Source organism: Henckelia pumila, chromosome 2 (assembly GCF_033568475.1).
Source record: "Henckelia pumila isolate YLH828 chromosome 2, ASM3356847v2, whole genome shotgun sequence".
Taxonomy (NCBI): domain Eukaryota; kingdom Viridiplantae; phylum Streptophyta; class Magnoliopsida; order Lamiales; family Gesneriaceae; genus Henckelia; species Henckelia pumila.
The window spans coordinates 139,631,100-139,775,278 of NC_133121.1; the positions used below are offsets into that span (position 1 = coordinate 139,631,100).

At 34.5% G+C, this 144,179-nt stretch overlaps 4 protein-coding genes and 1 long non-coding RNA gene across 14 annotated transcripts; 1 reads left to right on the plus strand and 4 right to left on the minus strand.

Moving 5' to 3' along the window:
* Positions 1-40,342: 40,342 nt before the first annotated feature.
* LOC140879691 (uncharacterized) lies at positions 40,343-46,732 on the minus strand. Of its 4 annotated transcripts, XM_073283526.1 has the most exons (16): positions 46,411-46,543; positions 46,211-46,276; positions 45,731-45,880; positions 45,511-45,622; positions 45,315-45,437; positions 44,754-44,858; positions 44,208-44,291; positions 43,994-44,109; positions 43,207-43,308; positions 42,989-43,102; positions 42,838-42,894; positions 42,046-42,112; positions 41,826-41,879; positions 41,620-41,694; positions 41,148-41,183; positions 40,343-40,571 (listed from the first exon to the last, which is right to left on the minus strand). In XM_073283526.1, exons 3-16 carry the CDS (start codon positions 45,748-45,750, stop codon positions 40,479-40,481), a joined length of 1,158 nt encoding a protein of 385 aa, XP_073139627.1. In that variant the 5' UTR covers positions 45,751-45,880; positions 46,211-46,276; positions 46,411-46,543; the 3' UTR covers positions 40,343-40,478. The 4 variants fall into 4 exon arrangements, with proteins under 4 accessions (XP_073139627.1, XP_073139629.1, XP_073139626.1 ...); XM_073283528.1 differs by lacking the exons at positions 46,211-46,276; positions 46,411-46,543 and adding an exon at positions 46,601-46,732 and having other exon boundaries at positions 43,994-44,091; XM_073283525.1 differs by lacking the exons at positions 46,211-46,276; positions 46,411-46,543 and adding an exon at positions 46,601-46,732.
* Positions 46,733-56,592: 9,860 nt separating this feature from the next.
* Positions 56,593-62,868, minus strand: LOC140882037 (receptor-like serine/threonine-protein kinase NCRK). 7 transcript variants are annotated; one of them, XM_073287768.1, is made up of 11 exons: positions 62,476-62,868; positions 60,932-61,040; positions 60,715-60,805; positions 60,124-60,240; positions 59,926-60,042; positions 59,154-59,393; positions 58,764-59,005; positions 58,157-58,453; positions 57,821-58,057; positions 57,423-57,650; positions 56,594-57,329 (listed from the first exon to the last, which is right to left on the minus strand). In XM_073287768.1, the coding sequence occupies exons 3-11, from the start codon at positions 60,782-60,784 to the stop codon at positions 57,012-57,014; spliced, it is 1,866 nt and encodes a 621-aa protein (XP_073143869.1). In that variant the 5' UTR covers positions 60,785-60,805; positions 60,932-61,040; positions 62,476-62,868; the 3' UTR covers positions 56,594-57,011. The 7 variants fall into 7 exon arrangements, with proteins under 7 accessions (XP_073143873.1, XP_073143869.1, XP_073143870.1 ...); XM_073287769.1 differs by lacking the exon at positions 62,476-62,868 and adding an exon at positions 61,533-61,664; XM_073287767.1 differs by lacking the exon at positions 62,476-62,868 and adding an exon at positions 61,340-61,658.
* Positions 62,869-87,701: 24,833 nt separating this feature from the next.
* On the minus strand, positions 87,702-90,053 carry LOC140878536 (alpha carbonic anhydrase 7-like). The gene is made up of 7 exons (XM_073282137.1): positions 89,954-90,053; positions 89,610-89,827; positions 89,072-89,175; positions 88,794-88,896; positions 88,086-88,253; positions 87,941-87,994; positions 87,702-87,788 (listed from the first exon to the last, which is right to left on the minus strand). The coding sequence occupies exons 1-7, from the start codon at positions 90,051-90,053 to the stop codon at positions 87,702-87,704; spliced, it is 834 nt and encodes a 277-aa protein (XP_073138238.1).
* Positions 90,054-109,534: 19,481 nt separating this feature from the next.
* LOC140885485 (uncharacterized) lies at positions 109,535-110,297 on the plus strand. Its single transcript, XR_012150961.1, has 2 exons — positions 109,535-109,595; positions 109,715-110,297. It is a non-coding gene; the product is annotated as an uncharacterized lncRNA (long non-coding RNA).
* Positions 110,298-111,248: 951 nt separating this feature from the next.
* On the minus strand, positions 111,249-114,085 carry LOC140878537 (alpha carbonic anhydrase 7-like). Its single transcript, XM_073282138.1, has 7 exons — positions 113,992-114,085; positions 113,688-113,902; positions 113,321-113,424; positions 113,055-113,160; positions 111,617-111,787; positions 111,484-111,537; positions 111,249-111,367 (listed from the first exon to the last, which is right to left on the minus strand). The coding sequence occupies exons 1-7, from the start codon at positions 114,083-114,085 to the stop codon at positions 111,284-111,286; spliced, it is 828 nt and encodes a 275-aa protein (XP_073138239.1). The 3' UTR covers positions 111,249-111,283.
* Positions 114,086-144,179: the final 30,094 nt, after the last annotated feature.

Genomic DNA, 144,179 nt, shown 5'->3' on the forward strand with positions numbered 1-144,179 from the left:
TTTGAAATATTGAAATAATTACTAATTCGAGATCAGTTTCGAACTTACTTGTAGGATTTGGCAAATAACTCCTTATCACCGATATATTTATCCTGTTTTACGGCCTGAAAAGATTATTTACAGTGTTGATCAAAGATATTGACATGCTGCAGTTGAGAATCTCCAAACCAAAATATAGTTGCACACCCGCTCAAGAATTTACTCAACAGCTTCTTCAGTTGAATTCTTGATTTCATCGCATTTCAGCACAAAGCCATAAAATGTGGAAAGAGCTTCTGCCGCAGAACTTCTTGCAAATCCCTTCTCCTAGACAAACCAAAAATCCTCGTCGCGAGACTAAAACATATAGAATATTTGAAAGACATATAAATTTGGGATGAAAGATTAGTTTAACAAACGTTGAAAGATTTGTGATTCTAACCTTTAGGAACAGTGCATGATCCAGCAAAAAGTCTCTCAGGATTCCCATGAAATTGCGATGGAGCTTAAACAATTTCTCGCATAAAAACGTAGCACCAAATATAAGTTGTTTAATCGCTTTTAATAGTTTTATGTTTTATGTTTTGATGGAAATATTGTAGCCTTTGGGGAGGTCTTGGTCTAGTCCCCCTCCCCCCTCTGTTGTTTGATAAATAAAAAAGATTTATAATTTTATATTATTATTATTATTATCGGGACGGGTTCGAGGATGGAGATAGCATCCCCATACCCGCCCCAATATGGTTCGGATATTTTAAAAATCCCCGTACACAAATCCATATTCGAAAAACCTTCCTCATACCCGTCTCGTTTTGGGTTTAAATCAAGTTGTTCTGAATGACAAATCAAGAATCAGGGGCGGTCCAAAGGAAAATGAGGCCCGGGGCGAACATTAAAGGAAGATTTTCTTACATTAATTTAAAAAAAAGTTGATATTTACATTCTATTTTTTGTTATTTTCACTCCATTTGTAAATAAATTTGCACTCCAGAAACACATGAATTGGAATGTAAGTAACATAAAATAGAATGTAAATATCAAATCCCATTTTAAAAATCAAATATAATCGAGCTATACGAAATTATCTTAATATTTTGTGAATATAATTATGAAATTATAAAAAAAAAATCACATTGAACCATCAAAACTCACAATTTAAGTGCTAATTTAATTTAAAAACAGTTAATTTAGTCATTAAAAATAACTTAAATAAAAGTTCCAATTTTCAAAATTAAGTTTTGAAATTCGTACCTTCAAATTTCAATCCATAATTTTCAAGCACGACATGAAATTAACTATAAATATTAAAATATAACATAAAATCAAAAATAAATTGAACGAGTCATAAGTCAAATCTTAACGTACACAGAGATCAAGAAGAAATTGGTCGAACATCAATGTGACGCCTAAAATCCAATCTATTAAATCGCATGCATTAATTTAATAAATATTAGGATTTTTAATTTTTTTAAGTTTATGTGATTTAAATTCCTTATTTGAATTACGTGCTAATAGAATATTTTATTATTTATTCAAATGATTTTATTTTACTGACTATTTAATAATGTTTTTAATTGTTTAAGTTTATTTGTCTAATTGATTTTTTTATTGCGCAATTTAAATTGTTTTAAATATTTTAAAGGTTTAAGATTGCATACTTAAATTATTTTAATTTTTAATTTTAATTTTTAATTTTTAATTTTTAATTTTTAATAGTTTAGTTTATTCTTTTAAATTATTTTAACTTTTTAGTTTATTTATTTAAATATTTTTGAGTGTTCAACTTATTTATTTTAAATAGATTATGTTTAGCGGTTAATTGTTTTAAATTATTTTAAATGTCTAGCTTACCTATTTAAATCCTTTTTTTTATTTGTCTAAATTATTTTAAAGGTTTTATTTTCGTTCGTATATTTATTTAATTTACTTTTAAATGTTAGTCAAGTTTGTTTAAATTATCTTAAATCGCTCTGTTCGGTATTTTAAATATTTACTCGTTGCCGTGACATCAGAATATTTAAAGTGTTGTATTTTAAATTTTTGAATTTTTAGCTTGTGTTTTATTTAGTGCAATTTAATTCATATTCCTAAATTGCTTAGTTTGGTCTAGCATTTCTTTAAAATGTGTAGCACTTTCTCCCTAATACTCATACACACTCGAATTTCCTATAAATACAACTCTACATACACACACCTACACACTCAATTTTAATACATAACCCTAACCCCTAAATCACACACACTCATGCCTAAAACACACTCCCATACGTGACTCCACCTCCATTCTCTCTAAGCTCTCCATCGGCTTCATTTTTTCCTAGCTTGGAATGCCGCCCGTTCTTCCCTCTTCTTTAGTTCCGGCGCAACACCTCTTTAGCTAGCTGGTCGAGAGTTTCCTGTCCACCTTGAGCTTGATTTCAGCTCGTTTCCAGCTCGGTTCCAACGCAGATCTCCCAAGCTCCGTTCGGCGCTGCAGTCCCTGCTTTTCTTTTCGATTCTTCTCAAGTCCAGGCAAGAATGTGGCTTCCTTTTCTTTCTTCACCATGCAGATTAGCTTAGCTTGATTGTTGCATTTCATGATCTTCGAAACATATATATATATACATGCCCTGTTTTCTGTTTTCATTTTCTGAAAATACATGAGCAGTCCGCATTCCATTCTTGAGGATTTATGTTGCTATGATATTGTTTTGTTGAGGATGGAAATGAGCATATGTTTATGGCCCAAATATTTTCCAGATTCTTCTTCAAGGCATGGTTCGAATACTTCACAGATTTTCTTCATGCTTGGTGTTCGAATTTGGTTCAGAAATTTACCTTGTCTTGTTGTTCGAACCCTTCCCAGTTTATTGCCTATCTTGGTGGTTCGAAATTTCAGAGTTTTATGTCATGGAGTTCGATCTTTTTTTTTTGTTCAGGTTATTCCTTGGTTTGGGGTGTTCGAACATTTTCCAGAATTTTTCCTTTAGCATTGTGTTCGATTATTTCAGATTAGTTTCTTAACTTGTTTGTTCAAATTTTCAGATTATTACCTTGTCTTGGGTGGTTGAAATTTCAAAGTTTTCATAGCTTGTTGGTTCGAACACTTTCCAGATTTTTCCTTCTTGTTTTGGTTCGAACATTTGGTGTTTGTTGTGTTGATTTGGATGGTGATTTAGAGCTACCATGGATGATATGTAGTTCACGTGGTAGTATATAGGATGACTCGATGTGGTTGTTGGTTGTTGGCAAGAGGTTTCAATTCTAGGGAGAGTGTATGTGCAGAATTTTTGGGTTTAATGCTTGCTGTCCAGAAATCTGTTCTTATAGCAGGGTTAGGCTCGGGTTTTGGCTAAGGTCTCGGGTCTAGAATTAGTCCAAGATGTTGGGAATATGCCGGTTCGAGCGGAAATGAATTTGGTTAAGTTTCGGTTGAATTTTAGGCATAAGAGAAGAGAGTGCGCAGAAATCTGTTTTGCCTCATGTAGCTGCTGTCCGGAAAATATTTTCTAAACGGGGTTTAGGCTCGGGTTTTGGCTAGGGGCTCGGGTCTGGAATTAGTTTAGGATGTTGGTAATATGTCGGTTCAAGCGGGAATTAATTCGGTTAAGTCTCGGTCGTGTTCTAGATTTTTAATGTTAGAGGCGCAGAATCTGTTTCGCCTCAAGGGCTGCTGCCCGGAAACCCTTTCTTTAAAAATAGCTCGCTTAGGAAATAAATTCCAAGGACGACTTTTATACTTAGGTCTAAGTGTCGTGGAGTTGTGGTTTCAAACTGAATTCTTTTTGGTTAAGAAACGAGCAAGTTATAAATTTTACGGGCTAACCGCTTAAGTTAGTCGTAAGTGCAAATTGTGGGTTAAATTCTCCATCCTTTGGGTTGTCTCCTAAATCACCATCCCGATCATCCATGTGTGAGTCATATGCATGATTATTTATTAACGTTTACATGTAATTCATATTTACATATGCATGCTAAGTCCCATATTCAAGAAAGAAAGTATGAAAGAAAATATTTTTATGAACGAAGTGAGATGATTGTGACTATAGAAATGACGTGTATGTGTGGGGTTGAGAGGCATCTTGACCTACCTTACCAAATATAGAAATGACGTGTATGTGTGGGGTTGAGAGGCATCTTGACCTACCTTACCAAATATAGAAATGACGTGTATGTGTGGGGTTGAGAGACATCTTGACCTACCTTACCAAATACAGGGCAAGATCGAGTTGGGTGTTATCCTGACTTCCTTGCGGCATAGTGCACTGCAGCCATGATCATGATCGAAACCACAGGGTCACAATCAAGGATCTAAGTTCACAGTTACAGATTCAGATACAGATTATGCAGATTCATTGATTATACATGACTTAGCCATGCATATGTTTCATTTCAAGTTCTCTCTTAAATTTTGAAGTTTATTCACTTGTTTAAAGTAAGGGCACAAAACAAAGGTATTTTTTTTAGTATCAGTTATTTTTAACCTGCGTGTGCTTGTATATACGTAGTACTCGTTATCCCCCCATATTCTTGCTGGATCTTTTAGACTCACTCCGCTTCTTTCTTCCTTTCAGGTGAGGTGCATTTCATTGAGATTGAGGGGCAAGACTATCGAGTGGACTGTGATGCGGGCATGACACATCCCTCCGACCTTTGCTCGTTTTCCGCATAGTTACTAGAATTCTCATGTTAAGAAGCATTTATTTTGCTTATTTGTCAGATGTATATGTAATGTTTTGATAGCATTGTTTTTGGGCATGCAAACATTAGATTTCTAATCTTGTGGATATTTGTTATGTCGAACCTCTCTTTTGGGCCTCGTTCTTGTCTCGGTCTAGTTCTTGTGTCGTCAGTCGTCTATTTCTTTTATTTTTATTTTGGTTGCTGTCTGAGACAGGTGGGTTGTATTATAAATAGAGAGGTCATGCAGAAATTTTAAATAAAAATTTTAAAATATTTGAAAATTCCGTATTTTATTTAATTATTATTTAATGTTGAGTCAGGGTCGTTTCAATCAAGCTATAAAACTCAATGCCTAGAATGTCAATGATCAAGGAAAGGCAATAGAAATTGATGGTCGACGACAAAAAAACGTCAAATTGATCAGAGGTGAACGAAGCGAAAATTAAACATATTAATTTGAGTGATAGCTAATTTGTTGTTGACGACGTATAAATATGCTTCGATTTTTTTAAGAACTACTATAATATAATAATAATTAATTGAACTACATTAATACATAATATTTATAATATATATCTATAATAATTTTTTTGATACATGTGGGTGGGGCCCTGGGCATGGGCCCTGCCCGCCCTGGGGCAGGGCCGCCCCTGTCAAGAATACAATAAATTTGATGAGAGCTACCATCATTTCCATGGAATAGGTAAGATATTTGCCATAATCCTGTTTTATCTTCATCTAAATAAATCTCTCTTGCTCATAATTCGTGGTAAGTAATAGTCCTCGACTCAACTTTACTCTATGAACAAAACAAGCAAACAAAAACTAATTTAGCATTTGAAATAAAGTGTGCTTGAAATGAAAAATAATCCAAGATCAATTTCAAACTTACTTGTAGGATTTGGCAAATAACTCCTTATCATCGATATATTTAATCATTTTACGGCCTAAAAAGATTATTTACAGTGTTGATCAAAGATATTGTCCTTCTGCAATTGAGAATATCCAATCAAAAATATAGTAGCACACCTGTTTAAGAATGTACTCAACATCTTCTTCAGTTGATGTCTTGATTTCATCGCTTTTCAGCACAAAGCCATAAAATGTGGCAAGAGCTTCTGCCGCAGAACTTCTTGCAAATCCCTTCTCTCAGACAAACAAAAAATCCTCGTCGCGAGACTAAAGAAGATAGAATATTTTAAAGACGTATAAATTTGGGATGAAAGATTAGTTTAACAAACGTTGAAAGATTTGTAATTCTAACCTTTAGGAACAGTGCATGATGCAGCAAAAAGTCTATCAGGATTCCCATGAAATTGCGATGGAGCTTAAACAATTTCTCTCACAAAAACTGAGCACCAAATATAAGATGTTTAATAACTTTCAATTGTTTTATAATTTATGTTTTGATGAATATATTGTAGCCTTTGGGGAGGTCTTGGTCTGGTCCCCCTCCCCCTCTGTTGTTTGTTCTGTTTTGCTTATATACAGATAGGGGTCTGCCTAACCCCCGCTTACGGCGGTGTTTTTTTTTTTTTTTTGAATAAAATGATTTTTTAAGTGAATGGAAATTCTTACTTTAAAATAGAATATAATATAAATCAAAATTTTAGTAAGAATATATTTTTCTCAAAAAAATTTCAAATTTCAAATAAATATATACATGATTAATCTTAATATTTTATTTATGTTACGTAATAAAATAATATTTTTATATTATAAAAATTATGTTATCATAAGCATATGCATTATATATAATGTCTAAAAATATTACAAACTAATAAATACTATTATTTTTAATTTTAATATTTCTTATAATTTATATATTATTCCAAGGTTTAATAAATTTTGATAAATAAAAAAGATTTATAATTCTATATTATTATTATTATTGGGGCGGGTACGGGGATGGAGATAGCATCCCCATACCCGCCCCAATATGTTTTGGATATTTTCAAAAATCCCAAACTCAAACTCATATTTGATAAAGCTTCCTCATACCTGTCCCGTTTTGGGTTTAAATCATGTCGTTCTGAATGACAAATCAAGAATATAAATAATATGATAAGAGCTACCATCATTTCCATTGAATAGGTAAGATATTGGTCATAATCCTGTTTTATCTTCATCAAAATAATTCTCTCTTGCTCATAATTCTTGGTAAGTAATAGTCGTCGACTCAACTTTACTCTGTGAACAAAACAAGCAAACAGAAACTAATTTAGCATTTGAAATAAAGTGTGCTTGAATTGAAAATTAATCCAAGATCAATTTCAAACTTACTTGCAGGATTTGGAAAATAACTCCTTATCACCGACATATTTAACCAGTTTTATGGCCTGAAAAGATTATTTTTACATGTTGATCAAAGATATTGACATGCTGCAGTTGAGAATCTCCAACCAAAAATATAGTAGCACACCTTCTCAAGAATTTACTCAACAGCTTCTTCAGTTGATGTCTTGATTTCATCGCTTTTCAGCACAAAGCCATAAAATGTGGCAAGAACTTCTGCCGCAGAACTTCTTGCAAATCTCTTCTCCCAGACAAACCAAAAATTCTCGTCGCGAGACTAAAGCTGATAGAATATTTTAAACACATGTAAATTTGGGATAAATATTAGTTTAAAAAACATTGAAGATTTGTGATTCTAACCTTTAAAAACAGTGCATGATCCAGCAAAAAGTATCTCGGGAATACCATAAAATTGCGAAGGAGCTTAGACAATTTCTCTTATAAAAACTGAGCACCAAATATAAGTTGTTTAATCATTTTCAATAGTTTTATGCTTTATATTTTGATGAAAATATTGTAGTCTTTGGGGAGGTCTTGGTCTATTCCCCCTCTCCCTCTGTTGTTTGTTCTTTTTTGCTTATATACAGATAGGGATCTGCCTAAACACCGCTTCCGATGGTTTTTATTTTTTATTTTTTTTTGAAAAAAATGATTTTTTAAGTGAATGAAAATTCTTATTTTAAAATAGAATATAATATATATCAAAATTTTAGTAAGAATATATTTTTTCTCAAAAAAATTTCAAATTTCAAATAAATATACATTATTAATCTTAATATTTTATTTATGTTACGTAATCAAATAATATTTTTATATTATAAAAATTATGTTATCATAAACATATGCATTATATATAATTTATAAAAATAATACAAACTAATAAATACTATTATTTTAATTTTAATATTTAGTTTAATTTATATATTATTCCAAGCTTTAATAATAAAATTTGATAAATAAAAAAGATTTATAATTTTATATTATTATTATTATTATTATTATTATTGGGGCAGGTTCGGGGATGGAGATAGCATCCCCATACCCGCCCCAATATCGTTCGGATATTTTCAAAAATCCCCTAACCTAAATCCATATTCGAAAAAGCTTCATCATATCCGTCACGTTTTGGGTTTAAATCAAGTTATTCTGAATGACAAATCAAGAATATAATAAATATGATGAGAGCTACCATCATTTCCATGGAATAGGTAAGATATTGGTCATAATCCTGTTTTATTTTCATCAAAAAAATTCTCTCTTGCTCATAATTCGTGGTAAGTAATAGCCGTCGACTCAACTTTACTCTGTGAACAAAACAAGCAAACAAAAACTAATTTAGCATTTGAAATAAAGTGTTCTTGGAATGATTATTATTCCAAGATCAATTTCAAACTTACTTGTAGGATTTGACAAATAACTCCTTATCACTGATATATTTAACCAATTTTACGGCCTGAAAAGATTATTTACACCGTTGATCAAAGATATTGACATGCTGCAGTTGGAATCTCCAACCAAATATATAATAGCACACCTGCTCAAGAATTTACTCAACATCTTCTTCAGTTGATGTCTTGATTTCATCGCTTTTCAGCACAAAGCCATAAAATGTGGCAAGAGCTTCTGCCGCAGAACTTCTTGCAAATCCCTTCTCCCAGACAAACCAAAAATCCTCGTCGCGAGACTAAAGCAGATAGAATATTTTAAAGACATATAAATTTGGGATGAAATATTAGTTTAACAAACGTTGAAAGATTTGTGATTCTAACCTTTAGGAACAATGCATGATCCAGCAAAAAGTCTCTCAGGATTCCCATTAAATTGTGATGAATCTTAAACAATTTCTCGCATAAAAACTTAGCACCAAATATAAGCTGTTTAATCACTTTCAATAGTTTTATGCTTTATGTTTTGATGAAAATATTGTAGTCTTTGGGGAGGTCTTGGTCTAGTCCCCCTCCCCCTCTGCTGGTTGTTCTGTTTTTCTTATATACAGAATTACAGATAGTGGTCTGTCTAACCCTCGCTTCCGGTGGTGTTTTTTTAAAAAAAATGATTTTTTAAGTGAATGAAAATTGTTGTTTTAAAATAGAATATTATATATCAAAATTTTAGTAAGAATATACTTTTTCTCAAAAAAAATTCAAATAAATAATAAATATGCATGATTAATCTTAATATTTTATTTATGCTACATAATCAAATAATATTTTTATATTATAAAAATTATGTTATCATTTGCATATGCATTATATATAATGTATAAAAATAATACAAACTAATAAATACTATTATTTTTATTTTTAATATTTAGTATAATTTATATATTATTCCAAGGTTTAATGAAATTTGATAAATAAAAAAGATTTATAATTCTATATTATTATTATTATTATTATTATTATTATTATTATTATTATTATTATTATTATTATTATTATTATTATTATTATTATTATTATTATTATTATTATTATTATTATTATTATTATTATTATTATTATTATCGGGGCGGGTTCGGGGATGGAGATAGCATCCCCATACCCGCCCCAATATGCTTCGGATATTTTCAAAAATCCCCGACCAAATCCATATTCGAAAAAGTTTCCTCATACCTTTCCCATTTTGGGTTTTTTCCGCTGGTCCCCGAACTCGTGGGGAAAATTGTCATCCCTATTTGGGCTTGAATTTTTGTAGGGTTTGTCAAAGGTAACGTAGTTTTCATTAAATGAATGTGTGTACTAAAAGACACGAAATATACATATACATATCGTATCGTGAAGGGGGGCATAAATCCATTGAGTCCAATGATGTCACACTTTCACGTTACAACGAAACACACACATACACACACACACACACACACATATATATATATATATATATATATATATATATATATATATATATATATATTATTTGGATTTTAAAGTATCGTGCAAATGAAGAAAATCATGTTAAAACTGGTTTTTATTATTCAGTTTTAAGTAGTGAATTACTAATTAGACTCAAGTTTGGATGTAACTAAAAAAATTTTGAATTGTTGAATCGAGTATTCCTCGATCCCCTAGATTAATGGGTTATGACTGAAAAAAGAGTGCTTACTTTCTTCACATAGGTAGCACAAGAACGATATGAATTCCATTCAGGAGCTTTGGCCTTGTAGTAAGTGAAGAAGTTTGCCAAAAATTCTGTGGTGTAGTACTGTCGTTGCTCAATATGTCCTGCTTCGAGTTCATTACAAATGCTAAATACATGAACCATTAACGATCTATTTAGGCTTCCATGTTCCCGCTCTTTCTCAATCTGATTCAAGGTAAAAATATATGAAAGCTCAAAGTCAATCTAGTAAATGGAGACAAAATATGGAAGTGGTAAATCAACAACACAAATATACCACTAATGCAATAGCAGAAGCTATATGTCCCTTCAACTCATTGTACACCTACAACCAAACCCAGGTTCTAAATGTACAAAAGCCACGGGGAAAGAGTGGTAGAGTACAAGGGAAAAGAAGCATGAATCTAGAAACCGAACAAAATCATAATAAACTATGACATATTTGTAAAATATAAATTTGTCAATGCATAAGAATAATTGAGTTTGGTTTTGTCAATTGTGTCATGCTTAATATTTTCAAATATGATCAAATTTTTTCAAGTTGTGCATTTAATGTGTTGTTGAATACACTAGTTAATAAATGTAGGCACAAATTGTTTCTCATAGTAAATGCATGGCATGCGTAAATTTTAGAATTGATGTGTTGTATTGTACTGGATACATGATGGTTATAAAAAGGTATTGTGTGAATGAGAAATTGTTATAGAAATAAAAAGTTTGTTTCTCTTTGTCACGCCCTGGGCTCAGGCCCGCGCTTGCGCGATTGCATAATGGGCCCCTATAGCAACTACTTCGTATTTGTCCTCGCTTTACGAAAATGATTAACCCAAGTTGCTATAGAAATTCATTGTAGCCCATTTTAAACTCATTTTAAAGTTTTCAGTTTTTCCATGTGGGACAGGGGTCTCACAATCACCCCTCATTCAGAACGCCACCAGCACCAGGAATCTAGAGGTGGCTCCTACAGGTTCAAGTGGCTCCCGTCATGTAGCACTTTGTCCTGCAATTTCAAGAAGTGGCTCCCACGCACGTAGCATTTTGTCCCACATAGCACTTATTTCTTGAGGTTCCTGTCGGTGATCGTCTCTAATACCATTCTGTCACTCCCCGAGCCCAGGCCCGCACTTGCGCGATGGGACCCTATAGCAACTACTTCGTATTCATCGTCGCTTTATGAAAATTATTAACTCAAGTTGCTATAGAAGTTCAAAATAGCTCATTTTAAACTCATTTTAAAGATGTTATTTTTTTCATGTGGGACATGGGTCTCACAAGGGTCCCCCGGGAAATAACCAAAATATTGTAGGTTGAGGTAAATATTTTTGGGTATAAGTTCTAGTTTAGTGATTTTTTAAATCACCGCAGCAAATCGGGGGCAAGTATAGAGATGTTTTACGCATCCTCAAATTCTCCCAGTTAATATAAAAAAATAATTTATTTAATTTTTTATAATATTTAACAAATCAGTAAAAACAACTCAAATCTCTATCCCTCAAATATCATCCACGATCTAACCTATCACCTTAGTTCTTATTTTGATTTTCAGTCAATTGTCCAGGTTCAAAGATGTGTGACCTCAACCCAATGTATCCCTAGTTTGATTGTGATATTTTTTTATCTCGGTATGGGAGATTTGTTCAAACTCGATTAAGAGGATTTTAACCACACCTAGCTATTTTCTTTGAGTTACTGACTGTTACTGTCACACTCGATGCTGAAATCCCCTCCTCGCAGGTTCGGAGACATAATTTTTTATGGGAATGAAGATGAAAAATCCTCACTCCCATTTGCATTACTAGACTATTTGAAGAAAGTATGAGGACATGGATGGGTATTTAATTACCGCAGGGTCGGAGGGTAGGGATTCAATTTGATAGAACTGAGGAGGGAGACTTAGTCCCCGCAGGACGAGGATGAAGACGGGAATTCGATTCAGGGACGGAGACAAGGAGTGACTACACATGGTCTTGGGATGAAGAGGAAAACGGCCTCATTGAGGACACTGAGTCCTGAAATGGGGGCTGGAGTGCGTTAGGCGTATCCCTCATTGCCAAACCACAAGAAAGGTAATAAAAATTTAAATGGGCTTGTTGCAACCCAATATGACATGTTTTAAAGTTGTGAGGTCCTAGGGCAAAGCGCACAATATTACACGTGGGTTGAGCCTTGACATCTTTCTCCCAAACGAGACTATAATGGTAAGTTTGGTTCGAATGATGTGATTATTGAATGATTAGCAGATAAATGATAAGAAGAATGATTGATGTAGAAATGTAATGTATTGTGTTAAAATTGTATTTTGTTTGGTATGATTTCGTGGATGTGATAAATTAAGAATTTTTGTACATTTGGACTAAATTACCCTTCAAATATAATGAAAGTACTGCTGCCCTAATTTATTTATCTCAACTACTGCTTGGATTTTTTAAGGCCGTCTTCACTCTTCTTCATTCGAATGCTTCTTCATTTTTCTTAAATTCTTCCAATCGAACCATTCTTCTTTGATATTTTTTGAAATATTATGGGTAGATCGACAATCTGTTGCTTCTCATCTATCATTTTTCTGTGTTCTCGAAATATTCTAGAAATAAATATACATAATTTTTCTGTGTTTTCTGCTGTGTTGTTTTCATGAGAAATTACCGAGAAATTAAGACATTGTTGTATGATTTTACTTGGGTACGAGGACGAGTCCGGATTTATGATATTTTCGCACCCGTGAGAGAAAACCCAACACACAGCTTTTTTCTTCCATTGTTGACATGGAGAAGCGATGAGCGAGATGCTGGGCCCTTCTTTTTATTGGGTGTAGGATCAAGGGCAGAATTGGAAATAGGGGTTTGATTATGAAAATGATTGTTAATACATGGGAGGTAGGCGAGTTTACTATCCTTCAAATAATATCAGTTTGTCCTTTGGACAATGGATTCACTAGATTTATTAAAAATTGTACCAAACACCATATTAATCGATAAACTAGCCACAATCCTAGTCAGTCGGCCCTAAGTCTTATCAAGAGCGTAAAGCAAAGAGAAAAAGAGAATATGTGAAATGTAATACGTTTGGGATGAAAGATGAGGTTTAAGTACGTACATTGTAAGATTTCATAATTCTGTAAAAAGTCTTTCAGAATTCCCATAAAATTTTCATGGAGCCTCACTAATTTATTGCAAAACCTAAGATTGGAAACAAATAGGCATTAAAATGTGCACAATAATTCCTACTTAATGTGCTTAATTTAGCATCAACAAAAATTTATCATTTATAAACAAAAAAAGTTAATAATCACTTGCTGAAATATAAGTATCCGACATGCATTCACATTTATGAACATCTTTCATGTTCACTACCTTAGATAATAACTATTTTATTAATGCAATTAAAGAGAATTTAGTTCGATATATTTTGGAAGATGTTACTTAAATAAATTATGAAATTTATACAAGAATAGTAACATACTTTAAAACATATTTTCTCAATATTGAACATATGATAGTGAACAACTCTGTCCTTTTCTTTCACAAAACATTCGCAGGCTTCGATTTTCGAATTTTGTTAAAGGTAATGTAGTTTTCATATTTTTGAATATGTGCACTCAAAGACACGAAATATATATATATATATATATATAGAGTTTTGTTATGCTGCACACCTCCATGCCCACCTATGAGGTGTCAATCATCCATTGGATGAACCATTTGTATATGATTCATCTCATCCATTGAATGATTGCCACATCATAGGTGGGCATGGAGGTGGGCACGAAAGGTGGGCAGCATAGCAAAACTCTATATATATATATATATATATATATATATATATATACATATATACATATATATGGTGCCCAACACTATGTGCCCACTTCATGTATAGATGAGTTAATCGATACAATAGATGAGTTGACAGAGTTAGGGACGGATCCAGGATCTCGGTTATGGGGGCGCCTATAAGTTAGACAAAATATTAAAAGAAAAAATACAGATTACAACACCAATTATATTTAAATAATTAAATATCAACTTTTAGTACAAATTATTAATACGTTTGAGCGAAACATCCTCCATTTGTTCCGAAACCTAGTTATATTGATATTCATAGATGAGAACGATCTTTTTTGTTGTAGCTCTAAGAACTAGAAGAGTAATTAAACACAAACATTATCACTAAAAACAAGGTTGTATATCTATTATTCCTCCACCGCTTTTATTTGTTTTAAACTAAATATTTCATTTTATTTACTTGCAAAAAATGTCTCTCTTCAAATATATATATATATATTCCAAGTGAAGCCCTATTTAATGAATTCTTATATGATGTTAAAATTATTGAAAAAGTAACTAATATATTTAATAGCAAGTCTAATTAAATAAGAGCATATTAGTAAAAAAAAATAGAAAAATATTGCAAATTATCATACAGGTTTATATATTTGAGACAAATAAAAAATAAAATATGATATATATATATATATATATATATATATATATATATATATATATATATATATATATATATATATATAGATATGAGATGGAAGGTGTATAATTTTAGAAGATAAATTTAAAAGATGTTAGTAAATATATAAATAATTTAAATAGTATTATAATTTTAGAGGATAAATTATAAAGAAGTTAGTAAATATATAAATAATTTAGATATTTGTAGTCATATCTGCGATTAATTTATTATCTTATTCTATTTTATTTGTTATTATAATGTAATTTTATAGAATAAATTTTAACATTTTAAGTAAATAAATAATTTATTATTAATAAAAAAACAATAATTTAGATATTTGGTAGTAATTAGGAAAAAGGAGAGAGAAAAAATTTAGGAAGAAGAAAATATAAATGAGAGAAAGAAGTAACGGCCGATAATCGAACCCTAGACTTTCAACTCCCATCTCATTTGTCACTTGATATATATATACATATTAAAATTATATATAATAAAAAAATTTATTTTTCTCGGGGGCCATAGCCCCTGGGTCCTATGTTGGATCCACCCATGTTGCCAGTATATGATAAATTAGATTATGTTAATGATATTGAAGTGGAACATAAATCCATCATATGACAAACCCAATCATATTGAACTTTTATATTACAACAAATACACATATATATGTTCTTTGGACAATTGAAGGAAATAATGTGAAAACTTATTTTTATTATCCAAATTTCACCAGCGAGTGAGTCGTGATTAAGTGACTAGACTCGAGTTCGGATGAAAATAAAAAATAATGAATCCGAACCGAGAATTTTTTTGAACGTTCGATTTATGTGTTATGACTGTAAAAAATAAATCTTATTTATGCACTTATATAGAATAAGAATGACTTGAGATCCACTGAGGATCCTTCGCCTTATGGTAAGCTAAGCTGAGTTTACCAAAATTCATTGTCATAAAGTCTTTTATTATTTCCCACGAAAGTTAGTTTTTGAGTTCATTACAGATAGAGAATATATGAGCCAAAAAAGTTCTATTTAGCATCCCATAATCCCGTTGTTGCTCAGTATTATTCACATAAAATATATGAAAGTTTTTTTGATTTCATTCACTCTGGTCTCTGATGTATGGGGAGTTGGGGACATTCACCTATATATAGCCGTAAAATTGAGGTCCCGATATTATGTTTCAATTATTGATGACTACACTTGTTATACTGGATTTATTTTTATGAAATTTCGTTAAGATTATTTCAATATTTTCAGTCACTTCAGAGCTTTGGTAAAAACTCAACATTTCGTTGTCATAAAATGCTTTTGTTGTTCGAGAGAAAATATATTTTTTGTGATTTTTTTCAAATTTTCTTCATTCTAATGGCACAATTCCTCAAACCTCTTGTACAGATATCCTAATATAAAATGGAGTTGCATTAAGAAAACACAGACACTTTGTTGAAACAACTATTGTCTTTTAGGCCAGGTGAAACAATTTTCAATGTTGTTCACTTGATCAATAGAATTTTCACTTCTCATAATGCATGTTTATCACAATTTGAGAAATTTTGTACGAATATACCCATGATTATTCCTCTTTGCCTGTTTTTTGTTCTTCTTGTTTTGTCCTCCGACCTCAAGTTGAGTGTAATAAATCGTCCTCGAGGTCTGCCTTGTGTATCTTTTTGGGATATGATCTTGGATAGGGATGAAATTTTTTCTCAAGGTTTCGGGCCCTAGGGAAAAAAAAAATGATGCAGGTTCGTGTTAGGTGAGGCATCACCTTCACGTATTAAATAATGGTAGGTGGAGGTTTTTGGTTGGAGGCTGGGAAATGAAAGCATTCAATTCTATGCGATTTCTCTGCCTATAAATAGGCAGGTGCTTCGTTCATTTTAAGCATCCCATTCTTCTCTTCTTTTGTACTAACAAAGAGAGAAAGAAAATAAAAAGAGAAAAAAAAGAGTGTTTTTTTAGAGATCTCTTGTGAGTTAGAGAATTATTTCTTGGTAATACTCGGGGTTTGGGTGTGGTGAGATATAGTGTTTTGTATACACTTGTAATATTTCTTCGGTTATAAATATTGCAGCAGCTCCATGGACGTAGCCTATATTGGGTGAACCACGTAAATCTTTGGTGTCCTTATTGATTATTTTATTCCGCAAATATATTATCGTCATGATCACTCCGGCATAATCCATAACAACTGGTATCAGAGCTGTTACGGTGTCCGGGAGCCTTGGTGAAAAATTTCTTAAAATTCTGAGTATGCTATGTGGTTCCATCTTTGTCTGATCTTCGACATCAGAAAAAAATTTTTGAAATTTTATTAAGGCAATAGAAGCGATGGCCGGGAATGACGGATCGGGACCTAGAATCAATAATTTTGACGGTACAGATTTCACGTTCTGGAGGTTACAGATCAAAGATTATCTGTATAGCAAGAAGCTACACCAACCTCTATCTGGGATGAAGCCAGAAAAGATAGAGGATGATGAGTGGGAGCTTCTTGACCGACAAATATTAGGGGTAATACGATTTTAACCTAACAAAAAACATGGCACACAACGTGGCAGAGGAAAAAATCGCGGAGGAGATGATGTACATTTTGTCGGACATGTACGAGAAACCATCAGCAAATAATAAAGTGTTCCTCATGAAAAAGTTATTCAACTTAAAGATGGAGGAAGGTGCTTCGGTGGTGACACACATCAATGAATTCAACACGATTGTTTCCTAGCTAACATCGGTTGAAATCAAATTTGATGATGAGATTCGGGCACTTATTCTTTTGGCGTCTTTGCCAAATGTTTGGGAGCCAATGCGGACAGCGGTTAGCAATTCTGCTGGAAAAGGAAAGTTACAATTCAATGATGTCAGAAATCGAATTCTTGGTGAAGAAGTTCGCAGGATGGATTCGGGTGAAGGGACATCGTCGAGATCTGCCCTAAATCTCGATAATAGAGGCAGAGGAAGGAGTAGCGAAAAATGTTCTAACCGATGGCGTGGCAGATCCAAATCAAGGAGTGGAAAAGACAAAAATACATTCAAAAAGAAATTAAAGTGCTGGAGCTGTGGTGAAACTGGTCACATGAAAAGGACTGCAGATCACCCAAGAATAATGCAAATGATGTTACTGAGGATGTACATGATGCCTTAGTACTATCCATGGAAAGCCCGGTTGATTTTTGGGTTATGGATTTGGGAGCTTCATTTCATACCACCAGTAATCGTGAGGTATTCACTAATTACATCGCTGGTAATTACGAAAAATTTTTCTTGGCTGATGGAAAACCGTTGGAAATATTAGTTTGAAAATGTCAAACGGATCCATCTAGAAGCTCAACAAATTTAGGCATGTACCAAAGTTTACCCAAAATCTGATCTCGGTGGGACAGCTCGATGACGAAGGCCATAAAGTGACCTTTGGTGATGGCTCTTGGAAAGTGAGCAAAAGAGCCATGATTGTTGCTCGAGAAACAAAAATTAGAACCCTCTACATGACTTCCAGTTGCAGAGACATGTTAGCAGTTGTGGATGCTGGGGCTAACTCAATTCTATGGCATTGTAGACTTGGACATATGAGTGAGAAAGGAATGAAGATGATGATATCAAAAGGAAAGCTGCCGGAGTTAAAAACTGTCGAACACAAACTGTGTGAAAGTTGTGTTCTTGGAAAGTAGAAAAGGGTAAGCTTTTCAAAAGGTGGTAGAGAACCGAAAGCAGCAAAGTTGGAGTTGGTTCATACTGACGTGTGGGGGCCATCTCTTGTGACATCCCTTGGCGGCTCACGATATTATGTCACATTTATCGATGATTCGAGCAGAAAAGTTTGGGTTTATTTTCTGAAAAATAAATTTGATGTTTATGAGACCTTTAAAAGGTGGAAATCCATGGTGGAAAATGAGACCAACTTGAAAGTGAAGTGTTTACGGTCTGACAATGGTGGAGAATATGAAGATATTGAGTTCAAAAAGTATTGTGCATAGAACGGGATCAAGATGGAGAAAACCATTCCTGGTACACCTCAATAGAATGTTATAGCTGAGAGGATGAACAGGACCCTGAATGAGTGAGCCAGGAGCATGAGATTGCACGCTGGACTGCCGAAATCATTCTGGGCTGATGCAGTTAACACTGCAGCGTATCTGATCAACAGAGGACCTTCAATACCACTTGATTGCAGAATACCAGAGGAGGTCTGGAGCGGCAAAGGAGTAAACCTTTTGTTCTTGAAAGTGTTTGGTTGTCTCTCATATGTTCACATTGATTCATCCAACAGAACGAAACTTGATCCGAAATCAAAGAAGTATTTTTTTATTGGTTATGGAGATAATGAGTTTTCTTATCGATTCTGGGATGACCAAAATCGAAAGATCATTCGAAACAGAGATGTCATTTTTAATGAGCAAGTTTTGTACAAGGACAAGTCAGACATTGCAGCAGGAAATAAATGTCCTGAAGTCCACAAGTCAAATGAAATGCCATTGATTGATATTCCTGTGAATGAGTTGGAGGATAGTAACCAGGAATAAGAAACTGCACAAGAAGCTGACCCACAAACTCCGGTAATTGAACTCAAGAGATCTTCGAAAACAATCAGACCACCTCAGAAATACTCCCCTGCACTTCACTATAATTTGCTGACTGATAAAGGTGAACCGAAAACCTTTGAAGAAGCGATGCAAAATGATGATTCAATCAAGTGTGAGTTAGCCATGGAAGATGAGATGGATTCACTGTCATCCAATCAGACGTAGAAGTTGACGGAACTTTCAGAAGGAAAGAAGACATTACACAACAAGTGGGTGTACCGGATCAAAGAAGAAGTTGATGGCAGCAAACGGTACAGGGCAAGACTTGTTGTAAAAGGCTTCCAACAAAGATAAGGCGTTGATTACATCGAGATTTTCTCTCCAGTGGTTAAGTTAACCACTATTAGAATAGTACTTGGACTAGTGGCGAAGGAATACTTACATCTGGAGCAGTTGGATGTAAAGACGGCGTTTTTTCATGGTGACTTGGATGAAGAAATTTATATGAAGCAGCCACGGGGATTTGAAGTACGAGGGAAAGAGAAAATGGTGTGCAAACTTCAGAAGATCTTGTACGGTCTCAAACAAGATCCAAGACAGTGGTACAAGAAGTTTGATGGATTCATGAATAACAACGGTTTCCTGAGGTGCCAGGCGGATCACTGTTGTTATGTGAAGAAGATTGATGGTTCCTATATCATTCTACTGCTATATGTTGATGGCATGTTGATAGCAGGATCTTGTCTAGAAGAGATTGATAAGCTCAAGAGAGAGTTATCAAAAGAATTTGATATGAAGGATTTGGGAGCTGCTAAACAAATTTTTGGTATGAGGATCTTGAGAGATAGGGTGAACGGAGTCTTGAAGTTATCTCAGGCAGAGTACGTGAAAAAGGTGCTTAGCAGATTCAACATGGATGAAGCTAAACCGGTTAGTACTCCTTTGGCTAGTCATTTCAAACTAACCAAAGCTCAATCACCATCGACGGAGCAGGAGCATGCTTATATGAATAAGGTTCCTTATGCCTCTGCTGTCGGAAGTCTTATGTATGCAATGGTGTGCACCAGACTAGACATAGCACATGCAATGGAAGTTGTGAGCAGGTTTATGAGCAATCCAGGGAAACAACACTGGGAAGAAGTGAAGTGGATTCTCATATATTTGAAAAGTACTATCAGTTCATCTCTGTGCTTCAGAAAGTCAAATTCAGGCTTACAAGGTTTTGTAGATGCCGACATGGGTGATGACCTAGATGGCAGGAAGAGTACTACTGGATATGTGTTCACAATGGGTGGTACGGCAGTAAGCTGGGTGTCCAAGTTGCAAAAGATTGTTGCACTTTCGACTACTGAAGCTGAGTATGTTGCAGTGACAGAAGCTAGCAAGGAGATGATATGGCTGAGATCATTCCTTGAGGAGTTGGGTCAGAAGCTTGAGGATAGCACATTACACTGTGACAGTCAGAGTGCTATTCATTTGGCAAAGAATCCTGTTTATCATGCTAGGACGAAGCATATACAGGTTCGGTACCATTTTATCAGATCAGTTTTGGAGGATGGAATCTTGATGCTTGAGAAGATTCCTGGAAGCAAAAATCCAGCTGATATGTTCACGAAGGCAGTGACCACTGACAAACTGAAGTTATGTTCAACTTCAATTGAACTGCAAGTATAAGAGAGGAGGCATGAGCTGCTACATTGACTGTGTGAAGCCGTGATTGAAATCAAGTCTTCAAGTGGGAGAAATGTTAGGTGAGGCATCACTTTCATGTATTAAATAATGGTAGGTGAAGGTTTCTGGTTGGAGGTTGGGAAATGAAAGCATTCAATTCCACGCGATTTCTCTGCCTATAAATAGGCAGGTGCTTCGTTCATTTTAAGCATCTCATTCTTCTCTTCTTTTGTATTAACAAAGAGAGAAAGAAAATAAAAGGAGAAAAAAAAGAGTGTTTTTTAGAGATCTCTTGTGAGTTAGAGAATTATTTTTCGGTAATACTCGGGGTTTGGGTGTGGTGAGATATAGTGTTTTGTATACACTTGTAATATTTCTTCGGTTATAAATATTGCAACAGCTCCGTGGACGTAGCCTATATTGGGTGAACCACGTAAATCTTTGGTGTCTTTATTGATTATTTTATTCCGCAAATATATTATCGTCATGATCACTCCGGCATAATCCATAACAGTTCGGGGATATATTTCGGGTATGAGATCGAGTTTGAGGATTTTTTAAATCCACGCAGCAAATCTCGAGGGCAAGTATAGAGATGCTATCTCCATCTCCAAATTAGTCTCGATAACAACAACAACAACAACAACAACAACAACAACAACAACAACAACAACAACAATAATAATAATAATAATAATAATAATATATTTTTCTAAAATTTATCAAATCATGAAAAAAGCCTCAAATCCTTGACCCTCAAATCTCATCCGCAATAGTAACCCATCACCCTCATTCTCGTTTCTATTTCTGGCCGATTTTCCAGGTTCAAAGAGTGTCCAACCTCGACTTAACGTAGTCTAGGTTCGATTATGTTTGTTTTTATATCGATATATATTTTTTTTGTTCAACTCCTTCAAAAGGATTTCTACCAAGCCCAGTTATTTTCATCTGAGTTACTGATAATTCTCGTCACACTCTATGCTCAAATCCTCCGCCTTGACGTGGTCGCCTCATTGACATTCCCAGACTATTTGAAGCAACTATAGGATGTGAATGAGAATTTAATTCCCACGGGTCGGGAATGAGGATTCCTCAATTTAATAGAATTGAAAATTGGGACTTAGTCCACATAGAGGCAGTGATGAGGACGAGTTTTCGATTCAGGGATAGGGATGGCCAGATGGGGAGCGACTCCGCGTGGTCTTGGGATGAAAGAGCAAAACCTCAATGAAGATGTTGAGTCCTGAAATGCCTTAGTTCTATCCCATTCTCCAAACCACAAGAGAGGTGTTGAACATTTAAACGGGCTTGTGACAATCTATTATAACACGTCTAAAATTGTGAAGCATTGAGTCAACAACAGAATATTGTTGAGCCTTGACATCCTTATATGTCGATGTAGGCATTTACACTTTCGAACAACACTCATATACACTACCTTAGACAATAAAAGAGATATTCGATGGAATTTATACAAGACAATATTTTCTCAATATTGAGCATATGATAGCGGACAACTCTGTCCATTTCTTCCATAAAACACTCTCGGGCTTGGGTTTTTCAATGCTTTGTTAAAGGTAATGCATTCTTCATATGTATGAATGTGTGCACTCAAAAGACAAGAAATATACATACATATATATAATAAAAAAATGTTGGGTATTTTGGTTGGCATTATATGAAAAATTATACTTTGCCATGTTAGGTGGCGGTAGGTGGAAGCTGGGAATATATATTAAATGCTTTGCATTTAATTCGACGCGGTTTCTTCCTTCTATAAATTGGCTTCCATTCCTTCAGTTTTTATTATCTCATTCTTCTCTTCTTTTGTATTAACAAAGAGAGAATAACATAAAGAGAGAAAAAAAAGAGTGTTTTTTTTTCGGAGATCTCTTGTGAGTTAGAAAATTATTTTTCGGTAATACTCGGGGTTTGGGTGTGGTGAGATATAGTATTTTGTATACACTTGTAATATTTTTCCGGTTATAAATATTACAGCAGCTCCGTGGACGTAGCCTATATTGGGTGAACCACGTAAATCTTGGTGTCCTTGTTGATTGTTTTTATTCCGCAATTATTATCGTCATGATCGTTCCGGCTTAATCCATAACAACTGGTATCAGAGCAGTTACGGTGTTCGGGAGCCTTGGTGAAAAATTTCTTAAAATTCTGAGTATGCTCTGTGGTTGCAGCTTTGTCTGATCTTCCACATCAAAAAAGATTTTTTGAAATTTTATTAAGGCAATAGAAGCGATGGCCGAAAATGACGGATCGGGACCTGGAATCAATAAGTTCGACGGTACAGATTTCACGTTCTGGCGGTTACAGATTAAAGATTATCTGTATAGCAAGAAACTACATCAACCTCTATCCGGGGTGAAGCCATAAAAGATGGAGGATGATGAGTGGGAGCTTCTTGACCGACAAGTGTTAGGGGTAATACGATTGACCCTAACAAATAACGTGGCACACAACGTGGCGGAGGCAAAAACCACAGAGGAAATTATGTCCATTTTGTCGGACATGTACGAGAAACCATCAGCAAATAATAAAGTGTTCCTCATGAAAAAGTTATTCAACTTAAAGATGGAGGAAGGTGCTTCGGTGGCAGCACACATCAATGAATTCAACACGATTTTTTCCCAACTAACATCGGTTGAAATTAAATTTGATGATGAAATTCGAGCACTTATTCTATTGGCGTCTTTGCCAAATGCTTGGGAGCCGATTCGGGCAGCGGTTAGCAATTCTGCTGGAAAGGGAAAGTTACAATTCAATGATGTCAGAGATCGAATCCTTGGTGAAGAAGTTCGCAGGAGGGATTCGGGAGAAGCAACATCATCAAGATCTGCCCTAAATCTTGAAAACAAAAGTAGGGGCAGGAGTAGCGAAAAAGGTTCTAACCAATGGCGTGGCAGATCCAAATCAAGAACTGGAAAAGAAAAAAATACCTTTGAAAAGAAATTGAAGTGTTGGAGCTGTGGTGAAACTGGTCACATGAAAAAGGACTGCAGATTACCCAAGAATAATGCAAATGCTGTTACTGAGGATGTACATGATGCCTTAGTACTATCCATGGAAAGCCAGGTTGATTCTTGGGTTATGGATTCGGGAGCTTCATTTCATACCACCGGTGATCGTGAGGTATTCAGTAATTACATTGCTGGTAATTACGGAAAAGTTTTCCTGGCTAATGGAAAACCGTTGGAAATAGCTGGTATGGGTGATATCAGTTTGAAAATGTCAAATGGATCCATCTCGAAGCTCAACAAAGTGAGGCATGTACCAAAGTTGACCCGAAATCTGATCTCAGTGGGACAGCTCGATGATGAAGGCCATAAAGTGACCTTTGGTGATGGCTCTTGGAAAGTGAGCAAAGGAGCCATGATAGTTGCTCGAGGAACGAAAACTGGAACTCTCTACATGACTTCTAGTTGCAGAGACATGTTAGCAGCTGTGGATACTGGAGCTAACTCAAGTCTATGGCATTGTAGACTTGGACATATGAGTGAGAAAGGAATGAAGATGCTGATGTCAAAAGGGAAGCTACCGGAGTTAAAAACTGTCGAACACAAACTGTGTGAAAGTTGTGTTCTTGGAAAACAGAAAAGGGTGAGATTTTCGAATGGCGGTAGAGAACCGAAAGCAGCAAAGTTGGAGCTGGTTCATACTGACGTGTGGGGGCCATCTCCTGTGACATCTCTCGGAGGCTTACGATACTATGTCACATTCATCGACGATTCGAGCAGGAAGGTTTGGGTTTATTTTCTGAAAAATAAATCTGATGTTTACGAGACCTTTAAGAGGTGGAAAGTCATGGTGGAGAATGAGACCAACTTGAAGGTGAAGTGTTTACGGTCTGATAATGGTGGAGAATATGAAGATTTTGAGTTCAAGAAATATTGTGCACAGAACGGGATCAAGATGGAGAAAACCATTCCTGGTACACCTCAACAGAATGGTGTAGCTGAGAGAATGAACAGGACCCTGAATGAGCGAGCCAGGAGCATGAGATTGCACGATGGACTGCCGAAATCATTCTGGGCTGATGCAGTTAACACTGCAGCATATCTGATCAACAGAGTACCTTCGGTACCACTTGATTACAGAATACCAGAGGAGGTCTGGAGCGGCAAAGGAGTAAACCTTTCGTTCTTGAAAGTGTTTGGTTGTCTCTCATATATTCACATCGATTCAGCCAACAGAACGAAACTTGATCCGAAATCTAAGAAGTGTTTCTTTATTGGTTATGGAGATAATGAGTTTGGTTATTGGTTCTGGGATGACCAAAATCGGAAGATCATTCGGAGCAGAGACGTCATTTTCAATTAGCAAGTTTTGTACAAGGACAACTCATACATTCCAACTGGAAATAAATGTCCTGAAGTCCAGAAGTCAAATGAAGTGTCATTGATTGATATTCCTGTGAATGAGTCAGAGGTTAGTAATCAGGAAGAAGAAACTGCACAAGAAGCTGACCCACAAACTCCGATAATTGAACTCAGGAGATCGTCAAGAACAATCAGACCACCTCAGAAATACTCCCCTGTACTTCACTATATTTTGCTAACTGATAAAGGTGAACCGGAAACCTTTGAAGAAGCGATGCAAAATGATGATTCAACCAAGTGGGAGTTAGCCATGAAAGACGAGATGGATTCACTGTCATCCAATCAGACTTGGGAGCTGACAGAACTTCCGGAAGGCAAAAAGGCATTACACAACAAGTGGGTGTACCGGATCAAAAAAGAAGTTGATGGTAGCAAGCGGTACAAAGCGAGACTTGTTGTGAAAGGTTTTCAACAGCGGGAAGGCGTTGATTACACCGAGATTTTCTCTCCAGTGGTGAAGCTGACCACTATCAGAACTGTACTTGGATTAGTGGCGAATGAAAACTTACATCTGGAGCAGTTGGATGTAAAGACGGCATTTCTTCATGTGACCTAGATGAAGAAATTTATATGAAGCAGCCACAGGGATTTGAAGTACGAGGGAAGGAGAAAATGGTATGCAAACTTCAGAAGAGCTTGTACGGTCTCAAACAAGCTCCAAGACAGTGGTACAAGAAGTTTGACGGATTCATGAATAACAACGGTTTCCTGAGGTGCCAGGCGGATCACTGTTGTTATGTGAAGAAGATTGATGGTTCATATATCATTCTACTGCTATATGTGGATGACATGTTATTAGCAGGAGCGTGTCTGGAAGAGATTGATAAGCTCAAGAGAGAGTTATCAAAAGAATTTGATATGAAGGATTTGGGAGCTGCAAAACAAATTCTTGGTATGAGGATCTTGAGAGATAGGGTGAACGGAGTTTTGAAGCTATCTCAGGCAGAGTACGTGAAAAAAGTGCTTAGCAGATTCAACATGGATGAAGCTAAACCGGTGAGTACTCCTTTGGCTAGTCATTTCAAACTAACCAAAGCCCAATCACCATCGACGGAGAAGGAGCATGCTTATATGAATAAGGTTCCTTATGCATCTGCTGTCGGAAGCCTCATGTATGCAATGGTGTGCACCAGACCAGACATAGCACATGCAGTGGGAGTTGTGAGCAGGTTTATGAGTAATCTAGGGAAACAACACTGGGAAGCTGTGAAGTGGATTCTCTGTCACGCCCCGAGATCGGAACGTAGCATCGGCGTTGTTAACAATTTTAAATCGTAAAACAACAAGCCTTGTAGTGTAAAAATAGCCTTCAACCAGTCTTTTACAAATCCATAAATGTCTTTACAATATCAAAACATAACAGTAGCGGAAACGAAATATAAAAGATAATAAAACTAGTAAGACTGCTAGCATTTTCATCATTCTAGACTTGATCACCAACCCCAGAAAGTGTGTTGCTCATCATCATCCAATTGCTCTTCGGTATCTGGGAAGGGAAGTAAGGGGGATGAGTGTTTTGGGAAACACTCAGCAAGAGGGGGCCAATCGTACATGCAAAAGTTGAATATACATATATATAGGAGTTCAAAGGGAGCATGTTCCAACACATGTCGCAACATAAATCAAGACAAGGCAAAACTTGAAACTAAGCATCAATACATATCATGAATGGAACATAAACTTAGACATAGCACTGTTATTCATCTCGTTAATCATGGCTACTGATCAGTCCCTAATTTTTACTCCTCTAAGGGGGCGAGGCCATAAACGGTTATTATAACCCACCGCATCAGGGCCATATAATATCTTATCATGTTTTCAGAATTCTTTACCACTTCTTAAGTCGATTTCTAACAGTGCATAACAAGGAGTTTCATGGAATAACTTGTACATAATTCAAAGACATATGAAACAAGAGATGTACGATTGAACTTTCACAAACAAGATCATGAACGTTTTTAAAACATATATAGGTATAAGCCCTCTTACAGTATTCGATTTATAACAAATCGTGCAGAAGTTTGAGTTGCTCGGTTCTGGACAGAAAATGCGGTTCCCTGATCAACTTTGGCACTGCTTCTTAGATCAACCTCGGTCAGCTTCTTGGCTTAGCCTTGCTGTAGATGATTGCTTGAAACTGGAACAAGAAGTATGCTCGAATTTGGACAGAGTTTCTGCTCCAACCTTGACAGAAATTCTGCTCAATACTTGGACAGAAGTCTGCAAGAATTATGCTGCTTCGAATGACAGAGCTGAAACCCGAAATGTGGAGTGGTGGTGCTCGAATTTTGTGTGATTTCCTTGGGGTTTCTGCCACTATTTATAGGAAAAAAATCAACAGGTGAAGGGTCTCCTCATTCATGACCAATAATGTTCATTAACAGCCATGATTCCTCATTATTTCAGCTGTTACAACCTCTTGGTTTCTAGCTGTTGCAATCCTTGGCTGATACATGCAACATTAATCTGCATACTCAATGTGGCTGTTACAATTCCTGCCTATGACAAAAACGTGGCTTCACATTCCTCCCACCTTGGAAGAAGTTTCGTCCTCGAAACTTGGATTGACTTGTTCTTCAAATAGGAATGGATACAGGTTGCGCATATTCTCTTCCAATTCCCAAGTGGCTTCCTTTTCCGTGTGATTAGACCACTGAATTTTCACGTATGGAATGGTTCTTCTTCTCAAGACTTGATCCTTGGTATCCACTATTCGTATTGGAATCTCTTCATACTTGAGCTCCTTATTTAGATTCCCTTCAATTACCAGAGGTTCAATTTCAAGGACATGACTGGGATCTGGGATGTACCTTCTTAATTGAGAAACATGGAAAACATTGTGAATCCTTGACATATCTGGTGGTAAGGCCAGTCTATATGCCAAGGTTCCTACTTTGTCCAAAATCTCGAATGGTCCGACATATCTGGGACTCAATTTTCCAGTTTTACCAAATCGAACAACTCCTTTCATGGGTGAGATTTTTACATACGCTTTTTCACCTACTTCAAATTCCAACGGTCGTCTCTTCATATCAGCCCAACTCTTTTGTCGATCTTGAGCAGCTTTGAGTCTTTCCTTGATGATGGTTACTTTTTCTACCGTTTCTTGAACTAGTTCAGGTCCCGTTATGGTTTTCTCTCCTACTTCATCCCAGTATAAAGGTGAGCGACACTTCCTCCCATATAATGCTTCGTATGGTGCCATACCAATACTGCTGTGGTAACTATTGTTGTAAGCAAACTCGATTAAAGGCAAGTGTTCACTCCAGTTTCCACTAAAGTCTAGAGCACAAGCCCTTAGCATGTCCTCCAATGTTTGGATCGTTCTCTCTGTTTGGCCATCAGTTTGAGGGTAATAAGCCGTACTGAGAGTGACCTTGGTTCCCATGACATTCTGAAAGCTTTTCCAAAATCTGGATGCAAACCTCGGGTCTCTATCTGACAAAATACTAGCAGGTACGCCATGTAATCTTACGACATTGTCCATGTACAGAGTAGCTAGTTTATCCAGGTTGTAATTCATGCGGACCGGTAGGAAATGCGCTGTCTTTGTAAGTCTGTCTACAATTACCCATATTCCATCATGACTCTGCCGTGACTTGGGTAAGCCGACAACAAAATCCATAGAAATGTGATCCCACTTCCATTCTGGAATTTCCAACGGTTGAAGTAATCCTCCAGGTCGTTGATGTTCAGCTTTAACTTTCTGACAGACCTGACATCTAGACACAAACTCAGCAACATCCTTTTTCATTCCATTCCACCAAAAGTTTCCTTTTAAATCTCGATACATCTTGGTGCTGCCGGGGTGGATTGAAAATTTTGATTTGTGTGCTTCAGACATTACCTCATGACGAAGATTATCAATGTCGGGTACACACAATCGTCCTTTCATCCACATAACTCCATTGGAATCTATTTCAAGATTTGGTGCCTTTCCTTCTCCTGCTTGCTCCCTGAATTTTGCTAAAGAAGGATCGTGGCTCTGTTTCAACTTAACTGTTTCTCGAAGACATGGTTGTGCTGAGAGTGAGGCTAAGATCACCTTACCCATGTTCTTCCGACTTAGAGCATCGGCTACCTTATTTGTTTTTCCAGGTTGATAGCTTATTGTCAAGTCATAATCCTTCAATAGTTCAATCCACCTTCTTTGTCTCATATTCAACTCTTTTTGAGTAAACAAGTACTTGAGACTTTGATGATCAGTAAATATTTCACACTTTGCACCGTAAAGATAATGTCTCCAAATCTTTAGTGCAAAGACCACTGCGGCTAATTCAAGGTCATGCGTGGGGTAGTTTTGCTCATACGGCTTCAGTTGTCTTGATGCATACGCAATTACCCTACCTTCTTGCATGAGTACACATCCCAACCCTCCTTTTGATGCATCACTGTATATGGTAAAATCTTTACCTTCAGTTGGTAAAATCAACACTGGAGTGGATGCCAATTTTTCTTTCAAGGTTTGAAAGCTCTTCTCACACAATTCATCCCAGATGAATTTAGAGTTCTTTTGTGTAAGTTTGGTGAGAGGTATAGCTATTGAGGAAAATCCTTCCACAAACTTCCGATAATAGCCAGCCAGACCTAGAAAACTCCGAACTTCAGTTACCGTTTTTGGTCTATTCCAGTCCATGACTGCCTCCACTTTCTTGGGATCCACAGATACTCCATCTTTGGATATAATATGGCCCAAGAAGGTGACGCTCTTTAGCCAAATTTCACACTTCTTGAATTTGGCATAGAGTTCTTTCTCTCTCAGCATTTGAAGAGTGAGCCGGAGATGCTCTTTGTGGTCTTCTTCACTTGGTGAATATACGAGGATGTCGTCAATAAACACCACCACAAACTTGTCGAGGAACGGCTTGAAAACTCTATTCATGAGATCCATGAACGCTGCTGGTGCGTTGGTTAGTCCAAAAGGCATTACCATGAACTCGTAATGGCCATACCTTGTTCGAAAAGCAGTTTTCGGAACATCTTCTGTCTTGACTTTCAACTGGTGATAGCCTGACCTTAGATCTAGCTTGGAAAAGACTGTTGCTCCTTTGAGTTGGTCAAACAGATCATCAATTCTTGGAAGAGGATACTTGTTCTTGATTGTGATTTTATTGAGTTCTCTGTAGTCAATACACAATCTCATACTCCCATCTTTCTTCTTTACAAACAGGACCGGGGCTCCCCAAGGAGATGCACTTGGTCGTATCTGCTTTTTATCCAACAATTCTTGGAGTTGCTCCTTTAATTCTTTCAACTCTGCTGGAGCCATTCGGTATGGTGCTTTCGAGATCGGTGCAGCACCAGGTACCAGATTAATTTCAAATTCCACTTCGCGGTCGGGAATTACCCCAGGAAGTTCTTCAGGAAACACATCCGAAAATTCTTGAATTACCGGAATATCTTCTAATGAACGTGTAACTTCTTCCTTTACCTCGCCTACCACTGCTAGGTATACTTCTTCGCCACTTTTCATAGCTTTCCACGTTTGAGAAGCAGATAAAAGAGACTTTTGATCCTTGAATTTGCCATGATAAATGACTTCGTCGTGATTTGCAGTTCTCAATTTGACATTCTTCATGCGACAATCTACTAAAGCATGGTTATTTGCTAGCCAATCCATTCCTAAAATGGCATCAAATTCTACCATGGGGAGCTGAATGAGTTCAGCTTGAAATACGTGTTCACTGATGTTAATTACACAATCTCTATGAACCCTATGTGTTTCAATTGTTTTGCTAATGGGAGTTGCTACTCTAAAAGGTTCCTCAAGTATCTCAGGAGTAAGTCCTAACTTCTTAGCAAACCTCTTAGATATAAATGAATGCGTAGCACCACAATCAAACAGCACATAAGCAGAAGTTTTGTTGATTAGGATGGTACCTGCTACAACGTCATTTGCATTCTCAACTTCCTCTTGGGTTATGGCAAAAACTCGGGCATTCGGCTTGTTCTCCTTTGGTTTATTCGGAGTTGAACTACCTTTTGCCTCAGTTTCTTTCCTCTTGTTTTCTGGGCAATCTGCAATGCGGTGCCCAGTCTTCCCACATCCAAAACAGGCGCCAGTTGCTCTGCGGCATTCTCCGAAGTGTTTAAATCCACAAGTACTACATGGTTTGATTTCTTGATTACTTGGTTTGGAAGGAGTGCTCTTGTTTGTTCCAGTAAACTGATATGGTTTCTTGAATGGCTGTTTTCCTGTTGAAGATTGCCCCACAAGTGGTCTCTTGTTCGTGTTCTCGTCTTCCCTTCGCTTGATATCGGTCTCAGCTCGAATTGCAGCTCCCATTAAATCAGCGAAACTTGTGGCATGGTATACTGCTAAAGCTGTCTGAATACGACTACTCAAACCTCTTTTGAAACGGTGCATCTTCAAGACATCATCAGCCATGATAGTGGGAGCATACGTTCCGAGTGAGTTGAATTTTGAAGTGTATTCAACCACTGACATATCCTGAGTCTGAGTGAAATTTTCAAATTCACTCAATTTCTGCAGTTTAACCTCGGCTGGATAGTACTGTTTCAAGAACGTATCCTTAAATTGTTGCCACGTGATTGGACCAGCTGCTATCATAGGTGGTGAAACTGCCTCCCACCACTTGGCGGCCTTTTCTTCCAAGAAGGGTGTTACTACATCCACCTTGAACTCATCAGGGATCTCGAGTAGGCGAAGTTGAGTCTCGATATTCTTGAGCCAATATTGGCCAACCTCAGGATCTGGATCTCCTTTGAAGGTTTGGGCTTGATTCTTTCTCAGTGACTCGTAATGATACTTCACCCCATGCACCTGTGGTACTGCCTGTGGTGGTGGATTGCCATTTACAGGCGTGTTTCCCAACCCTTGAAGGGTGTTAGCCACAATGGCTGCTATAGCTGCCAAGTCAGCATGATTTAGGCCTAACCCTTGCGGTGGCGGTGGAGGAGGAGGGTTCCCTTCATTGTTGTTGTTGCGGTTTCTATAGCGTGGGTTACGATTGTTGCGTACTGGTCTCTCGTCCATTGTCCTACATACGTAAAAGTTTCTAAGATTCTGATAGATTTATGGATTAGAAAAATAACTTAACAAGTTGAACACATAGGTAAACAAAAGACCATTCATTGAATTTCAGAATAACAACCGAATAACAACTGATAGTTTTGGAATTGAAAGCAACAACTGATTTGGAAATAAGTGACAAGAAAACATAGCTGAATAAAAACTAATGCATCCATACTAATCTAAGTCTATAACTTCTCCATCCCCCAGAACATCGGCGGCCACCTCCTCAACCTCAATATCTTCCGGATCTTCCTCCGGATCCTTCTCAGGTTCTTCCTCGGAATCCTCTTCTTGCAGTTGATTCACGGCCTGGAGTAGAATGGCATTATGATTATTCAAGTTTGCCACTGTACCCTGCAATTGCTGGACTTGAGCTTCCAGCTGTTGGATGCGATCTCGCATCTGTTGACGACGCTGCCCATGTTCTGCGCAGGACTGCTGCCTCAACTGCTTCTCATGTTCCACTTGTTTAGACAAGTGGCTAACAACACCAGACAGCTCTGCTATGGTGTCCTGTGCTGTCCTCAATCTGTCTTTCGACTGCTTATGTTCTATCTCAGCTGCCTCCATTTTTTCTTTCGTTTTGTTATGCTCTTCTTCAGACTTAATCACTTGGTTGCGCAGAGCTTCTTCACGAAAATGGTTAAGGTCCATGTCATCACGAAGATATATGTTGTCCCCCCTCACTTGCTCTAACTCATAGAAGTACTGGTTGGCCCTCTTCTCCCATTCACGCTGCTCACGTCTAGCAAGAACTACCTTAGCGCAAAGTCGAGTAATCTTATGCTTCTGGTTATCAATAACCAGTTGCTTCATGCGAAAGATGGAATGGGCACGAGTACGAGGAAAACTGGGCGCCATTTCCTGAAAGAAAACAAATGGAAAGGCAGGGCTTAGAACAAAAATATATATATATATATATATATATATATATATATATATATATATATATCAGAATTCAGCAATTACACAATACATGAACAGTTTGCAATAATTACAAACGAAACGGGACTTTTCGGAAAAATTTTCCAAAAATGGAAAATTTTGAGATTTTTAATTGAGCTAACAGTATCGATTGTGAGGATCACGACACAATCGACGGAATTGGATTTCGAGTTTTTTATAAAAAGTTATAAGCATTCTAAATCTTTCCTAAAACGGCAAAAACGCGATTTCGGAGGCCTAAACGAAGGAATTCGGCCAAAATCCGAGTTACATCACGACAAAATGTAATTTTGTGGTGACTTTGGTTCGTGAGATCGTTTCGGAGGGGACTACATTGGCCCTTTGGCCTACTGTGAGAAACTGCAAAAAAATTTCTAAGGTATTCCCACCCGGATTATGAACCTGGCGGCTCTGATACCACAAAAATGTCACGCCCCGAGATCGGAACGTAGCATCGGCGTTGTTAACAATTTTAAATCGTAAAACAACAAGCCTTGTAGTGTAAAAATAGCTTTCAACCAGTCTTTTACAAATCCATAAACGTCTTTACAATATCAAAACATAACAGTAGCGGAAACGAAATATAAAAGATAATAAAACTAGTAAGACTGCTAGCATTTTCATCATTCTAGACTTGATCACCAACCCCAGAAAGTGTGTTGCTCATCATCATCCAATTGCTCTTCGGTATCTGGGAAGGGAAGTAAGGGGGATGAGTGTTTTGGAAAACACTCAGCAAGAGGGGGCCAATCGTACATGCAAAAGTTGAATATACATATATATAGGAGTTCAAAGGGAGCATGTTCCAACACATGTCGTAACATAAATCAAGACAAGGCAAAACTTGAAACTGAGCATCAATACATATCATGAATGGAACATAAACTTAGACATAGCACTGTTATTCATCTCGTTAATCATGGCTACTGATCAGCCCCTAATTTTTACTCCTCTAAGGGGGCGAGGCCATAAACGGTTATTATAACCCATCGCATCAGGGCCATATAATATCTTATCATGTTTTCAGAATTCTTTACCACTTCTTAAGTCGATTTCTAACAGTGCATAACAAGGAGTTTCATGGAATAACTTGTACATAATTCAAAGACATATGAAACAAGAGATGTACGATTGAACTTTCACAAACAAGATCATGAACGTTTTTAAAACATATATAGGTATAAGCCCTCTTACAGTATTCGATTTATAACAAATCGTGCAGAAGTTTGAGTTGCTCGGTTCTGGACAGAAAATGCGGTTCCCTGATCAACTTTGGCACTGCTTCTTAGATCAACCTCGGTCAGCTTCTTGGCTTAGCCTTGCTGTAGATGATTGCTTGAAACTGGAACAAGAAGTATGCTCGAATTTGGACAGAGTTTCTGCTCCAACCTTGACAGAAATTCTGCTCAATACTTGGACAGAAGTCTGCAAGAATTATGCTGCTTCGAATGACAGAGCTGAAACCCGAAATGTGGAGTGGTGGTGCTCGAATTTTGTGTGATTTCCTTGGGGTTTCTGCCATTATTTATAGGAAAAAAATCAACAGGTGAAGGGTCTCCTCATTCATGACCAATAATGTTCATTAACAGCCATGATTCCTCATTATTTCAGCTGTTACAACCTCTTGGTTTCTAGCTGTTGCAATCCTTGGCTGATACATGCAACATTAATCTGCATACTCAATGTGGCTGTTACAATTCCTGCCTATGACAAAAACGTGGCTTCACATTCTCAGATATTTGAAAGGTACTATCGGTTCATATCTATGCTTCAGAAAGTCAAATTCAGGCTTACAAGGTTTTGTAGATGCCGACATGGGTGGTGACCTAGATGGTAGGAAGAGTACTACTGGATATGTGTTTACATTGGGTGGTACGGCAGTAAGCTGGGTATCCAAGTTGCAAAAGATTGTTGCACTTTCGACTACTGAAGTTGAGTATGTTGCAGTGACATAAGCTAGCAAGGAGATGATATGGTTGAGATCATTCCTTGAGGAATTGGGTCAGAAGCTTGAGGATAGCACATTACACTGTGACAGTCAGAGTGCTATTCATTTGGCAAAGAATCCTGTTTATCATGCTAGGAAGAAGCATATACAGGTTCGGTACCATTTCATCAGATCAGTTTTGGAAGATGGAATCTTGATGCTTGAGAAGATTCCTGGAAGCAGAAATCCAGCTGATATGTTCACAAAGGCGGTGACCACTGACAAACTGAAGTTATGCTCGACTTCAGTTGGACTGCAAGCATAAGAGAGAAAGCCCGAGCTGCTGCATTGACTGTGTGAAGCCATGATTGGAATCAAGTCTTCAAGTGGGAGAATTGTTAGGTGGCGGTAGGTGGAAGCTGGGAATATATATTAAATGCTTTGCATTTAATTCGACGCGGTTTCTTCCTTCTATAAATTGGCTTCCATTTCTTCAGTTTTTATTATCCCATTCTTTTCTTCTTTTGTATTAACAAAGAGAGAAGAACATAAAGAGAGAAAAAAAAAGAGAGTGTTTTTTTTTCGGAGATCTCTTGTAAGTTAGAGAATTATTTCTCGGTAATACTCGGGGTTTGGGTGTTGTGAGATATAGTGTTTTGTATACACTTGTAATATTTCTCCGGTTATAAATATTACAGCAGCTCCGTGGACGTAGCCTATATTGGGTGAACCACGTAAATCTTGGTGTCCTTGTTGATTGTTTTTATTCTGCAATTATTATCGTCATGATCGTTTCGGCTTAATCCATAACATGCCAATGATACTGAAGTAGTGCATAAATTCATCATATGACAAATCCAATAATATTGCACTTTTATATTATAACAACTATGTATTGATATGTTCTTTGGACAATAGAAGGAAATCATGTAAATGCTTATTTTTATTATCCAGATTTCACTAGCGAGTGGCTCATGACTAAGTAATTAGACTCGAGTTCAGATAGAATTCAAAAATTTTTAATCTGAATCAAGAATTTTTTTTCAGCCTTCGATTTATGTTTATTAGTGTAAAAAAAACTGAGAATATATGGGCAAAAAATGTTCCATTTAGAATCCAATATTCCCGCTCTTCCTCGATTTTATTCACATAAAAATAGATGAAAGCTTCTTTTGATCTTATTCACTTTTTTGTATGGGGACCTTCATCTATAGCCGCAAAAAAAAAGGTCATGATAATGATATTATATTTTATTTATTGATGACTATACTCGTTACAATTGTGTTTATGTTATGAAAAATCGTTTAGATTATTTTAATGTTTTCAGTGACTTCAGAGCTTTGGTAAAAGCTCAACATTTCGTTTTCGTAAAATGAATTCATTAATATTTGGGGAGAATATCTCGTGTTTTAATGGTACACTTAATCAAACCTCTTGTATAGATATCAGAAAATAAAATTGGGTTGCATTAAGAAAACACAGACACCTTGTTGAAACAATACATTGTCTTATTGTCAAATAATGTTCGTAGTGTATTCGGGGTGAAACAATTCTCACTGTTGTTCACTTGATTAATAGAATTACCACCTCTAAGATTTATCACAATTTGAGAAATTGTATGGATATAATCCTGACTTTTTCCTGTGTGTGTGTTTTGGTTCTACTTATTTTGTCATTTGACCTCAAGTTGAGCATAATAAATTGTCCTCGAGGTCCTCCTTGCGTGTCTTTGGGCTATGGTGCTGGATAGGGATAGCAAGGTTCAAGGCCCCGTGGGAAAAACCAGAAGCAAATCGAGGGCGGGTGTAGAAATATTATCCTCATCCCGAATTTGCCTAACAAAAATAATATATAATGTTTTCTAATCTCTAACCTCAAATCTCATCCATGATCCAACCCATCACCGTTATTCTCTTTCCGATTTTTGGGCGTCCGACCTAGACCCAACATAGCCTAGGTTCGGTTGTGATCTTTTTTATCTCAATATGGGAGATTTTTGTTCCAAATCTGGTGAGAAGATTTCAACCAAAATCAGCTATTTCAATCGAGTTACTGACTGTTCACATCACCCTCTATGTTCAAATCCCCCACCCCGTAGAGTTGCGTATGTGGGGATGGGTTGGGGATATAATATTGTGATGGGATAAGGATGACAAACTATGTTCCTAGAAAACTTGAAGAAAGTATGAGCATGTGGATGAGAATTTAATTCCGATGGGGTCGTGGATGGAGATTCCTCGATTTGATAGAACTGAGGATCGGGGCTTAGTCCCTGCGAGGATGTGGAAGATGATGCGTTTTTTATTCAAGCCAACCCCTTGTCATCCCTAGTGCCAGAAAAAACAAAAAAAATCATCGTTGTTTTGATCATTGGTAAAAAAAAATTTGTCTCTCGTCATGTTGTGTTTCTCAAACATATCTCATTTTTTTATCCATACTAGTTCTCATAATATGACTAAGGTTGATCTTTGTATTGATCATTTCATTAATGATGCCGAAGACACTCAAACAATTGCTCCCTCTATACCTACAATAGGTTCAAATGGATCAATGGAGTTATACAAAGCCCACCTTCTTGTTAAATGTTGCTCGCAAGAATATGGCCTATGGAGCGATACCAAGAAGGCAAGAATATTTGTTCAGCAATTCAATTGAGGTGCCACAAAAATTTTAATCCAATCTTATCATTATTAATATGTGGTACACCTTCTTGATACAATAATAAAAATTACCGTGAATTTGTTTTAAAAAAATAATTGCTTAGGCATGTGTTACAATTGGGTAAGAGCGGAATATATTGAAAACCGGTTAATAAATAATATTGGATTAACTGAGTAAATAAATACGTGTGTTTGATTAAGAAGCTAAAGCCCAAAAGTTATGTAGCATGGATACTACAAAAAAAAAAAAAAAAAAAAAAAAATTCCAAAGTATCGGCACGGATACGACACGTCGATACGTGTGTTGGATACGGCAAAATCCGTTTCGTTGACTTTTTATGTTTGATCAGTCGGATACGTTTTGGACACGGCTAGGATACGGTATGGACACGGCAAGGACACGTTTCCGGATACGTTTTTGAAAAAATTGCAAATTATTAAAAGTTTTAGGGGTTAAATTGAAAAAAAAATTAAATTTATGAGGACTAATTAATAAATAAATTAAAATGAATTGGGCTTAAAATCCCTAAATTAAATAATTAATAGTCAGTTTCTGTTCTTTCCTGCTCGGCTTCTCGCATCGTCGATCATCACAATTCACAACACCACTCTTTGAAGTTCGCCGCACCATCCATCGTTGCCACCTGTCGGTTTTTGGAAAGATTATTAAAATATGGTTTTCTATCTCTATAATTTTATTTTTAATACTAAATTTTTATATAATATTTATATATATTTTAATAATTATCGTTTTCTAACCGTATCGTGTCTTATATTTTTAAAATTTATCATATCGCCGTATCCGTGTCGTATTCAATACAATATCCATACCCGTACTCGTATCCGTGCAACACAGCCCAAAAGAGAAAAATGTGTTTTTAAGAAAAACAAAAAAAGAAGAAGTGATTTTATCGTTTTACACATGTTTGGATAGATTTGTAGTGCTAAAAGCATTTAACGAAGCTAAAGTGTTTTCTCAGAAGTCCGGATTTATAGCTTTTCAAGTGATTTTCTTATATATAAAAAAATGTTTTTAAGTTATTAATCTAAACACATTACAGTTTTTACTTAAAAAATACTTTTAAAAAAATATTTTTTAAAACACAATACTTCTGTGTACAAACTAGCTCTTAGAATTTGAAAATAAATTAATTCCAAGTATATTTTAAGATTAAAATCATTTAGTTATTCAAATGGAATATGAACAAAAATAAAAAGTAGAAGATGGATATTTCATCTTGATGTATTTCAATTCGTATATTGTACTAAGGGGCTTTTCAATCACTGGTTTTATGATTTTGGAAACCAAAATGATATTTATAAATGACTTAAATTTGAATAATAATTAATAATGAAAAATAGTTTAAGTATTTGTTAAAAAGAGGGGGGAAAAGATTAAGGGATACATAAATATGCTATTAATTGGAAATTGGGAGAGGAAAAAAAACCTAAGGGATATCAGTACGTGCTCTGCAATTACAATTGACTAGGAGCGGAGGTAGAGCCTCAAAACAAACAAATTTCCAGCTCAAAAAAATAATTTGGGGCGGACACTCCCATCATTTAGGTAGTGTTTGCAACTTCTAAAAATAAGTGATTATGAAATTTTTTTTAACAAATTTGTGGAAAAAAAATGCATAATCATTTATATTTAAAGATTGCAAACACTGCATTAAGGTTTAAACTGATTGGGAACTGTGAACTCAATTCTCTTATTCATGTGACAAGACAGTTCAGCCTCGCCAATTTTTTGTTATTCACGGTTGTGTTAGACTGGTAGAAAAATTGTCAAATCGATCGATATGTGTGTTTTTTTTTTTGGACAGGATCTGTTTTTTTAATTATTCTTGTCTCACTCTTTGACGAATCAGAGAAATTATCAACCCATAAACCTGTTTTTCCGTTATTCTCGTCCCGTTATTTCGATATGTCGAGAAATTGTCAACCCAATTGACGTGTGTTCTATTGCAAAACAGGTTGACCTGACAAATTAATTCATTTTGACGACTCTAACAGAAGGTGCCCACAACTTTGATGAAACTCGTTAATAAATTTGTAAACTCTTACTCTAATTTATCTAACAAAATCGATTGATTCCTGATTTGCACATTAAGATGCTTTTGGTATGATTTGTTTGACTATCGAGTAAACCTAATTCCATATATATTCAGTTTCTATGACTTCATCATTTCAACTAGGGAAAAATAATTTTACGTTCAAGTTTTGATATTCAAACCGATAGATATAAAGTACAAACCAATTATAAGTTAGTGTTTGAGAAAATTTTTAGGAATTATTTTTCTCGATTTTTCATTCACAAAATTTTAAAAGTTTACGAAAGAAAATTGTTTTTTAGAAGCTCTCCAAAACACAACCTAAGTATACCAAAAAAAGTTCTTATGTACATGTTATATGCATGATGATAAATACAGGCTGCAGTAAGGCAGAATGTAAGAAAAATAACATAAAGACTTCGATATATGACCAAATATTTTAATGAGTGTGACCTCCTCATCGTGTTGTCGTGGCGAGATAGAGCAAGCAGTGACAAAGAAATATCATAAGAAAATGACAAAGTATCATAATTCTTTAAGGTCAAGAAAACTAATTACTACTACTACTCAGTTTACACGAAAATTAATTAGCCTACATCTCATTTTTACACAGAAGCGAGTGTGAAAAGGAAAAAGAAAAGTTGGGTTCTTATTCTACTTGTTATGTCATACTATTCTACATTTGAAATGACACTCAAAACTAAAAATAAGGAAATAGGAGAAAAGATGTACAAAGAAGATTGCTATGAGTTCATACTTCAGTTGTTTCCAGTCTGAGCAAAATACACCTTGTCTGCATTGGCAAGTCGGTCTTGGAACATAGCCCATTCCTTTTTGCATCTCTCTCGTACCTATTGAACACGGGCAAACACATACACAAAGCTAAGTACTTCGGTAATCAAATAGCAGATGAACCATTTCTTTATAATCCCAAGGAATTTAGTGACGTACAGAATTGTTAACAAGGGTCGGGAAGATAAAGTTGACAGGCAATAAGTTCAGAAGGCGAAACATGCATTTCAAAAAATTTATACACTGGATTTAGATTTTTTTTTAAAAAAAAATTATTGTAATTCCTTTACTAGTTCCCTCTCCAGTCCGCCACAGCAATGGCTGGACTAGTTTTTTGTTTTGTTTATCCTCCCCTTAAATCCCTCTCTCAGATCGAAATTAAGGATGTGTTATGCCTGAAAATATAGTAGTTCATGGATCAAATTCTTCCTAGAAAGAAGTTCAACTCACAAGTCTTGGAATAAAGGGTTCCTTTTCACTAAATGTGAGAATAGAAATAACAGCGCAGACTAATCAACGTATATTGATTGGTGGATATGTCCTAAACATAAACCAACCAAGTAATGCAAGCCGAGGGAAAACAAGAATACAACATTATTTCGACCAACATATATCACAGTTCTGAATATACATACCCCTTGCCACGGTGCTTTACCGTTCTCAGATTCTCCCTGGGAATTTAAAAAAGGTTCAAAATTACTGAAGTTGCGTGCAAAGTCAATCACATAAAAAAAAACCGGAAAGAGTACGAAAACAAAAATGGAAAGAAACCGGGAAATCATTTCGCAAATGTAATGCTAGTTAACCCATGTCACCAACAAATACCGAAGCGGATAAATTTAAGAAGGCTGGTCTACTTAAAAAGATGAATTTAAGAAACGGAAAAAACAAAGTTCCACAACATGAAGGCCTTGATCATTTTAATATCTGTTTATTCAAACCAAACCATGCAAGTCTAATCTGTGGTCGTATTGACTCCAAATCGTCACATTTCTACACTCTAAGGATGTCCTCGGCGAACTTAGCTGTAGTTACTATAACCGGCTCCAAGACATAGGAATCTGTAGCATGACTAATGTTATTAATAGAGAGTTACTAATAACTGACCTGACTTCCAAGTGATGGAATAACTTGATGCACAATCCACTGTGAATCAACAACACCAATTTTTTCATGTGCAGGCTGCAGGGGCAAAAAAAAAAAACAATTAGACGATTTTGCAAAGGATAGCATGGTTCTCCAAGAATTAGAGGAGAGGGAGAGAGAGAGAGAGAGAGAGAGAGAGAGAGAGAGAGAGAGAGAGAGAGACTAACATCAACACATCTTCTTAAAGCAAAATCCAATCCCCAACCATGCACCAAGTCATTCTGCAAGCATACAAATTAAAGAGGCGCTGATGAACAAACATGGTAGAAACAGAGCCCTGGAACAGAGCCAGAGTGCTGGCAAGCTCAACAAATGAACATAATAAATGGATACAAAAAACACAAAAAGGTGAAGCTTAGTCTCATATCCCAAAAACGAGACAAGTACCTGAATCATATGCCAAACACATCTCCAAGCTTCGCGAGAAAATACTGGAGCCATGATTTCAACAAAACTAAACAGAAGCATAAATAGTAACGGAAGTTATTATTGTACACTTTCCGGGTGAGACATATTAGATTTGAGATTAACGGATCAGATCCAATAGAGTGTGCATCAACAATAAGTGAGCAAGACCCTAGAAAAATCCTGCAAATCTAAAATGCAAATATTTTTTCCTGTGTCTAACTCTAACATAAGGTCATATTTTACATAGGCCCATAAGCCATATTCTAGAGATAATCAGCTTTCTTTCCAGCCTACCATTACCTATACTCCACAAAACTAAGCCATATTAACTCGGATACATTTAATCACCAATTTAAGGTCACATCTCCAATTACTGGTCTTCTATTTGTATGTTATTTGATCATTCTACATTCATCTTATCAAACATGCGTGTGTGTGAACTTAATACTAAGGATAAAACGATGAAGCGAGTTTAATTTACATAGCCAAGAGCTGGTAACGCGAGACAAACAATCTATTCATGAATATAAAAAATGATGGGCTGAAAAGGCAAAAAAAGTCGATTCAAGTTTCCAATTAGAGATTTTAGTTCCGTTAGACCCTTTGCATTTCTTCCTATCTGTACCGACATTATTGATGGTAGGAGTAATTTCTTTGCACTACTTCACCAGCCAATTGCCCCCAGCTACCAATACACCACCAATACTTGCTGACAATATCAAGTTCAGGATACAAATGTTTGTCATTAATAGCAGAAAAGAGAGTATTTACGCTGCACATGGAGGTAAATGTGGATCACTACACCATCCTGGTTTCTCCTCTGTATCTCTGTTTATGAGTATACATACACCTGTTGGCTACAAATGATACAGATATAGTAGAAACCGTAGTGTGTACTTGTATATTCACTCAATAAACCTACTTGTGAACTTCTCTGTCACCTCTTCTCTTGGTCATTTGCCATGTCAGTCCATTGTTGGGTTCAAGACCGGGTTGAGAAATCTCTAAACCATGTTTTTTAACCAACTGAATATACCTATTGTGAAGAGAAAGGCCACAAAACAGTTGGGCCAAAATAAACATTATACATAAATTTTAACATGAAGTGGAAAGTATCAAGAAAGAAAAGACCATATTTACTTCTCAGCATTAAAGTGTTCAACTCCAAGATCTTCATCCCAAATGAAAATGTAATCATAAGCAGATACAACATCCGGATGCAGAAATCTTTTTGCGTACCACCTATGAACCAGATAATAAAGAGAAGCCATCAACCGATGGAAGAGTGATACTTACTCCGAAACATCAACTTTCCAAGTTTGAGACTGTATTTTCGACAGGACATGACAAGAGTTAATTTTTTTTCCCCCGACTTGAACTATCGACCTTGAGCTTTATTGCATATCACAGTAGTGTTTGCTCCTTTAGCCATCAAATTAAAGAATTATTTTTTTCAGTTTCTCGAACTAAACCACCTCTCCTGTGGTATATGTCATGCATTAAACATCTCTGCTAAGGGAACTTCAGCCATCAACAATGGTGCTTATCCCAAAATCTTCCCCTTGGGGGATTGGATGATAGATTTGGTAAGGACAAAAACTATAACACATGGCCTGTCGGTTAGGATTTTTTCAATTTCCATAAATCAATCATTCAGGATTGGAGGATTTGACCAAAAAAAGGTGCAATCATGTCAAACATAGGTCAAATCTCGGCAGAGATCGATGCATAAAACAAAAAATAATTGCTCATATGGATTTATTATATTATGAAGCACATCAATAAAATTTTACTTATTCAAGTGTTGACAACACAACTAAGACGAAAAGCTTGCAATTCATTCCCGTTAGACCTCCTTGGCTCCAGTAAACAAGGTAAGACATCCACATAAAACAACAAAGAAGAACAAAGATCTGAGGAATATTACCATTTTGTTTGTTTTCTAACACTGACATGTACGGCACGTTGTGACCACTCAAATTGATCCCATTCAGTTGTATGGCCATCATAGTGAAAAAGCATAATCTGAAAATCCTCAGAAAACTATAAAAAAAAAAAAAAAAATAGACCAAAATCAATCTAGTTCAATAGATTCTAGCAAAAGTAAATCTGTAATCGGATGTAAAATTCTATACTATCACCTTCTTCACGGCTGCATCAACATTGTTCTTTTGATCCAAACCAACTGTAAATATCACTAGATATTTTGGCTTCATTTTCAGATCCTGAAAGTTCCAGATTGTAAGTAAAGCATTTGGTGCTACCTAACTTATAAATGACTCCTATTATTGTTGTTTACAAATGATAAAACCTAACAGACACATGGAAGAAGACAATTAATCAAACTGAAGAAGATTGTAAAAATGAAACATTTGATTTCTAACATACCGATATCAACCCATACTACGATCATGAAAAAAAAACGATAATGTCTCTCCGTAACAAACTTGGAAAAGCGTAAATGTGAAAAACAGAAACACTAGTAAGAATAAACAACAAATGTTTTTCTTTAGAAAATTAATGCTAACAGGATTAAACAATAAGAAAACATGGTAGCATAGTGAATTTGATCCCTAAGTGACATATTAGTTTATAAATTTTGATCAGCAAAAAAAAAAAAGAAAATATATAAATATAAACATAGCTGGCCCAGAGTTATCACCATTTCCACACTTTTCAAAACTTACCTCGCTGGGTTCGCCCCACAATCTTCGCAGATAAAAATCTGATTCTGAGACAACAATTCCTGGGGGTAAAGATTCTGCACCGCGAGGATTTGTAGGGACAAAGATCTGAAAGATCAAACAACATTAAAATTACAAGTACACATAACTTATATCTAATGCTAATTTCGTACCCATAGCAAAACTGCAGATAATGCAACGATTACACACATGCTAAACAGGAAATACAAGATCAAGTAAGAAAAGAGAAGAAACTAAACTTCCCAAAACAGGACAAGCATAAGGTAGGCAATTTTGTTAATAAGAAAGTAAGAGAAAATGTTCACTATCCAATAGATTGGCAAAGGTAAGATTCTAGATGTCAGTGTTAATTTATTGACATTTGAAAATGAAAGGATGCTTAACCCAATATCTTCATTAATATGTGACACATGAACTAAACCAATGATAACACCCATGGGCCTATATTTTAGGAAATAAGAACTTAAAAGGAATTGCACACCAAAAAAGGAGCAAAACCTCTGCATTGTCAACAGATGCGACATTTTAAAGAAAAAGACTTACCTTAGGTGTTGAAGGAGTACCACCTGAACTTAGATTCTCTGGTAAACTACGGCTAGCAGGATTCTGGTGATCGTCACTAAAAGCCATATCAATAGATGATCTTACACTTGATGGGAGATTAATCTGCCAAAAAAATTTACATAAAATAGTGACAACTTACTCCTTAGAATAAGTTACGAAATGATTAGGATCATACCTTTGATAAAGAAACTGATGGAAATGAAACACCTACAAAATATCCAAACATCATTCCCATAATGGTCGTTATCACAAGTCGTGCACTACCACTTGACTTTTTAAAAACCCCACTGCTCATAGACAAACACAACGAAATCAAAAAGAAATGTAAGCACTCCATTGGCCCAGGTTCAAGATTTCATTCGAAGTTGTAAACAGATTAATGCCACTTCACAAACCTGCGATGTGAGGTTCCCATTATGATTTTAAAAGGTCGAGCAACTCAAATGCCACTCACCAAGCAGCAACCAATTTTGCAAGCAACTCTAAAAGAATATATCGCATCTGCACGGTCGCTAATCCGATTTGTAGCCCACAAACTGCTAATCCTAAAATGCATTTACAAGCCATTAATTTGTCATACAGTTAAACATCCCATTCTCATCCATCAAACAATGACTCTGTTACGCGAACTTCATCAAAGAATCTAAGCAATTAAGACAGCAGCATAAATTTCAGTAACCACAATTCTCATTCCCCATTTTAGATTCATTTACCAAGTGTGACCTTGAAGGCAAAAATGAACTGAATGATAATTAGAATAAAGCAGAAATTCAAGTTTACTTATGCTATCATCACACCATTTTTTCAAATTACACATATTGATCTGCTTAAAGACATCCACTAAAGCACGTGATAACAGTTTCCATCGGCATTACCACAAACAAATAACATGATGCTTTCTCCCACCCAAAACACATCAAACAAGCATATTGTCGGCTCATCTGAAATTAGAGGACACATTGATTAAGATACGGTATCTTAAACCCAACGAGGAAACAAAAACCATAAAATGACGCGTGTGTATCGAGCCTATGCTAACATTTGATAAACTGGCCAACTTTGACATCAAATTCACCTCAGGAAAAAAAGCATTTCAAAATTCTGTTTCATTTCAGAGAGATCGATCCTCTTAAATCTCAAATGTAACAACCGACACCAAATATAAACAAAATTTTGTTCGATGATACATATCTTCAAGAATAGAGATGATATATTTGAAAATACCAAACTTCGTAATGGACTAAATTAGGGTTCGAAAGAATTACAAAAGTGGGGCGCCGATTGCTGAGGAGAAAACGGGGAGATCTTTGTGTTGTTGGTCGGTATGAACGTTCCCGACAGTCTAATTATGCAAATAATAGAGTTGCTTACAAGCATTCCATCATCTATAATTTTACTTCTTTCCGTAACTAATCGTACTTTCAACTTTTACCCTATAGTTCTTTTTAATAAAAATAAAAATAAGGCTATAATGTACCATTAATTGCTTAAAAAAAATTACAATTAATATTATACCGTGCCGAATTGCACACATTGTGTTCTTATATAATCAATTTTTATGTATGCAACATTATGTTTTTGTATAATCAATTTTTATGGACACGTTACGTATTTGTACAATTTATTTTTATTAAATAATTGTAAAAAAAAATTAAGTAATTGTATTTTTTTAAAAATTTAATATAATAAAATAGATATTCACTACATTTTAAAGTTAAGGCAACTTGTAGATAACTTCATAAATCAAACATAAGTTTCAATTTACTTTTTATATTTGTCTTTCCGAAAATGTCCTTGTCTTTATTTTAATCATTATTATTTCTTGAATTATCAAATGTGGAATCGGATTCAAAATCTGATTCACTTGATTCATCAAGATAATAAATATTTTCATCGTCGGATGAAAATTCAATTGTTTCTACTGGATAGAATCCAATAGTATATATTTCTTCAAGAAGTTTAACTTTATTTTTCTTTTCGTTTCGTTTTGGACATTCATTTGCATAATGACCTTCTTCATTGCACAACCAACATGTGCAGTTCTTTCCTTTATCTTTTGGGCAAGGTGGTTTTTTGTTATCAAATTTTTTATAAAATTTTCTTTTATAAGATTTTCTGAAGAAATTCCTTTTAAATTTCTTTTTCTTATAGGGAATAAATTTTCTATTAAAAGATTTATAAGGTTTATTAAATTTATTCTGTTTTTGTCGTTTTAAATGTTTGTGTGACATGTTTGTTTTGCAACCGTATTCCTTTACTGTGAATTTCATTTTGTCACAACAAAGTTTATTGTTTTGTTTGTAAGATCTGAATATTCTTTTATTTAATGTTATTTCATGACATTTCTTTGTTATAACATCTTTAATGAATTTAATAGCTCCTTCTAGTGTTTTGGCATAAGCGCTAGTTAAGAATTCATCTTTACTATTTATTGGTATATTAGGTATTTTATTAAAAATACTTAATTTATAATGTTCTTTTTTATCAGCATCTATTAACTGATAATAGTTTGTTTCATAATCACATATAAATTCTTCTAGATAACATAAATTGCATAGTTTAATATTATCTAGAATAAAAATTGTTCTATTTTGTTCTATGTTCTTAGCTACCAGATTAGCATCATTATTAGAAACTCCTAAAAATTCTTGGTACAAGGCATCAACAAATAGTTCGAAATATCGATGTCTTGTCATTCCTTGTGGTAGATTAGTAATTACTAGGTTTTCAGCCCAAGTTCTTACTGCTCCTACCAATGTCATTTTTATCATCCCATGAGTTAAAACTTGAATATTCTCACTTTTGTCTAATAATGGTGTTAATTGAATTTGTACTGATAGTTCATTTGCCCAATGATCTATCTTTGATTTTCTTTCTTTGGCTGTTGAACAACCTAAATTTAAGATATTCTGTTTCACAAATCCTGATATTTTTGATTCTCTAAGAATATCTCTAACATCTTTATAAGATCCAGAGTATTGGTCTCTGTTATATTTAAATTTTTCATCATCTCTTTCACCACTACCTTCTACATTCGTTCGTAGATTTAATCGTGGTCTAGAATCATCTTCAGATTTTGAAATATCCATATCTCTATATTGCTATGATTCCTGATGTGAATGATATAATTCTTCTGTATTTACTCCTATTTGTTCAAAATCAGATGAGTCTGTTTCACTAAACATCTCCATATTTATGTTTTCCATAACTAAGGGGATTTATATACCATGATTTAATTTTGAATGGTGGTTCTTCTTCCATTTTCCTTTTTTCTTTATCTATTGGAAGAACTTCTTTAAGATAGTTTAATATTTCATTACTATATTTTTTCTGTTTAATTATTAATCTAGTCGTTGCTAAATCAATATATTCTTTGAAATTCTTCTCTAATTATTGTATTGATAGATTGATCTTATTGATATTATTTTCTAAATCTCCTAGATCTTTTTCTAATTTTATTAAGGACGTCATTGCGATGAGATTGATTCATTAACAATAGCTTGTTTAATTTTAAAAATATTTTGATTCATGGTTCCAATCTTTTCAAGAATATCTTCATCATTTCTAGCAAATGATAATGATCTTCTTGGTACAGACTGTTTGTGATTTGGAGGTCATCTGAACTCCATCTTTTATAGGAATTTATTTCTTCAATAAATGTTTTTCGAGGGTGTTCAATTCTTGTAATATTTTCAAACATTCTTTCAACAGAAATAGTTGGTTTTGTTGAAATTATTCCTGTTTGAGAATTATTACTTATTGCTAAACCGACAACATAGTTTATATTGATCGGATGGTTTCCTGTTAACATAAGATTATTTCTATAAAATTAATAATCTAATGTTAAAACGTCATTTATGTTTTTATCAAAAAGAGATATATTGTATTGTGGATAAATACAAAATTTCATCTTTTTGTAACATAAGTTTCCTTCAATTTTTCTAAGGATGGAATCCTCAAAATTACGTATCCTTTTGTCACGAACTGTGATTTCAATTGGTGTATCTATTCCTTCTCGGTAGTGAGCTGATACTATTATTTCGATTCCTCCAATGTGAACATATTTTAGTTCAGATCGTTCTTTTTCACAGGCTTTTGCCATGATGGTATCAATATCTTGAGTTGTTAATAACTTCAGAGTATTAGACCTTGATTCGTTATTTATTTTACAAGATCGTTCTTTTGTACGAATCGAATAATAAATTAAATTTTTTTCTAAGATTAATAAAATTTGAAATCTTGCTTAATATTCCTGGTTGGTCTATTAGATTTGTTTTTGAATTAGAAAACCCTATTTTTTGTATCTCAGCAAACTTATTCTGATTAAATATAATATTCAAATTATACTCTTGGTTCTCTTCAAATTCATCAATCTGACTATTTTGATTTGAAATTGTTACTTCTGTCATTTTAACAGATGATAGAACTTCTTAATTTTCTTAAGGCTATTAAAAGCCTTTTTGTTGAATCTATCTGTTCTAATAAATTCTGAAAATCTTCGAAACTATAAATTGAAGATTGACAATTTTTAAGATGTTTCAAATTGTTTTCACAATTTTTTATATCAAAATTTATATTTTGAGAATATAAATTAAAGATATTCATTTTTGTATTTTCATACATTTTCCATTTAGTAAAAATTGTTACTTTTATTATTTTGTTTTTGTTGATCGGATTTCGATAACAAAGTTTGTTCTTATTCATAACATATTGTTATGTCTTCAATTTCATCGTTTTCAGAAATTTGAATTATCATTTTCCAGTTGTTTGAAAAATGTTCTTTTTTTATGATTTTTGAAATAAAAGGTTTGGAGATCTTTTATTTTATTTCATAATTGATCTATTTGACGTAAATCTTTTAGTAAGATTATTTTATCAAATAAATTTTTAATCTCAATATCTAAAATTAATCCAGACATTAATAATCTGGTTTATTTAACGGCTCTGTTACCAGGTTGCGGAATTCTTCAAATTCTTATGAATTTTCTCATTCATGGATTTACAGATCTGATTCATTTATAACAAATAAATATTTTCAGATTAGTTTGGTTCCATTCATAGGTTATAATTACAAATTTAGTTGATAAATTGATTCGAATATGGTTAAATCAGAAGTATTTAAATGATATTCATGAAATGTATCATATTCATGATAATCTTCTATTTCAAACCAATTTTTTATTATCAATCTTCCATTTCTTATAAAGTATGATGACATGATTAATGTATTTTGACTATTTCTTTAAATTAAGGGCTGCAGGAGATTTAGGAAGGTTACCTTGTTTGAATGAATTTTGGTTTTGAGCATAGGCCAAATCCTTGCTTTCCCTTAACGATCACTTGATCAACTGGTACTTGCTCTATGGATCTCCAAGTTTACTCTAACCATGAATCTTCAATGGTTGGTTTCCAACCTTATCCTCCTTACGCCCTGCTTGTTTAGTTATTAGCCATAAGACTTATTTTTGTTTCTGATTTTATGTTTCTTAGTTTCTGATAGTTTTCATACGTCTTGTATTACCAGATTGTAAAAAACTTGAGAATAGAGAGATACTCAAACTTCACTTATCCATTTACAACACAAACATCTCCTTTTATAGGCGTGGAGAAACGCATACAATAGTAAAAATAAAAGAAGAGGGGGGCCATACTACATAATGGAAAACAGCTCATTTTACATCTGAGTGGATGCCTTTCACATGTGGTGTGGTCCACGATTTTATTTGTTTTTACATTGTGTCGCTTTCTGAATCACTGATACATTCGGACCATTTCTTTATTGGTTTGTCTTCTTTGACAGCTGGTTTGTCCTCTTTGACAGATGTTTCTTCTGTCTGAATGGGTTGGCAATGTCCACATTTGTGAGTGGAAATCATTGTTCTTAGTTTTTGACATAGCATTTGTTGGGTTTCTCGGGTCATGTCAACTCTTGCTTCATAGATTGGAGCTTCGAATTGAGCTAACATGGCTTGTTCTTTCTTTTGGATTGTCTTCTTGTGTCCAGTGGTTAATAAAATTTTACTGGTTACAAAATTTATTTTAACCTTTGAGTTTCCATCAATCTTTCCTGTCTTTGAGATCATGTCAATCAATGTCTTTATTCTTATCTCAGGAAGTGTTGAGATATCCATTACTGGTTTCTCTTCATTTGATCCTTCGAATAAGAACTTGTCTTTTTATTTTCGACATTGAATATATACCATTGGTTGATAGAATTTGTTATCATCCCAATCTGGAAAGGTTGAGTGAATACTCAATGTTAATACTGGATCGTCCTTAAAGACTGCTTTCTTGAACTGGATGATACTATTTCTCAACTGATATGGAAATAGTTCTATTTCTTGATTATTGGGACTTACTTCCAATCCACTTAATAATCCATTTGAAAAGAATCATGTGACTTCATGCGCTGGAGCACCTTGCAGTGTTCTTACTCTTGATATGCTCTGTGTGTCACAAGTTTGTAGCCAAGATTTTGCAGATGGTTTGACTATTCTTAAATAGTTTAGTGTTTCAAAGAATTCAGTCTTGAGTTTTTTTGGAAAATTTGTTTTTTCAAAAATTGGTTTTTGTGGTCACAGATTGACCATCTTTCTTTCTCTTGCTTCAAGGGTACTTTTAAACGTCCTTTCTTTTTTTTTTCATTTTTTTCGGTGTTGGTTGTGACAACCGGTTCTTTCTTTTTTTCTTTTTCTTGGTTATCAGTGTTGGCTGTGACCACTGATTGTTTTTCATTCATCTCCATTATTTTGTTAAATGAAGTTGCTAACTTGATTGGAGTTTTTGGTGAGGATGATGATGATGATGTTGTCATATTTTCTTTAATCCTCTGAATTTTTCCTTTTATATTTTTTTTTCTTTGTTGAAGAATCTGAATTTCTTCATCTATGTCAATCAATTGTTCTTCTAATTGATTTAATTGTTCCATCCTGCACAATAAAACATATATATATATATAACTGGTTAGAAATTTAACTCTTTTTCATGAGTAACTCGAATAGTTTTATTATGCGTATCATTGCATTTATGAAATTCTTTTGCAAGAATTGAATCAATCTTCATAAATGATATTGATTGTCTTTACTCATAGAGTAATTCATGTTTTTGAATATAAATCTCATTTCATCAATTTATATTTCTCATGCTTTCTGAGGCATGTTCGGATGACTGAAAGTCATAAAATAATTCATGTCTCTGAATATAAATCTCATTTCATCAATTTATATTTCTCATGCTTTCTAAGGCATGTTCGGATGACTCGTGGTCATTTTCTGGATCATTTAGGATCTCTTTTGTTATTCCGTTACTATGGATAGTATAATTTGGATGAAGTTCTCTGGTTAATGCGTCGGGTAATGAATTATCCGTTCCTTTGACATGTTGGATTTCGAACTGATAATAGTTCAATTCCAATTGCCATCTAATTAGCCTTGATGCATTTCTCCCTGCATTTCTTGATATTTTCCTTGTCTTGAAATATGTTAAATTCATATTATCTGTTCTTACTAAAAATGGTTTAGGAATAAGATAAATTTCCTAAGTCCTAATTGTGAATATTAAAGCTAATAATTTTTTTTTCATTTGAATGATAATTTAATTGTGCACCTTGAAAAGTTCCTGATGTATAATTGCATAATTCTTCATTTTTTCTAGTAGCTGTTTTAGTAAGTTCTTCTAAATTTGTTTCTCCTGTATAAGCTTTTAAACATGCTCCCCAGTATTCATCTGAAGCGTCCGTTTCAATTATTATTATATCTTTATTGGAAGAAAAATATAACTCAGAAAGATTACTAATTATTTTCTTTTTAATAGTATCTATATAATTAGTATCTTTTTTAGACCATTTCTACTTGTAGTCTTGTTTAAGTTTTACCTGAAGAGGTTTTCTGATTTCTGCAAATTTCTTAATGTAATTTTCAGAATAAGTTAATAATCCTAAAAATCTTTTTAATTGATCTTTATCCTTGATTTCACTAGAAAAATCGTGAATTTTCTTAAGTATATGCTGTTGTAAATAAAAATCTTCTTAATTGATCTTTATCCTTGATTTCACTAGGAAAATCGTGAATTTTCTTAAGTATATGCTGTTGTAAACAATATTTTCCATCTTCTATTTGTAATCCTAAATAATTTATTTTTGTTTTAAACAATTGTGCTTTCTTTTCAGAAAGTATAATTTCATCTTTATGACAAATATCTAATACTGTCATGAGGTCTTTATAATGTTGATCTAGTGTTTTTGAATAAATTGATATGTCATCTATATAAACACAACAAAAATCTACATATGATTTAAAAGATTCATCCATATATCTTTGAAAGATACCTGGTGCTTGTTTAAGTCCGAAAGGTAATACAGTCCATTGATACTGTCCTTTTGGACAACTGAATGATGTAAGTAATTGTGTTTGTGGTTCTAGCTGAATTTGCCAGAATCCTGATTTAAAATCTAAACTGGAGAAATATTTCATTCCTCCTATATAAGATAGTAAATCATTCTTGTTTGAGATGTAATATCCATCCATAATTGTTACATTATTCATTTTTCGATAATCAATTACCATTCTTTTCTTATCAGTGTCTTTCTTACTGACATAAAAGGCTGGTGAAGAGTGTGGATTCTTGCTTGGGATGATTATCTTAATTTTTAGTAATTCTTGAACCTCTTATTGAAGCAATGAATTATTTTCTTTTCTTAATTTTGTCCTGAGGATTTTCAGAACAAATATCATGAAATTTCTTTATGATTTCTTTTTCATGATTAATTGTTAAAATATTTTCTATTTTTAGTTTTATTGGATTTGTATTTCGTTTATGAAAATTCTTTGTAAATCCTTCATTTTCTACACGAAATGTTGTTCGTATTTTAGAAATATAAATCATTGATGATCCTTTATTTAAAGTTATGTGATTTTCAAATTGTGTAAAAGGAAGATATTTTCTTAAAAAGTTATTTTTTATTATAATGTCCATTCTTGATTCTATTTGGTATATAATGGGTATTACAAATTTTGTTTCCTCAATTTTTATTTTTAATTTTTCTGCTACTGTATCAAACATGATTATTGATCCATATCCTATTCGAACTTTTAATCATTTATCATATTTCTTCCAATAATGATTTGGAAGTATATGTTTGCTTCCTAAACACATACTTGCTCCTGTATCAACATAAGCATGTATATGATATGGTTTATGTTCTTTGATTTTAATTTTAATTTTTATATATATACTATTTGGATTGGTTTTGTTTTTATTATTATCTATTCTCTCATTTTTTTTATATATTAAGAATTTTAAGAGATAAGGGTATAATTGGTATTTATAAACAAAAGTTTCTCTCTCAATGGAGTTAAAAGTAAGTTTTATTTATGTAGGGATTTATAAATAAGTTATGAATTGGTTTACGGAGTTATTGACAATTAACCCTTAAAGTTATCTAGTTTTGGTGAAGCATATCATTTTTATTTTTTTTAAAATTCGTTCGTATCTCTAATTTTTCAATCAACCAATCAAGTACAAAAGTCATTTAATACTTAAAATTATAAATATTTTATGTATTTACATTTTATTACTTCATTCAAATCAAAGTAATTCTATGATTAGAAAATTATATATATATATATATATATATATATATATGCTCACGTGGCAGCATGTGTGCGTTAGAACTTAGAAACTAGTAATTCAATTATATTTATAGATAATGATTTGGTATAGTAAAAAAAAAAACTATTTACTCTCTTAGATATATATACATATATGTATGTATATGTTTTTTTTTTTAATGCAGATTAAGTTTGAAAAAACTTATTTTACAAACTCTCTAACAAGATTTTTTTTTTTTTGAAGAAGGTGATAGTTTTCCAAGAATTAAAAAAAAAAGTAACATTTTATATTAAAATCCACAACAATAAGAACATTTTGAAATATAAAAATATATTTTTTTTGGTATCATTCAAATTTATTATTTATGAATCAATAACATTTGTAGTGAGAAGAAAATCTGGAAAAGTACTTAAATAACACTAAGATTGCGCTTGGATTGAATTATTTTAAATCTATTGATTTCACATGCAATTTTATTTTTTAGAGAAGGAACACCATAAATATCAAATACACTTCTTTTATGTTTTATGATTATTCATAATAGTTAAGATGAATATTAAGTTCTTCCAATAAAGTAGTGATTTGGAGTTCATTTTAATACATCTAATTAATGTGTAAATAATTAAGTTATGAATCTAAGATTTCTCTACGTTTCATTGTTAACACTAAAATAATAATTGAAATCCATGAATTTGAAATACTTATATTCAAGCACAACCTAACATTCAAGCACAATCTAACAGACAAAAAATGTAAATTTAATAAATAAATTTGCTAATATAATATGAAAATCAAGGAACCTAAAAAACTACATCAAACAGATCGAAAAGATGGAGTTAGTTTAAGGATCTCTTTGTTAATTTCAGAGTTGATTGAATAATAGTTAGTGCAAATAATTGTTTGAAAAAAATTATAAAATAGTATCATTATTGGTGTAAATTGAATCGAGTAGACTTCGTATTCGAAATTCTTGAATTTGAACCAAACTCGAAAATGTGTGAATTATTTTTCGAGCAGAATTTGAGCTCAATTGATTTTGTTCGATAGTTCACAAGTTTTAATATTTTATTAAAATAATATAATATAACTATCATATTTTCGAATAGCTTACAAATGTATTCGTATATGTCGACAGAACTCAAACCCTAACATGGATTCAAATAAAATTAGAGAAAAAAAATTATAATTTTCGAGCTTTAATCAAACTTGAGCTCCAACAAAACTAATATTCGACTTAATTGAAAGAGAACAAAAAAAGTTCTTCAGTCTTTAGGTAATTTATAGGCAGTCGAATCCAACGAACTCTACCATATTTTCCCACCGGTATACAATTAAATAAGTGATACATGATTGATGATGATGATATACATTATACAATAAGAAAGAAAGCGAGTAGAAGGAACAATTAGGGGTACAAACTACACCTCGGTCTAAATTTGACTTGAGCTCAATTTGACCGAGCTTGAACATAAATCAAACTCTAGCTCGAGTATGAAATATGTGTTCGAGTAGCTCGCAAGCTACTCAATAATATATATAATATAACGCATATAATATTATATATATATTATTTATTTATTCATATTTATTTATTTAAATATATATATTTATTTTTCGAACTTGAGTATCTCGAAATACTGAGTTCGGATATGAAATTAGTTACTCGATCGATCTCGAGCAGACAAATATAAGTCGAGTTCGAGCTCGAGTGATATGATACTCGACTCGGCTCATTTGCATTCCTAGGAACAAATATAGGCTGTGTCGAACCTGTGTATGATATCTCTGTTTGTTTCATTCATCTCTACAACTGAATAACATGAACGAGAACCAAGTGTGGTTTTTGAATTTTGAATCGATAAACTGAAGCTAGCCACAAATTTCAAGCTCTTCCCATTCAAACCGTAGTCGAAAAACCGAAAGAACGAGCAGTACCAGCAAGTCTGTCTCATTACTTAACCCATGCCTTCTTGTCTTGCAGTAAAGATCATACCGGATCAAACGTCATAATGACTTGTCTTGGATTCCCTTTTCTGCAATCCCATTTGTTCGTGGATTAGTTCAGACTCATGAAATCTTGATTACATGAGAATCTGCACTTGGCAAACAGAAGGATTCCAACCGGGGTTCGGTTAAATCCACCACTTCATCGTCTTGTAAGCGCCAACTTCTGGATTTTGAAGTCAAAAGTATCAGTTTTTCAATATCGGTGGATAAATGCTCTGTTTCCTTCTCATTCTTTAAACAGTAAAAATCAATGCCAGGATTCGATGGCAATGAGAATCGAGCTGGCTTCTCAGATGTAATTTGCCTTTTTTCCTCAGCTTCCATGGTGTCCGAAAGCTCATCTCCATCTATCTCTGGATTACCAGAACCCAACCTTGCCTGAAAAAAGACACGAACAGGCCAAATGTCTGAAGAGCGTATCTTTGCGGGTTACTGATGTATTTTAAAAGGGTGGTCTGCTTAAAGAATTACCTGGAAAACGTGAATCGGATATTTTTTTCGTTTAGATTTCTCTCGTGCAATAGTCGATAGAATTTGGACAACCTCACTCATGCTGGGACGAGAATCTGGATCCAGTAATAGACACTCTTTCGCTAAGTAGGCCATTACCTGCATTTCTTCTTCTTGAAAAGTTCCTTTCAGACGTGGATCGGGTAACTCGGAAATCACTCGCCTATGATCATGCAAACGTGGTGTCGCCTGAAACAATTTAATGATAAAATCAAGCTAGTAAATCACTGTTTCTTGGGCGGATAAATGAAAACAGATAAAGAGGTAAAACCTAAATTAATAGAACCAACAGACTTGTGGCTTTCATAGTTTTATGCAAGATTCTTTAAGAAAAATATAAGAAACATGGATTGGCATACCCATATTACTAAACTTTCTTCTCCTTTGTTGGACGACTTATGGATAGGCTTCTGACCAGTGATAAGTTCAAGAAGAACGACTCCAAAACTAAAAACGTCAGATTTTAATGAGGCTCTTCCGACAATAGCATATTCGGGTGCAAAGTAACCAAAGGTGCCTTGCATTCGATCCGGTGAACTGGAGCAGCTGATGATGCCATCTTTTTGTAGGTGTTTTGCCATGCCAAGATCAGTAATCTGCATTTAAAAATATAAGTTTGAATGTATATAGTTTTGTCCCAACTATTTATTTACAAATTCCCTAAATTTTTATTCAGTTCAGGAGATTTTTAATACCATGGCTCTCCAATTCTCGTCCAAGAGTATGTTTGTGGATTTAACATCTCTGTGCAAAATTCTAGGTGCGGCTGCTTCATGGAGATATTCCAGGCCCCGTGCAGCTCCAAGAGCTATCGCAACTCGAGTATTCCAATCAAGAAATTGCCCCGAATTGCCATCCAAACACTCCCTCAGGTTACCATTAGGAATATATTCAAATACCAGAAGCCTCTCAGCCCGTTTCCCTCGGTGCTCTGAGCAGTAACCGAGTAAAGAAACCACATGACAGTGGTGAAGTCTTGCTATCAGTTCAATCTGAGTCCACAGAAAAGGTAATATTTGTGACATTTTCTTCTGTTTAATAACAAGATCTTACATAAATGATAACTTCATGGGCAGATCTAGCAAGATGATAATCGCCCTGCGCTACCCGCTATGTGAAAATTTGAAAAGTGATTTTTTTACAACTCCACGGTTAACTCCCCTCCCCCAAAATGCATTAAAGCCCTCCTTGGCTCTCTTTATCACTCTCCCCAAGAAAGCATACCTGCACTCGCTTTAACCCCACCCCCACCCCCACCCATGGAAGTAAAGCAAGCTAATATTAGGTTGTTTGAGGCGGTACCTCAGTCAAGAAAATATGTTCAGCATCCGGGCCACCTTGAATTTTCATTCTTTTAATAGCCACAGTTCTACCATCTCTTAGATTACCATAGTAGACATGGCTGCTTCCTCCAAGTCCAATTAAATTAGCATCAGAGAACCGGTTAGTTGCACTTTCAAGTTCCGAATAAGAAAATTGTACTATTGATCCACGTAGTACTCCATTTTTGCTTCTAAACAGTATAGATGTCTTCGGAATGCATCCTTCAAGTGAGCACAAAAAAAAAAAACAAAGATGTCAAGAATCCACCTTTTTTAAATAAGTAATATCATTTGATTACCACAGAAATAAGTGCATAGATTTTGTCAAAGACGTGGACGTGTTAAAGGTTTAAACAAAGAATCTAAAAACCTTTGGATATTGACACTGAAGAAGAATCTTGGCTTATCAAGTTGGACACACTGCTGAAGCTTTTTGGCCTATCTAATGAGAATAAAGGCCACTGAACAGTACTTTTATCCTTCATATAGAAATACCATAGCACCGAACCAACTAATGCGAGTGCTGTGATGATTACACATAGCAGGAGGATTATTGCCACAGTTTTTCTGGAAATTTGCTTCTTCGATTGCTGTAACTCCGATAAAGTCCCTATAAGAATTTGATGACGGAGTACGTATGCATATGTCAATGTCCAAATCATCTCCAGCCCATGGTGCAAATGAACTTTCAAAATTCTTAGAAGACACAGATGATAATACATATTTTGCCTGCTAATTAGGCTAAACTGAGATGTAGATTCAAATAAGCCTTTTAAACCGATATTTAACACCAACTGCTCGGTTTCTATAAAAACGGTGTGATTTGTGAAATTTATTAGAGGTGGGTGATTTTATTTCCAGAGGGAAGCTCTAGTTAGTAAGTCCAAACTTCGAGGAAGTTGAGGTAATTAACCTCAATAAACAATCATACGTCATTGAAGAATTGCATGAGTCAAGTAATCAGGACGTCCTAAATGAATCTATTTGTCAAGCAAAACAGTTGATGAAAAGAGTAAAATTATACATTTGTGATTCAAATTCAAGTTAGCACTCAATCTATGGCATGAATCATACAATAAGGTTAGTTATATTAATCATAATACTTTAATTCTTGATTAATAGTTTTTGAAGCCTTAATTTACCAGAGTTGCAGTTGCATGATGTAAAACAGCTGGCATTTTTTTCTACAGGAGCCAGTTTAGGCAATCCATAAGCAGCACAAAGGCATGTCCACCTGTTCTCACTCGACCCTCCTGCATCTGCATGCCAAATCGACATCATGTCAACAGTATTTTCTTGAAAGTTAATATTCATAAAAGAAAAGAAAATAAAAATGGTACCTGGACTACAATCACAGAATGAGGAGCAGTTTGCTGGGATAAAGTTCAAGGTTCCTTGACGTGCAAGAGAACATGTGCACGTCCAACTGTTTATATCAGACTTTGTCGATACTCCATCTGAAAAATGGTAAAAAGAACCCAATTATTATGTAGGATAAAGCCGTACTTTGCTATGATGTGGCTTCGTCATGGATTCCTCTAATTGTGAAATGAAACACTGGGCACCTAATTAGATCTGTGCAGTGATGGGGAAAGAGTAGCTAGCAGGAATTGTTGCCTCTCTCCCTCTGAATTTTTTCAATGTATCTATGTAATTTTCCTATTATATTCTTATATATAAATATAAATGAATTTCTCCCCACACTTATGTTATGAAACAATTTTAATTCTCAGTTTCATCCTCCTTAATTCATATTTCTGGTTCCACCGCTGCTACAGCACATTGAATTCTGTTAGTTCAGATAGTAGTACTAACGCATCTATGTAGAATTTGTTTAAGTAATATATGAGAGAGCTCGGGCTTAGTTTCCTAATTCTGAATACAAAATATTTTAAGGATATGATTAAGAAATTGACTATGATGTTACTAACCACAAATAATATGTGGAATCCAGATCAAGTTGATGATGAAAAGAAGCGTAATTTCTGCTTGAAGTTTCATTTGATTTTACCAAGACAGTGTCTGCCAATTTGGAAACAAGAGCAAACTCTTGAGCAGGGGCTAATTCAAAAAATTAAAAAAAAAATGAAGATTAACTTAAAAGAATATTGTTTTCTCGTAATTTAAAAGGTAGAAAGGGAAACTAACATCATTCGGTACACTTTAAACAGCAGCTTAGGAAGAATAATTGCTGGAAGTCCATTGAAAAATCTTGTCTGTACTCAAAAGTAGACAATCGAGCTTTTCTAACAAGTACCTGGTAAGACAACAAGTAGAGCAACTGTTACGAAAATGTCACACGAATATGTTCACTGAGAAACGGTACAGCCAGCAGGATAACGATAATTATGCAAGCCATTGTGAAGATTTTGATGATTTATCAACACAACTTATCAAGATAATGCTTAAATCTTCGGTCAATGACTATTAAGCATCTCGCTTGAAAACAGAGTTCTTGTTATTAATCGAATAAGAGAGAAGCATAAGTCAAAAATATCAACAGTCACAACTGATGACATTTATAGCAGCTCCATTGTTGGATTCTAGATTCTGTACCAGAGTGCGCTTATACACAAAAAAGGCGGCACAGGAAGGAATATGCTGAAACATTAATAACATGAATTTCAAGATCAAATGTCATGATCCAAAAAGAAATCTTGGAAGCTATTTGAAGCAAAACAAATACTATTCTCGCTAACTGATATCTCAAGCTTCAAGCATGAAAAACGAGTGAAAGCAATAGCACAACCAAATCAAATGACAGCTCCGATTGGTCTTAAATATTAGGAGAGACACCTAAGTAAACAATAAATAGAGACCAAATAAAATCATCCGACAGCAAAATCAATAAAAAAAAATTGTGGATGTTGTTGGAGTTCAGTCCAGACTCCAGAAGCCAATAAAGAATATGCAATAAAAAAATATAAAATACGGCCACATCAACAAACTTTGAGAGGTACAGTTTTCCAAATCAGAAAGAGACGCCTTAACTATAAAGCAAAGACCAAAGATATTAAGCCAATAAAAATACAATGAATTTAGCGAAGTAAGAACCAAATTCTTGGTACATAAATTGTTGGGATTTAATTAAACTAATCTTCTTCCCACGTCTGTATAAAAATAAGGCAAATAATTCAAACTTATGAATGGTCCAATGACAGTAGATACAAAACCAACGGTTAGAAAGACTTTGCTTACAAGGCATTTTAGGGAAGGTCACGGGCACAGGCGACTAAGTTCTTGGCCCAACCCTGAAACTCAAAAAATTAAAACTTAATTTATTTTCCTTATCTTTTAGATGTTGATGTTCGAGAAAAGACATCCCCCGTTTTTAATTATGTCTGACCCACTATTCTCGATAGCCGTTGTCGGCCGATTAAAGAATTCGAGGCAATTTGTCTTCCTATCTTTTTCCATGGGGAAGAAAAAATTAATACTTCAAAACCCAAGCCTTTAATCTTACTGTAATTATATTTGTTTCAAGATTAAAGAATGATTGAAGCCGAACAAAATGGTAAAACATTATGTGAGTGGAGGTAATACAGTCATCAGAAATATGGGAAAATAGAATAAACCAGCTCACTTAACACTAAATTTCCAATATCCATAATATAATGCTCGATGAAACAGAAAACGCTACTTTGTTTCGGTTTGTTTAAAATTGGAAGGAGAATGTTTTTAAATTAACGTACCATTGAAACGAAAATGGCCAAGAAAATGAAATCTTTGGTGCATCAGTGAGAACTTCGCGGAAGTGGAGAACAAAATCACATCTGCAAAATCTGATTTCTGGGAATTGCATTCATGATTCGCTCTGAGAACCAGATTTGAGTTTTAATCTTATTAAAGACACTGAAATGCGAGAATTCAAAGCGAAAGCACGGCTTCTGAAAAGCAGATATGAGAATAATTTTCCCACTTTTACGCAGCTCGAGAGTGAAGGCTAAGCCAAAACATACAACTTCAATGGCGATTTAATGGGGGTGATATTGAATTTATTGGGTGAAAATGAAAAATGTAACGCTCCAAGTAAATTCTTTCGTGAATCCGGAGCCGCGAGCGCAGATTCCAATGCAGATTGGGGAAATTTTTCAAGGTAGAGTAGAATAGCAGCTGCCACGTGGGATTTCAGTTTACCTTTTTCTTGATCAGCTACGGCGGTGCAGTTAATGGATCAGACTTACCTGACACGCGTCGTATTCTAATTGGCTATTCCTTGTGGACTTACTATGGTCCCCCATGAAGCTTCAAAGTGAGCCCCATTGTATCAGTGTATGTTTACTCTTTTTTCTCTTTTTAGTAATTTTATTATTCTTGGAACTTCTCTTTTTCTTTTTTCTTTTTTTCTTTTTTCATTCATTTTCTACAAAATTCAAAGGGTTTTTGGGGGATTCATTCTTGTATTAAATATTTGAGAAAATTGTCTTTTCTCTTCGAAAATATTTACGTAGCCACTACATTGATGTCACATCAACGTCACATCAAAAAAAAGATTAAAATTGCAAAAAAACAAAAATAAAAATAACGGATTAAAACTGAAATAAAAAAATATAAAACACCGAAAACACAAGTTAAAGGTTGTTATGAGAGAAACTAAGAACCGACGTTCAATTAAAAAGATGGATGACTTGAGATAATAATACGAAAATTCATATTGGCAAAATGATATTTTAAAAAGATAAAATTGGGTAAAAGAAGTAGAAATATGAAATATCGAATGATTAGTGTTTTATTTTTAGAATAACACAAAAACTCATATAAGATCATATTACAAATAAATTTTGTGAGATGAATCTTCGATCCGATTCAACTCTCTTAAGAAAATATTATTTGTCACGTCAAAATATTATTTTTCAATCAAAATATAGATCAGATCTATCAATCTTATGAATATAAATATCTGAAATCTTCTCTTTCAAAAAAATATATATATATATATATATATATTCCCCTATATATAAAGGATGTGTCATTTAGACACCTTTTTTATTACCAAAATTGTCCTTACATGTGATATAGATATTATATTTTGTTTTTGTTTTTTTTTATATTTATTGATATTTCAAATCACAGTTTATCTTTTCATATATATATATATATATAAAGAATCAACCCCTCAAACATCATTTGTTTTTTTTTTTTACCAAAATTGTCAATTTGTGATATAGATATTACTTATTACACTTTTGTTTTTATATATATATATTCATATATATATATATATATATATGAAAAATCTGCCTATTAAACAAAAGATGACATCATTTTTTTTAATAGTATAAATATTATACTTTTGTTTTTTTTTTGGTTTTTTTTATTTTTTTAAAATATTTCGACATTTCAAATTGTAGTTTAGTCCACCGATAATTTTTACTAGTTCGATATTACTCCTATTTGAATATAAATCAAATTAATTAAAAAATATTATATAAAACATAAAACACATGCACCAATACACTAGTGTGTGTATGTAATCGTCAGAGTTAGTCTATGCTACATCGGGAGTGTTTCTTCCCCTATTTTAATACCATTAAATCACGTGGGACCTCTATATTTTTATAAAAATTGACATATGTGTTGATGATCCAATAGTTGATATTTGACCACATCATGGAAGAAAAATACTCCAAATTTAATATAGAATATTCTGTAATCGTCATATAGGCTCTTACTAGCTAAAGAACCTAGGAGTCAAACGCTCGAAATAAATCCCAAGATTAACATGTATCATTATTCTCCTTTTCTTTACATCTACGGGGAGTCGGTAATAATAAAATTAATAATAATTAGAAAATAAAATACCAATTGCCATTCACACAGAGTATCTGACTATCGTGTTGAACAATCAACACATTAATTTCGAAGTGTTGAAAATTAAAGGTTTATCCTTCAAAGTGTTTGGATTCAATTTCAGTATATTACCAGTAGTGCCCAACACTACTAATTAATAACCTTTTTATTTGATCATTAGAATTCAAATTTGGATTACGTCAAAAAATATATATATTCGAATTTGGCTTAAGAATGAGTAAGTTGATGGGTACAAAAGAGTGAATCAAATTCATGCATATCAAGTCAAAAGATGCATCAAGTTCAATATTAATAAAGATTCTCGCGACTTTTTGTGTATCTTAAATAAATAAATATTCTGAAAATTAACTTTATCTTTGGTGTATGTATGTATGTATAATATATATATATGAAAGGAATATTTATTCTTACAAAATTCCTTAAGTATTCAAAAAGATTTATTAAAGTATTTTGCTTTCTTGAACTTGAAATTTTTTGGAAATAAAGTTTAATATTATTTATTTTCTTAGTTAGTAGATTTGAGATATTATTGTACTTTATAATAATTTTTATTATCTCATATCTAATTGATTTGTTTCTTTTCTTTTTTTTTTTTTTATAGATTTGATTTGATCAAATCAATAAGAATCCTATGCCTACAAGAAAACAAGTATAAGGAGATTCTTTGCTACGTTCAAAAGTTCTTGCTTAGTCGACTCTACCTCTTTTTATTAGAGAAAATTCTAATGATTCTTCTTAAGCTCAATTCTGGTCGTGTTTACCTATTTGCCTTGAAGGTTTGAGAGCATGTTAAAGAGAGATTCAAGATTGAAGATCTAAAGCTTGTTGCTCTCGTGTTTTGGCATCTAGGGCCAACTCCTTATTACGATTTTCTTATTCTATCGTGCATAAAATTTTAGGAGTCTCACATGTTTTCGAGAAAATTATTTTTACAATAATTCACTAGTTTTAGGGTTTTGTAAACTCTTTGATTTATTTTTTATAGTGAAATTTTTGTCCTGAGGCGTTGCAAGAATATTGTATACTCTTGCTTAAATATCTGAATCTATTTACTTGGTTACTTATTTATTTTATTCACGCTTTTATCATTTTCCGATGCATGTTACTTGAGATGTTATTGAAGATGCTGTCAACACCTAATGATAACATCTAAATTTGTTTAATGTGCACCCATTTATCCTTACAATATATAAATATATACTTGTTACCATGCACATCAGGGTGCATGATAACTTGGACGCCAGTTGAGTTGACGATCAACTGAAAGTTTTTTATTTTTTAAAAAAATAATATGTTTACGTGAACATCCATGATAAACACTAATTATGTGAACACCACTAAAGTGATATTCTACACATCTAATATGTAGACGTCATTTCAATCGATACTCACATATATGTTTATCATATCAAAACACACACACATATTATTTGTGTTTATATATCAAAGCATAATATCAAAAAAAAAATTATTATATTTGAGAATTGGTTAAGTGTTCAATTGTATGTTGAGAAGTGCAAAAATTCGCGCAAATGTGTTTTTTAAAAACGAATAAAAAATGAAATATATGGTGAAGTTTCATGTTATTATCATTATTGTCCCTTTGATTTTTTTTGGGGAACTATATGTTAAAAGAAATATTCATATGAATTATTACGCTGTCAAACTCAAGCTGAATTGATTCTAAAAAACCAAACAAACAAATATCAAAATTGTTAAACTCGAGGTCCAATTTGATTTTTGAACTGATTTCAAGTTCATGATCATATAGGGTGGAAAGGAAGCGAATCAATTATTGAGGTAATTGAGAGATCTTTTAGGAATTATTTTTCGCCTTTTTCAATTAATTTTATGAAATTTTGTTAAGAAAAAGTTGAGAAGTGCTTCTTAAAAACTCTCTCAAATACTACCTGATTATGATATATGTTGGAATTAATGTTGAATGAATTGTGTAAATGGGCTTGAAAGGCTTATTTGAATTGTGTTGGAATAGTTTGAATTTGGTGAAATAAATTGGAGGAAAAATTTGTTTTGGTTTGTCCCACATTGAAACATGTTCAATGTAGTGTTCACCTTATATAATCCAACTTTGGATTATGGGATTGGGCCCTTAGGGCACCAGATGTTTTGTAAAGGGGCAAGACGCTAATCGATGCAACAAACACACACGCGCGCGGCAAGGCGTGGCGTGGCTAGGCAAGGTCTTATGATCAATTATTAGTTTTGGATAAAATTTAATTGATAAAAGGAAAAAAAAAATTAGTGCGCCCGAGCAGTAAAAAATGACCGACCGAGCGCAGCCCTCATCTTGCGAGACAGTGGGCTACAAAAAAGTTGGGCGCTAAATTTTACCGACCGAGCGCACCCTTATTTGAGCGAGACAGTAAGTCTGTCAAAAGTGAGGTGCTCGATCGGTAAAAAATAACCGACCGAGCGCGCCTTCTGCAGACTGAAAAGACATGACTCTTTCTGGGCTTTTTCTGTCATGGGTTGCATCCTTACGCCTTCAAACGTGTTGTTTCGTATATAAGACTATATATACGGTGGTTATAACACAGAAAAGATATATAAAAAACATCTGATAACGTATACATCAGATTTCTGAAAAAATCTCTCCCTCACTTTCTCAAAGAAAAATTGATACATATTTTAGTTCGCCGAAGATCGAGATATTTGTTGTGCTGCTATATCTCGATTGAATAGTCATTGTATCTTAGAGACGATTGTCGTCAACGTTAAGCATTGTTAACGGCAATTTTGTCTTGCGGATAGAGAGTTTCTCTCGCCTCGACTTTGTTCATCATTTTCGATGATGTTGTTGCTGTTGACATTGAAGTTTTCAGAATTCAGAATACACCATCATAACAATCGCAAGACGAAAATTTTGTATTTCTTGAATTCTGAAGATGTCTACTGTATCCTTCACACCGCTCGCATCTGCCCCCGCACATGGAGAAAAGCCGCCAAAGTTTTCTGTGCCGACTTCAAACGTTGGCAGCAAAAAATGTCGTTCTATATGACAACATTGAATCTGTCCAGATTTCTCAAGGAGGATCCCCCTGTCGTCATTGATGGCGATTCTGACACCCAAAGGAGGACTGCAATTGATGCATGGAACCCATCGATTTTCTGTGCAGAAACTATATTCTGAATGGCCTTGATGACACTCTCTATAGTGTCTACTCCTCAGTCAAGACGACCAAGGAATTCTGGGATTCCTTGGAGAAGAAATACAAAATTGAAGACGCAGGTATAAAGAAGTTCGTGGTTGGCAAATTTCTGGACTTCAAGATGATAGACTCAAAAACTGTGATGAGTCAAGTGCAAGAGATATAAATCATCTTGCATGACTTATTGGCCGAAGGGATGGAAATCAATTAACCATTCCAAGTCGCGTCTATCATTGAGAAGTTGCCTCCGATGTGGAAGAGCTTTAAAAACTACCTTAATCACAAACGTAAGGAGTTGAAACTTCAAGATCTGATCGTGAGACTTCACAGCGAGGAGGACAACAGAAATACCAAGACCAAGTCACATAAAAAGATGGAAATCGAAGCCAAAGAAAATTTGACGGAGTCTAGTACGAGTCAAAAGAAGAATCGCCCCCATGATGGAAAGCAAAAGGGAAAAGCGAAGAAATTCCAAGGAAGTTGCTACAACTGTGGCAAACCGAATCATATGGCAAGGGATTGCCGAATTCCAAAGAAAAACAACACAAATCAGAAACAAAATCAATCAAACTTGGTTGAACAAAGGTATGTACCTTTAGCAATTTCTGATATTGATTTAAGTGTCGTTATTTGTGAGACCAATATGGTGGATGATCCGAGAGGATGGTGGATTGATACCGGCTCTACGAGCCACATTTGTGCCGATAAAGATATGTATTCCACCCACCGTTGGGAATCGAAAGTTGTTCATGGGAAACTCCGCAATGTCTGAAGTTGTTGGAGTGGGAAATGTGGTGTTGAAAATGACCTTGGGCAAAGAGGTGACGCTCAAGAATGTGCTGCATGTGCCAAACATTCGGAAGAACTTAGTTTCGGGTTCTCTTTTGAGCAGGGCAGGATTTAGAATGGTTTTTGAATCTGATAAATTTGTATTAACCAAATCTGGTGTATTTGTTGGTAAAGGGTAACAAGATAGTGGTCTCTTTAAATTTAATGTAATGAATGTTTCCCGCCTTGAGGCGAAGAATAAAGTTATTGGTTCTGCTTACTTGACTGAAAGCTATGATATATGGCATGAACGATTACGACATGTTAACTTCAACACGTTGCAAAGACTTGCAAATTTAAATATAATACCTATGTTTAAAATAAATCCACAACATAAGTGTGAGATTTGTGTTGAAGCGAAAATGGTTAAAGCTCCATTTCATACTGTCACGAGAAGTACTACACCACTTGAATTAATACATACTGATGTATGTAATTTAAAAATGGTACAAACACGAGGTGAAAATAAGTAGTTTATAAAATTCATTGATGACTGCACCAGATTTTGTTATGTATATTTATTGAAAAGCAAAGATGAAGCGATCGAAGCAAAAAATATAAGACTGAGATTGAAAATTAACAAAGTTCAAAGATTAAAATGATTCGAAGTGATCGAGATGGAGAGTATGTGGATCCTTTTGAAGAATTTTTCTCAACTCACCTCAATCCAATGGCGTTGCAGAACTCAAAAATCGAACATTAAAGGAAATAATGAACGCGTTGTTAATAAATTCTGCCTTACCTCAAAATATGTGGGGTGAAGCGATTCTCTCAGCAACTCACATTCTAAACAAGATTTCAATCAAAGAAAAAGATGAAACACCATATGAACAGTGAAAAGGTCGAAAACCTTCTTACAAATACCTCAAAGTGTGGGGGTGTTTGGCTAAAGTCGAAGTACCAAAGACAAAACAAATAAAAATTGGTCTTAAAATGGTTGACTGCATATTTATTGGTTATGCATACAATAGTAGTGCATATCAATTTTTAATGCATAAGTCAACGATTTCTGATGTAAAAAAAGGCACAATAATGGAGTCAAGGAATGCTGTATTCTTTGAAAATATAATTCCTTGTAAAGAAAGGAAAGAAATAAGTTCAAACAAGAGAACTTATGAAAATACAATTGAAACTCCACAAACCAAATAAAAACCAAGACGCAGCAAGCGTGCACGAGTTGAAAAGTCGTTTGGTCCTGATTTTCTAACATACATGTTAGATAATGAACCAAGAATTCTTCAAGAGACTTTATCAAATCCCGAGGCTCCTTTCTGGAAGGAAGCCATACAAAATAAAATAGATTCCATCTTGCACAATCATACGTGGGAGTTGGTTGATATCCCTCCGGGATGTAAATCTTTGGAATCCAAGTGGATTCTTAAAAGAAAATACAAAGAAGATGGATCTCTAGATAAATATAAAGCTCGACTAGTGGTTTGAGGTTTTAGACAAAAGGAGGGATATGATTTCTTCGATACCTACTCTTTTGTTTCTAGATAACATCCATTCGTGTTCTCATAGCTATTGCAGCATTGAATGATCTTGAGATACATCAAATGGATGTTAAAACAGCATTTTTGAATGGAGAGTTGGACGAAAAAATATATATAAAACAACCAAAAAGGGTTTATTGTACCCGGAAAATAAGGAAAGGTGTGTAAACTTGTCAAGTCGTTGTACGGACTTAAACAAGCACCTAAACAGTGGCATCAAAAGTTTGATACTGCAATGTTGTCAAATGGTTTCACAATAAATGAATGTGACAAATGTGTCTATATTAAAGGTACTACAAATGCATATGTAATTGTTTGCCTTTATGTAGATGACATGTTAATCATGAAAAACAACCATGAATTGATTGTGAAAACCAAGAAGATGTTGAGACAACATTTTGATATGAAGGATTTGGTATTGTGTGATATAATTTTAGGGATTAAAGTCTCTAGACTTCCTGCTGGAATTATTTTATCTCAAACTCATTATGTAGAAAAAGTTCTTGAACAATTTAATGCCACAAATCGTCCTCCGGCTAGAACACCTATGGATTTGGGTACACATTTAGCCAAAAATAGAGGAAAACCCGTTTCACAAGTGGAATATGCAAGGGTGATAGGAAGTTTAATGTACTTAACTAACTGTACCCGTCCTGATCTTGCATATACTGTAAACAAACTTAGTCGGTTCACAAGTAATCCAAGTGAGGATCATTGGAAAGCACTAATGAGAGTGCTTGGATATTTGAAATACACTTCTAGTTATGGAATAGTGTATACAAAATATCCTGCAGTCCAAGAAGGATATTGTGATGCAAATTGGATTTCTGACACGAAAGACTCCAAGTCTACGAGTGGATATGTGTTCACTATCGGTGGAGGAGCGGTGTCATGGAGACCCTCTAAACAAACGTGTATAGATCGGTCGACTACGGAGTCAGAGTTCATTGCTCTAGATAAAGCTGGAGAAGAAGCCGAGTGGCTTTGAAACTTTCTAGAAGATATTCCATATTGGAATAAATCGATGTCTTCCATTACGATTCATTGTGACAGTCAGTCAGCAATAAAAAGAGCACAAAGTAGTATGTACAATGGTAAATCTGAAAGAGTGGGTGTCCGGTTAGCCAACTTATGGCTAAGGGCATTTATGACTCTATGTAAAATAATCTTTTGTTTAATATAATTTACACTTTCATAATGACATTGACTTTATCTTTCTTCATATTGTTATATTATGATATACTATTGTTGTTTTGATAAAGACCTTGAATATACTATAGTGTATGTAAGATGTGGTAGCAATGGGGATGGCTATCATGACACACATCTTATAGTCACTGTATATTCTAAACTGTTCCTAGTCAATTGAGCCGTCCACAAATAAGGATAAGGATCGCTCGAGATTGAGACTAGCATTTGCGATTCCGAGTGCCACGTTTAATTGGTATGGAACATAGAGATGTTCAAAGCATGCAAATGGATATTCATATGATGAATGATCGAACTACCCTATTCGGACTTTCCAAGTGGTTATCACTTATCGAGTGGATAAAGTTCGTGGTTTTGGTTATACACCATTAGTCCTTATTACTTAAAACATCATTGAGACTCTATATGCTAGTACTGTACTTTGACTCGTTTACCGACTCTATTGGGGTCATCAGGTGTCGGGATTGGATACAGTTACGACACATATAGGAGTCGATGCTTTGTTGTCAAGGATTCACCACATACTTGCGAGTGTGGATATCCTATACAATCTGAGGAGATATTAGTGTGATGAATCTCTGGCCAGAGTACATGATGTGTTTTAGGTTACTTGGTGTTCCTAGTAACACATGCGATGTCACTAATAGATCTCCAAGATGTTATGCATAGTTATCGAATCTCGAACGACTCTCGATATACCAATGGTTGTTGATTCGATCGGGATATATGGATGAAGGGACCGTACTGTACACTAACCAAAATCTACTGGTTCTTGCAGGCACTATCAGCAATACCTAGGGAATCATGGGGCGATGTTGCTAGGCGCTCTTACCATGATTCGATGGGTAAGTTGGAAATTGTTGTTCCGAGTCACAAGGAGTTGTGAGCCCACGGCTAGCTGTATTCCTGAACCATTGAGGGTTACACAAGTAATGGATTACTAAAACCCCGTAGAGATAGTTAAATTTAAAGAGTTAAATTTAATGAAAGAAAAGTTGGACTTCTTAATTAAAACGGAGTGAGATTTCCTAAAATGACTGAATTCGGATTCAGAAAAATTATCTTGACTCTAAAAGATGCAGAAATGGTTTCTGTGCACATTGGTAAAATTAGTTTATCAATCGGAGTCACGATGAATTTTATATTAATTTCTATAACAACAAGCTTGGCTTGTTGGGCTTAAGTTATGGATTGTGGGCTTTAAGAAGTTAGAGTCCTGATACAATTATAACTAGAAATTATCTATAAATAAAGGTGTTGGGTTCGAAAATTAGACACATTGTATATTGCAATTTTTGAAAATACACTCTAGAATTTTCAAGGGGATTTTCGAAATCCTCTATCCCTTTTGGAGAAAATTCGACTTGTGATTTTTGTGAAAAATTACAAATCGAATTAACAGATCATATCTGTTTATTCTCTACGTAAAACTTCTGATTGATTTCTAGTGCAGTCAATCAGAGTGTTTCTGTTTTTCGTTCGTGGACCTAATTCCGGAGTTAGATCGTGACTGTCATCGGTTCCCGGGATTTACAAGAAGAGCAGATTAAATTCTGTTGGAGTCCACGATCAAGCCTTTGCTTGACGAGGTAAAAATTTAACTGTGTTTTATTTTTACTTGAAGAAATTTAATCGTAAAAGTTTTGATACCCATATATGAAATCGTTTCATATAATAAAATAAAAATTTTAAACTTCCGCTGCACCGGGTATCAATTCTTAATTGATCTGAACACGTTTTCCAACAGTGGTATCAGAGCCAGGTTGCTCAGATCAAACGATTAAATTAATCGATTGTACAAAATTTTTAAGACTCGATTTTTGAAACAAAACGAAAATTTAAAATTGAATTTTAATGGGCAAATCGGGCAGCGAGCGTCGCTGCCCAGCCCGAGCCCCTTTTTGAAATTCTAGTTTTTAATCCGATCGAAAATTGTTTTTGATTGGTTCACGAGGCATCGGATCGAATTGTTCGAGTCCGAAAATTTTAAAATTGATTTTTGGATAAATTTGAATTTTTGGAAAATTTATAAATTTTATCCGTTAAATTAAATTTTATAAAATTAATTATTTTGGTACAATTGATGATAAGATATGATCTTATGGATGGATAAGATAAAATATGATTTTATCTTTTAAATTATGATGTCTTTGCATGTTTATCCAATTATTTAATTATTGAATTAATTAATGGATAAAGGATGATGGATTGCCATGATCAATGTTTTAGGTGTATGTTAGGTGATTTACATTTGTCTTATTGTTGTTGGTGTTTATTAATGAGCTTGGTTTATAGCCCAATATGATTGTCATATGTAATAAAAGTGGGTCTGGTTTATGGCCTGTTCCCACCCCTAAAAATGTATCCCATATTTGTCATCAAAATTTATTGTAAATTTATTAGACTTAGTGGGAGACAAAGATTTGAAGAAATGGTGGGCCCAGCAGACAATGAAGATCAAAAAAATGTAAATTGGAAACTCAATGTAATAGGATTGCATTGCATACTTGCATATCATCTAGGATTGGACTTAGACTCGTGATTGTCAACCACGGGTCGATTAGTTAATGGGATCGATCATCCTTAAATAATATATGATATTATTGATGTATGCATGTTTAGACTAAATTGTATGAATCCCGCAAGCATACATAAATTGCATGATGAAACAAATTTTCAAAATTAAAAATCCCTCATTTTAAATATGATTTAAAATTGATATCAAGATTAATAAAAAGGGAATTTAAATATTGTTTAAATATTTCTACCTTTCATCAACGATCAATGTATTAGATGCTACCCGCGGATACGGTCCGGCTCATATTATTGGGGGGGGCCCGTTCGTCGGAAAGCTGTACATTGGATCGACACATGTTGTAAGTTGGGTGGAACTCCCATGGTATTGGCTCATATTATTGAGGATCCACATGGCGACCGTCCATCACAACTTAATATTGATGGGTTATCTTGACATGTCACAATAAACGGCGTCATATTATTGGGCCCTTATTGGACATGAGGTAAAAACATGGGGGTTACTTTGGAAGTAATTGGGCTCTACCTTTTGAAAATTATGGTTGGCTGATATTATTCGGGATCATGATTTGTCAATTGGACTCCATGTTCTCACTAAGAAAAACAGTTTCCCGTTTTCACTAGAGGGTAGTGAAATCGTTAAAATAGTGGGAGTGTAATTCATAAAATTAAAATTCGCCATATTTTATGTCTTAGTAAATTAATTAAACAATCATTGATTATTGTCTGTTTCCTTTTCAGTATACTATTACAATGACTTCTCGCAATCCACTGTTTTCAATTCTCGAACAAAACAAATTGACTGACGCAAACTATACGGAATAGTTCCGTAAGTTGAAAATTATTCTTACTTCGGAAAAAGCTTTCTACGTGTTAGAGAAGCCGCCTCCGAAGGAAAGCCCGGCTAATACAAGTTCGGAAGAGTTGACCAAACTTGATTTATGGTGGGACCATGATATCAAGGCCAAATGCTACATGCAGGCTTCGATATCTGATGAGCTTCAAAAGAGATTCGAGGATACCGTGAATGCTGCTGACATTCACAAGAACCTCAAGAAACTCTTTGGAGCTCAGTCATGGTCGGAGAGGTATGCCACCGTCAGAGAGCTCATGACGAGCCGCATGCGAGATGGGACTTCGGTCCATGAGCATGGGGTGCGGATGATTGGGCTCATTGAAAAGTTGGTAACACTCGACTTGACTTTGAAGCATGAACTTAGCGCGGACTTGTTGCTTCTATCACTTCCTTCATCGTTTGACGGTTTTGTGATGAACTTTAATATGAACAAGATAGAGGCCACCCTTGAAGAGATGGTCAATATGCTTGTCACATATGAAGCCACACTAAAGAAGGATAAATCGGTACTCTTGGTTGGCTCCTCTTCTAACTCTAAGAAAGGACCAAGTGGAAAGGGTAAGAAACGTTCTGCCCCGCCCAAGAAGATTGTACCAAATAAGAAGGGAAAGGCCAAGGCTTCAATTGGGATAAAAGATGAAAACGTTTGCCATTACTGCAAGAAACCCGGTCATTGGAAACGTAACTGCAAGGAATACCTCGAACAGTTGCGAACTGCAAAGGGTATGTTTTACATTGAAATAAATGTTTCGCTTAATACTTCTTCTTGGGTATTGGATACCGGATGTGGATCTCACATTTGCAATGATTTGCAGATGATGACAAGAAGTTGTAAGCTAAGGATGGGTGAGACCCAGCTAAGGCTCGGGAATGGTTCTAGAGTCGAAGCCAAAGCTATATGAGACATTTATTTAGTTTTGCAGAACAATTTTAAGATATTTTTTAGAGATGTTTTATATGTTCCGAATTTGGTCAAAAACATTATATCTATTTCTATGCTTGATAGAGATGGTTTTTCTTGCAATTTTGTGAATGAGATTTGCAATATTTACAAGAATGAATGTTTGATTGGAAATGGACAACTTGAAAACGATCTATATAGCTTAAAATTAAAAGATGATCCAATTAATTATGTTGATAAACCGGTAACAACAATTAAAAGTAAGGACGCTAGTCAAAACCCGGCAAACCTTTGGCATGCTAGGCTAGGTCATATTTCCTCAAAAAGGATGAACAAGCTAGTGGGAGAGAGCATGTTTGATATGTCTGATATTAACTCTCTACCTACTTGTGAGTCCTGCCTAAAGGGAAAAATGACTAAATCTCCTTTCAAAGGGAAACCTGAGCGTAGTCAAAATCTGTTGGATTTGATCTATACAGATGTTTGCGGTCCATTTAGGATTGGTACTAAATGTGGCAACACCTACTTCATTACCTTTATTGATGATCATTCTAGGTATGGGTATTTATATTTAATGAAATATAAGTCTGAAGCATTTGAAAGGTTCAAAGAATTCAAGGCTGAAGTAGAAAACAAACTAGGTAAAAGTATTAAGGCACTTCGATCGGATCGAGGTGGAGAATACTTAAGTACCGAGTTTTTGGACTATCTAAAAAAAATGGGATTCTCTCTCAGTGGACTTCTCCTATGACACCTCAGCTTAATGGTATTTCAGAGCGTCGCAATCGAACTTTGTTGGACATGGTTCGATTCATGATGAGCTTCACTGAGCTCCCACCTTCATTTTGGGGCTACGCGCTTGAAACGGTGGTATTGTTATTAAATAACGTACACACTAAAGCAGTAAATAAAACACCATACGAGTTATGGAATGGCAAAGCTCCTAAGTATTCATACTTGAGGATTTGGGGATGTCCTTCTTACGTGAAGCAGACAGTGGGAGATAAGTTGGATAGTCGATCCACCTTATGTTATTTTGTAGGGTATCCAAAGAATTCAATCGGATATTATTTCTATCATCCTGCTGAAACTAAAGTGTTTGTTTCAAGAAATGCCACCTTCTTGGAGAAGGAGTTCTTATTGGATAAGAAAGGCAAGATGATGGAACTCGAAGAAATTCGAGAAGAACCCGAGATACAAAATAGCGATCCTACACCTCAAGAATCATCACAAGACACGCCTATTACTAGGAGATCCGAGAGGACTTCTAGGCCTCCTATTAGATATGGTCTTCTTCTTGAAGGGGATCAAAGTGAACCCGACATTGGATGTGATCCAAGAAACTTCAAGGAAGCAATTTTTTATGCGGATTCGAATTTATGGCTTGAAGCTATGCAATCGGAAATAGACTCGATGCATTCTAACCAAGTTTGGTCTTTAGTAGATCCTTCCGATGGAATTGTTCAAATTGGGTGCAAATGGATCTACAAGAGAAAGCTTGGGCCTGATGGAAAGGTATTGACCTACAAGGCACGATTGGTGGCAAAAGGTTATATTCAAAGACAAGGATTTGACTATGATGAAACCTTTTCACCAGTCGCAATGTTCAAGTCCATAAGAGTCCTTATTGTCATAGCAGCATTGTATGACTATGAGATATGGAAAATGGATGTAAAGACTACATTTCTTAATGGAAACATTAAGGAAGAGATCTATATGATGCAGCCTGAGGGATACACATCCATGGGAAGAGAGCATAAGGTATGCAAGCTTCAGAGATCAATCTATGGTCTCAAACAAGCGTCAAGAAGTTGGAACCAGAAATTTGATAAAACGATAAAGGATTTTGGTTTTATCAAGAACCCGGAGGAACCATGCATGTACAAGAAAGTAGTTAAGAATGCGGTAACATTCTTAATAATTTATGTTGATGACATCCTAATCATGGGGAATGATGTAGGGATGTTGCAGTCAACAAAGATATGGTTATCATGTAGATTCTCGATGAAGGATTTAGGTGAGACATCCTATATTCTAGGAATTCAGATCTATAGAGATAGATCTAAAAGAATGATAGGACTCACTCAATCAACCTACATCGACACCATATTGAAAAGGTTTTCTATGGATGAGTCCAAGAGAGGACATCTACCTATGTATCATAGAGTTTCTCTATCCAAGTTTATGTGTTCCAAGACTGACGAAGAGATAGAGAAGATGACACACGTGCCATATGCGTCATCCATAGGTAGTATCATGTATGAGATGATATCTACCAGACCGGATGTGGCCTATGCTCTGAGCGTCACGAGCAGATACCAAGCCAATCCCGGTCAAATGCATTGGAAAGCCGTGAATGATATTCTTAAGTATTTGCGAAGGACTAAGAATTTAATCATAGTTTATGGAGGGAGAGAATTGAAGTTGGAAGGCTATACCGACTCTAGCTTCCAATGTGACGTAGATGACTCGAAATCAACCTCTGGATTTGTATTCGTGCTCAATGGCGGTGTTGTCTCTTGGAAGAGTTCCAAGCAGGACACCACAGCGGATTCCACCACTGAGGCAGAATACATTGCAGCATCAGCTGCTGCTAAAGAGGCGGTTTGGATAAGGAAATTCATCCAAGAGTTGGGTGTAATTCCTGAAGCTGTTGGTCCAATCCCGGTATACTGTGATAACACGGGTGCCGTTGCTCAGGCAAAGGAGCCAAGGTCTTATCAGAAGTCCAAACACGTACTGAGGAAATACCACATCATCCAGGAGATCGTGGAAAGAGGAGACATCAGTGTCGAGAGAGTGGCCTCTACAGACAATATCGCGAAGCAATGGGATTACGTAGTATGACTAGTTGGCTTTAAGGAAAGTGGGAGATTGAAAGAGTGGGTGCCCGGTTAGCCAACTTGTGGCTAAGGGCTTTTATGACTCTATGTAAAACAATCTTTTGTTTAATATAATTTACACTTTTATAATGGTATTGACTTTATCTTTCTTCATATTGTTATATTATGATATACTATTGTTGTTTTGATAAAGACCTTGAATATACTATAGTGTATGTAAGATGTGGTAGCACATAGGGATGGCTATCATGAAACACATCTTATAGTCACTGTATATTCTAAACTGTTCCTAGTCAATTGAGCCGTCAGCAAATAAGGATAAGGATCGCTCGAGATTGAGACTAGCATTTGCGATGCCGAGTACCACGTTTAATTGGTATGGAACATAGAGATGTTCAAAGCATGCAAATGGATATTCATATGATGAATGATCGAACTACCCTATTCGGACTTTTCAAGTGGTTATCACTTATCGAGTGGATAAAGTCCGTGGTTTTGGTTGTACACCATTAGTCCTTATTACTTGAAACATCATTGAGACTCTATATGTTAGTACTGTACTTTGACTTGTTTACCAACTCTATTGGGATCATCAGGTATCGGGATTGGGTACAATTACGACACATATAGGAGTCGATGCTTTGTTGTCAAGGATTCACCACATACTTGCGAGTGTGGATATCCTATGCGATCTGAGGAGATATTAGTGTGATGAATCTCTGGCCAGAGTACATGATGTGTTTTAGGTTACTTGGTGTTCCTAGTAACACATGCGATGTCACTAATAGATCTCCAAGATGTTATGCATAGTTATCGAATCTCGAACGACTTTCGATATACCAATGGTTGTTGATTCGATCGGGATATATGGATGAAGGGACCGTATTGTACGCTAACCAAAATCTACTGGTTCTTGCAGGCACTATCTGTAATACCTAGGGAATCATGGGGCGATGTTGCTAGGCGCTCTTACCATGATTCGATGGGTAAGTCGGAAATTGTTGTTCCGAGTCACAAGGAGTTGTGAGCCCACGGCTAGCTGTATTCCTGAACCAATGAGGGTTACACAAGTAATGGATTACTAAAACCCCGTAGAGATAGTTAAATTTAAAGATTTAAATTTAATGAAAGAGAAGTTGGACTTCTTAATTAAAAGGGAGTGGGATTTCCTAAAATGACATAGGGATGGACATTTTTGGAAATCACTGAATTCGGATTCAGAAAAATTATCTTGACTCTAAAAGATGCTGAAATGGTTTCTGTGCACATTGGTAAAATCAGTTTATCAATCGGAGTCATGATGAGTTTTATATTAATTTCTATAACAACAGGCTTGGCTTGTTGGGCTTAAGTTATGGATTGTGAACTTTAAGGAGTTAGAGTCCTGATACAATTATAACTAGAAATTATCTATAAATAAAGGTGTTGGGTTCGAAAATTAGACACATTGTATATTGCAATTTTCAAAAATACACTCTAGAATTTTCAAGGGGATTTTCGAAATCCTCTATCCCTTTTGGAGAAAATTCGACTTGTGATTTTTGTGAAAAATTACAAATCGAATTAACAGATCATATATGTTTATTCTCTACGTAAAAGTTCTCATTGATTTCTAGTGCAGTCAATCAGAGGGTTTCTGTTTTTCGTTCGTGGACCTAATTCCGGAGTTAGATCGTGACTGTCATCGGTTCCCGGGATTTACAAGAAGAGCAGATTAATTCTGTTGGAGTCCACGATCAAGCCTTTGCTTGACGAGGTAAAAATTTAACTGTGTTTTATTTTTACTTGAAGAAATTTAATCGTAAAAGTTTTGATACCCATATATGAAATCGTTTCATATAATAAAATAAAAATTTTAAACTTTCGCTGCACCGGGTATCAATTTTTAATTGATCTGAACACGTTTTCCAACAAAATCTTGACATATTCATTGGAGACACAATACCATAAGACAATTGATCTCGAATGGGGTTATTTCGATTGACTATGTGAAGTCAAAGGAAAACCTTGCGGATCCGCTTACAAAGAGTATAAATAGAGATCAAATGTACAAACTACTTGGAGGAATGCGTTTAAAATCCACAAATTAAAATATTTATAGCGGTAACCCAACTTTGAGAATTAGAGATCCCAAAACCTTGGTTCAATGGGACAACTAAGTTATAAATATTAGTTTGAGTGCTTGGAATTATTACTTGCTCATTCCTGAAATATCCAAGTATAAATGACCTGCAAAATGTGGTGAGGTTAAGTTTTCTTTTAATGATTTCTATACCTATGAGGTGGAGTAACGCAGGATACTCTTGATATGAGATCACCTATATAAGTGCAAAGTATTGGCCGCTTTGATTGCAACACTTATGAATCTAAGATATGGTCCAGAGCCGAAATGGACACAACGTGAGAACAAAATATGTTAGAGTATTGTTATGTAAGTACTATTGTCTTGGTTTACATAAACGGTTGACTAGTTCAAGACATCGCATCACTATGCAACTAGTAAATCCGATAGTATTTTACTACGGTAGGTTCAAAGCCACAAGCAAGCTATCTTGATGTAACAATAACTCAAAATGACTTTCTAGTGAGAATGCTAATATACATGAAATTCATTCATATGGGGGATTGTTGGAAATGTTGAATGAATTGTGTAAATGGGCTTGAAAGACTTATTTGAATTGTGTTGGAATAGTTTGAATTTGGTGAAATAAATTGGAGGGAAAACTTATTTTGGTTTGTCCCACATTGGAACATGTTCAATGTATTGTTCACCTTATATAATCCAACTTTGGATTATGGGATTGGGCCCTTAGGGCACCAAATGTTTTGTAAAGGGGAAAGACGCTAATCGATGCAACAAACACGCGCGCTCGGCCGGCCGGCTCGGCGAGGTCTTATGATCAATTATTCTTTTTGGATAAAATTTAATTGATAAAAGGAAAAAAAAATTAGTGAGCCCGAGCGGTCAAAAATGATCGACCGAGCGCAGCCCTCACCTTGCGATTTACCGACCGAGCGCACCCTTAATTGAGCGAGACAGTAAGTCTGTCAAAAGTGGGGCGCTCGATCGGTCAAAAATAATCGACCGAGCGCACCCTTATTTGAGGGAGACAGTAAGTTTGTCAAAAGTGGGGCGCTCGATCGGTCAAAAATAACCGACCGAGCGCGCCTTCTGCAGACTGAAAAGACACGACTCTTTCTGGGCTTTTTCTATCATGGGTTGCATCCTTATGCCTTCAAACGTGTTGTTTCATGTATAAGACTATATATACGGTGGTTATAATACAGAAAAGATATATAGAAAACATATGATAACGTATACATCAGATTTATGAAAAAATCTCTCCCTCACTTTCTCAAAGAAAAGTTGATACATATTTTAGTTCGACGAAGATCGAGATATTTGTTGTGCTGCTATATCTCGATTGAATAGTCGTTGTATCTTAGAGACGATTGCCGCCAAAGTTTGTTATGGATTATGCCGGAGCTATCATGACGATAATAAAATTGCGGAATAAAACAATCAACAAGAAAACCAAGATTTACATGGTTCACCCAATATAGACTACGTCCACGGAGCTGCTGCAATATTTATAACCGGAAAAATATTACAAGTTTATACAAAACACTATATCTCACATCACCCAAACCCCGAGTATTACCGAGAAATAAATCTCTAAATCACAAGAGATCTCCGAAAAAAACACACTTTTTCTCTCTTTTTATTTTCTTCTCTCTTTGTTAATACAAAAGAAGAGAAGAATGAGATGATATAAACTGAAATCAGAGGAGCCTATTTATAGGCCATTTTATGCGTTATTTACGCGTTGCGTTTAATAGGAATTCAGCAACCATCTGCAATTCCCCGACCAACCTCATTAATTTCCACCTAACATTTCTCCCACTTGAAGACTTGATTTCAATCATGTCTTCACACAATTAATGCAACCGTTCATGCCTCCTTTCTTATACTTGAAGTTCAACTGAATTTGAACATAACTTCAGTTTGTCAGTGGTCACTGCCTTCGTGAACATATCAGCTGGATTTCTGCTTCCAAGAATCTTCTCAAGCATCAAGATTCCATCCTCCAAAATTGATCTGATAAAATGGTACCGAACCTGTATATGCTTCGTCCTAGCATGATAAACATGATTCTTTGCCAAATGAATAGAACTCTGACTGTCACAGTGTAATGTGCTATCCTAAAGCTTCTGACCCAACTCCTCAAGAAATGATCTCAACCATATCATCTCCTTGCTAGCTTCTGTCACTGCAACATACTCAGCTTCAGTAGTCGAAAGTGCAACAATCTTTTGCAACTTGGACACCCAACTTACTGCTGTACCACCTAATGTAAACACATATCCAGTAGTACTCTTCCTGCCGTCTAGATCACCACCCATGTCGGCATCTACAAAACCTTGTAAGCCTGAATTTGACTTTTTGAAGCACATAGATGAACTGATAGTACCATTCAAATATCTGAAAATCCACTTCACTGCTTCCCTGTGTTGTTTCCCTTGATTGCTCATAAACCTGCTCACAACTCCCACTGCATGTGCTATGTCTGGTCTGGTGCACACCATTGCATACATGAGGCTTCCGACAACAGATGCATAAGGAACCTTATTCATATAAGCATGCTCCTGCTCCATCGATGGCGATTAAGCTTTGGATATTTTGAAATGATTGGCCAAAAGAGTACTAACCGGTTTAGCTTCATCCATGTTGAATCTGCTAAGCACTTTTTTCACGTACTCTGCCTGAGATAACTTCAAGAATCCATTCATCCTATCTCTCAAGATCCTCATACCAAGAATTTGTTTTGCAGCTCCCAAATCCTTCATTGCAAATTCTTTTGATAACTCTCTCTTGAGCTTATCAATCTCTTCCAGACAAGATCCTGCTATCAACATGTCATCCACATATAGCAGTAGAATGATATAGGAACCATCAATATTCTTCACATAACAATAGTGATCCGCCTCGCACCTCAAGAAACCGTTGTTATTTATGAATTCATCAAACTTCTTGTACCACTGTCTTGGAGCTTGTTTGAGACCGTACAAGCTCTTTTGAAGTTTGCATACCATTTTCTCCTTCCCTCGTATTTCAAATCCCTGTGGCTGCTTCATGTAAATTTATTCATCCAAGTCACCATGAAGAAACGCCGTATTTACATCCAACTGCTCCAGATGTAAGTTTTCATTTGCCACTAATCCAAGTACAATTCTGATAGTGGTCAGCTTCACCACTAGAGAGAAAATCTCTGTGTAATCAACGCCTTCTCGCTGTTGAAAACCTTTCACAACAAGTCTCGCCTTGTACCGCTTGCTACCATCATGTTCTTATTTCAACCGGTACACCCACTTGTTGTGTAATGCCTTTTTGCCTTTCGAAAGTTCCGTCAATTTCCATGTCTGATTGGATGACAGTGAATCCATCTCATCTTTCATGGCTAACTTCCACTTGGTTGAATCATCATTTTGCATCGCTTCTTCAAAGGTCTCCGGTTCACCTTTATCAGTCAGCAAAATATAGTGAAGTGCAGGGGAGTATTTCTGAGGTGGTCTGATTGTTCTTGACGATCTCCCGAGTTCAATTACTGGAGTTGTGGGTCAGCTTCTTGTGCAGTTTCTTCTTCCTGGTTACTATCCTCCGACTCATTCACAGGAATATCAATCAATGACACTTCATTTGACTTCTGGACTTCAGGACATTTATCTCCAGTTGGAATGTCTGAGTTGTCCTTGTACAAAACTTGCTCATTGAAAATGACGTCTCTGCTCTGAACGATCTTTCGATTTTGGTCATCCCAGAACCGATAATCAAACTCATTATCTCCATAACCAATAAAGAAACACTTCTTTGATTTCGTATCAAGTTTCGTTCTGTTGGCTGAATCGATGTGAACATATGAGAGACAACCAAACACTTTCAAGAACGAAAGGTTTACTCCTTTGCCGCTCCAGACCTCCTCTGGTATTCTGCAATCAAGTGGTACTGAAGGTCCTCTGTTGATCAGATACGCTGCAATGTTAACTGCATCAGCCCAGAATGATTTCGGCAGTCCAGCATGCAATCTCATGCTCCTGGCTCGCTCATTCAAGGTCCTGTTCATCCTCTCAGCTATACCATTTTTTTGAGGTGTACCAGGAATGGTTTTCTCCATCTTGATCCCGTTCTGTGCACAATATTTCTTGAACTCAAAATCTTCATATTCTCCACCATTATCAGATCGTAAACACTTCACTTTCAAGTTGGTCTCATTCTTCACCATTACTTTCCACCTCTTAAAGGTTTCATAAACATCAGATTTATTTTTCAAAAAATACTCAGACCTTCCTGCTCGAATCATCGATAAATGTGACATAATATCGTGAGCCTCCAAGGGATGTCACACGAGATGGCCCCCACACGTCAGTATGAACCAGCTCCAACTTTGCTGCTTTCGGTTCTATACCACCTTTTGAAAAGCTCACCCTTTTCTGATTTCCAAGAACAAAACTTTCACACAGTTTGTGTTCGACAGTTTTTAACTCCGGTTGCTTCCTTTTGATATCAGCATCTTCATTCCTTTCTCACTCATATTTCCAAGTCTACAATGTCATAGACTTGAGTTAGCTCCAGCATCCACAACTGCTAACATGTCTCTGCAAATGGAAGTCATGTATAGGGTTCCAGTTTTCGTTCCTCGAGCAATAATCATGGCTCCTTTGCTCACTTTCCAAGATCCATCACCAAAGGCCACTTTATGGCCTTCGTCATCGAGCTGTCCCAATGAGATCAGATTTCGGGTCAACTTTGGTACATTCCTCACTTTGTTGAGCTTCCAGATGGATCTGTTTGACATTTTCAAACTGATATCTCCCATACCAGCTATTTCCAACGATTTTCCATCAGCCAAGAAAACTTTTCCGTAATTTCCAGCAATGTAATTACTAAACACCTCACGATCATCGGTGGTATGAAATGAAGCTCCCGAATCCATAACCCATGAATCAACCGGGCTTTACATGGATAGTACTAAGGCATCATGTACATCCTCAGTAACAACATTTGCATTATTCTTGGGAGATCTGCAGTCCTTTTTCATGTGACCAGTTTCACCACAGCTCCAACACTTTAATTTTTTTTTGAATGTATTTTTGTCTTTTCCACTCCTTGATTTGGATCTGCCACGCCATTGGTTAGAACCGTTTTCGCTACTCCTGCCCCTAATTCTGTTTTCGAGATTTAGGGCAGATCTCGATGATGTTGTTTCTCCCGAATCCCTCATGCGAACTTCTTCACCAAGGATTCGATCTCTGACATCATTGAATTGTAACTTTCCTTTTCCAGCTGAATTGCTAACCACTGCCCGCATCGGCTCCCAAAAATTTGGTAAAGATGCCAAAAGAATAAGTGCACGAATCTTATAATCAAACTTGATTTCAACCGATGTTAGCTGGGAAACAATCGTGTTGAATTCATTGATATGTGCCGCCACCGAAGCACCTTCCTCCATCTTCAAGTTGAATAACTTTTTCATGAGGAACACTTTATTATTTGCTGATGGCTTCTCGTACATGTCCGATAAAATGGACATCATCTCCTCCGTGGTTTTTGCCTCCGCCACGTTGTGTGCCACGTTCTTTGTTAGGGTCAATCGTATTACCCCTAACACTTGTCGGTCAAGAAGCTCCCACTCATCATCCTCCATCTTTTCTGGATTCACCCCGGATAGAGGTTGATGTAGTTTCTTGATATACAGATAATCTTTAATCTGTAACCGCCAGAACGTAAAATCTGTACTGTCGAACTTATTGATTCCTGGTCCCGATCCGTCATTTCCGGCCATCGCTTCACCTGCCTTAATAAAATTTCAAAAAATCTTTTCTGATGTGGAAGATCAGAAAAAGCTGCAACCACAGTGCATACTCAGAATTTTTAAAAAAAATTCACCAAGGCTCCCGGACACCGTAACCGCTCTGATACCAGTTATTATGGATTATGACGGAGCTATCATGACGATAATAAAATTGCGGAATAAAACAATCAACAAGAACACAAAGATTTACGTGGTTCACCCAATATAGGCTACGTCCACGGAGCTGCTGCAATATTTATAACCGGAGAAATATTACAAGTGTATACAAAATACTATATCTCACCACACCCAAACCCCGAGTATTACCGAGAAATAATTATATAACTCACAAGAGATCTCCGAAAAAAAACACACTTTTTCTCTCTTTTTATTTTATTCTCTCTTTGTTAATACAAAAGAAGAGAAGAATGAGATGATATAAACTGAAATCATAGGAGCCTATTTATAGGCCATTTTACGCGTCTATTTACGCGTTGCATTTAATAGGAATTCAGCAACCATCTGCAATTCCCCGACCAACCTCATTAATTTCCACCTAACAACGTTGAGTACTGTTAACGGGCAATTTCGTCTTGCGGATAGACAGATCGCCTCGACTTTGTTCATCATTTCCGCTTCTGTTGTTGCTGTTGACATTGAAGTTTTCAGAATTCAGAATACACCCTCGTAACAATATACGTGTACCATGCATGAATTATTCGTTTGAATTATTCGTTTTGTGGGGGTATCGTTTGGGACAGAAGGAAAAAAATTAATAGATCAATAATAATATTTTATTTGTTTAATGTTTGACTCAAAATCTAAAAAATATATATTATTGACTTTCATATAATAAGAGACACTCACAAGGACACCCACATCTTTGTAATTATACATATCTTATCTTATTTATTAAATTAATTAGGTTTTAAAATTCTTAGCCAAAACTCATAGGTATGGTTCTTTTTTTAAAAGAAAATTCATACAACATCCCGAATAGTATGTATCAACTACTCTTCTAACAATGAATTATCAAAAACATTCAGATAATAATTGGATCAGTTTCAATTTACAAGAGTTCTTTTGCCAAGATGTAATGATTAATGCCATCAAAATCAATAAAAATTTGCGAAACTAGCTAGTATATTTAAAGTGCTAGTGTAATGAAATTTCGATCGTAAACCCATTATGATCAAAATGCCACAATTCAAGAAATGTTCGGATAATTTATATTCAACTGAAATAGGAATTTAAAGAAGCTACACATTAGTGAATATAAGATACAGTTTAAATATAATTAAACTTAATAACTAAATTGAATAACGCATATGATAGGCATAATACGATTTTAAAGAAAGGAATCTCCAGGAAGCCTAGCTTTCTTATTCAGTAAAATTCAAAATAATAAGGATTTAAAAAAATTCATTTTATGTTAGGATCTTTCGGTCTGTAGAGTAATAGTGTACGCTCGTTTAGCTGTTGTATTGGCCTCGCATTAGCTTCGGACTCCTGACAAAAAAGAAATATATAATTTAATTTAATAAATACAAATATATATGTTATTTTCGTCGTTTTTGTGCATATATATATATATATATATACATATTGATTATTTTTAAAAAAATATTGCATGATGCGATTTAAAGAGCTCGAGAACTTACATCATGAACAGCTTTGCGAATCAATTTTATCTGCTCTCTTGTTACGGTCCTCACCTTAATGAGTTTGCACAATAATTTAAAACAAAAAATCCATCATTTAATTGCACACATATATATATATATATACATACATACATACATATACCTTTCGAACAATTGTCCATATAACATTCTCTGTGCAAGGAGGGGTCGTGAGTGAACCCATGTATCTGTAATATTTTCTGCTGCCAAATTTTATGAGATTTGGATCTAAAACACCGATGCTTTGTTCGACGTCTTCGGAATCAGTACTTGTGTGTAGACTGCCTTGGACCTAAAATACACGACTCACGACTAAGTCAATTATTTGAAAAAATAATTGGTGTATTTAGGTTTCAAACGTATACTTTAAGTTTTTTCAACTTATAAAATACTAAAAATGTTTTTAAAGTACATGTCTAAACGAACATTTAACTTATACTAGTGGAAGACGCACCCTCGTTGTGTATATAGTATAAATCAAATGACAACACGATGAACACAAAATTTTACAATGTCACTTAAAAAAAAAAAAGGTTTATCAAACATGATTAACACAAAATTTTACAATGTCACTATTTTTTTAAAAGTTTATAAAATAATACTAAAAAAATACCACGAAATTGTGTTCCGTTTTGAAAGTTGTATCAATTTAAAATTGGAGTTTCTTGGGGAAGTTTTCTTCCATGTAAAACTAAAGTGGATTGGGTACGTAGGGAGGATAGCTGTGGAATAAAATATTTTGATGTCTTTAAAATTAGTTTTTAATTCGTCTAATCTAATTTTTAAAAAAATTATAATATTTCAAATATCGCAACAAACTATGTATATATACCATCGACAAAAACGAATCCGGCCGCCCGATTTTGTACATGATTCCAATGACAGCCGTACGATTATCCTTGCTTTGATGCACCAAATGAACCTCCATATTGAACCTGTCGATGAATCTTGAAATCACGCATGATGCGAAAAAAAAAAAAAAGAACATCTAATACAATTTTGCGTAATTTTGAATAAATAGCAAACATAACCTCTTTAAAAATTTTGTATTGAAAAAAAAAATTTTAATTTGTAAATTAAGAAAATATGGATGTATAAAAGTTAAAGTACCTCCTGCCATCGAGAGTGTGTTCAGAAGGGGAGTGCCAATGTGTCTGCTTCAGCTCAAACATGGTTCCATTTATTTGGATATAACCCGCACCACTCCATCTTATCTTGTTTCGAAAATAACAATAAAATTATCATTAATATTAATGGAAAATAGCCAAATGGTCTTTTTTCCATGTTGTGTTTTAATTATCTAAGTATATATTAAGATTTGGGGAGCTATATTTTAGCTTGTGATCCTTTTTTGTCGACTCGGTTAGGGATCCTAAAAATGTTGATATATACAGCAGGGAGATGCTGAGATGTCTAACGTCACGTCAACACTCAAAAATTAAAAAATGAATAAATCCATATCATAACCTTATTGACATTTGACGGGCTAAAACACGAATTTGAATACTTATAATAATATCAAAACACAAAATATATCACCAATTGGATGATGATTTTTTTTTTTAAAAAAAATCTATTTTCCCTAATAATATATAACAATAAATTACATTAGAAAAGATTGTTTGTAATGCATATATGTGTTGATTACCATAATATCATGGCCTCTGTTGACAAGGGTGGCATTTGAGGGTTTGTAATTTCTGCTGAGTCTCCCCAAATCTGGCACTATTTCAACTCTTTCATTCAGTAGATCAATCGGAGACTGCATCTTCCCTGAATTGCATGCCTCCCATTCCGGATGAAGACGGCCCCAATGCGACGGCCCCTGATCACTATTTTCGTCGTAACTAAACTCTCTTTCATTGTCTACAAACATTATAAACTTTTTATAGCTATATTTGTACCAGAAAACGATTATCGAACGAATATTGTGCACATATCAATATAAACTATATAATTAAAATTATGTGCGTTTATATTCGATGAACTTACCGACTTCTTGAGCTCTAGCGAAAGGTGTGGATGAAATAAGAACAAGAATGGTGAAAACAGACTGAAAAAAAGTGTTACAATATTGGATCCTCGACTTCATTTTTCTGTCCTTTTTTCGTGAATAGCAAAGATTTATAGAAATGGAGCTATTTTTGTGGGCGAAATTGCTTAGGTTGTATCGAGTACTAGTACTATTTTTAGGACAAATTCGTTATGTAATAATAATTAATTACATGTTCAAAAAATAATAATAATAATTAATTAAAAAATTAATAATGAAAGTGCGATTGGTTGGAAGGTACGTAGAAGCTTATTTCGATTGGAGTTTGATGTTGGAATAAATTGCATGAAAACATATAAAAGTGGGCAGCATAACAAAACTGTATATATATATATATATCTGTGTGTGTGTGTTTGTGTTAAATACTATTTATGGGCGTAATTATTTAATTTTATTTGGTATTAATAATTGTTTAAGGAAAGGATATGAATGCATTAATGGCCCCCCAAATAACATGCAAAATTGGTGTTCAAGAGGGAATGTTCACCAGGCTAATTAATTAAGAGAGCAGTTATATATTAATATTTTAAATATGGGGTGAGTCTATGCTGCAGCCAGATTTAACGGCCCAATTTCATCTGCAGGTCAAATCAGATATCTGATTTGATTTGCAGATGAAATTGGTCGTCTGATCCCCATCCGGGCATTACCCGGATGGGGTAGCATAGACTCATCCTTTTAATATATGATGATATGGGTTTCTCTCGTTATTTTATACTTTGACGGTAACCTATATTTTTGGTTATATAAATTTGTATTTTTGTGATTTTGATTTTTTATGTTATCAAATTTTAGTATTCGTCATATATCTTCCAATTTTGACAATTTTATTAATTGTTTACATCGAGAATGTTGATGTAGCACTAAACACATTGACACCATGTTAAAAAGAGACTAAAATAAAATCAAATAAAAAAATTAATATAGTGGAATAAAAATGAAATTTGATGATATAAATGACTAGAATCACACAGAGATAAACATACAAAAATAAATATAAATTTCGGTGTTTTGATAGATAAGCTTTGAAACAAAGATATAATTTTCGGTGAGAAAAAAAAAAGTCTTGTGAAAAAGGTGTTGATTTCATGAAGCCTTTTTATTTAAAAATAAACACTTCAAAATATAAATCAGACGTTAGGAAATATAAATTTAAAGAATAATTTTCATTTTAATTTTTTTTGTATATTAGAAACAATTATAGCGCAATCAATTATGGTGTAAAATTTTATGATCAATATATTGAAAATATAATTTGGATTAGTATAAATTAATTTTTTTTAAAAATAAATTAATTTATTATTATCTATAATACTAATTAAAATGGCGACGTTTTTAGCTAGTAGTGTAAACTTTGATCCATTATTTCGACCGTGTGACTTGAAATATAATGTTCGTCTTATGATGTGCATCGGTCCTCCCTCCGTCAACTTCTCATGCGGCTCCCCATATTTCTATAATTCTAAGAAAATCACCCTTGCAATATCGTTCTAAATTATATGTGGGAAAATTATAATTTTAGTCCTTATATTTTCACATCAAACCGTTTTTGGTCCTTAAGCATTTCAAAATAACACTTTTAGTCCTTAAACTTTACAAATTGCAACACAATTACTCCATATGGTTTTTTTATGATTAAATATATTTTTGGGGACTAATTTATTATATTTTTAAATTATAAGGACCTAAATAAATAAAAAAACATGAAAAATTAAGATCATAAATAATCACATATCTACAACATAATTAAACATTTTTTTGAGTAACATATTTATTCTTTTTTATAATGTTATTATATATAAATAAAATTTATTACGGTTTTTTTAAAACAAAAAATATCTACTTTAGAATATAAAGTTTTTGCATAAAAATACTCGAATGTGTTTTTAAAATTAAAATATCCCATAAATATTTTATTAAGCACATTTCTTAATGTGTTTTCTAATAATTTTTAAAATAACATTTATTAAATATCTTTTATACTAAATAACTTATTTGATATCAAATCTGATTAATTATTTACTTTTATTTAACACTAAAATTTGAACTAGATAAATTTTAATTTTCTTAAAATATCAAATATAAATATGTAATATATATTGTTGGGTAGAACACAAAAAATCCTGATTTAGATGATAACAAAACTTGTTATTGTGTTTCTAACATATTTACTCTATACGTTTGGTTGGTATGATAGGATAATTGAATGATTAATATATAAATGATAAAAAAAAATGATTGAGATAGAAAAGTAATAATAGTGATAAATTAGTATTGTGTTTGGTATGATTTTTGACAATGAGATAAATTTAAAACCTTTTATTTTTGGACAAAATTACCCTTGGAAGTATCTTAATGTTATTTATTTTTTGGGATTTTTTTTAAATGAAATTTTACTACCCAAATTCATCAAGTTCAATTGCTCCCTCTTCAACAAGATAAATGTGAGAAATCCCAAAAATCTTCCACAGACACCACAAAAAATCAGATGACTCATAATTTTTTTTATCAATTTCTTCTTCAAGCGAGATAATGGATTCTGCTTCAAGTCTAGAAGATTCTCTTTTTCATGCCCTCGAGTTGTTTAAGTTTCGTGAATTCTTGTTCAATTTTGTTTTCGTTTTGATTTTGTGAAGATCGAAATCATTTTCTCAACCAAAACCAGAAACCAAACACCATCACAGAAATAAAATTTGTAAACAAGAATTCGATGTTGATTTAATGAGAAAATGAAACGTTCATTTGTCTTGCCAAGTTTATGATGTTTTTGCAAGTTTCTTTTTTTTTTTTATTTTATAAATAGATGTTTTGCAATTTGAAAACCCTAACGTGCACAGATGTTGTTTTCATCATTTAGATGAGGGAGAGATAGGTTGGGCATTTTTTTTGGATGTTGGAAAAGGCTAGAATTGGAAATAAATTGTGACTAAAAAAGTGATTGTTAATACATGGGGTGGAGGTGGGTTTACTTTCCATACATTAATATGGATTTATCCTTTCGAGAATGGATTGGGTAAGATAATTAAAAACCCAACCAAACATTAGTTAAACCAGTCAAACCAACCTCAATCCAAGCTAATCATTTGTACCAAACGAAGTGTGAAGTTGATAACTCAAGATAGAAGCCAAAACTCAAAGTTATCAAAACTGAATCTCTGGCGAGCTCTACTATTTTGATGATATCTCATAGATCAGAGATGCAAACGATTATCTGCCAAAACAACTACAAATGAAACTCAATTTGAAACATATTGTATTTCACATCAATTGAGCAAAAACGAATGTTATCTTGGTCAAACTGACGTCGCAATACCAAACTAAATACCACCAATTTAGTAGAAAAACAAAATCCGTTTACCTCAAATAGTTTCGGTATTTTGGCCATATCTTGCAGCTCGATTATTCGAATGGAACGATTCCCCCTGCGTTGGAAATATAAGACAATGAACTACAAATCATTTTCACAAGTCGAAGACTGAATCGGATCCTAAGGAGATTCTAAACTACGTTGAAGTTATTGGTGCAGAACAGAAATTCTGCTATTCTGCATAGCAGAATTTCTGACACAGTCTTGTATATCAAGCATAATTCTCTCATATAAAATCCAAATCGAGTGATTCCTAATTTCGTGGAAAGCTAAGATAAAGGGCTACAATGTTCATGTTTATCACTTTGCCTCGAAATCAACAAATCAATAGATATATCACTAAACTAATCATATGCACTCAACTGATTTTGTGCTAAACCGATTTTAAACAGTTCTGGTATTTTGAGCATAACTTTCGCATATGAACTCCAAAAGGATTTATTCTGATGGCGTTGGAAATTATGTTTTAAATATTAAACATTAATAATAAATAACAAATAATAAAAAATACATATGGTATAAAAATTAATCTTGAAACTCTAATTTTAATTTTAGGTTTTTAATTTTTTTTCAATTTGAATATACATATAAAACATAAAATATTTTGGATTACATATGCGTGTGTGTTTTATAGTATATAAGTGGATTCGTTCTTAAAATTAGTTAAATGAATTAAGTGTGATAGCCTGGTGAAATATCCCTTCTTAGCACCAAACCCAAGTGGTTGTCAAAAGCCCAGGTGCGGAGTGGTTCCCAGATTGGTGAGTAAGAGAAGATCAGTGAGAAAAAGCCCGGGATCATGGTCCCGAGAAGAAGTACGCGGGAAGAAATATTTCTCGAGCAAAAATGTAGTAACCCAGGTTCCATTTTAAGATAATAATATGTTAAACATGATTAAGGGTTAGTAATTTCGGAGTGTTATTGGACTTCGGAAGAGAATTTGGGCTTTTGACTTTGGGCCGGATTGGAAGCTCCGAACCCAGATCGGAAGCTCCGATCCCAGCCACTTCGGAAGCTCAGCGGAAGCACAGAGATCGGAAGCTCCGATCCAGGAACGGACGTTCCGATCTCCAGCTGCCAGCAATGTTCGATGACTCAGCCACGAGTTTTGACAAGTGTTGAACGTAGAGCAGATTGGAAACTCCGATCGCCCGATCGGAAGTTCCGATCCTGACGTGTCACACATGCATGCAATGAGCTGGATCGGAAGCTCCGATCCTGAAATCGGAAGTTTCGATCCTGGCCGGGAATTTTGCCTATAAATAGTGCTCGTTCGATTTCATTTTGAAATACGAATTCCCGAGTTTCCTTCTTCAGTTATATAGTGTGAGATATACACTTGAGGGCCCCATCGGTTATAATAGAGGTTCTGGAATAACCAAGTTGTGGTTATAGTCATCCGAGACTAGCGACTCCAAAGGGCTAACTACGGACGATGGTATGGTCCGGGAATCTATTTAAGTTTTGGGAGTACTTATTAGCTTAGTTAAGGCTTGTAGAATTTATGTAGTGATACGGTGAACTTTTGAATATAGTCTTGGAACCTAGGATCCTACTTTACTTAAACTAGCCTAGACGTACGTACACATTGACTGAGATTGCCAGCGAGTATACATGTTTATATATTGCATTTATTTGGCATTATTATATGGCATGATATATGATTTACCGCTTTCTATATTCATATGTCATGTGCATATACACGTTGAGCCTATACCTTGTTATACCTGATTATAGAGCCGCTCAGCTCTATACTCGATAGTCTGTCACTGAGAGTACCGCGAAGGCGGGGGCATTTATGTCTGTCTACTCTGGTGTACTAGACAAGTGTGGTTGCACCCAGAGGTTGATCCGTGCGGTGGCAGCACTCATGTGGCGCCGGTTCTGAGCATGATTTTTCAGATGACCCTGTACCAGTCATCATGTTGCATGCATTATATACATATGTTTACTCATGTCTATGTACTGGGCGTTAGCGCTCACGTCCTAGATGTTATCTTGGACACCCTATTCCATGGGGCAGGTCGCAGGATGGACGGAGCTGGTAATTCAAGGCAGGACTAGGGAGCAGGAGCCTTGAGGATTTTATTATACAGCAGGATTCGATATAGCTGTATAATGTTTACTGTTTAAGTTTTCGATTTGGTTGTATCACTACAGTATTTAAGCCTGGATTTTAGTACTAAGCTGATATGTAAATTATGGTTTTATTTCCGCATGTTTTACTCTGTTAAGTTATTTTGCTGTATTAAGTTTAATGCATGCTATTAGTTGCTAGTTAGTAGGTGATACCATGCAGGGTCACTACAGAAAATAAGAAGAGAGTTCTTCCCTTTCCAAGACGGGTCTTCCCTTGCCAAGAGAGCTCTTTCCTTGCCAAGACGGGTCTTCCCTTGCCAAGAGAGTTTTTTCCTTACCAAGAGAGCTCTTACCTTTCCAAGACGGGTCTTCTCTTGCCAAAACGGGTCATATCTTGCCAAGACGGGTCTTCCCTTGCCAAGAGAGATCTTTCCTTCCAGATGTCAAGGAGATTTTCCGTTGCTAGAGAGTTCTTCCCCTGCCAGGGAGCTCTTTTGAAACGCCTACTACTAATAAAATGCGGAAAAACTTTTTATTTTTATTTTTATAATACTATACATATACGCCCATACATATATGTATATAAAAATAACATATATTTCTTAAATAACCTGAAAAATATTAAATAAATAAATAAATCCTTAAAAATGTTTCATGCATCAATTTAAAATGATAAACAATGCTGCTGAAAAATCTCATATGCGGAATAATAATAAAATAAAACATGTTTCAAAATTCCATCATAATAGACTAAATAACTGCGACGGTCACGGGGTCCACTGCTCCGTGAGCTCATACGTCCTCACCAACCGGTAGGAGCTACATAAATGTCATCATGCTCACCTGCACCATATAAGCATAGTGAGCCTAGGGGCTCAACATGTCTAATCCTTTATAACAAGGTTAAAAATAATGCATCACGTAGATACTAATACATATACATGTACATGAGCAAGCATGGAAACATTTTTCATAACATAAATGCTGAATCATAAATCATAAACATAACATAAATTTCTTCATCATACATAACATAATTGAGCATGTCATAAACATAAAAACTGAGTATGGTCATATCCATGAATGTGACTAATAACTGTGCCGACTGATCAGTCTAAGAACCATCGTACGTGGCGGTGGATAAATCCATCTCTATGCTGGTAGTAAACTACCTCTGTGCCAGTGGTAAAACCACTTCTATGCCGGTAGTAAAACTACCTCTGTGCCGGTGGTAAACCACCTCTGTGCTGTCACACCACTTCAATTTCCATAAAAATATTTTTCATGCTCAATTCTTAATCATAAACACATCATAAAATATTTCATGTATGCATGCACTTAAAATATGTCTGTAATATACATTTAATTAATTTTAATAATAAATATACTTATACTTAAAATAAACTTCATGCATAAAAAAAATTAAATATATATTCCGGACTTAGTTAATTTTCATGGGTTGGTCCAGGCTGCTGATCACTCACTCTAAGCCCATTAAACTTAAATAAAATCCAATAATCATATTTTAGCCCAAATAACTTAATTAAACTTAACTTGACCTAAATAAAATATTTAAGCCCAATTACTTAACTTAAGCCCAATAAAACTCTAGACTGGCCCAAAATCCACTGACTGACCCAAAAATTCTCATGGACTCCCAAGCCCATAAAAATCATTGTGCTAACTTAAATAAATTATTTAAGGCCCAAATAAAATTATTTGGAATCCCAAATAATTTTCTAAACATTAAAGTGGCCCAAAAACCAATTAAACTCTTAATTACTTAAAAATTAAAATACCCAAGCCCGGCCCACCTAACCTGGACCCGGACCCTACTGACCCGATCCATGACAACCCAGACCCGACCCGGACCACCCAGCCCAAGCCCAGCCCGAAATAAAACCCAGAAGTTCGAAACTTAACCCAAACATATTTCTGCAGAGAACCAACTCCGTGCAGCTGTACTAATTCCTTTCTTTCTCTCTGATCAGACAATATTTGACCATGAAACCACTTCTAGCACTTAGCTAACATCAAGACGTTTCCATCAAGCTAAAAATCAGCCCAAACGGTGGTTCGAGGAAGGAGAACGAAGCCCTGCAACAGGCTGTTCTCCCAGCTCGCGTCCAGCCCTGAGCGGCTGCCGTAAATCCGATCGTTCTCCCTACTCCGGCCATATTTTTCCGTGAAACCACTTCCCAATCCTAGCCAACATCTATGGGGTTCACACCCTTCAGACCTCATCCAAAACCATTGCCTGAGGAGTGAGAACGAAGCTCTGCACCAGACGCCTTCCTCCTTCTCGCGCGCAGACTGAGCAGTCGCCAAACTTTCGTTCGTGCGGCTTCCTCCGACAACCAAAGACCGTGAAACCACTTCCAAAACTTAGAAAACATCTAGGAGGTTCTAACCCAACAAGATTTACCCCAAGTCGTGGTCTGAGAAAGGAGAACGTAGCTCTCTTCCTCGAAACCCTAATCTGCGATCCTGGGCAGAAAACTCCATCTTCGATTTTAGCCTACCCCAGCTCAAATCCCGACTTAGCTCTACCCTAGGGACCCTTACTCACCCTCTGAACCATGAACCAGCGGTTGGTTCGAACCCATACCATAAAAACGTGATGAACATGCATCAAACAAGAGCAAACTCATGAATCAAAGGAAAAACCATTAAATTCTTGCATGAACTCATAAAAATCAGTGTCAAACTCATATATTCTTATAAAAACTTGAGTAGTAGCTTATATGGTGGTAAAGGAAAGGAATTAAACATGCCTTTTTAATTGATTGACGAAAGTGGATGCGTATACGGGTCCCCGGGACGACGAACGAACCAAAATCTTCAAAACTAGAGCTTGATCGGCTATGGGGGATGAGTTTTCTGCTAAGAGGCGTGAAAAGGGGTTGAAGAAAAGGGTGGAGGCGTCTGATGGGGTTTGGAATAGATTAGAGAGTGTTTTAGATTTAAATTTTGGGTAGATAATATATTAATAATAGATATTACTCAAAATAAAGATATTATACCTTAAGCAAAATCTTTAAAACTCTTAAAATAATAATAATCTGATACTAAAAACCATTATCCCGAAATTAAGACTTAAAAGATTTTTAAATATTAATAAAAGTCAATAAAATGACTTATTTTGGCCAAAAATAAATTATTAAATAAATATATAACTAAATACTAAAATTTTCTTGACAAAATACCTTAAAATAATATTTTAAGGCTCATAAAACTCATAAAATATTTTTGGCTCAAAAGTTGGTATATCGTCCGTCCACGGTCCCGTCTACGCGATCAAATAACTTATTTACTCAAAAATCTAAAAATACAATAATTACGGGTTAAATGCTAAAATAAATTTTAAATCATGCATATAATTCACATATTAACACATAAATGTCATTTAAACCAAATATAAATTTTTAAATAATTATTTTCCCTAATTATGCATGCGAATTTACGTATTAAAATTTCCGGGTGTTACAAATGGTATCAGAGCCGACCTCTCTTAGTAAGGTATGGTTCGGGGACGAACCAAGCGGAAGCTGGTGGGCATGTGACGCCCGGGGCTGAAGAGGCAGGGAGTGATCGCCGGTGCCAAGAGGTTGCACGGACAATGAGCGGCTCCTGGTAGGCTTCTAGGCGGAGGGAGACATGAATGAACCGATCCCGTGCCGGAATGAGAGGGATTCTGAGACTATGTAGGTATGGGACTACATAGTTGAGGAGGGTTTAAAAGATTTCATATGTACTGCTTATATTAAGAAGGTGCATCTTTTTTTCGGGAGCTCATCACATAAGAACTCCAAAGTTAAGCGTGCTTGACTTGGGGCAATTATAGGATGGGTGACCCCCTGGAAAGTTTCTTAGGGTGCGTGTGAGTGAGGACAAAAGCACGCTGAAAAGACCCGTCTTGATACAATGGGTCGTTACATCTTTCCTTGCCCAAGGAGTCTTCCTTTGCCAAGACCAGTTTTTCGTGGCTAGACCAAGGCAATGGGCCCCACAACATGGGCATCTTTTGGAAATTGCAGAGAAATAACGATGATCAGGTATGGGCATCATCCAGAAATTACGGAAGCCATATCTTTGCATTAAATACTGTCAGAAATCTCATGTCATGTAATCATTAGTATCTCCCAAAGATTTCCTATAAATACCAGGTGTCCGGGCCTGGTTGAGGTACGTTCGTCTTACATTCTACGTTCACTCAATTTCACAAGCTTATAAGCTCGCTCTATACATCTTAATCTGACTTAAGCAACAGAGTGGTGACGTCGGAGGACCCTTCGGCGCTCCAATGACGATTTCGTTGTCTTCGTGTGTGCAGAAACCATATTGGAAGCAAGAGATCATCGTCTGTACGTCCTGGGTGACCACCCACTCACCTTCCCGAGAACTCTATTTTATGATCTTCACATCAAAGTGTATATATAATGAAAAATTAATCATCTATATTAAGATGGAATTTTGGAGAGAAGGGGTACTATTTTCTTGTGGAACATGGTCATCATGCATGATCCAGGATAATGAGATCCGACCTTAAAATATTACCAAAATCATTGATCTAATTATTTATATTTTAACACATAAGCATAATTAATGTTGTAGAGCTGACGTGGCAAATCATTGAATTATTAGATCGATAATTAGGGTAATACTCATAAGGTAGAATCGAATTTACCCATGATCCTTTATATTATTTCTTTCACAATTATTTGTCATAAATTTCACATTGATTGCGTTCACAAAATGTGTGTTTCTTTTCCCAGTTTTTCAAATGAAAATTGTTATAAAACTAAAACGCATAATTTTCTCAATTATATTATAACAAAAAAATTTGAAAACAATGTAATTTTTTGCTTAAATACACGATCGATTCATCTTTGCAAAACAAAGATCAAAATTTCTTAATTTTCTTAATTTTATTTTAAATCTTTAAAAAAATTATATATGAAACAATCTTATGGTCAAAATTCTAAAAAGCGCGTAGCGAGACAAAACAGCGTAATTAAGTTTTAAGTTTCACAAGCTTAAGTGGGTTTAGAACAAGATTCTTCTTAATCTTGGAAAAACGTTTTTGCATTTTGGTATATATATATTTTTTAAAATATATTGGTATAATTTAATTATATTAAGTTGTTTAATAGAATAAATAACATATAAACTAATTAGGGATCGGAATGAATGGTACATTAAAATGAGATGATGTAGGAATGAAATTATTTTTTATAATCAAATATTTTAAACTAAAATAAAATAATAGCTACTCAAATATATTATTATTAAATAATAAAATAGTAATTATTGATGATATATTAATTATTATTAAATTAATGTTATTTAGTTAAAAATATTTTAGACCTATAATAATAATAATTAAAATGAGATGATGTAGGAATGAAATTATTTTTTATAATCAAATATTTTAAACTAAAATAAAATAATAGCTACTCAAATATATTATTATTAAATAATAAAATAGTAATTATTGATGATATATTAATTATTATTAAATTAATGTTATTTAGTTAAAAATATTTTAGACCTATAATAATAATAATAATAATTATTGTTATTATTATCATTATTTATGTATATATATAACAATAATTTTATTATGATAATAAAAATAAATAATTAAAATAATAATGATAATTAATATCTGTTGGATTTTTGGAACAGAAACAATCTTGATTTTGATGATAAAAAAACTTTTTATTGTGTTTTTAACATATTTACTCTAGTGTGAAGTCAAGATAGAAGCCAAAACTTGAAATTAGTTAAACTGAATTTATGGCGAATTCTAGTATTTTGATGATATCTCACAGCCCAGTGATGTATTTAGCTGTAAAATCGACTACATATAAAACTCAATTTGGAACATATCTTATTTCCATCAGTTGAGCAAAAACGGATGTTATCTTGGTCAAACTGACGTCATAATACCAAACTGAATTTCATCAGTCTAGCAGAAAAATAGAATCAGTTTACCTCTAGCAGTTCTGGTATTTTGGCTATATCTTGCAGCTCGATTATCCGAATGGAACGATTTAGTCTGTGTTGAAAATATAAGACAATGATCTACAAATTATATTCAAAGTTGAACACTGAATCGGATCATAATTACTGCTAAACTGCATTAAGTTGCTGGTTCGGAATTGAAATTCTACAGAGCATAATTTCTGGCACAGTCTAGTTTATCAAGCATATCTCCCTCATATAAACTCGAAATGGAGTAATTCTTGATTTCGTGAAAATCTAAGAGAAAGGGCTACAACTTTTATGTTTATTACTTTGTCCAAAAATCAACGAATCAAGAGATATAACACTAGATTGATCATATGTACTCAACTGATTTTGTGCTCAACTGAAGTTCGAGCATCTCTGGTATTTCGAGCATAACTTTTTCATATGAACTCCAAATGGATTGATTCTTGGGGCGTTGGAAACTAAGATCAAGGGCTAAAAATTTTGTGTTAATCACTTTGTCCAGATATCAACGGATCATGCCAAGGCATTCGATCTGTTTAGCTCCGAGTTATTCGATCAATTTATCTCTCAGTTATTTGATCAGTTTAACACAATAGAAATAATACAAAATCTTCTAACGACTCTATTTATGTTTCTAACGGCTATATCATACTTGGAGCCTATAAATACAACATCTTAAAGATCAAATACAAGATTTTGAAGGAGATTAATAGCATGAACAGCCTACTTGAAGAAATCAGCTAGATTGAGAGCAAAGCCCAAGGTGCGAAGAACAAGAAGAAAGATGAACGTTCACTACCAATTTCACACCAAACCAAGTTTATAGAACACTCTTCCTTGATCGAAATCTTTGTATATCAGTTGAAGAGAACCTAACTCACTCACATATTCAAGAGATATATTCATAGATTAGTTGAGTGAGAGTCTTAACAATAAAGACGTTAAATATTGTATTTGTAGTCTTGACATAAAGACGTTAAACATTATGTGGATTGTAAAGTTGCGACCTACAATCATTTGAGTGACTAGGAGTTTTTGTTTAGGCAGTGGGTAAGTCCTAAACCGGAGTGAGTTGTACAAATGGGATGTATAAATCAAAGTATTCTAGTGATATCCTTCCAAGGAGAAACAAGGGGTGACATATAGTTGTTGAAATATCCAAACATCCATAAACAAATCCGATTCTATTTATCGCATTTATTTTACTTATGCTACTGATTTTTAAGATGCATTATTGAAACATTTTTATGTATTCTTCATAGCATACAACGTGTTTGATAAAATGATTCAACCAAACCGTTTTCATTATTTTAACTTGCATTGTTTTCAAATGGCTTACAAAATATTTAATCAGGTTTTTACGAAGGATTATTTCGAATGTCTTCCGCTTGATTTGAAAACCAAACTCGATTTAATTCATCGGTGCTCAATATTTTAAGAACCGAGCTATTGTAGCTCAAAATATTTAAAAATGTGTATTCATTTCCCCTCTACACACCGTTTTCGATTCTATCAATATCTATAAATAATAATTAGTAATTACCAATAATAATAATAAATATTAATTTTTTTAATATTTTGATAAATAATAATTACATATAAATGAATAAATCATATTACTAACATCGATAAATACTATTAAATTATTATCTTTTATCATATAATTATAAAATAATTATTATTTCAATTGGAATGAGCATTCGCATTCGCATTCGCATTCGCATTCCGATGTCAAACCAAGCTTGGTGATAGAGAATGAGATGAGAATGTTTATTTCATGTTCATCTTATTCCCTCGTACCAAGCATGCCTTTAAAGATTTCAAAAATAAATACAGAAATTTTCTAGTTGTAAAATACGTAAGCCTCAAAATCACAAATTAATTATTTGGAGTTAAAATTTTGACTTGGGTCAAGTTTCATCTCAATTAGTCACAAACAAACGAAATGTACGAGATAAATTAAATCTTGATGACTTTAAAGTTTCTTTAGTTTATATTATTATTATTTAAAATAAATTTTAGAGTCAAGAATTATTTTAAAAAATAAAAAATCAACTACACTATTATTTTAAAATATTACGTTTTGCACGTTTTTTAGCGCTTAATGCAGTCATCAGAGGGTTGACTGCTTTCTTTATGCTTTTGTCCAAAGCGAAGTTTTTTACTTATGATTCACGTTCATACTTTTTAAAACGCTGGTTATAAGTCAATATGTAAAAAGAACTCTTATTCAACCCGATTCGTAAAAAAATATTATTTATTTATGTTGAATATGATTACTTTTCATTGTAGATATGAGTTTGATAGACTTGTTTTATGGATCTATATCCGTATACATGAGCTGTTTTATAAAGCTTATAAGCTCCAAAATTTTGTTTAGTCAAAATTTTTTTCAAACAGCTTTTAAGCTGTCACAATAAGTTGTTTGATAGCTTATAAGCTGTTTGAAAAAAAGTAGGGGTGACCTTACTTTTTTGAAAAAGATCTTATTTTAATATTATATCTCTCCAAAATATCTTTGAATATTTTCATAAATCCTCATCATATCATCCACCCATTAAATATTAAATATTATTTTTAAAAAATTCCAAATCACATAATTTTTTTTAAATTAAAATATTAAAATAGTTTTATTCTTTAAATATAGATTTATTCTAAAACTATTTTTGCATATGTATAACTCGAAACATTATTTTTATTGCATTATACTCTTTTTGATAATTTTTACAATAAAAAAATCTTATTATACCAAACATATCAACATCTTTAAGTTGTTTAAAATAAATTTGTTCAAACACTTTAATAATTACTTTTAATAAGTTTTAACAGCTTATAAACTCATAAAACAACAAAGTTTTAGGAGCTTATATGAACAAATTGAAATTCAAATTATTTAATGACGCGGGCTCGATCGTTCAAAATATTGTATGCGTTGAAATGGCCAGTTATTCGATCGATTAATTTTTTAAATGTAATTGGTTCATTGATTATGATAAATTTATTTCTAGACCCGATCCGATCGATTAGGCCCAACAAAGAAAAAAAAACCCAAACAGATTAAAAAGAAAAAGCCCCGTTTTTTGAGTAAAAAACGGGTTTATATAATAGGATGTAAATTGATCAAACGAACTTTCATCTCAACATCCAAAATGATATTTGGGTTGTTTTTAAAAGTAACTGTAGATTTTAATACAATCAGGGGTGTAGTCGTGTAGACAGAAATCTTTTATTGACTTTGGGGTGCTTGATTCGAAATAGACTAAATTAATATTAATTAAATATTTAAAATTAAAATATAATAAAATATTAATTTATAATCAAAGAACACTTACTAAATATTTAATGTTAACAATAGATTTTACATAGTGAAACAAAAAAGATTTAATCTACTGAAGATGTCCTTGATAGTTTTTCATAGAAAAAAAAGTCATCAATTATTCAATCAATGTCAATCTTCGCGGTAAACTCACTCTCAATGTAGACAATCATAAAATATGTCAAGAACTCGTCTTCATCTTATTCTGGAGAGAGGTTTTAATTAAGAAGTTTTATGGATGAAAATGATCATTATGCTTTTACAATAAAAACAAAAAGTGTTAAAATGAGATGAATTGGTCTACTAAATACTAATCTTTGACCTAATTCAGACCTCAAAACTTAATTGAGGTACAAATTTCTCATTTATGTATAACCATGCAACACCCTGCTAGAATAAAATTAAATGCTCAAAATTGAAATAATTCCTGACAAATATTCATCATCATTAGAAATTAGAATAAACAACTCTTAAGTTCAAATTCTTGTTGTCATATTACTTGATATCTATTAAAAAAACCTTATTCAAACTTTATGTCATCCATTATCTGAGCACATTTAAAAATTTCAAGGTACTATGGAAACAATTCTGTTCACTTTAATATTAATAACTAAATTAAATTAATGAAATTTGATATTAATGTGACATAATTTAAACAGGAGTTTCAACCAATTAATTAAATAATTAACTGAGTCCGTGAAAAATTAGATGAAGAAAGAGTGGAAGGGAAAAATTAATCAGAATAAATATGCAGAAAAAATCTCAATTATCGATCGTATGATGTCGTTTCTTTGCGGACAGTGCTTTCCATTTTTTCTGCGACCAAAGCTCTTCTTTTCTTGTTTATGTAGAAAATGAATTAAAATAAAATAGGCTTGAAAAATTGGCTTTAAAATGGGCTAAAGAACTCATTCAATGGCACAAAAAACTTGGTCAGCCCATGCTTATGAAATTCATCCTAGACTACATCAAAATTACATATATATTAATAGAATTATTTTTTTTAAACCAGGGCCTTCGGGGTGGCTCCTCCTCTATATATATATATATAGATAGATAGTGTGTGTCATCATCATGTCAGTATCATATCAAAAAAAAAAAAATTAAAACTATAATGAATAAATAAATAAAACAAACTAAAAATAAAATTTAACAAAATAGAAAATCAAATTGTAAAGAGATAGATATAATGAGACAAATATAATCAAGGAATACTTGCTAAATATTTAATGTTAACAATAGATTTTACAAAGTGAAACAAAAAAAGATTTAATCTACTGAAGATTTTCTTTACAGTTTTTCATAGAAAAAAATTCATCAATTATTCAATCAATGTCAATCTTCGCGGTAAACTCACTCTCAATGTAGACAATCATAAAATATGTCAAGAACTCGTCTTCATCTTATTTTGAAGAGAGGTTTTAATTAAGAAGTTTCATGGATGAGAATAATCATTATGCTTTTACAATAAAAACAGAAAGTGTTATAAAAACGAGATGAATTGGTCTGTCAATTAAGTGATCATAATATCGTGCCTTTTCAGGCTCTACTAAATACTAATCGTTGACCTAATTCAGATCGACCTCAAAACTTAATTGAGATACAAATTTTTCATTTATGTATAACCATGCAACACCCTGCTAGAATAAAAATTAAATGCTCAAAATTGAAATAATTCCTGAAAAATATTCATCATCATTAGAAATTAGAATAAACAACTCTTAAGTTCAAATTCTTGTTGTCATATTACTTGATATCTATTAAAAAAAACCTTATTCAAACTTTATGTCATCCATTATCTGAGCACATTTAAAAATTTCAAGGTACTATGGAAACAATTATGTTCAATTTAATATTAATGAAACTAAATTTAATTAATGAAATTTGATATTAATGTGACATAATTTAAACAGGAGTTTCAAAAAAGCAATTAAATAATAACCGAGTCCGTGAAAAATTAGATATTGAAGAAAGAGTGGAAGGAAAGAATAAATCAGAATAAATATGCAGAAAAAATCTCAATAATCGTTCGTATAATGTCGTTTCTTTGCGGACAGTGCTTTCCATTTTTTCTGCTACCAAAGCTGTTCTTTTCTTGTTTATGTAGAAAATGAATTAAAATAAAATAGGCTTGAAAAATTGGCTTTAAAATGGGCTAAAGAACCCATTCAATGGCACAAAAAACTTGGTCAGCCCATGCTTAAGAAATTCATCCTAGACTACATCAAAATTACATATATATTAATAGCACTATTTTTTTTAAACCAGGGCTTTCGGGATGGCTCCGCCCCTGTAAATATATATATATATATATATATATATATATATATATATATAAATTTTCAGCTGTCCAACCATGTTTTTTTACTTGGTTCGCCATGGGTTTTAGTGGTTTTTGTTTTTTTTTCGCATCACTAAAACCCACTACCGGGTTTTAGTGATCGCGAACCAAGTGGGAAAACATGTTTGGGTAGCTGAAAATTCCTCTATATGTGTGTATATATATTAATATATATATATATATATTATCAAATTTTTGTTTAGTTTTTATATTATTTTTCATTTCTTTGATCATTTTGTTTTTTATTTGGAGTGTTAGATATATTATTTTTCTTTGATCATTTTGTTTTTTTATTTGGAGTGTTAGATCATGTGACATTGTGTGTGTATATATATATATAGTGTGTGTGAGTCAATCATCATGTCAGTATCATCGGTTCTATATAAAAAAAAGATTAAAACTATAATGAATAAATAAATAAAACGAATTAAAAATAAAATTTGACAACATAAAGAATCAAATGATAGATATATAATGAGACAAATATGCATAACATATACAATAGTTTAATTACATAAATATAATGTCATAGCTTAGCTATAATGTCGTAGCCTAGCTAGAAGGGGAAACCTTTTTTTCATTGACGTGAGGATTTAGAATAAGATTTTTTTTCCGCCCGAAAACAAAGCAAGATTTGTATGATATGATGAAAAGCGCGAAGATTCTAGGGAAATTACTAGTGGGCGTTACTGTCATAATAATGCTCACAATTTATGAGTCACTAATATAAATATATAATTGGTTCAAATATATATATATATAAATATATAATTATGCATGCAAATATATATATGTCAGGGACGATCCAAAAATTAGAGTTGGGATGTGCTTGAATTTAATGTGATAAATTATATATTATTACAAAAAAATATAATATATATATATATATATATATATATATATATATTACAAAATAAAGTTACATTATACTATTACAAAATAAAAAATTTATTTTTGAACTTATATGTTTGTCTCTTTGCGATTTTAGCCATCCGTGTTGTCATATTTCAATTTTAGTCTGTCAGCTTTGTTTTTTGTAATTTTAGTCCTTTTCGACTTTACAATGACATGAAAATAATGCAGTATTGATGTGAATAATGTCACACCAGCACTTCCAATAAAAAGATACTAGAATTGCCAAAAATTTAAAAAATTGGAGAAAGAAGTGAAATTTGATAACATGATCGAGGTTGTGCGCTAAAATTAAGATGATGGGCTAGGATTCGAGTGTGAAAAATTTGAGTTTTAGTGGACTACGTAAAAAACATATGTAGTTAATAACAAAAATTTGAGGTGGGCTACAGCCTAGGACTGGCCTTGATGCATTCTTGATATATATGTTCGTTCCATATGGCACATTCATTCGTGTGTGTATGCAGTATGTCCATGTGTGTGTCTGATTGATAAACTTCAAATAATAAAATTGCACGAATTCAAGGTCTATATATTCATAGAAAAAAAACATAAATGCAAAGCATTCAAATTCATAATGATTTTTTAAAAAATGCCTTCCAATCCTTTACTTAAGGATTTCAATTAGAGAATTCACCTCTCAAAAGTTACAATGCTATTAAAATTTAATGGAGGGAATTATACTTTTATATATATATGATCGATCATTACTTTTGAGACATCCATGAGGCAAAAATAGCAGGGTTTTCACTGTACCCTTTTGACTTTTAGACAATAATTCACCCACTAGGATTGTGGGAAGGAACTATTTGTTATTCGTTAAATAGGGTGGTCGATTATATATGAAACAAAATAATTTGAAATACTACAAATAAATCTATTTCCTGGTTATGTAATTAAATGGGTTGCAGTTAACATTATATATAGAGATATGCAAGAGTACTTTATTCGATAGTACTTAAACAATTTTAAAGTATATAATTTGAGTTCTAGCTAATTTCTATTATCCAGTCCCATAATTTTATATTAGGAAAATAGTTTTTCGATCTACTTACTTATTCAACTTTGATGTGATCGGCACGCGACAAATGAAATTGTTGACATAAAATAAAAAATGTTGACGCAACATCGAAAATTGATGACTTATCAGATGTCATGTAAGTAATTTTATCGAAATAGCCGAAATTTAAAATTTAATGTACGTATCACAACCGAACTTGACATGCAATTACTTAATATACCAAAATACAAAATTGAACAAATTGATAATGGACAAAAAAAAAAATTTCCTAACTTAATTTATTCACTCAAATTATATTTGCATTTTGGACGGTACGTAATTTATTGGGATTAATCATCATATGAATGAATATTGGAATTAGTCATAATTTTGATAATTGTGACAACTGGTGGTGTTGCTACTCCCACTTGATCTTGCCTCATTTAGTGGCTAGCTATATATAGACGGATAGACCCCATCAATGAATTGTACCACGTATAAATCCTACTATATATATGAATTCATCCTTTCGTTAATTCTCATTATACCAATCAGAATTCTATATTTGTGTAAGCTAAATATTATCTCTTTAAAAGCTTCATTATCATAGATATATATATTGCATGCACATTGTTGATTATTTTTCCAATGCAAGCAACACTGATTTCTATTTATGCATGGCATGCAGGTATACCAGCTAGTAAGAATAATGGGCAAGATGTTATCGAATATTGTAATATTACTATTGATTATCACGATGATGAGCTCGAACAGATTGTCCGAAGCAGGAAGGGCAACCATATTGGCTGAGAATCACCAGAAAATGGGGAAGAATAATATTGGTTACGAAGAAGAGGGTAGCGAATTAGGTCATGTGAATGGGGATAATCACCATTACTACTCCATCCCCGATTTCAATCGTCACGGTGGCAATGATCAAGGCGGCGATACGAGTCCAGGCCGAGTCTGATTAATCACCATGTGGTATTGTATCGTGCATGTCATATGAATGTGGTGTGAATTTAACCTATATATCCAGTATGAATACCAATAAAATTTGATCGACGTTAATATATAACAAATAACAAAGCTTCTTAATCCCATGTATAAATTATGTACTGTGTAGGTGTGGTTGCTACATCAAATGTAAAACATGAAGCAAGTGATGGTCGAAAAAATGGGTCGAATCAATTTATATTCTCCTCAAAATTATTAACAAAGAATTTGACTTAAAACCCCTACCTTTATTAATATTAGATATTTTGCTAAAAGTTGAACGTCGTTTCTCTGATTATACGCTATCAAAATATTATAGTTTTTTCATTAATTCAAGATGCAAGTTTGAGTCATTACTCAATACGTGGCTAGTAAAAGTGCTGTAACGACAGAACATTATACATACATACATACATACATACATACATACATACATACATACATATGTATAAAATTTTATGCATATTTATTTCTAAGGTACTTAATTTGAAGCCAATTTCAGTTTGAGAGTCGCAAAATGCATTCCGCCCATATAGAGAATTAAATAAAAAACACACTAGCTAGATCTCTGCTCACAATTTTTTTTTTTTTAAAATATATGAATTCCCATATTTATTGTATTAACTATTTGTTGGGTTACACATTACATTTGAAATTATATAATTATCATACATGCATTTTTGATAGATTTTTTTTCAAATAAAGCGCGGGTATAATTTTGTAATCTCGAAGCGAATGTGCAACAATATATACTTCATGTACATGTAGCATTTTCCAAATTTTTACAAGATATATGAACCAACAAATTAACATACATGCATATACGTTGTACTAACTTATTCGTATTTAAATTATATATTTATAAGTGGATAATTCTTTAAATTTATGTCACATGCATACATGTAATTTTAATTTAAAATAACTAAAACTATAATACATAAGTTAGTGATTATGCATATCGGCTGTCTAAATTCCAAATTAATAATCAAGAATTTCATACGTACGTAGCAACAATAAGCACCGAAACAAAAAAAAAATGGTAATATATATACTCGATCGGATGATCATTATATTCAACGCATATTAAATTAATTAAGATCAATAAAATTTTACAAGAAACCACCGATTTTATTGAAAGATGATGTACGTAGATATAAATATAATTAAGTTTACTACATATATATGTAGGAATCTTCATGCATGAAGCAGCGCTTTGAATATCTTATTCAGTGGTACTACATAATTTTACGGACAAACATAATCATATCTCACTATGTCTTGGTCTGTAGAGTTGCACTGTACGCTCGTTTAGTTGTTGTATTGGCCTAGCATTGGTTTCCGCCTCCTGACCAATTTTTTTATTTCAAAAAAAAATAAATAAATGAAATATATATGTTTAAAAAAAAGTAAATAAAAATATATATAATAATGAGATTTAATTTAAAGACCTGAGAAACTTACATCGTGAACTGCCTTGCGCATCAAATTTACCTGCTCTCTTGTTACGGTACTCACCTAAAGATATAAATTGAAACATGAAATTTTATCATTTAAATTCCACAATTTGGAAACTATATAATTAATATATTTATACCTTTCCGACAATTGTCCAAATAACATCCTCGGTGCAAGGAGGGGTCGTGAGTGAACCCATGTATCTATAATAGTAATCTCTGCTGCCAAATTCTATAACGTTTGGATCCATGACGCCGATGCTTCTTTCGATGTCTCCCGTGTGAATCATACTACGTAGCTCGTATTCGATCTAAAAATATTATATGGTTAGATCAAATAATTATGTAAAGAAATGATAAAGTGAATATATATATATATATATATATATATATATATATATGAGTTTTGCTATCCTGCCCACCCACCGTGCTCACATAATGTGCCTACCATGAGATGACACTCAACTATTGGACGCACAATTCATCACATCTAATAGTTGAGTGTCACCTCATGGTGGGCATATTAGGTGGGCACGATGAGTGGGCAGAATAGCAAAATTGTATATATATATATATATATTCAAAAAAAAAATATATATATACATATGTGTAAGTGCGCTGTGCGTACGTACGCAGGATCCGAGAACGTCTACTAAATCTAAATGTAACTCATTCAACCCATATCCGAATTGAAGTAATTAACGGGTTTTACCCATATAGCCGTCAGAAAATTATATTTGTTAAATTGTAAAGTTTTAAAATTTCTAATTTGTATGTTTGTAACAAGAAGTAAATAAAGGGTCAAATATATATAATCAATATAACACACTTATAACCATATATATATATATATATATAATAACAACTTAATTATTCATATATATAGGTTGAATATTAAACTATAAGCGATCCACAAAATCCCATACAGCAAACAATCTTCATGAGGCGATGGGAAAAATATGTTCATGGATGTTACTTTTAATTTTATATATATATATATATATATATATATATATATTCACGTATTCAACTATTGATCCCTTAAAAAAAATTATTTTTATAAGGGGAAAAACAAATAATACAACCTAATTTTTACACAATTGTATATCCTAAATCAAACTGGTGGGTCGGATTATTACCCGATTCTAACTCGTGATCCAGATAAAAAAAAAATTTATTTGCGCTTAGATTGAAGTATTTCAAATCCATGGATTTCAAATGCAATTTTGTTGTTTGGAGAAAAACATCATAAACATCAAATTCACTTTTTTTATGTTTGTATGATTATTCATGATAGTTATGATGAATTTTAAATTCATCCAATAAAGTGATGATTTGGAATTCATTTTACTTCATCTAAGTAGTGTGTAAATAATTAAGTTATAAATTTAAGATTTCTTTATGTTTGTTAATACTAAAATAATAATCAAAATCCATGAATTTGAAGTATATACTTCTATCCAAGCACAACCTAATATTCTTTACCTCGTGATAATACTTATATATATATGTTTTTGTGATATATAACATAATCCAAAAGGTGTGATATTTCAAAATATTGAGTGAACTTGTGTATACCATTGACAAGAAGGTGTCCGCGGGCCGTCCGATTTTGTACAGGATTCCGACGACGGCTATACGATTGTCCTTGCTTTGATGTACCAAATGAGCTTCCATCTCAAACCTGTCAATTAAGATCTTCACTTTACACACACACACACAGATATATATATATATATATATACAGGCTCGATTTCGAAAATTATTTTTTTAAAAAAATTGGAGATTTTTTTATATATGAACCCTAATCTAGTAAATTAATTACGGGTTAAGATTTAAATTACCTCCGACCATGGAGAGTGTGTTCAGAAGGTGAGTGCCAATGAACTTGCTTCAGCTCGAAAATGGTTCCGTTTATTTGGATATAACCCGCTCTATTCCACTTTACCTGGTTTCGGAATAAAATAATTTATAAGGAAAACAGTAATTTTCGTTTTTGTGATTTTGGTCATTTGTATAAGGATCATGTTTGCATTTGGAAATACAAAATTATCCCCATACTTGATTTGGAAAATATCTTTCAAAAATGCATTTAGGATAGTTTTGTAATTTTAAATGCACTTTGTAACCCAGTGTGTAAGCCTCGTTGTATACGTGGCATGATCTTTGTATAAAATATACGAATAATGCATGTGTTAGTATTACGTATACCGTGATGTCATGTCCTCTGTTGACAAGGGTGGCATATGAGGGTTTGTGATATCTGTGGAGTCTCCCCAAATCTGGCACTACTTCAACTTCATTCACTATATCAATCGGAGATTGCTTCTTCCCAGAACTGCATATTTCCCATTCTGGATGAAGGCTTCCCCAATGCGAAGGGCCCCGTTCGGTATTTTCGTCGTAACTAAACTCTTTTTGATCATCTAAAAAAATTTAAAACAAAATAGTTGAAAAACTTTTATCACTAAATATATATATATATTGGTCCCGACCGAACTATCGACGAACTTACCGACTTCTTGAGCTCTTGTCAAACATGAAGATGAAAGGAGGAGAATGATAAAAATAGAATGAAAAAGAGTTGTGTATTGGAACCCCAGCTTCATTTTACGTTATTTTGTTTCGTGACTAGCAAAGAATATATTTTGTAAAAATTAATGATGGGTGAAATGGCTTACGCAATATGGGATACTTATAGGACAAATTTTATGATATATTCAATTATAAGAATATATATTCGATATTGAATGTGAGTATCGTGGTCGGAAGCCACTTGGAAGTTGATTTATTGGAGTTTGATGTTGGAATAGGGGTGGTTCGATAAGGTATATCGCATACCGTATCGAATACCGCATACCGTACCAAAAATTTCGATACCGAAATTTCCGATATCGATATCGTACCGAAAATTTCGGTATATCGACATGTCGGTATACCTAAATTTCGGTATGACATAAATCCATACCGATATCGTACCGAATATCGAAATTCGGTACGGTATCGGTATGATATCGTGTATACCGAATTTTTTATATTGTTTTTTTTTAAAAAAATATTGGTATAAACGGTATCATACCGATATCGTGTATACCGATTTTTTTTCGGTATATCGAAATTTTCGATATATTCGATTTTTTTTTGGGTACGATAAAAGCAATATGACGACATTTTGGTATTTTTTGTCAGTCCTTTGAATGATTAATGAAATTGAATCATGTGAAAAAAATGACGGAAAAGTGATAAAGCGCGTGGAATATTTTTTTTAATTAATAGTATAAATTGATGGTCTTTTTTAAGGGAAATCACATGCAAATTTTGGATTTTAAGGTGGATTTATCACTTCAATATTGCTTCTTTTTCCCTTTTTTTTCCCTTAAACAACTTCATAGATTTTTTTTTAAAAAAATAATGTAGGTTTGTCTCAGCACATGGAGTGAGGAAAATACTATAGTCCGAACTCCGAAGGTTCGAATTTTTGTTCCAATTTTCAAAAAATATAAAAGAATTTACTTTTTAAACAGTTTGAATAGTTGGCTAAAAAAAAACAGTTTAAATAGTTTATCATAGTACACACGTCTTCTCGGCTATCATTATTTAGATTCAAAATGTTAAAAAATATATATATTAAAGAATTTACATTAGAAACGTTTATTAATCAATTATTTCTATTCTAAATATTAGATTCTATTCACCAATATTTTGTTTGTGTTGCATAAGATTCAATTAATGTAGTTGACTAACGTAATTTACAGATAACTGTATTAATGTAAAATTCTATCTAATTCTCCCGCGGATAACAACCAAATTTAATCGTAAAAAAATAAAATATAAAATCTGTACGATCAATCTATGTATTAAAAACATATTATTTTTTTTAAAGCGGAAAAAAAAAAACATAAAACTGGATTAATATAGTAGTATTTGTTGAAAATATATATAAATATATATTATTATTTATTGTTGAATGTTGAAGGTTGAAAGTTGAAAATTGAGTTGTAAAATATTGAAAATTAGTGTGTGATGATGTAATTAATGATGTATTAATTTTTGACTAATCTCCAATTGAGATCTATAAATAGGTCTCTCCATTTGTGTAGAAAAACACAATTGTGAAGAGAGAAAAATTTTATAAAGTGTAGAATTTGATAAATTTTGAGTTTTTGAGTTTTTACTTTTTACCGTAAATTTTTACTTTTTCACAACACGTTATCAGCACGATCGCTCGAAGGTTCTCTATATTTTCCGACGCTCCAAAATACAAGAAGAAGTCAAAAATATTCAACAAGTAAGAATTTTTATTTTACTGTTTATATTTTTTGTGTATATATTAATATATAATATCATGTTATGAAAAAAAATAAGTTTTTTTTTCAAAACTTGTTATAAATCCTGGGAGGATGTTAAGACGACATCCCACACTCCCGGTAAGGGATACGACAAGTATAAAAGCCTCTAAGGTTTTTAAACAATAACGTGATATATATTTATTATGTATATATATTAACTATATTAATATATAATTTCATGTTATTATATAAAAGGTTGTCTATGACACTGACCTTATAATAACGTGATATGATATATATTATTGTGTATTTATATACTAACCATATTTGTATAATCTCATGTTATTATATAAAAGGTTGTCTACGACACCGATCTTATAATAATGTGATATGATATACATAATTATTTAATTATGATTATCATTATATGCATTACATGATTATCACGAATTTTTATTCAACACATACTCAATTTTTTCTTTACCCCCAACGGTCACAAACGGTAACAAAACGGCTAGTTTTTGCCCTATAAATATGTTCACTCAAACTCATTTTCAATCACACCAAATTCATTCTTTCTCTCAAAATATTTTATCCTCGGTTTTTTCGAAGATGGAGATGATGACATTTATAAGGATATTTTTCATAACGACTATGATCATCATGCTCACGAGTCTTTTACTCACCAGCGATTTTCCAACACATATTTTTTCTCTATTTGTATACGCACTTGTAATTTACGTTCTTCCATTATTTTGTATTGTCATATTTATGGAAATTAACTAATAAAATGCATTGTTATTTTCTAGTACCACCATGTCGAACTTGGCGAAACTCGAATTCATTGCACTTGATATAACCGGAAAGAATTATATGCCATGGACCCTCGATGTAGAAATGCATCTCGAGTCATTGGGTCTTAACGAAACTATCAAAGAAAATAACATATCATCCTCACAAGATAAAGCAAAAGCGATGATATTTTTACGCAGACATCTTGATGAGGGGTTGAAATGTGAATATTTGACCGAAAAAGACCCAATGATTTTGTGGAAAGGGTTAAAAGAACGTTTTGAGCATATACGGGAAGTTATACTTCCGACCGCACGAGATGAATGGAATACTTTAAGATTCCAAGATTTTAAAAAGGTGAGTGATTATAATTCTGCGATGTATCGAATTGTCTCACAGCTGAAATTTTGTGGGCATAATATTACTGAGATGGAAATGCTTGAAAAGACATTTTCCACATTCCACGCATCAAATATAACTCTACAACAGCAATATAGAGTGCGTGGATTTTCAAGATACTCAGAACTCATCGCATGTTTACTCGTGGCGGAAAAGAATAATGAATTGCTCATGAGAAATCATCAGTCCAGACCTACTGGTTCAACGGCATTTCCTGAAGCAAATGTCGTAAGTAAAAATGAAAACCAAAATCAAAGATATAGACAAGATTTTGGTCGAGGTCGTGGACGAGGACGTGGGCGTGGACGTGGGCGTAGAAATGATCGCGGTCGTGGTCGAGGCCGTGGATTTGAAAATAAAAGAGATAGTTATTTCAATAACTCATCTCAAAGGAACGTCACGAACCACCCACAAAAGAGGCAGCATGATAATACGGGTGAAAATGAAAATCATCCAAAAAGAACTGAGAGTGTTTGTTATAGATGTGGCACTCCAGGACATTGGTCAAGAACTTGTCGAGCCCCTGAGCATCTGTGTAAGCTCTATAAAGATTCAATAAAGGGGAAAGAAAAAGAGACCAATTTTACTGAAAACATTGACCATGCAAGTGGTTCAATGAATTTAGATGCTGCCTACTTTTTGAATGATTTCGAAGATATTGATTAAATATACTGGTGGGAAAAGAATGTAACAATGTAATTTTTATTTTATAAAACATATTATATTTTGCATGTATTGTTTGCATGTATCTTTCTTAATTCATTTTATTGCATATTGTTTTTGAAGATCATTATGGAAAATGCTATGATCAAAGATGGAAATAATGCACTGGAAGTTTGCATACCAGATAGTGGTACAACGCACACTATCCTCAGAAATGAAAAATATTTCTTGGAATTAAAACCAACAAAAACAATGGTGAATACAATATCAGGTCCTGTAGACTTGATTGAAGGATGTGGCAAAGCACAATTTTTGTTACCTAATGGTACAAAATTTTTGATAAATAGTGCTTTATATTCACCACGATCACAAAGAAATTTGTTGAGTTTTAATGATATATATTCTCATGGTTATGATACGGAAACAATAACCGAAGGAAATGAGAAATATATGTGTCTTACTACATATAAATCAGGAAAGAAATATGTAGTTGAGAAATTATCAATGCTCCCTACTGGATTGCATTATACACATATAAGTCCAATCGAATCAAATATGGTTATTGGAAATTCTTCAATACTAACAAATTGGCATGATCGATTGGGACATCCTGGTTCAATAATGATGCGAAGGATTATAGAAAATACAAGTGGTCATCCACTGAAAGACCAGAAGATCTTTCAGAATAATAAGTTTCAGTGTAAGGCATGTTCTCTGGGGAAACTTATTATAAGACCATCACCAGCTAAAATCCAAAAGGAATCACCCATATTTCTTGAACGTATTCAAGGTGATATTTGTGGGCCAATTCATCCACCATGTGGACCATTTCGATACTTTATGGTATTGATCGATGCCTCTAGCAGATGGTCACATGTATGTTTATTGTCCACTCGAAATGTGGCATTTGCAAAATTGATGGCTCAAATAATAAAATTGCGGAATCAATTTCCCGAATATACGATCAAGAAAATAAGACTTGATAATGCTGGAGAATTTACTTCCCAGACTTTTAACGACTATTGTATGTCGATGGGAATTACTGTTGAACATCCTGTAGCTCATGTTCATACACAAAATGGATTAGCTGAATCATTGATTAAACGTCTGCAGTTGATTGATAGACCAATGATTATGAGAACGAAACTCCCTATTTCTATATGGGGACATGCAATTTTACATGCTGCTGCATTGATTCGCATCAGGCCAAGTGCATATCATAAACACTCCCCATTGCAGCTTGTATTTGGCAAAGAACCAGATATTTCTCATTTGAGAATTTTTGGATGTATGGTGTATGTGCCTATTGCACCACCTCAAAGAACAAAAATGGGACCTCAAAGAAAGAATGGTATTTATATCGGCTATGATAGTCCATCAATCATTAGATATCTTGAGGCTCAGACAGGCGATGTGTTTACAGCACGGTTTGCTGATTGTCATTTTGATGAAAATAACTTCCCAATGTTAGGGGGAGAAAAGAAACACATCGAAAAAGAAATCACATGGTATGTACCATCATTATTACATTTGGATCCTAGAACTAAACAATGTGATAAAGATGTACAGCAAATTGTGCATTTGCAAAGAATAGCAAATCAAATGCCAGATGCATTTGCAGACACAAAAGGGGTAACAAAATCATATATACCTGCTGTAAATGCCCCTGCTCGAGTTGAAATTCCAAAGAAACAAAATGAAGACATTCATGATGTCATAAAACGCCTGAAGCGTGGAAGGCCAATCGGTTCAAAGGATAAAAATCCTCGGAAAAGAAAATACATAGAGAAAAATGATGATCAGAAAATAGAAAATGGTGTTCCAGAAGAAACACACGATGATGAAAATATTTTGTCAGAACCACAAACTGACGAGAATCATGAAATCTCTATCAATTATATTAATACTGGAAAAATATGGAACCGAAAGAATGTACAAGATATTGATGAGATATTTTCGTACAATGTGGCATGTGACATCGTAAATGAAGATAATGAACCAAAATCTTTTGGTGAATGCAAAACTCGAAAGGATTGGTCAAAATGGAAAGATGCCATCCAGGTTGAATTAAATTCGCTAAATAAACGTAGTGTTTTTGGACCTATAGTCCTTACACCTAAAGGTGTTAAACCTGTTGGGTACAAATGAGTTTTTATTCGAAAGAGAAATGAGAAAAATGAAATAGTGAGATATAAAGCTCGACTTGTTGCACAAGGTTTTTCTCAAAGACCTGGAATTGATTATGAAGAAACATATTGTCCTGTTATGGATGCAATTACGTTTCGGTATTTGATCAGTTTAGCAGTGTCTGAAAACTTGGACATGCGTCTAATGGATGTTGTTACAGCTTATTTATACGGATCACTTGATAGTGATATATACATGAAAATCCCTGAAGGATTTAAGATGCTAGAAGCACAAAGTTCAGAACCCAGAGAATTTTATTCTGTGAAATTACAAAGATCATTGTATGGATTAAAGCAATCCGGCCGAATGTGGTATAATCGGCTAAGTGAACACTTGATGAAAAAGGGATATGTAAATGATCCAATATGCCCTTGTGTTTTCATCAAGAAAAAAACATCGGGATGCGTGATTATTGCTGTATATGTTGATGATTTAAACATCATTGGAACGAATAAAGAAATTCAAGAAGTGATGTTATACTTGAAGGAAGAATTTGAAATGAAAGACCTTGGAAAAACCAAGTATTGTCTTGGTTTACAAATTGAACAAAAAGAATGTGGAATATTTGTTCACCAGTCTAATTATACAGAGAAGGTCCTTAAACGTTTCAATATGGATCAATCAAATCCTTTAAGTACTCCAATGGTTGTCAGATCATTGAATATAGAAAAGGATCCATTTCGTCCATGTGAAGATGATGAAGTTGTTCTTGGTCCTGAAGTACCATATCTAAGTGCCATTGGTGCCCTTATGTATCTTGCAAATTGCACTAGACCAGACATATCTTTTGCAGTAAATTTATTGGCAAGATTCAGTTCATGTCCAACGAAGAGGCACTGGAACGGAATTAAACATATATTCCGTTATTTACGAGGAACGACGGATTTGGGACTTTTGTATCCAAAAGATACAAATCAGAGAATAATTGGTTATGCTGATGCTGGATACTTATCTGATCCACATAAGGCACGTTCCCAAACCGGATATGTATTTACTCGTGGAGGCACTGCAATCTCTTGGCGATCACAGAAACAAACACTTGTTACAACTTCATCAAATCATACCGAGATTATTGCACTACATGAAGCAAGCCGTGAATGTGTCTGGCTTAAATCAATGACTCGGCATATCCAAACTTCTTGCGGATTATCAGTGGACAAGAATCCAATCACACTGTATGAAGATAATGCCGCATGTGTTGCCCAAATGAAAGAAGGATACATCAAAAGTGACAGAACTAAACATATTCCTCCTAAATTCTTTGCATACACTCAAGAGCTGGAGAAGAATAAAGATATTGATATCTGTTACATTCAATCAAGTGAGAACTCATCCGATCTCTTCACAAAGGCACTTCCCACGGCGATATTCAGAAAACACATTTATAATATTGGGATGCGCAATCTACGAAATATGTGAAGAATCATTCATGTTGACATCAGGGGGAGTTTACGTGGCTGCACTCTTTTTTCCTTACTATGGTTTTTGTCCCAATGGGTTTTTCCTAGTAAGGTTTTTAACGAGGCAGTATACAACACGTAATGGAGATAGTCATTCTATCATGATCATCATCACAAGGGGGAGTGTTGAAAATATATATAAATATATATTATTATTTATTGTTGAATGTTGAAGGTTGAAAGTTGAAAATTGAGTTGTAAAATATTGAAAATTAGTGTGTGATGATGTAATTAATGATGTATTAATTTTTGACTAATCTCCAATTGAGATCTATAAATAGGTCTCTCCATTTGTGTAGAAAAACACAATTGTGAAGAGAGAAAAATTTTATAAAGTGTAGAATTTGATAAATTTTGAGTTTTTGAGTTTTTACTTTTTACCGTAAATTTTTACTTTTTCACAACAGTATTCAATAATTTGGGATGTTTGTCTTCCGATGTGTCGGCGGCCACCGCAATCATTAGCGTTTAAAATAATAAAAGTGTTTTCTTATCATATGAAAAAGGCAAAAACTTATATAAGACAGTTTCAAGGGTCATATTTATGAGACGGATTTTTTATATGGAGGTTAATGCATACGACTCTTATTTTACTACTATTGATTTATGAAAAAATAAAAATATAATATAGATAATAAGTCCTCTTTTCTCATTTATATCTCTTGTAAAAATACTGATTTGTTTTGTATAAAGTAATTGTTATAGTTTTTCTTTTTTACGAAGAGGAAACAATAGTAAAATTATATTTATTCAATCATATATTGTTAAAAATATTAAAAATAAATTAAGGCTTTGAAAAATATTATTTGGTTTTTCGTATATAAATAAATATAGATAAAATAAATATTCACGAAGTATTTATAAGAATATTTCTCTTCTATTATTTTCACTTTATTTATAAACAAATAAAAAAATAGGTATTTCAATCTTCTACAAATTAAGTTTTTTTGTGGAAATATTAATTTCACTTCATCTACAAGCAAATAAAATCAACTAATTTTGAAATTTCAATATTATCGAATTAAGATTTTCGTGAAAAAAATATGTTCAATTCATCTACAAACAAATAAAAATCAAATAATTTTAAAATTTCAATCATTTTGCAAATTATATCTTTACTAAGTATGCACGTAGTTTGAAAATTTTGACATTTTGAAATTTCGATTTTTTTGTTGAAAATTGGATCTTATCTAATATGCACGTAATTTGATATTTTTAACTTCATCATAATAATATTAATTTTACAAAAACATCTATACAAAATATCTCAAATATGTATAAACAAATGATAAAATGGACAATAAAGAATACGAAACTGACTTTATTTCAAATTTTTATAATATATATATATATCATATACATAATGAGAGAGCGGGCCGGTTTGTTTGATTAGTGTATTTTTTTGGTAGGTCCTACGAATTATTCGACTACCAACCAATGACATACAAATAACAAATGACTCTAAAATTATAAAATATTAGTAGTAACTGTTGTGAAAAAGTAAAAATTTACGGTAAAAAGTAAAAACTCAAAAACTCAAAATTCTACACTTTATAAAATTTTTCTCTCTTCACAATTGTGTTTTTCTACACAAATGGAGAGACCTATTTATAGATCTCAATTGGAGATTAGTCAAAAATTAATACATCATTAATTACATCATCACACACTAATTTTCAATATTTTACAACTCAATTTTCAACTTTCAACCTTCAACATTCAACAATAAATAATAATATATATTTATATATATTTTCAACACTCCCCCTTGTGATGATGATCATGATAGAATGACTATCTCCATTACGTGTTGTATACTGCCTCGTTAAAAACCTTACTAGGAAAAACCCATTGGGACAAAAATCATAGTAAAGAAAAAAGAGTGCAGTCACGTAAACTCCCCCTGATGTCAACATGAATGATTCTTCACATATTTCGTAGATTGCGCATCCCAATATTATAAATGTGTTTTCTGAATATCGCCGTGGGAAGTGCCTTTGTGAAGAGATCGGATGAGTTCTCACTTGATTGAATGTAACAGATATCAATATCTTTATTCTTCTCCAGCTCTTGAGTGTATGCAAAGAATTTAGGAGGAATATGTTTAGTTCTGTCACTTTTGATGTATCCTTCTTTCATTTGGGCAACACATGCGGCATTATCTTCATACAGTGTGATTGGATTCTTGTCCACTGATAATCCACAAGAAGTTTGGATATGCCGAGTCATTGATTTAAGCCAGACACATTCACGGCTTGCTTCATGTAGTGCAATAATCTCGGCATGATTTGATGAAGTTGTAACAAGTGTTTGTTTCTGTGATCGCCAAGAGATTGCAGTGCCTCCACGAGTAAATACATATCCGGTTTGGAAACGTGCCTTATGTGGATCAGATAAGTATCCAGCATCAGCATAACCAATTATTCTCTGATTTGTATCTTTTGGATACAAAAGTCCCAAATCCGTCGTTCCTCGTAAATAACGGAATATATGTTTAATTCCGTTCCAGTGCCTCTTCGTTGGACATGAACTGAATCTTGCCAATAAATTTACTGCAAAAGATATGTCTGGTCTAGTGCAATTTGCAAGATACATAAGGGCACCAATGGCACTTAGATATGGTACTTCAGGACCAAGAACAACTTCATCATCTTCACATGGACGAAATGGATCCTTTTCTATATTCAATGATCTGACAACCATTGGAGTACTTAAAGGATTTGATTGATCCATATTGAAACGTTTAAGGACCTTCTCTGTATAATTAGACTGGTGAACAAAAATTCCACATTCTTTTTGTTCAATTTTTAAACCAAGACAATACTTGGTTTTTCCAAGGTCTTTCATTTCAAATTCTTCCTTCAAGTATAACATCACTTCTTGAATTTCTTTATTCGTTCCAATGATGTTTAAATCATCAACATATACAGCAATAATCACGCATCCCGATGTTGTTTTCTTGATGAAAACACAAGGGCATATTGGATCATTTACATATCCCTTTTTCATCAAGTGTTCACTTAGCCGATTATACCACATTCGGCCGGATTGCTTTAACCCATACAATGATCTTTGTAATTTCACAGAATAAAATTCTCTGGGTTCTGAACTTTGTGCTTCTAGCATCTTAAATCCTTCAGGGATTTTCATGTATATATCACTATCAAGTGATCCGTATAAATAAGCTGTAACAACATCCATTAGACGCATGTCCAAGTTTTCAGACACTGCTAAACTGATCAAATACCGAAACGTAATTGCATCCATAACAGGAGAATATGTTTCTTCATAATCAATTCCAGGTCTTTGAGAAAAACCTTGTGCAACAAGTCGAGCTTTATATCTCACTATTTCATTTTTCTCATTTCTCTTTCGAATAAAAACCCATTTGTACCCAACAGGTTTAACATCTTTAGGTGTAAGGACTATAGGTCCAAAAACACTACGTTTATTTAGCGAATTTAATTCAACCTGGATGGCATCTTTCCATTTTGACCAATCCTTTCGAGTTTTGCATTCACCAAAAGATTTTGGTTCATTATCTTCATTTACGATGTCACATGCCACATTGTACGAAAATATCTCATCAATATCTTGTACATTCTTTCGGTTCCATATTTTTCCAGTATTAATATAATTGATAGAGATTTCATGATTATCGTCAGTTTGTGGTTCTGACAAAATATTTTCATCATCGTGTGTTTCTTCTGGAACACCATTTTCTATTTTCTGATCATCATTTTTCTCTATGTATTTTCTTTTCCGAGGATTTTTATCCTTTGAACCGATTGGCCTTCCACGCTTCAGGCGTTTTATGACATCATGAATGTCTTCATTTTGTTTCTTTGGAATTTCAACTCGAGCAGGGGCATTTACAGCAGGTATATATGATTTTGTTACCCCTTTTGTGTCTGCAAATGCATCTGGCATTTGATTTGCTATTCTTTGCAAATGCACAATTTGCTGTACATCTTTATCACATTGTTTAGTTCTAGGATCCAAATGTAATAATGATGGTACATACCATGTGATTTCTTTTTCGATGTGTTTCTTTTCTCCCCCTAACATTGGGAAGTTATTTTCATCAAAATGACAATCAGCAAACCATGCTGTAAACACATCGCCTGTCTGAGCCTCAAGATATCTAATGATTGATGGACTATCATAGCCGATATAAATACCATTCTTTCTTTGAGGTCCCATTTTTGTTCTTTGAGGTGGTGCAATAGGCACATACACCATACATCCAAAAATTCTCAAATGAGAAATATCTGGTTCTTTGCCAAATACAAGCTGCAATGGGGAGTGTTTATGATATGCACTTGGCCTGATGCGAATCAATGCAGCAGCATGTAAAATTGCATGTCCCCATATAGAAATAGGGAGTTTCGTTCTCATAATCATTGGTCTAGCAATCAACTGCAGACGTTTAATCAATGATTCAGCTAATCCATTTTGTGTATGAACATGAGCTACAGGATGTTCAACAGTAATTTCCATCGACATACAATAGTCGTTAAAAGTCTGGGAAGTAAATTCTCCAGCATTATCAAGTCTTATTTTCTTGATCGTATATTCGGGAAATTGATTCCGCAATTTTATTATTTGAGCCATCAATTTTGCAAATGCCACATTCCGAGTGGACAATAAACATACATGTGACCATCTGCTAGAGGCATCGATCAATACCATAAAGTATCGAAATGGTCCACATGGTGGATGAATTGGCCCACAAATATCACCTTGAATACGTTCAAGAAATATGGGTGATTCCTTTTGGATTTTAGCTGGTGATGGTCTTATAATAAGTTTCCCCAGAGAACATGCTTTACACTGAAACTTATTATTCTGAAAGATCTTCTGGTCTTTCAGTGGATGACCACTTGTATTTTCTATAATCCTTCGCATCATTATTGAACCAGGATGTCCCAATCGATCATGCCAATTTGTTAGTATTGAAGAATTTCCAATAACCATATTTGATTCGATTGGACTTATATGTGTATAATGCAATCCAGTAGGGAGCATTGATAATTTCTCAACTACATATTTCTTTCCTGATTTATATGTAGTAAGACACATATATTTCTCATTTCCTTCGGTTATTGTTTCCGTATCATAACCATGAGAATATATATCATTAAAACTCAACAAATTTCTTTGTGATCGTGGTGAATATAAAGCACTATTTATCAAAAATTTTGTACCATTAGGTAACAAAAATTGTGCTTTGCCACATCCTTCAATCAAGTCTACAGGACCTGATATTGTATTCACCATTGTTTTTGTTGGTTTTAATTCCAAGAAATATTTTTCATTTCTGAGGATAGTGTGCGTTGTACCACTATCTGGTATGCAAACTTCCAGTGCATTATTTCCATCTTTGATCATAGCATTTTCCATAATGATCTTCAAAAACAATATGCAATAAAATGAATTAAGAAAGATACATGCAAATTATAATATGTTACAATTTAATTGCAGAATAAAACAATACATGCAAAATATAATATGTTTTACAATATAAAAATTACATTGTTACATTCTTTTCCCACCAGTACATTTAATCAATATCTTCGAAATCATTCAAAAAGTAGGCAGCATCTAAATTCATTGAACCACTTGCATGGTCAATGTTTTCAGTAAAATTGGTCTCTTTTTCTTTCCCCTTTATTGAATCTTTATAGAGCTTACACAGATGCTCAGGGGCTCGACAAGTTCTTGACCAATGTCCTGGAGTGCCACATCTATAACAAACACTCTCAGTTCTTTTTGGATGATTTTCATTTTCACCCGTATTATCATGCTGCCTCTTTTGTGGGTGGTTCGTGACGTTCCTTTGAGATGAGTTATTGAAATAACTATCTCTTTTATTTTCAAATCCACGGCCTCGACCACGACCGCGATCATTTCTACGCCCACGTCCACGCCCACGTCCTCGTCCACGACCTCGACCAAAATCTTGTCTATATCTTTGATTTTGGTTTTCATTTTTACTTACGACATTTGCTTCAGGAAATGCCGTTGAACCAGTAGGTCTGGACTGATGATTTCTCATGAGCAATTCATTATTCTTTTCCGCCACGAGTAAACATGCGATGAGTTCTGAGTATCTTGAAAATCCACGCACTCTATATTGCTGTTGTAGAGTTATATTTGATGCGTGGAATGTGGAAAATGTCTTTTCAAGCATTTCCATCTCAGTAATATTGTGCCCACAAAATTTCAGCTGTGAGACAATTCGACACATCGCAGAATTATAATCACTCACCTTTTTAAAATCTTGGAATCTTAAAGTATTCCATTCATCTCGTGCGGTCGGAAGTATAACTTCCCGTATATGCTCAAAACGTTCTTTTAACCCTTTCCACAAAATCATTGGGTCTTTTTCGGTCAAATATTCACATTTCAACCTCTCATCAAGATGTCTGCGTAAAAATATCATCGCTTTTGCTTTATCTTGTGAGGATGATATGTTATTTTCTTTGATAGTTTCGTTAAGACCCAATGACTCGAGATGCATTTCTACATCGAGGGTCCATGGCATATAATTCTTTCCGGTTATATCAAGTGCAATGAATTCGAGTTTCGCCAAGTTTGACATGGTGGTACTAGAAAATAACAATGCATTTTATTAGTTAATTTCCATAAATATGACAATACAAAATAATGGAAGAACGTAAATTACAAGTGCGTATACAAATAGAGAAAAAATATGTGTTGGAAAATCGCTGGTGAGTAAAAGACTCGTGAGCATGATGATCATAGTCGTTATGAAAAATATCCTTATAAATGTCATCATCTCCATCTTCGAAAAAAACCGAGGATAAAATATTTTGAGAGAAAGAATGAATTTGGTGTGATTGAAAATGAGTTTGAGTGAACATATTTATAGGGCAAAAACTAGCCGTTTTGTTACCGTTTGTGACCGTTGGGGGTAAAGAAAAAATTGAGTATGTGTTGAATAAAAATTCGTGATAATCATGTAATGCATATAATGATAATCATAATTAAATAATTATGTATATCATATCACATTATTATAAGGTCAGTGTCGTAGACAGCCTTTTATATAATGTTGTGAAATTATACCAATATAGTTAGTATAAAGTCAGGTATAGTATATCATATCACATTATTATAAGATCGGTGTCGTAGACAGCCTTTTATATAATGTTGTGAAATTATACCAATATAGTTAGTATAAAGTCAGGTATAGTATATCATATCACATTATTATAAGATCGGTGTCGTAGACAGCCTTTTATATAATGTTGTGAAATTATACCAATATAGTTAGTATAAAGTCAGGTATAGTATATCATATCACATTATTATAAGATCGGTGTCGTAGACAACCTTTTATATAATAACATGAGATTATATATTAATATAGTTAATATATATACATAATAAATATATATCACGTTATTGTTTAAAAACCTTAGAGGCTTTTATACTTGTCGTATCCCTTACCGGGAGTGTGGGATGTCGTCTTAACATCCTCCCAGGATTTATAACAAGTTTTGAAAAAAACTTATTTTTTTCATAACATGATATTATATATTAATATATACACAATAAAAATATATAAACAGTAAAATAAAAATTCTTACTTGTTGAATATTTTTGACTTCTTCTTGTATTTTGGAGCGTCGGAAAATATAGAGAACCTTCGAGCGATCGTGCTGATAACGTGTTGTGAAAAAGTAAAAATTTACGGTAAAAAGTAAAAACTCAAAAACTCAAAATTCTACACTTTATAAAATTTTTCTCTCTTCACAATTGTGTTTTTCTACACAAATGGAGAGACCTATTTATAGATCTCAATTGGAGATTAGTCAAAAATTAATACATCATTAATTACATCATCACACACTAATTTTCAATATTTTACAACTCAATTTTCAACTTTCAACCTTCAACATTCAACAATAAATAATAATATATATTTATATATATTTTCAACAGAAACAAAATATATAAAACGTTTTAGGACATACAGAAGCCAAACCAGATTAAACTAAACTAGGAATTAGAATTCAAACGAATCTAAACAAATATTTCAATAGAATTACTACAGAGGCACACAAAACCGATGTTTGTTTTCCAACCACGTATACATTGTCAAACCAAATCAATTTGTTGTCAGAAGTGTTTGAGAGAGCTTCTAGAAAGCGTTTTTCAACTTTTCCTTAATAAAATTTCACAAAATTTTATTAAAAAAAGCTAAAAAGTACTTTCTAAAAGCTCACCCAAACACTATCTTAGAAGGACAAAAAACGACTGAAATTAAAGTCTAATTGATTTTCTAGGTTCATTCGAATCAAATCATTTTTTCTCGAGCCGTACGAGGAGAAAACTTCCTATACGGTTCTAGGGGGGGTATTGTTCATTTACATCTATTCTATCGAATCATTGCAATGGATGTTCAATCCCGAAAAGCTGAAAGATCTTAGCTAATAAAGTGGGGTTTTATGATCCAATGAAATATCAATTTGTGACCTTGTAGGATCAAGTTTGGGTTTTGTACTCCATAGAAATATTAATGTTCTTTTTCTCACCAAAATTTTATTAAAAAATTTTATTTTTTTAATAATTTAACATTGTGCTCTCCTTCTAGCTAATTTAGCCAAAACATCTCATAGTACCGCTAATTTATCAAATACATGTTTTTAATTTAATAATTTATTTTTTTGTAAAAAAACTATAAGTCCACTCGATCTAAAGACACGCTTGTTAAATAATTTTTTTTACTATCAATATTTATTTTAATAATATTTAAAAATAACAATAATAAAATTTTGTCCCTCAATGAAATTTCTTGGCGCTGTACTTGTCTATGGTAATTAATTGATGACATTACGCATGACATAAGTATTTTTTGTCTAGTGAAAAATAATATGTTGTCATAATAAAAAAAATATTTTTTGATTCGACTCGGGTCGTAAATTTAACTCACAAAATTGATTTGTTCTCTTTTGGGTTTTGTTCTTCGATCTGTGTTCTTGGTCAATTAGTGATCGTTTTGCCCGATCAACAAAATCAATACAAGGATATTTGTTGCTCTCGTATGGTCACGAAGATGGGCCATATATCGATCTGACCGCGACCTCTCTCCGACTTGGATTCATCATCATGCATAGCGCATGATGCCTCGAAAAATTCTCGGGTCATCCTCGAACTCTGGCTGGGAAGAGAGAGCTCAGGAGGGTCCGGGTAGAAGATGGGCTTGAGTAGGAAGAGACAAAGAGTGTCTGACCGGGTCAAGAGAACTTGAAAGGAAAGGGTAGATTGGTACCGCCCAGGTGGAAAGGGTGAGTGGCTAAGAAGGAAAGCCTTGGCATCCCAAGCACTTCCATCCAGACAAGTCTTCCATGGTCAGACAAGTCTTTCCTTGCCAGATAAGTTTTCCCTTGCTAGACAAGACAGGTAGACTAAGTCAATCCATCATATACCACGTCTACCGATAATCAAGTGACATGTTCTCTCCCATGTTTTCAAGTTGTGGCCAGACCAGAACATGGACCACGCCCCTACATCATGACCACTACCCGAGAATCTCGAGATGGACACAAACTTGGTACCTTATAAATAAACCCAGCATAGGTAAAAATATGAGAGATAAATTTATTCTCTCCAACACTTTATATACTTATTTTCTTGAGTATTTCCATTTCCTTTGCATGAATACTTCATTAACTTGAGCGTCGGAGTGGTCACGTCGGATTTCATCGGTTCTCTAACATTTCTTGTTTGAGTCTGTGCAGATCATCCAACCCGAGCTCATCCTACCCAGTCAAGGGTGCACATGCTCATCCTACCCTGTCAAAGGTACCCGAGCTCCGACTATCCCGTCAAGGGTACCCATGCTCAGACTACCCCGTCAAAGGTACCCAGGCTCAGACTACACTGTCAAGGGTACCCATGTTCAGACTACCCCATCAAGGGTAGAAATGCTCATACAACCCTCGTCAAGGTTATCCATGCTCATTCTACTCAGGATAACTATACAAAATTAAGATTACTCATGACACACATTTTACCTGAGAGGTTGCCCACCCTAGTCTACTTAATTTTCTAGGGTATCATCAACGCAATTTTTATTTTTTATTTTTAAAAAAAATATTTGAACGTTTCAATCTTAATACAATTATATTTGTAATTAAATAAAAGAATTATATTTTTAATTCTACATATATATATATATATATATATATATATATGTATAACACATATAATTCATATTATTAAGGAGGAATCTAATATTTTAATCAATAAAACAATTTAAATACAAAATGCAATGGATATATCAAAATAATACAAACTCGTCTGAGTAGCTAGCTAGATATCACAATTCACATGGATGAAAATCATATACACATTGAATTTTATTTGGACAAGTATTAAAAAAAAATTATAAAGTGTTTTTTATCAAATGTTTTAAAAGTTGTTTTGAGAATAAATATGTGTGTAAGATCGAGCGTTTGCCGCTTTACCGAAAATTATAACTTGTGGTAATGGTGCAACTCAAATCTTTTAAACCACACAGAATCTCAAGCGTCATAGTTCAATTGCTCTACCCATGTAACAGAGACAATCGTTGAACCCCACATCAATCTTCTTCCAAATAATTGCATTTTTTGCAATCAATGGAAATCAAACTCATGACCATGACTCTAAATACTAATTGTTAGACCGAATGTTTGCCGCTTTACCAGAAGTTATATCGAATGATAGCTACAAACAATCACCACATTTCAAAGATACAATTATCACAATCACCACATTATGATTGCTTATCAAGAATGTATTGAAATACATAAGAGAAGAATGCTTTGAAGCTGATAATGTGTCTTCAAATGACTCCAAAATGGCCTATTTATAGTGGTGAAAATGAGATGGGTCGGACCTTCTGAACCTGGTTTGGATCTTCTGATCTGGTGCAACCAATTTCAATATCTATTGCTTAGGATAGGACCTTTTGATCCCATCTTCAAAGCTTCCGATGTGTACTTCCCTCTTAGATAAAATTTCAAACTTCTTCTGTTGGCATAGAGTTTGGATCCACCGATTTGACTTCGGAGCTTCTGATCATCTTCAAAGTATTTTGTTTCGCAAATATTTCAACTAAAATCTAGAGATATCAGACCTTCCGATCCAAACTTCGGAGCTTCCGAACTGTCCACTTTGTTGGCTCCAAACACATTCGGTTGGACATTGTTTGATAACAAGTTGGAGCTTCTGAACTTCCACACTTTGCTGCTCCGAACACCTTCGGAGGGGCTTCAAACTGGTGATGTTCGGACCTTCCGAACTAGTCTTCGGATCTTCCGAACTCAACTGAAAAAAAACAATAAATCTACATTTTCTTACTTTAAACGATTAGTTACAATAGATCGAGTTCTGTAATCATCAAAACATAATTTTGAGATATGTTAATGCATTAAAAATATTAATATCACCGGCCACTCAATTATATGTATTTAAGCCGTAACAATGTGTTTAGATGACTATTCTATAAAAATATTTTAACATTTCAAAAGTAATCTGTTTTGAGTTCCATCATTGTCTTCCATTCTATAAACCTCTTAACACATTATCTCGATAGTTGAGGATAGTTTTTAAAAATATTTTTCAAAAGAATTTTAGAAAAATCTTGTTCAAACTTATAATTTAGGTTTTCTTCACTTATAATGAAATAAAAAAAAACGATTTTTAAAATAATTTTTCAAACAAAACTCTAATTAGTATTTCTATGTTATCTTAACAAAAAAAATTAAAAAATATATCAATCGAAATCGAAAGTATCCTTCCCCTCAAATATTTTGTAATGCCTCGATTTTATTATAATTGAGTTTAATTGAGATAATCAGGATTTTTAGTATTTGAGGGCCGTTTGATAATTCGCAGGGGTTCATTTTGCAAACTTTGAAAAATTGAGGGACCGAAATGCAAAATTGGATTTTATATATATTATATCATGCAAGTTGACTCCTACATCACATCACTCCCTCTCCTTCTCTTCTCCATCCGTGCGTACCGATCAGTAGCCATGGAAGACGACATTTCGAGCTTCTCTTCCTTCCGATTCGCACGATCCGACCGTTAGATTTTCATTCCGAGTTGAGATTCACGATCACTGCAACGAGGGCTTCATTTTGACGTAACTTTTTCTACGATCCTCGAACTTTGATTTTTGTCGGGTTGTCAGGATTTGATAATCTTGGAGTATGTTGTTCTTGAGTTAGCATAGATCGTGTATTAGAAGTCGATTTGGAAAAAAATCGAAGTTTGGATTTTATATGATTTTTGGAGTATAAATTCGAAAATGGGGTTGTTGGATTTTGATGGATTTGATTGATTTTGGATTGTTTGATTGGTTTAGAAGATGTTGTGGATGGTTTGGGATTGTTTGTTGTTGTTGGAGATTTTTGGTTTGACCGTTTATAGCTGTTATGCCGTCAAAATCGAGTTTGGATTATCGGTTGTTTAGTTTCGGTTTGATTTCCGGGTTTGATTGACTTGGTAGATTGATATTGAATCCGTATATTCTTCATTTTCAGATTTGGATTGGAGTTTCGGGTTTGGATTGAACTTGGAAGTTGAATTGAATCGAGAGTCGAAGACGGTATATTGATTGAATTTCTTTGTTTCGATTTGTTGTGATTCGATTGAGTATTTATTTGAGTTCGTTGTTATTTTCAGATTTGAATCCTCGACGGGCTTGAAAGGTAAAAGACGACATTGACTTGAATGGGGTTGAATACTCGAGTTCGATTGATTCTCGAGCCCCGAAAATTACATACTGCATGTTAATTGCTTGTGTGAACTGGGTTGATTAATTGTTTACACTTGCATTCATATTGAGCCGATTATTCGATTCGTTTTGAAAATAGACGTTTTAGGGAGCTATATTGAAGTGGCTTTGGATTTCGAGTTTTTCCAAGTGCCAGAATACTTCTTGTAGTTGATCTAAAGTCTAGGGGTTGAGTTGAACGACATCCACCCCGAATGGGTGTGTCGGTGAGTTATTGTGAAGACTTGGCCCCGGGATCCCAACCGAATACCGATTGATATTTCGATTATCTGATTTGATAGTCCCGAGTTTTGAAGTCATGCATTCATTCATTCTCATTTTGATTTGTTATTGATTATTACATTTCAATCTGAGGTATTTATTTGATATTGCATGTCTATCTCTTTTACTTAGAAATTATATTTCTAACCGGTTTATCCGGATGTTGTCTTTGTTTGTATGTGTACTTGGCAACAGGAGGATTAGGAGCTGGACCGAGTCGTCTTGGTTAGCTTGGGTGAGATCGATAGAAGTGAGACTCAGCGTTGTAGGGTCGAGTCGATTGTATCTGTATTAGTTTTGTTGAGTCGTTGGAACTCTATTCGTCGAACTTGTATTGTTAATCGCGTTTTGTTGGTGTTTCGAATCCTTTATTTTATGTAGGAGCTATGGATTGAACCTTGGTTATTGGGATCATCGAATTGAGTTTGTAATGATGTTATTTTTATGCCCTGGAGTGTAGCTGCCGAGTTGACGGCACGGGCGTGCTGAGGTGGGTACGGGCACACCGTTGTTCCGCGAGGCGCGGGCGCGGGCGCGCTAGCTTCTTCGAGGTCCAGGCGCGGGCGCGCTGGTTTTTTCAAGGTCTCGGCGCGGGCGCGCGATCCTCTTTTTAAAAAAAAATTGATTCGTTTTTTCGCGGCTCCTCGTGTTCGATTTTGTTTTATTGTTCGAGAATAGGAGATTAGAAACGGGGTCTCACATTAAGTGGTATCAGAGTGATAAGATTCTTGGATTTGAACTAGAGTTTGCGGGGTAGATCGAGTTCGCATGAATTAAATTATCGCATGTGATTGTTTTGTTTAAATGATTACTTTAAATACGTGCGAGCATGCTTTATCGATTCTTGAATTAATTGAATTACATGAGTTGTGATTTAATTTATAAAGCATGAATTATGTGCTATTATCTGTCATTGTATATCATTGAGATTCATGGGTTCTCAGAGCAGAGTTTTGGACACCGAGATTTTGAGGTTGAGATTGAGTTTGAGTTTGAGTTTGAGATATTGTGTCCTAACCTTTGATAGCAGATGGCACCTCGACGATCTTTGAGAAGGAATCCACCACCTTTGACTCCTCCTTCGACTGAGAATCTGCCGCCAGTTATAACTCCTCCGAATGATCAGGATAGTACTGGAGTGGATCATTTTGATGCAACTGCGACCCCGATGGAGACTCTATTGAAGAGATTTCGATCTTTCCGACCGCCTACCTTGACTGGCACCGAGAACTCCGTTGACTGTGAGAGTTGGCTAGAGGATATTGATCAACTCTTTGATTCTCTCGACTATACCGATGACCGCAGGATCAGGTTAGTCATTCACCAGCTTCAGGGTATTGCCAAGAATTGGTGGACCACGACCAAGAGGGCCAATGAGAATCGAGGCACCATTATCATTTGGAGTTTGTTCAAGGCCGAGTTCTACAAGAGGTTCTTTCCGGTATCGTATCGAAAGGAAAAGGGTGCCGAATTTGCGAATCTGAAGCAAGGCAATCTGAGTATCGAGGAGTACGTGAGTAAGTTTGACAGTCTCTTGAGGTTTGCACCTCACATTGCAGATCATGAGGAAGCCAAGGCCGATCACTTTATCAATGGCTTGAACCCTGAGATCTTTACCTTGGTCAATACCGGGAGACCCAAAAACTTTGCAGATGCTATTGATCAGGCAAAGGGAGCCGAAGCTGGAATTTTGATGCAACGAGGTAATCAGGTAGCTCTTCAGCAGCAACAGAGATCTTTTCCGAATCAGCCTATTCAGTTTCAGCCACAACAATCCCAGTATCAGTACCAACCTTCTCAGCAGTCAAATCAGCCTCAGAGGTTTGAGGGAGGCAACAGTGGCAGAAACATGCGAATCAGTATCGGCCGAAGGGGAAGAATTTCAAGAAGTCTGGGAACAGTTCATCGAGTTCCAGTGGCTCTAGACAGTTCAGTTCTGGGCAGAATTCAGGGTCTTCAGGAGCATCGTGTAGCAAGTGTGGAGGACGCCACCCAAGTGATCAGTGTCGAGGCGTGTTTGGTAGTTGCAATATCTGCCAGCAACCGGGTCATTTTGCTAGAGTCTGTCCTCGGCGAGGATCCGATAGAGCTCAGAGCGGCAGTTCTTCTCGACCGCCAGCTCAGCCCGAGAGATCAGCTTCTGCAGTCCATTCTTTTGAGCCCCAGTAGCAGTCTCGTCAGGGAGGTAACCAGAATCAGAACCAACCTCCTCGACAGCAGGTGAGGGTGTTTTCCCTGACAGAGCATCAAGCCAATGCAGCTCCGAATGATGTGATAGCAGGTAATTGTTCGATCTTTGGTTATCTTGCATTTGTTTTGATTGATACGGTGCTTCTCACTGTTTTATTTTTGAAATATTTGTCGTGATGCATGATTTATTTGCTGAGCCATTATCTGATGTTATTTCGATTACTTCACCTTTGGATGGAGGAATTATTTCGGTGAGAATGATCCGTAACTGTGTGTTAGAATCCGAGGGGAATTCGATTGAGATTGACTGCATTGTACTTGGATTATCTGACTTTGACTGTATTGTCGGGATTGATGCTCTGACCAAGTATAGGGCGACAGTAGATTGCTTTCAGAAAGTGGTTCGTTTCAGACCTGAGATGGCAGATGATTGAAATTTTTTCGGTAAGGGTTCTCGATCCAGGATTCCTTTGATTTCTGCGTTGTCCATGTCTCGTTTGCTTCAGAGAGGAGCAGAAGGATTCCTGATTTATGCAGTAGATGTGCAGAGGTCTAGTCCTGAGTTGACTGAGATACCGGTGGTTAGCGAGTTTTCGGATGTTTTTCCAGATGAGATTCCTGGTTTGCCGCCGATTCGAGAGATTGAATTCAACATCGAACTTGCACCAGGTACCCAGCCCATTTCGAAAGCACCTTATCGGATGGCTCCGTTAGAATTGAAGGAATTGAAGGAGCAGTTAGAAGATTTGATTGCCAAGGGATACATCCGACCTAGCGTATTGCCTTGGGGTGCTCCAGTGCTCTTTGTGAGGAAGAAAGACGGTTCTATGCGAATCTGCATCGACTATCGCCAGTTGAATCAAGCGACGGTCAAGAACAAGTATCCTCTACCTAGGATCGACGATCTTTTCGATCAACTACAGGGTTCCTCAGTGTATTCGAAGATAGATCTGAGATCAGGGTATCATCAGCTGAGAGTTTGCGACGAGGATGTGCCTAAGACAGCTTTCAGAACCAGAAATGGGCATTTTGAGTTCGTAGTCATGCCGTTTGGTTTGAAAAATGCTCCAGCAGTTTTCATGGATCTGATGAATCGTATCTTTCAGCGGTATTTGGATGAGTTCGTCATTATCTTCATTGACGATATTCTGATCTATTCAAAGAACCGTTCTGACCATGCCGAGCATCTGAGGATTGTATTACAGACTTTGCGAGCCGAACAGTTATATGCTAAACTATCAAAGTGCGAGTTCTGGTTGGACCGAGTTGTGTTTCTAGGACACATTGTATCAGGAGATGGAATTTGTTTTGACCCCAGTAAGATCGAGGCAGTTATGAATTGGCCGAGACCGACATCAGTGCCAGAAATCCGGAGCTTCATGGGTTTAGCAGGGTATTATTGCCGATTTATCCAGGGTTTATCTTCCATTGCAAAGCCGATTACCCAGTTGACCCAGAAGAATGCACCGTTTGTTTGGTCCGAGGAGTGCGAGGCCAGTTTTATTGATTTGAAGAAGAGATTGACCAGCGCTCCGATCTTGTCTATTCCATCAGGTATGGGAGGTTATTCCGTTTACTGTGATGCTTCTCACCGTGGTCTTGGATGCATTTTTATGCAGAGGAAGCACGTCATAGTTTATGCTTCGAGGCAACTGAAGCCGCACGAGACTCGTTATCCCATCCATGACCTTGAGCTTGCGGCGATTGTGTTTGCTTTGAAGACCTGGCGCCATTATCTTTATGGCGAGCCGTTTGAGATATTTTCTGACCATAAGAGCCTGAAATACTTGTTTTCCCAGTCCAAGCTGAACATGAGACAGAGGAGATGGATGGATTTTCTTAAGGACTTCGACTGTGAGATCAAGTATTATCCTGGAAAGTCGAATGCAGCTGCAGACGCTCTTAGTTGGAAGCTTTGTTCCTTATCTCTTTTTACGAGGGGTGTCTCTCAATTGATTAAAGACTGTTGTACTTTTGGTTTGGAGTTTGAGACAGATAGGAGATCCATCAGAGTTTTTGCAATTCAGGCCGAGCCAGAGTTGTTTCAGTTGATCAGAGAGGCACAGAGATCCGATCCGAGCAGTCAGAGTTCGATAGAGAAGGTTCGATCAGGTCATCAGTCAGAATTTCAGGTCAGGGATGATATGCTATTCGTGAATAACCGTATTGTTGTGCCCGATGTTTCTGAGTTGAGACAGCGTATTCTTCGAGAGGCGCATTGTAGTCGGTTCAGTGTTCATCCAGGAGGCCGAAAGATGTATAACAACTTGAAGACCCAGTTTTGGTGGAAGCAATTGAAAGGAGATGTCACGAGGTTTGTATCCTGTTGTCTGAATTTTCAACAGGTGAAGGCCGAGAGGAAGAAACCAGGTGGCTTATTGCACATTTTGCCTGTCCCGGAATGGAAGTGGGATCACATCTTGATGGATTTTGTCACGAAGCTACCGCGTTCAGTCAGAGGTTGTGATGAGATTTGGGTAGTGATTGATCCGTTGATGAAATCAGCTTGTTTCATTGCATACCGTATGACATACCGTCACGATCAGATGGCCGAATTGTATGTCAGAGAGGTTGTGAGATTGCACGGCGTGCCGAAGTCGATAGTATCAGACAGAGATCCGAGGTTTACTTCTCACTTTTGGCACAGTCTACATGGGGCATTGGGTACTCGTTTGCACTTGAGCACAGCGTATCACCCTTAGACCGACGGTCAGTTCGAGCGTACGATCCAGACTTTGGAGGATATGCTTCGCGCAATAGTGCTTGATTTCGGCTCAGGTTGGCAGGAGTCTTTACCTCTAGTGGAGTTTTCGTACAATAACAGCTTCCAAGCGAGTATTGGCATGGCACCTTTCGAAGCTTTGTACGGGAAGAAGTGCAGATCTCCGTTATTTTGGGATGAGATTTCAGAATCACCGGAGTTGGGTCCAGACATGATTCGTGATATGGCAGAGCAGGTGAAGTTGATCTGAGTCAGAATGAAGACAACCCAAGATCGACAGGCCAAGTATGCGAATGTCAGATGCAGACCACTGTGTTTTGATCAGGGAGACCGTGTGTTTCTGAATATTTTTTCGTTTCGAGGTACTGTCAGATTCGGAAAGAGAGGGAAGTTGTCGTCGAGATTCCTTGGTCCGTATGAAATTCTGGAGAAGATAGGCGATCTTGCCTATAGGATTGCTCTTTCTCCGTCTCTTTCAGGCATCCACGATGTGTTTCACGTTTCGATGTTGCAAAAATATCATCCGGATCCATCCCATGTTCTTCAGCCAGACGAGGCCGAACTTGATGAGACTCTGAGTTACTTCAAGCGACCGATTCAGATTCTCGATAGAAAAGAGAAGCAGCTCAGAAACAAGTCGATTTCGTTGGTGAAGATTCAGTGGAGTCGTTACGGAGTTGAAGAAGCGACTTGGGAGACCGAATTCGATATGAGGCAGCGATTTCCAGAGTTGTTCGATTGAGGTGAGTTCATCTTCAGTATGATTCTTTCTTGTTCAGTGTGTGATCTGTCAGATTTTGAGGACAAAATCAAATCTTAGAGGGGGAGAATTGTAATGCCCCGATTTTATTATGATTGAGTTTAATTTAGATAATCAGGATTTTCAGTATTTGAAGGCCGTTTGATAATTCGCAGGGGGTCATTTTGCAAACTTTGAAGAATTGAGGGACCGAAATGCAAAATTGGATTTTATATATATTATATCATGCAAGTTGACTCCTACATCACATCACTCCCTCTCCTTCTATTCTCCATCCGTGCGTACCCATCAGAAGCCATGGAAGACAACATTTCGAGCTTCTCTTCCGTCCGATTTACACGATCCGACCGTTAAATTTTCATTCCGAGTTGAGATTCACGATCACCGCAACGAGGGCTTCATTTTGACGTAAGTTTTGCTACGATCCTCGAACTTTGATTTTTGTCGGGTTGTCAGAATTTGATAATCTTGGAGTATGTTGTTCTTGAGCTAGCATAGATCGTGTATTCAAAGTCGATTTGGAAAAAGATCAAAGTTTGGATTTTATATGATTTTTGGAGTATAAATTCGAAAATGAGGTTGTTGGATTTTGATGGATTTGATTGATTTTGGATTGTTTGGTTGGTTTAGAAGATGTTGTGGATGGTTTTGGATTGTTTGTTGTTGTTGGAGATTTTTGGTTTGACCGTTTATAGCTGTTATGCCGTCAAAATCGAGTTTGGATTATCGGTTGTTTAGTTTCGGTTTGATTTCCGGGTTTGATTGACTTGGCAGATTGATATCGAATCCGCATATTCTTCATTTTCAGATTTAGATTGGAGTTTCGGATTTGGATTGAACTTGGAAGTTGAATCGAATCGAGAGTCGAAGACGGTATATTGATTGAATTTCTTTGTTTCGATTTGTTGTGATTCGATTGAGTATTTATTTGAGTTCGTTGTTATTTTCAGATTTGAATCCTCGACGGACTTGAAAGGTAAAAGACGACATTGACTTGAATGGGGTTGAATACTCAAGTTCGATTGATTCTCGAGCCCCGAAAATCACATACTGCATGTTAATTGCTTGTGTGAACTGGGTTGATTAATTGTTTACACTTGCATTCATATTGAGCCGATTATTCGATTCGTTTTGAAGATAGACGTTTTAGGGAGCTATATTGAAGTGGCTTTGGATTTCGAGTTTTTCCAAGTGCCAGAATACTTCTTGTAGTTGCTCTAAAGTCTAGGGGTTGAGTTGAATGACATCCACCCCGAATGGGTGTATCGGTGAGTTGTTGTGAGGACTTGGCCCCAGGATCCCAACCGAATACCGATTGATATTTCGATTATCTGATTTGATAGTCCCGAGTTTTGAAGTCATGCATTCATTCATTCTCATTTTGATTTGTTATTGATTATTACATTTCAATCTGAGGTGTTTATTTGATATTGCATGGCTGTCTCTTTTACTTAGAAATTATATTTCTAACCGATTTATCCGGCTGTTGTCTTTGTTTGTATGTGTACTTGGCAACAGAAGGATTAGGAGCTGGACCGAGTCGTCTTGGTTACCTTGGGTGAGATCGATAGAAGTGAGACTCCACGTTGTAGGGTCGAGTCGATTGTATCTATATTAGTTTTGTTGAGTCGTTGGAACTCTATTCGTCGAACTTGTATTGTTAATCGCGTTTTGTTGGTATTTCGAATCCCTTATTTTATGTAGGAGCTATGGATTGAACCTTGGTTGTTGGGATCATCGAATTGAGTTTGTAATGATGTTATTTTTATGCCCTGGAGTGTAGCTGCCGAGTTGACAGCACGGGCGCGCAGTTCCTGGCGCGGGCGCGCTAGCTTCTGCGAGGTCCAGGCGCGGGCGCGCCTGTTTTGGGCGCGGGCGCACGATCCCCTTTTTTAAAAAAAATTTTGATTTGTTTTTCCGCGGCTCCTCTTGTTCGATTTTGTTTTATTGTTTGAGAATAGGAGATTAAAAATGGGGTCTCACATTAAGTGGTATCAGAGCGATAATATTCTTGGATTTGAACTAGAGTAAGCGGGGTAGATCGAGTTCGCATGAATTGAATTCTCGCATATGATTGTTTTGTTTAAATGATTACTTTAAATACGTGCGAGCATGCTTTAACGATTCTTGAATTAATTGAATTACATGAGTTGTGATTTAATTTATAAAGCATGAATTATGTGATATTATCTGTCATTGTATATCATTGAGATTCATGGGTTCTCAGAGCAGAGTTTTGGACACCGAGGTTTTGGAATCTCATATCCCTTGGAATGCTGGATCAACTTGGATATGAATTCAAAGCCAAAGATGGGATCCTTAGCATCACAAAAGGCGTGATGCATGTTATGAAAGGATCGAGGAATAATGGTCTTTACGTATTGGAGGGCAAGACATGCACTGATCAAAATGCCCTGAGTGCAGAAGATAAAGACAGAAACAAATTATGGCATATCAGATTGGGACATGTCAGTGATAAAGGGATGGTTGAGTTAAACAAGCAAGGGGCTTTTGGCAAAGATCATATAAGTAAGCTGGACTTTTGTGAGCACTGCGTACTAGGCAAACAAACAAGAGTCAAGTTCAAAAGAGCATAACACAAAACTAAAGCTACCTTGGATTATATACATTCTGATGTGTGGGGGCCTTCCAAGACCCAGACACACGGAGGCTCTAGATACTTCATAACCTTCATAGATGACTATTCCAGGAGGGTATGGTTATACACCATGAAACAAAAGAGTGAAGCTTTGCAAAAGTTCATTGATTGGAAAACACTGATTGAGAATCAAACGGGCAAGAAAATTAAGAGGTTAAGGACTGATAATGGCCTGGAGTATCTCAATCATGAATTTGATGCATTGTGCAAAGGGGCAGGCATTGCAAGACACTTCACAGTAAGGTACACTCCACAGCAAAATGGACTTGCTGAGAGGATGAATAGAACTATATTAGAGAGGTTCAGATGCATGCTTGCAAATTCAAAGCTTGGAAAAATTTTCTGGGGAGAAGCTGCTAATACAGCATGTTATTTGATCAACAGATGTCCTTCAGCTGCCTTGAACTTCAAAACTCCTATTGAAGCGTGGTCAGGGAAACCAGCAAATTACCAGACTCTTAGATGTTTTGGTTGTACAACCTATATGCATGTAAGTGAAGGTAAGCTTTCACCAAGAGCAAGAAAGTCCATTTTCCTTGGATATCCTGAAAGAACTAAAGGATACAGAGTCTGGATTTCAGAAAATGGACATGGTAAGGCAGTAATAAGCATGGATATTACTTTCAATGAAGATGACATGCTGAACCATGCACCTCATGAAGAAAAACCAGTCCTGGACAATGACAATAATAGCATTGATCATATCATGGTGGAGTCTCACAAGGGAGACTACCTTGAACAAGTCTCACAGCCTGGAAGATCTGATGATCAAGAAACACATGATGAATCTGATTTGAGGGATTATATAATCTTGTGAATGACAGAGCAAAGAGAACCATAAAACCACCTGAAAGATATGGTTATGCAGACCTCATATCATATGCATTAAGTGTGTCAGAAACCTTGAACTTGGATGAGCCGATTACCTATAAGGAATCAGTCAATGGTCCACAAAAATAAAGGTGGAGAGAAGCTATGCTTGAGGAGATAAGTTCACTTAAAAGGAATGATACTTGGAAATTGGTGGAGCTGCCTAAAAATAGAAATGTGGTAGGTAGCAAATGAATTTTCAAGATAAAATATGGCATTCCAGGAACTGAGAATCCCAAGTTCAAAGCTAGTTGGTGGCCAAAGGTTTTACACAAAAAGAGGGCATAGATTATAATGAAGTCTTCTCACCTGTTGTCAAGCATACGTCTATCCGAATTCTATTGGCTTTGACAGCAAGCATGGATCTGGAATTGGAGCAAATGGATGTAAGAACAGCTTTTCTACATGGTAACCTAGATGAAGTTATTTTCATGAGGCATCCTGAAGGGTATGAAGAAGCAGGCCAAGAAAACAGAGTATGCTTGCTTCAGAAATCATTATATGGTTTGAAACAATCCTCAAGACAATGGTACAAACGTTTTGACAGCTTCATGATCAGAAATTTTTTTGAAAGAAGCAAGTATGACAGCTGTGTATACCATAAATCGAATTCTGCTGATTGCATCATCTA

Excerpts from the sequence above, each read along its gene's own strand:
- LOC140879691 (XM_073283525.1), bottom strand. The coding sequence starts at position 45,750 with ATGGGAACCTCACATCGCAG. Across the intron at positions 45,623-45,730 it reads ATGGGAACCTCACATCGCAG|TGGGGTTTTTAAAAAGTCAA; the intron begins GTTTGTGAAGTG and ends GTCTATGAGCAG. Across the intron at positions 44,859-45,314 it reads GTACTCCTTCAACACCTAAG|ATCTTTGTCCCTACAAATCC; the intron begins GTAAGTCTTTTT and ends TTGATCTTTCAG.
- LOC140882037 (XM_073287768.1), bottom strand. The coding sequence starts at position 60,784 with ATGAAACTTCAAGCAGAAATTACGCTTCTTTTCATCATCAACTTGATC. Across the intron at positions 58,454-58,763 it reads AACATATTTTCTTGACTGAG|ATTGAACTGATAGCAAGACT; the intron begins GTACCGCCTCAA and ends CTGTGGACTCAG. Across the intron at positions 57,651-57,820 it reads AAGAAAGTTTAGTAATATGG|GCGACACCACGTTTGCATGA; the intron begins GTATGCCAATCC and ends AAATTGTTTCAG.
- LOC140878536 (XM_073282137.1), bottom strand. The coding sequence starts at position 90,053 with ATGAAGTCGAGGATCCAATATTGTAACACTTTTTTTCAGTCTGTTTTC. Across the intron at positions 89,828-89,953 it reads CGCTAGAGCTCAAGAAGTCG|ACAATGAAAGAGAGTTTAGT; the intron begins GTAAGTTCATCG and ends TAATGTTTGTAG. Across the intron at positions 88,897-89,071 it reads CACACTCTCGATGGCAGGAG|GTTCAATATGGAGGTTCATT; the intron begins GTACTTTAACTT and ends ATTCATCGACAG.
- LOC140878537 (XM_073282138.1), bottom strand. The coding sequence starts at position 114,085 with ATGAAGCTGGGGTTCCAATACACAACTCTTTTTCATTCTATTTTTATC. Across the intron at positions 113,161-113,320 it reads CACACTCTCCATGGTCGGAG|GTTTGAGATGGAAGCTCATT; the intron begins GTAATTTAAATC and ends CTTAATTGACAG. Across the intron at positions 111,368-111,483 it reads TGCGCAAGGCAGTTCACGAT|GAGGCGGAAACCAATGCTAG; the intron begins GTAAGTTTCTCA and ends AAAATTGGTCAG.